The sequence below is a fragment of the Capricornis sumatraensis genome, chromosome 16 (genome assembly GCF_032405125.1).
Source record: "Capricornis sumatraensis isolate serow.1 chromosome 16, serow.2, whole genome shotgun sequence".
Classification (NCBI taxonomy): Eukaryota; Metazoa; Chordata; class Mammalia; order Artiodactyla; family Bovidae; genus Capricornis; species Capricornis sumatraensis.
The window spans coordinates 6,672,784-6,816,962 of record NC_091084.1 but is presented as its reverse complement, the minus strand read 5'-3'; the positions used below and the strand labels follow the sequence as shown (position 1 = coordinate 6,816,962).

At 40.1% G+C, this 144,179-nt stretch overlaps 1 non-coding gene and 1 pseudogene across 1 annotated transcript; both read left to right on the top strand.

Annotated features, from left to right (window-relative positions):
* The first annotated feature begins 45,600 nt into the window (after positions 1 to 45,600).
* Positions 45,601 to 128,058, top strand: LOC138092754 (RNA-binding protein EWS-like; annotated as a pseudogene).
* On the top strand, positions 85,701 to 85,773 carry TRNAC-ACA (transfer RNA cysteine (anticodon ACA)). Its single transcript has one exon. It is a non-coding gene; the product is annotated as a tRNA-Cys (tRNA).
* Positions 128,059 to 144,179: the final 16,121 nt, after the last annotated feature.

Here is a 144,179-nt window from a genome sequence, read left to right as displayed (position 1 = left end):
TCACTGTGTCTCCTATTCACTAATCAAATAGCTAAATGGTAAAAGGTATATATTACAATATATATAAAGGTATATATTACCATATATATACCATATATATATATATATCTACCATAAGTGTACCATATGGTCTCTTAATTCCCTTATAAGAATCATTAGAGATGATTTAACCTCAATTTGAATTAATATGTAATTCATAAGTATTTTATTTTTTCTTAAATTAACCATAAAAATACATAATAATGCTGTTCTTTACTATATGCATTTAATTGGTGAAAAGTGTAAGTTGTCAGAAGGCTCTACTGTTTAAATTAACATAGTCTTTCTTATAATTTTTGCCCATTGAACTTATATTTGCCTTCTTAAATAATGATTCTGCTTCTTCTAGGAACTAATTTTGTTCTGGGACATAAGGCAAAATAGCCACAACAGGCGACAAAGGTCTAGAAAAGGGGAACTGAGGCAGGTATTATATCTGAATAGGACAAAAATGGTAATAAAAGTTATGGAAAAACCTGATTAGCTGGCTTATAGTAACTGCCTGACTCTTTAAGGGCACCTTCCCTTTCACCAGGCCTGTTTCCAAGCACACAGAATGCTGAGTCCAGAGCAACAGAGGTCACTCCATATGTAGGTGGAGGGAAGTCTCCAAGACTTAGGTGGGCCTAAGTCAGCATAATGTAAGGGCCTCAAAGATAACTGACATCTGTATTTCCTATTTACTAGGAAATAACACTGTAAGTCTACTTAACATGTTACCATACATGGGTACAGAATGTTTTTCCTGTGATGAGATCTACTCTCAGCAATTTTTAAATTTTCAATGCAGTATTATAACCATGGGTCATCATGGTATATATTACAGCCTGATGACTTATTTCATAAGTGAAACTTTTTATCTTTTGACCTGTTTCATCTATTTTGGTCATGTTTGCTCTCTAAATCTATGCCTTTTTTTTTTTTTTTTAACTCCACAGATGACTGAGATCATATGGTATTTGTCTGATTTATTTAACTTAGTATAATGTCCTCCACATCCATCCATGTTGTCACAAATGGCAAGATTTCATTATTTTCTTATGACCAAATGGTATTTTATTGTGTATGTAGCTATGTATCTTCCAATTTCTTCATTGATTTATGCGTCAATGGACATTTAAGTTTTTTCTGTATCTTGGCTATTGTAAATAATGCTTCAATAAACACAAGGAGGAGGGCTTCCCAGGGGGTTCAGTGGTAAAAAATTCACCTGCCAATGCAGGAGACACAGGAGACATGGGTTTGATCCATGAGTCTGGAAGGTCCTCTGGAGGAGGAAACGGCAACCCACTCCAGTATTCCTGCCTGGGAAATCCTATGAACAGAGGAATCTGGTGGGCTACAGTCCATGAGGTCACAAAGAGTAGGGCACAACTGAGCAGCTGACCAGCTGCAAACATGAAGGGGTGAATATGTTTTTGAATTAGTATTTTCATTTTTCCAGATATATTCCAGTAAGTTAAATGACTAGATCATATGATAGTTCTATTTTAATTTGTTATTTAATTATGTTAAATTAAAAAAATTCCATAATATTTTCCATAGTAGCAGTATCAATTTACATTTTAACCAATAATACACAAGGATTTCTTTTTTTACACATCCTTGCCAACATTTATTACTTGTTGTCTTTTTGATAACAGCCATCCTACCAGATGTGAGGTAATATCGTACTGCAGTTTTGATTTGTATTTCATTAATGGTTAGTGAGGTTGAGCATCTGGTCATATACCTGTTGGCTACCTGTTTGCCTACTTTGGAAAAATGTCTATTCAGATTCTCTGCCCATTTTTAAATCAGTTTGGGCTTTGTTTTGTTTTGTTTTGTTTTTTAATTGAGGTATATGAGCTTTTATTTTATTTTTTTTAATTTTTATTTTTACTTTATATTGCTTTATAATACTGTATTGGTTTTGCCATACATTGACATGAGCTTTTAAAATATATTTTGGATATTAACCTCCTAGCAGATCTATAATTTACAAATATTTAATTCCATTTAAGTAGATTGCCTTTTCATTTGAGTTTGATAAAGTCCCACTTGTTTATTTTTGCCTTTGCTTTTAGAGTCATATTCAAAAGATCATCATCAAGACTGGTTTAAAGACCTTACTGTTTAGGTTTCCTTCTAGCAGTTTTATAATGTCAGATGTTACATTTAAGTCTTTAGACTGAAAGTGAAAGTCACTCAATCATGTCTGACTCTTTGAGACCCAATGGGTGTAACCTGCTAGGCTCCCCTATCCATGGAATTCTCCAGACCAGAATACTGGAGTGGGTAGCTGTTCTTCTCCAGGGGATCTTCCCAACCCAGGGATTAAACCCAAGTCTCTCATATTACAGGCAAATTCTTTACCTTCTGAGGCACCAGGAAAGCCCAAGAATAGCCTATCTCTGCTCCAGCAGATTTTCCTGACCCAGGAATTGAACTGGGATCTCCTGCCTTGCAGGTAGATTCTTAAGCAGCTGAGCTACCAAGGAAGCCATAGTCTTCAGTGCATTTTCAGTTACTTTTTCTGTTTAGCCAGATGGTAACCTAGTTTGTCTTTTGAATGTGGCTTCCACCTTTCCACCATCCTTCCACCATTGCCTATTTCTGTCTTCTTCATTACAAATTAATTGGTCATACATGGGTTGGGGCTTCCCAGGCAGTGCTATCAGTAAAGAACCCACCTATCAGTGCAGGAGACATAGGAGATGCAAGTTCAGCCCTTGGGTTGGGAAGAAATCTTGGAGGAGGAAATGGCAACCCATTCTAGTATTCTTGCCTGGAGAATCCCATGGACAGAGGAGTCTGGTGGGCTACAGTCTGTAGGGTCACAAAGAGTCAGACACAACTGAAGCAACTTAGCATGCTAGAATATGGGTTCATTTCTGAACTCTTCATTCTGTGCTAGGGATCTGTGTGTCTGTTTTTGAGCCAATACCATGTTGTTTTGGTTACTTTAGCTTTGAAGCATAGTTTAAAATCACGGTGTGTCACCTCCAGCTTTGTTCTTTCTTAAAATTGCTTTTGTTCATTATTTCCCAATATGTGCAGAATGTGGTAATTTGACAACCACACAATCCTGAGGAGGAACTTGTAGCTATTAGCCATTGATCTATCTATTAACAAATGCACATCTCTACCACAGAGGTCCTTCACCGGAATTGTTCCTTTGAAAGTGGGATCATCGTGGGACCTGTTTATTTGGCAGTGAGTAATAGCAACCCACTCCATGGTTCTTGCCTGGACAATCCCAGGGACGGGGGAGCCTGGTGGGCTGCCGTCTATGGGGTCACACAGAGTCGGACACGACTGAAGTGACTTAGCAGCAGCAGCAGCAACTAGTGTCAGATTCTCAACATTTTGTAATGCTCTCAAGAAGCTTATTCCTTGCCCCTTCTCCAGCTGTTTTATTCTTCCACATCTATCTTGGAAAATTAAGCTCTATTTCTTTTCTTTTCAGTTAGATATCAAATATATTATTATATTATAATATTATGTATGCCATATAATATTATGTATGCCATGTAATATTATGTATGTCACTGATTAGATATTAAAGTGATCATAATTTACCTTTGTGTTTTAAAAAGTATCTTATTATTGACTATTTTTTTTCCTCACATGCACAGACCCCAATGTCTATAAACATGGACAGTGGCTCAGTATCTATCACTGTGAGTTCCCCTGTAGAAGGAAATAAATGTGTATGAGAATAATAAATCAGTTTCTTCCATTAAGATTTTAAAAATTAGAAATTAAACTGCACAGCATTCACACCAGGGAGTATAAGTATGAAGATGGACTAGAAATAAGTTTTGTCCGTTCATTCATTCATTATCAGTACTAGCCGAGTTGCCATTATGAGCCAGGCCCTGCACTAGAGTCTGTGGCTACAGCACTGCGGTCCTTCTTTGCAAGGACCTTACGATGGGATGAGAAAGACAGACAATGGGCTGAAGAGACAGTGGAAAGGACGACATTATGATGGGAGTCACCGACATTTAAAAAAATTGGTAATGGTTGTAATCTTACTCTCTTAATATATAAAATAAAGATGTATCCAGACTCAATGAAATGAAAGGCTATGTACCCAGTGTAAATTCCTTCTGGTTTAATACCTTTTTTAACATCTCAGAGAATGTCTCCACCAGGTGAACTTTGGCCTCTTTCTCCATACTAACTCCAAATTGAATGCAAGTTTTACATCATTTTATCTAAGAAATCCAAAGCAATTCAAAGTAACCTGAATTAACAACGGCATAAAAGTGAAGGTTTGTCAGTTCAGTCGTGTCTGACTTTGTGACCCCATGGACTACAGCACGCCAGGCTTCCCTGTTTATCACCAACTCTGGGGTTTGCTCAAACTCTTGTCCATTGAGCTGGTGATGCCATCCAACCACCTCATCCTCTATCATCTCCTTTTCTTCATGCCTTCAATCTTTCTCAGCATCAGGGTCTTTTCCAATGAGTCAGCTCTTCACATCACTTAGCCAAAGATTTGGAGTTTCAGCATCAGTCCTCCCAGTGAATATTCAGGACTGATCGCCTTTAGGATTGACTGATTGGATCTCCTTTCAGTCCCAAGGGACACTCAACAGTCTTCTCCAACACCAAGTTCAGAAGCATCAATGCTTTGGCATTATAGTCCAACTCTCACATCCATACATGACTACTGGAAAAACCACAGATTCGACTAGATGGACCTTTGTCAGCAAAGCAGTGTCTCAGCCTTTTAGTATGTTGTCTAGGTTGGTCATAGCTTTTCTTCCAAGGAGCAAGCATCTTTTAATTTCATGGCTGTAGTCGCCATCTGCAGTCATTTTGGAGCCCCCCAAAACAAAGTCTGTCTCTATTTCCATTGTTTCCCCATCTATTTGCCATGAAGGAATCAGACCAGATGCTATGATCTTCATTTTTTGAATGTTTTAAGCCAGCTTTTTCACTCTCCTCTTTCACTTTCATCAAGAGGCTCTTCAGTTCCTCTTCTTCTGCCATAAGGGTGGCGTTATTTGCATTTCTGAGGTTACTGATATTTCTCCTGGCAATCTTATTCCAGCTTGTGCTTCATACAGCCTGGCATTTCACATGATGTACTCTGCATTAAGTTAAACTAGCAGGGTGACAATATACAGTATTAACTTACTGTTTTCCCAGTTTGGAACCAGTTTGAGGTTCCATGTCCAGTTCTAACTCTTGTTTCTTGATCTACATACAGGTTTCCCAGGAGGCAGGTCAGGTGGTCTGGTATTACCATGTCTTGAAGAATTTTCCACAGTTTGCTGTGATCCACATAGTAAAAGGCTTTGGAGTAGTCAATAAAGCAGTAGTAGATATTTTTCTGGAATTCTCTTGCTGTTTTGATGATCCAACAGATGCTGGAAATTTGATCTCTGGTTCCTCTGCTTTTTCTAAATCCAGCTTGAACATCTGGAAGTTCATAGTTCATGTACTGTTAAAGCCTGGTTTGGAGAATTTTGAGCTTTACTTTGCTAGCATGTGAGATGAGTGCAGTTGTGTGGTAGTTTGAACATTCTTTGTGATTGCCCTTCTTTGGGAATGAAAACTGACCTTTTTCAGTCCTGTGGCCACTGCCGAGTTTTCCAAATTTGCTGGCATATTGAGTGCAGTACTTTAACAGCATCATCTTTTATGATTTGAAGTGGCTTAACTGGAATTCCATCCCCACCAGTTCCTTTGTTGCTTGTGATGCTTCCTAAGACCCACTTGACTTTGCACTCCAGGATGTCAGGCTCTAGGTGAGTGATGACACCATCATGGTTATCTGAGTCATGAAGATCTTTTTTTGTAGAGTTCTTCTGTGTATTCTTGCCACTTCTTCTTAACATTTTCTGCTTCTGTTAGGTCCATACCATTTCTGTCCTTTTGTGCCCATCTTTGCATGAAATGCTCCCTTGTTATCTCTAATTTTCTTGAGGATATCTCTAGTCTTCCCAATCCTATTGTTTTTCTCTATTTCTTTGCATTAATCACTGAGGAAGGCTTTCTTATTTCTTCTTGCTCTCCTTTGGAACTCCACATTCAGATGGGTTTATCTTTCATTTTCTCCTTTACTGTTTGATTCTCTTCTTTTCTCAGCTATTTGTAAGACCCCTTCAGACACTTTGTCTTTTTTACATTTCTTTTTGTTGGGGATGGTTTTGATTACCACCTCCTGAACCATGCTACAAACCTCCATCCATAGTTCTTCAGGCACTTTTTCTATCAGATCTAATCCTTTGAATCTATTTGTCACTTCCACTGTACAATCGTAAGGGATGTGATTTAGGGAATACCTGAATGATTTCAAGATTTTCCCTACTTTCTTCAATTTAAGTCTGAATTTGGCAATAAGGAGTTCATAATCTGAGCCACAGTCAGCTCCCAATCTTGTTTTTGCTGACTGTATAGAGCTTCTCCATCTTTGGCTGCAAAGAATATAATCAATCTGATTTCAGTATTGACCATTTGGTGATGTCCATGTGTAGAGTCGTCTCTTGTGTTATTGGAAGTGAGTGATTGCTATGACCAGTGCATTCTCTTGGCAAAATTCTGTTAGCCTTTACCCTTCTTCATTTTGAACTCCAAGGCCAAATTTGTCTGTTACTCCAAGTATCTCTTGATTTCCTACTTTTGCATTCCAGTCCCCTATAATGAAAAGGACATCTTTTGGGGGTGTTCTTTCGAGAAGGTCTGTATCTTCATAGAACCATTCAATTTCAGCTTCTTCAGAATTACTTGTTGGGGCATAAGCTTGGATTACTGTGATATTGAATGATTTGCCTTGGAAATGAACAGAGATCATTCTGTCATTTTTGAGATTGCACTCAAGTGCTGCATTTTGGAAGCTTTCACTGACTATGAGGCTTACTCCATTTCTTCTAAGGGATTCTTGCCCAAAGTACTAGATATAATATTCATCTGACTTAATTTCACCCATTCCAGCCCATTTTAGTTCACAAGTTCTTAAAATGTTGATGTTCATTCTTGCCATCTCCTGTTTGACCACTTCCAATTTGCCTTGATTCATGAACCTAACATTCCAAGTTCCTGTGCCTTATTGCTCTTATAGCATCAAACTTTACTTCCATCACCAGACACATTCAAAACTCACTGATGTTTTTGCTTTCTGTCTCTTCATTCTTTCTGGAGTTATTTCTTCACTGATCTCCAGTAGCATATTGGGCACCTACCGACCTGGGGAGTTCCTCTTTCAGTGAGATCGTCTTTCAGATATTTCAAAAAAATACATTTTTTCCCTTTTCATACTGTTCATGGAATTCTCAAGGCAAGAATTCTGTGTACATTAGAAAGTGTTCTCTCTGTACAAGCAATCAGGGCCTAGGGACTTCACTTGCAGCTATGGCTGTGGGAGTTTAAGCAAGTTCTTTAGCCATTCTAGTCCTTGGAATGCAACATTATGCAGATGGATTATAACATTTCTAATTTCCTTGCCATTCTAAAAATCAATGATTCTGTGACTTTTAGGGTCTTGAAGATATAACAAGAAATGCAATTTCATAGCAGAGCAAAAGCAACATTGTCAATATTTCCTCTTGGGAATCTTGAGGTAGTGCTATGATGTACATAAGAAAAAAAATCTCCTCACTCAGGGTCTTTCTACCATTTCTTCTTGCCTTTACTTTCTGATTTCAGAACCCAATGCAAGACCTATCTCTTGATGACAGTTTATTACCCTTCTGTGCCCCAGATGGCTAAAAAAAAATGTGATTTCTAAATAAATTTCCTCTCTCAAAAGAAGGCATTCTCCCTGACATGTGTCAGAGTAAGAACAGTTAGTATACTAGGTAGATGGGTTAGAAAGCACATATCACTTTTAGACCTCCATGGTAAGACTTATTCTGTCTTTGTACTTATTTAGAGAGATCATACTTTAAATATATTTCTTTCCAGCCTTTCATCTGTGTAATGTGAACAATCTGGTTTCATCAATATTAACAATATCTGTTTGAATGTTGATTTTTTAATCCAGTGTATTAATGTCACTTAATCTTTGTTTCTTGTGTAAGTTTGGTCTTCTGTTTTATATCTGGCAAAATTCCATCATATTTAAGGCTATTGGAGGATAATGTAAGGGCAAACTGGGCATGTATTTCTAGCTTAAAATAAGTGAAAACTTTTGACTTGTGAGAGAAACCTTATTTTAACATTTGAAGCTCTATTCCCAATAGAATAGCTACTTCTACATAGAGGGTGAGGCTGGATAAACTCATTGAGTCTTTAAGTATATTTCTAAGCAGTTACTATGTGTTCAGCACTGTTCTAGATCTGAAGATAGAGCAAACAAGGTCTCTACCTTCCTGATATCTAATATCCTATGTCAAGGGTCAGAAAGGTACATCTCACAGGCCAAACCTGTCTTGCTGCCTGTTTCTGTACTACCCATGGATAAAAAAAAAATTTTTTTTCTATTTTAAGATACTTGAAAAAATCAAGAGAAGAATAATTTCTTGTGGAGTGAAATCTATATAAAATTCAAACTGGTGTCCATAAATAAATTTTATTGGAAAATAACCATGCCTATTTGTTTACCTATTGTTTCAGTTCAGTTCAGTTCAGTCACTTAGTGGTGTCCAACTCTTTGCAACCCCATGAATGACAGCACGCCAGGCCTCCCTCTCCATCACCATCTCCCGAAGTTCACTCAAACTCATGTCTATCGAGTCAGTGATGCCATCCAGCCATCTCATCCTCTGTCGTCCCCTTCTCCTCCTGCCCCCAATCCCTCCCAGCATCAGAGTCTTTTCCAGTGAGTCAACTCTTTGCATGAGGTGGCTGAAGTACTGGAGTTTCACCTTTAGCATCATTCTTTCCAAAGAACACCCAGGACTGATCTCCTTCAGAATGGACTGGTTGGATCTCCTTGCAGTCCAAGGGACTCTCAGGAGTCTTCTCCAACACCACAGTTCAGAAACATCAATTCTTCGGTGCTCAGCTTTCTTCACAGTCCAACTCTCGCATCCATACATGACCACTGGAAAAACCATAGCCTTGACTAAACAGACCTTTGTTGGCAAAGTAATGTCTGCTTTTCAATATGCTTTCTTGGTTGATCATAACTTTTCTTCCAAGCAGTAAGCATCTTTTAATTTCATGGCTGCAGTGATTTACACCATCTGCAGTGATTTTGGAGCCCAAAAAGATAAAGTCTGAAACTGTTTCCACTGTTTCCCCATCTATTTGCCATGAAGTGATGGGACCAGATGCCATGATCTTTGTTTTCTGAATGTTGAGCTTTAAGCCAACTTTTTTCACTCTCCTCTTTCACTTTCATCAAGAGGCTTTTTAGTTCCTCCTCACTTTCTGCCATAAGGATGGTGTCATCTGCCTATCTAAGGTTATTGATATTTCTCCCAGCAATCTTGATTCCAACTTGTGCTTCTTCCAGCCCAGTGTTTCTCATGATGGCAGAGTTGAGTAATTCTAACAAACTATGTTTAGCCTGCAGTGCCAAAATATTTTCCATTTTTTTTTTTTTTGGTTTGTTTGCCATCTGCTATTCTAGGTGTAGGACAGATAATAAACAGGTAATCAGTTAAACATGATAATTATGGATATTCGTTACTGTTAAACCATTTTTCTGTTTTCCCTTTTTCTCAAACACAATTTTGAATGCCACTTTTTTAAACTTTACATTTTTAAGGGCTGCATAGCTTTCCATTTTATAATTTATTTTATTCTCCCTGTAATGCTTGATGTCATTAATTTTCTGTGGTCTGGTATATAAAAGAAAAAGGAAAGATGTAGGTGATGCTTCCAAGGACCTTGACTGAGTGGGAAGCACAAACTTATCTCACAGAGTTGCAAAGAGTGTTGAAGAGAATGTACTGTCTTTATGTTCACAGCTGGTGTTCTATAGTAGGTGGCCAGATTATAGGAGGTAGCATGCAGAGTGACAAGAACATGGTCCTTGAAAGCAGCCCAATCTGGGTTCGAACACACAGTACTCTGCCATATGGCCTTGGCCAATTTAGTTAACATCTCTACTTGTTTGTGACAATTACAGAGGACATGTGTAGAGCAGAAACCTAATAAATGTCAGTTATTATTATTACCATTAGTCTAGAAAATTATGATTATATTGATAGTTATTTTACACACAAACATCAAACATGGTTTCTGTCCTTGGATGTGAGGCATGTTTGTGCAGGTAGGTAGGTTGGTGATTAAGCTTTACATATTTGTAAATTGTGTAGAAATAGATAGTAGAGGGAGGGAGAAAACAATTACTTCTACTTAGCCATTTTTATCTGCAATGATTTTACCCTCATAAATGACTGGGGTAAGCTGTGTAGGGGAAAGAGCCCAGGAGAGGGATGGACGAGGCCATCCCAGGGTCACAGGCACCATGGGTTAAAAGGCGGGAGACACATATGCTGCTTTCTGCTTCTGTTTACAGCAAAGTCTATGGCACACTTCTTCATGAATCATTTGCTGTATTAATTTCCAGGCTTCATTTGGTGGAGGCAGCAATGAACGATACCAGTACGTGCTATATTTACAGACTTCATCAATCCTCAGGTGCCTTTAATCTTTGCTGGGTAATGCAACTTTCACTCTTAGTTCTCACAGAAGGCTGAAAAAATGCAAAATAAAGTATGCCAACTCCTGTGTAGGAAAGAAGAAGACATTTTACAAGCAGCAATCATTTTGCCACTTCATAGTGTGGTAATAATCCTTTTTAGGAGCAGATATTTATATTTGTCTAATTGAGGATATAGTATTGAACTTCATTGACTGATGTGTTAAAATTATCTATACTTTTCACTTTTCTGCATGGAAACCTAAATCCTGGATTAAGCCAGAATCAAGGGCAGCCTTGACAAATGTGTTGTTTTACAATGAGCAAAAACAAACCAACCAAGAAACAGGCTTTAGCATTAGAGAGACGAGTCCTCAATTCTACTTATACCATTGGCTAGCTTTGCAGCCTTGAGAAATCTGAGGCTCAGTTTCTCATCTATAGAAATGAAACATATTTAAAAGTCCCCCATAAGATTGTTGTAAAAATTATATATAAGGTAACTTAGCACAGTGCCTGGTCCACTGAAATTTCTCAATAAATGTTGTCCTTCTGTTTCACCCTCCCTCCCTCCCTTCCTTGCAACAATTTCTACACATAAGGCCATTTGTCTACCAGCAGAATTGAAGAGCAGCATTCTCCGTGGCAGCAGGCACTGTTTTGTCACATGTTATCATAGTGGACGTGGGTCCATCAATTACCTCTTTTAATTTTCCTTTCTATAAAAAGTGGGAACAATACCATAGTGTCTGGCAACCTAATTATTGAGGCCTCAGTGTTTCAAAAGAAGAAATAAATGAAAAGGTACATTTTAAACGGTAAAGTCATGATTACTGTGACTTTTTAAGTAATCATCCAGGGACTACAAAACAGTAGCAGATCTTTTCTCTCATAATCTGTTATGGATTGAATGTTTGTGTACCTCTGAAATTGTTGTGTTGAAGCTATAACCTCCAATGCCATGGTTTTGGAGGTGGGCCTTTTGGGACATAATTAGGGTTAGATTAGGTTTTGAGGGTGGGAGCCTCAGATAGAGTGAAAGTGAAAGTCACTCAGTCGTGTCTAACTCTCTGTGACCCCATGGACTATGCAGTCCATGGAATTCTCCAGGCAAGAATACTGGACTGGGTAGTCTTTCCCTTCTCTGGGGGATATTCCCAACCCAGGGATTGAATCCAGGTCTCCAATATTGCAGGCATATTCTTTACCAGCTGAGCCACAGGGAAGCCTAAGAATACTGAAGTGGGTAGCCAAACCCTTCTCCAGTGGATCTTCCCAACCCAGGAATCAAACCAGGGTCTACTGCATTGCAGGTGGATTCTTTACCAACTGAGATATTAGGGAAGCCCCATGATAGTATTAGTGCCCTTAAATAAAGAGGAAAAAAGAGATATATAGCCTCCACACACACATATATACTGAGGAAAGGCCAAGCGAAGGCATACCCCAAAATCTGCAAGTCGGGAAAAGGGCCTCAGCAGGAGCCAAATTGGTGGCACCTTGACCTTATACCTCCCTCTCTCTAGACCTGTGAGAAATAAATTTCTGTTGTTTAAGTCACCCCAGTCTGTGGTGTTTTGTTTAGCAGCCCAAACTGACTAATACATAATTCATTAAATTGCTATTCATTTCCAGTGAAAATTGTTTCAAGGGAAGCCCCTGATGTTTAAGTCTGTAGGGCAGCAATTCTTAACTTTAGCTGTGCACTGGAATCACTGGAGAGCTTTAAAACAAAACAAAACAGAAAAACCAAAAACATTACCTGTGTCCCAGTTCTAGTGATTCTGATCTGTGTGGTCTTGGTGCACCCTGGGCATGGAGCCATGTAAGGGTTCCTCCGGTGACTACCACGCAGGCACGGCTGAGGAGCTTGTACTCAGTCTGAACTGTCACTTAAACAAGTGCATTTCAAACTTTTAATGTGCTTACAAACCACCTGAGCATCTTGTCAAAATTCTGATTCTGTTCTAGAGTGTTTGTAGCAATGCCTAAGATTCAGTACTTCTAATAGGACCTCAGGCATTATCCATGTTGCTGGTTTGTGGACCACACCTTGAAAGGCAAGAATTGCGCAGAGGTTGGCAAACTAGGGCCCATGGGCCAAACCCAACCTGCTGCCTGCTTTGTGTGGCTCATGAGCTGAGAATTCTTTTTACATGTAAATGATGTTTTGAAATTTATTTATTTTTAATTGGAGGATAATTGTTTTACAATACTGTGTTTTTTTCTGCCATACATCAACACGAATATACATATGTCCCTTCACTCAATTACAAGAATAAGACTATTTCTTGGCACATGAAAATTATATGCCATTCACATTTCAGCATCCTTAAAAAAAGTTTTATAAGAACCTATGTACTTCACTCATTTTTGTGGGTGTACACCTGCTTCTGTGCTGTAAAAGAGTTGAATTGCTGCAACAGAGACCAAATGATCTGCAAAGACTGTAATGTTTAGTATCTATCTGGCCCTTTGCAGAAAATGTTCACTAATCCCTGGATTAGGGGGTAACTTGGACTCAGAGAGGATAAATATTATCCTCCCCCCCTTTTTTTTTTCCATTCTCCATCAGGTTCTCACATCATCAACCTTCTGCTTGCTGACAGTGGGCCTTGAAGATACTGATCTTTTTCTTCAGGGCTCCGTGGTGGGTATGGAGCACATCAGTTGAACAGGTCTGGAAGGATATGTCAGGGTATCTGCAAAGTCTCCTCTCCTGGGAATGAATGATCAGATTGAGTCACTCTATCTTGCTCGTGGTCAGCCTCATTCCATGGTGTGGTCTGAATGTCTGTGTCTCTCCAAAATTCGTATGTTGAAACCCTAACTTTAAATGTGATGTTATTAGATAGGGGCTCCTTGGGAGGTAATTAGGCCATAGGGGTGAAGGCTGCATGAATGGGATTAGTGCCTTTATTAAGAGAACCCTAGAGACCAGCTCATCCCTTCCACTGCGCCCTTCCAGGACACAGTCAGCATCTACAGCTGGGAAGAAAGCCTTCCCCAGAACCCTGTGTGCTGGCACCTGGAGCCAGATCTTGGACTCCCAGCCTCCGAAACTGTGAGAAATAAACTCATATTTTCATAAGCCACTGAGTCTGTGGCATTTTGTTTGAGCAGCCTGAACAGATTAAGATGTACATCATATCAGCAAGACATTCTCTTACAATGAGACTTGTCTAGTATACAAAGGAAAACTTTGACAACAAAAACAAATACTTCTATCTACTAATCTACAATCTCTTAAAAACAGACACTAAAATTTATGTCTTTCTGCCTAAAAACAGATTAGCCTAATCTGCTTTGAACTGTGGGGATTTTTCATCATATGGGAGCTTGCTGTCCTCAAACAGGACCCTCAAATTCAGTTCTTTCTTCAGCCTAGATTCTTGGTTTTTCACCACCATGGTAGGCAATGATTTAAGGCTTCTCACTAATATCTTAGTAAATAATATATTTAGAGAAATTTGTAAGTCAGAATTGCAGAAGAAAAGAATACACTTAATAAATAAGTAAAAAATAATCTGTGAAGTAGTTCAGTTCACTCGCTCAGTCGTGTTCGACTCTTTGCTACCCCATGAATCGCAGCACGCCAGGCCTCCCTGTCCATCACCATCTCCTGGAGCTCACTCAGACTCACGTCCATCGAGTCCATGATGCCATCCAGCCATCTCATCCTTGGTCGTCCCCTTCTCCTGCCCCCAATCCCTTCCAGCATCAGAGTCTTTTCCAACGAGTCAACTCTTCGCATGATGTGTCCAGAGTACTGGAGCTTCAGCTTTAGCATCATTCCTTCCAAAGAAATCCCAGGGTTGATCTCCTTCAGAATGGACTGGTTGGATCTCCTTGCATTCCAAGGGACTCTCAAGAGTCTTCTCCAACACCACAGTTCAAACCCATCAATTCTTTGAAGCTCAGCCTTCTTCACAGTCTAACTCTCACATCCATACATGACCAATGGAAAAACCATAGCCTTGACTAGATGGACCTTAGTCGGCAAAGTAATGTCTCTGCTTTTGAATATACTATCTACGTTGGTCATAACTTTTCTTCCAAGGAGAAAGTGTCTTTTAATTTCATGGCTGCAATCACCACCTGCAGTGATTTTGGAGCCCCCAAAAATAAAGTCTGACACTGTTTACACTGTTTCCCCATCCATTTCCCAGGAAGTGATGGGACCAGATGCCATGATCTTCATTTTCTGATTGTTGAGCTTTAGGCCAACTTTTTCGCTCTCCTCTTTCACTTTCATCAAGAGGCTTTTTAGTTCCTCTTCACTTTCTGCCATAAGGGTGGTGTCATCTGCATATCTGAGGTTATTAATATTTCTCCTGGCAATCTTGATTCCAGCTTGTGTTTCTTCCAGTCCAGGGTTTCTCATGATGTACTCTGCATAGAAGTTAAATAAGCAGGGTGACAATATACAGCCTTGACGTACTCCTTTTCCTATTTGGAAACAGTCTGTTCTTCCATGTCCACTTCTAACTGTTGCTTCCTGACCTGCATACAGATTTCTCAAGAGGCAGGTCAGGTGGTCTGGTATTCCCATCTCTTTCAGAATTTTCCACAGTTTATTGTGATCCACACAGTCGAAGGCTTTGGCATAGTCAAGAAAGCCGAAATAGATATTTTTCTGGAACTCTCTTGCTTTTTCCATGATCCAGCGGATGTTGGCAATTTGATCTCTGGTTCCTCTGCATTTTCTAAAACCAGCTTGAACATCAGGGAGTTCATGGTTCATGTATTGCTGAAGTCTGGCTTGGAGAATTTTAAGTATTACTTTACTAGCATGTGAGATGCGTGCAATTGTGTGGTAGTTTGAGCATTCTTTGGCATTGCCTTTCTTTGGAATTGGAATGAAAACTGACCTTCTCCAGTCCTGTGGCCACTGCTGAATTTTCCAAATGTGCTGGCATATTGAGTGCAGCACTTTCACAGCATCATCTTTCAGGATTTGAAACAGCTCAACTGGAATTCCATCACCTCCACTAGCTTTGTTCGTACTGATGCTTTCTAAGGCCCACTTGACTTCACATTCCAAGATATCTGGCTCTAGATTAGTGATCACATCATCATGATTATCTGGATCGTGAAGATCTCTTTTGTACAGTTCTTCCATGTATTCTTGCCACCTTTTCTTAATATCTTTTGCTTCTGTTAGGTCCATACCATTTCTGTCCTTTATCAAGCCCATCTTTGCATGAAATGTTCCCTTGGTATCTCTAATTTTCTTGAAGAGATCTCTAGTCTTTCCCAATCTGTTGTTTTCCTCTATTTCTTTGCACTGATCACTGAGGAAGGCTTTCTTATCTCTTGCTATTCTTTCGAACTCTGCATTCAGATACTTATATCTTTCCTTTTCTCCTTTGCTTTTTGCCTCTCTTCTTTTCACAGCTATTTGTAAGGCCTCCCCAGACAGCCATTTTGCTTTTTTGCATTTCTTTTCCATGGGCATGGTCTTGATCCCTGTCTCCTGCACAATGTCATGAACCTCCATCCATAGTTCATCAGGCACTCTATCTATCAGATCTAGTTCCTTAAATCTATTTCTCACTTCCACTGTATAATCATAAGGGATTTGATTTAGGTCATACCTGAATGGTCTAGTGGTTTTCCCTACTTTCTTCAATTTAAGCTGAATGTGGCAATAAGGAGGTCATGATCCGAGCCATAGTCAGCTCCCGGTCTTGTTTTTGTTGACTGTATACAGCTTCTGCATCTTTGGCTGCAAAGAATATAATCAATCTGATTTCGGTGTTGACCCTCTGGTGATGTCCATGTGTAGAGTCTTCTCTTGTGTTGTTGGAAATGAGGAAAAATACTGTGTTACTTTAGTCACAGAGTTGGCTACAGTCACACAAACAGTTTCTCTCTTCTGTATTGAAAAGGATGAAAATTCTATTTTTTACAGTGTGGTTGCCTTGAAAGTACTTTAAAAAACTTGACTTATGAAAAATCTTGAATCACACCAAAGCAAATAAAACGTGTTTTAAACATTCTCCCTAATGGCTCCAAGTCAAGACTAATCAACATGATCATCTCTGGTTTCAGGGATTGTCAAGAAACCACGACTTCAGCTGTCAAGGGTGAGTTCTCTATTATTTTTGGCTCTCAACAGCCATAACTAGTCCCAGAATGTTGACTTAAGCTAGCCGTAATAGAGCAGCTTCCTTCCAGCTGAATCACTGTAAGATTTAATGTGTCAAGAAAGATTTAGTACCCTGTGTTTTCCTCTAAATCCTTGGTTTCCTAGGCACACACTGTTCTTTCTTTGTTTCAGGTACTTGCAGAGTTAATAAAAATAGTCATTAAAAAATAAATCATGTATTAGGTAATTTAGGCATGCATTTATAATGATGATCCTCTGTAATAAATGTAATTATTCACATAATACTTTAGTGACTTGCCCAAGCCATACAGTTATTTCATGGTAGGGGTAAAATTCAAACCCCACGATCAAATGACTCTCTAAACAGAACCTTTAATTTGAGTCTGTGTTTACCCCTTCTCACAGAATAATGCTCAAATCCTATTGGAGCCTATCGTCATCCTTGGGAAATACTATGGTTTGTCCCCCTCTTGAAGATTATAGCCTAGTAATGGGTCCAAGGTTTTAATGGCTTCTCTATATAAATATATTTACTTAACTCTGCATTTCTTAAATTTTCCTATGGGGCCCACTCCTCTCTCTTACCTTTTTTCACATAATGGCTATTAACAATCTGCACAGCACACTTGGGGAAATGTTGCCCTGTATCATTTGGGTCCTGAGGTTGATGCTGTCAGCATTTGAAATCAATTGAGAAAACTATGCCAATCAATTATGCCAATATGAAAAATTAAAAGAGAGGAGACAGAGAGAAGGAAAGACAAGAGTCATTGTGACCATGACTCTTGTCTTTTCTTCTCTCTGTCTCCTCTCTTTTAAGCAATTTGCAGCAAAGGCAATGGCACCCCACTCCAGTACTCTTGCCTGGAAAATCACATGGACAGAGGAGCCTGGCAGGCTGCGGTTCATGAGGTCGTGAAGAGTCGAACACGACTGAGCAACTTAACTTACTTACTTACTTTGTCAAGGATTAATTGACTGTATTAGTTTTGAGTTTATTTCTGGACTCCCTGCTAAGTTCTATTGATCTATTTGACTGTTTCTGTGCCCAAACCATGCTATTTTGATTATTATAGCCTTGTAGCTTAGATTCAAGTTTGGGAGCATGGTACCTCCAGCTTTTTTTTTTCTTTTTCAAAATTCCTTCTGCTATTCAAGATCTTTTGTGGTTCCATATAAATTTTAGGATTATTTGTTTCAGTTCTGTGAAAAAATCCATTAATATTTTGATAGAGGTTACATTGAGTCTGTAAATTGCATCAGGTAGTGTGAACACTTTAACAATGTTGATTCTTCTAATCCACAAGCACAGTGTAGCTTTCCACTTATTTGTATTGGTTTCTTTCTTCAATGTCTTATAGTTTTCAGAGTTTGGGTCTTTTCATCTCCTACTTTTCTATTCTTATTGATTAAAGGGGATAGTTTTCTTCATTTCTTTTTCTGATAGTTTATCAGTGTATAGAAATTTAACAAAATTCTGCAATATTCCCTTCAACTTTACTGAATTCATTTGTTAGAGGAACAAAATTGACAAACCATTAGCCTGACTCATCAAAAAAAAAAAAAAACTCATATAAATAAACTCAGAGATGAAAGAGAAGTTATAAGTGACACTACAGAAATGTATAGATTCATAAGAGAATATGATAAATAATTATATGCCAACAAATTAGACAATCTAGAAGAGATGTATAAATTCTTAGAAATATACAGTCTTCCAAGACTGAATCATGAAGAAAGAAAATCTGAATAGATCAATCACTAGTAAGGAAACTGAATCAGTAGTCAAAATGCTCCCCAAAAGTAAAAAACCAGGTGAATTCTATCAAACATTTAAAGGAGAGTTAATACTTATGCTCCTCAAATTATTCCAAAATATTAGAAATAAAGACACCTTCAAACCCATTTTATATTACCTTGATACCAAAGCATGCAAAGATACCGTAAGAAAATTATAAGCCAGTGTCCCTGACAAACACTGATATAAAATTCTCAACAAAATATTAGCAATCCAAATTCAGTCACACATTAAACATATTGCATACCATGATCAAGTGGGATTCATTGAAGGTGATGCAAGGACAAGGATGGTTTTAATCTATAAATCAATGTCATTGGCTTTAATTTGTAAATCAATCAATCAGTGGCCGATAAAAATCCTATTATCATCACAACAGATGCAGAAAAAGCATTTGACAAAAGTAAATATCCATTTATGATAAAACTCTCAACAAAGTGTGCTGTGCTCTGCTCAGTTATGTTCAGCTCTTCAGGATCGCATGGGCTGCAGCCTGCCAGGCTCCTCTATCCTTGGGAGTCTTCAGGCAAGAGTACTGGAATGGGTTGCCATTTCCTTCTCCAAGGGATCTACCAGACCCAGGGACTGAACCGCGTCTCTTGCGTCTCCTGCATTGGCAGATGGATTCTTTACCACTGCGCCACCTAGGAATCTCCAGAGGGAATATATGTCAACATAATCAAGGTCATATATGACAAGCCCACAGCTAACATCCTACTCAATGGTGAGATGCAGAAAGTTTTCCTCTTAGTTCAGGAACAAGACAAATGTGCCCACACTCGGCACTTCTCTTCAACATTATATTGAAAGTTCTAGCCAGAGCATTTTGTCAGAAAAAGAAATAAGCAGCATTAGAATCACAAAGAAAGAAGTAAATTATTTGCTATTTGCAGATGACATAATGCTATATATTAAAAAACCCAAAGACTCCTGCAAAAAACTATTAAACTGAATTTTTAATATGCCAACATTTTGTTATAACAAAAGATTTTGCTAAGTGGCCAAAATACCTTTCATCATGTTTTGAGTTCCCAATGGAGGGAAATAAAAATTCAGAAGATGCTGTCTCTCCCCTTCAGTGTATCATAAAATGTTAGAGTATAAAAGACAAGGATATGGATGATATCAATAGCATGGCATATATCATAAGTACCCCTGGAAATGTATAAAAGAGCAAGCCACAGTAGTTTAGAAGAGATTTGTTTGGACTTGTGGCTATGGAGGCCCACAGTAGAATTCTGGCTCTTAGAAATTGCAGCTTAGAGCTCTACTTTCAGGGCTCATTCCATGGTTTGTCACTTCTTAGCTATGTGTCCTTAGGAAACTTACTTAACCCCATTTGTGCCTCAATTTCCTTATCTGTAAAATGGTGATAACAAGAGAACCAATCTGATAGAGGTGATGTAAAGGCTAAAGTTCTTAGAACATTCCTGGCACATAGTATGTTTTATAAATATCAGTTATTACGTTTTAAATTATCATTTTAGAGTAAACTGGTTTAAAAAACTGAAATTTGAGAAAGAAAGAAAAGCCCTGGGAATGCCATAAAGAAAAAAAAGAAAAAACTAAGATGCACAAAATTGTAAGTCACATTTTGTCCTGACCTGGGAGGAATTCAGTGTTTGAATGGCTGGAGAGAGGCATGTAATTCTAGAACTGCAATATGGCAACTCGTAGAAGATAACCAAATGACCAAGTTTCCCCAGTACTGTAGCTAGAGCTGTGAGTAAGTTGACCAGGAACTTACTTGTCAGTTAACTCCTGGCCAGGTAACCAGGAACTTAATGGGTAACAAGCCATTAAGAAATATCATTTTTATGAGTCCAAGCTACTGAAATTACCTACTTTTGACTATAAGTCCAGCAGCACTGTGCTGATTTCAGCTAATTGAATTTGTGTAAGAAGTAGAGGAGAAATGTACAGCTTCCCCCACACCCCCCGACCCACTACCCCTTCCCTCCGCCAAAATACAAATGCTGTCAGAGGGCAAAGATTTGGAAGAACATTCATCCTCTCAGAAATGGAAGTTGTCTTGATTTTGTTTCAGAAAATAAGAAATATGTTCAGTCAAGTTGACATTCTGTTTGTATCTTTTGTTGGCAGGGGGTGACTTATCATTGTTTGTCCCACAGATGTGTCTGGAAATTGGCAACCAATTAAAATGCACAAAATGAGCAAAACTGGTTACTCATTTTCCCAAAAATGTATACTGAATGTGCTAAATGAGCTTGTTTTCAAAAGTTCAGTGAAGTATACCGATTCCAGTTACTGGTAGTGACTTAAAATAAAGCAATAAAAATGCCACAGCTGAGTGTGGTTTTTACCCTTTACTTAAGGTTCCTGATGTGGCTCACTCGAAACTATAATTGAAATGACTGGTTAAGTTATGAATTCCAAAATCTGTCTTTGTTAACATGGAAGTAAGAGAAGTTATGGTGTTAGGGATCAGGAAAAAGGTAGGAGCTGGGGAAGGGAGCAGACTGCTCTGGATGAGAGAGAAGATTTCCCTATTTCTGGATTCCTTATCGTAATTAGTGGTTGGTAAACTCCTGGGGTTTCTTGACAAGCTGTTTCAGAAAGACTGAGATTCAACCCAGTTCAGTTCCATTCAGTCGCTCAGTCATGTCCGACTCTTTGCAACCCCATGAATCACAGCACACTAGGCCTCCCTGTCCATCACCATCTCCTTAAGTTCACTCAAACTCATGTTCATTGAGTCGGTGATGCCGTCCAGCCATCTCATCCTCTGTCGTCCCAGCATCAGAGTCTTTTCCAATGAGTCAACTCTTGGCATAAGGTGGCCAAAGTACTGGAGTTCCAGCTTTAGCATCAGTCCTTCCAAAGAACACCCAGGACTGATCTGCTTTAGAATGGACTGATTGGATCTCCTTGCAGTCCAAGGGACTCTCAAGAGTCTTCTCCAACACCACAGTTCAAAACCATCAATTCTTCAGTGCTCAGCCTTCTTCACAGTCCAACTCTCACATCCATACATGACCAATGGAGAAACCATAGCCTTGACTAAATGGACATTTGTTGGCAAAGTAATGTCTCTGCTTTTGAATATGCTATCTAGGTTGGTCATAACTTTCCTTCTAAGCAGTAAGCGTGTTTTAATTTCATGGCTGCAATCACCATCAACAGTGATTTTGGAGTCCAAAAAAATAATGTTTGACACTGTTTTCACTGTTTCCCCATCTATTTGCCATGAAGTGATGGGACCAGATGCCATGATATTAGTTTTCTGAATGTTGAGCTTTAAGCCAACTTTTTCACTCTCCTCTTTCATGAAGAGGCTTTTTAGCTCCTCTTCACTTTCTGTCATAAGGATGGTGTCATCTGCATATCTGAGGTTATTCATATTTCTCCCAGCAATCTTGATTCCAGCTTGTGCTTCTTCCAGCCCAGTGTTTCTCATGATGTACTCTGCATAGAAGTTAAATAAGCAGGGTGACAATATACAGCCTTGATGTAATCCTTTTCCTATTTGGAACCAGTCCATTGTTCCATGTCTAGTTCTAACTGTTGCTTCCTGACCTGCATACAGGTTTCTCAAGAGGCAGGTCAGGTGGTCTGATATTCCCATCTCTTTCAGAAGTTTCCATGTCTCTCTAATATCAGGTAGTTCACTCTGCAATTGCATTCCATTTAAAAATATCTTCTCCTGAGCAATGTTACCAAGACTTGCAACATAAAATTTACAATCATTGTAAGAGAAATTTGACTGTTTCTCTATCCACATAGGTCCATGTATCCATAGAACAAAGTAAGGAGAAATTCGTCCTAGGGGATTTTTAAAATAAATTACTGAGAAAACTGGAACAGAATGCTGAAAAGTAAGAGAATAGAAAACTCCAAAAATTATACTTGAAGAATGCTAGTCCAAAAAATTGTAACCAGAGCAAGCAATGCCTCCAGTGTTCATCTCTTTAAATGAATGGTTATCAACTGGTAGTCCCACTGGAGGTGGGGAGTGTTACTTTAATCTAGCAGGCAGAGGGTTGAGATCAGAGATGCTACTATCCACAGGACAGCCTCCCACAACAAAAAATAATCTAATTATCCAGTCCAAAATGTCAACCGTGCCAAGGTGGAGAATTTCTGTTTTATATTATAAAAGATTTTTCCAAATCCAATGTTCTTCTAGGTGGAGAAAAATTATTGCAGCTTATTCAGGTTATTCATAGAATTGTTTCCTTCTCTCTATTTCTTATTTTTAAACAGAATTGGGCAGCATAATATTATATAGAAGTTGCTTATTATAAAGAAATTACATAAACTGGCATTAATGAATTACTGTGTAGTGGACACTTACATAACCACCACTCAGGTCAAGAAAAAGAATTTTGCCAACAACCTAGAACCCTACCCTCTACTCCTAGTGTTCCTTGCTGGGCAGGATCTCTTCTCTTCCCTCATTTTTCTGACTCAGCTCCTCAGTTTTATTTGTAAATTCTGACCTAATTAGTCACCCCTAACCATTTTAATTTTGCCTATTTTTGAACTTTGAACTATATAATGAAATTATATAGTATGTATTCCTTTGTGTCAATCTTCATTATTTTGGTAAGTTCCATTTACACTACTGAACATAACAGTAACACATTCACTTTCATTGCTATGTGATATTCTTTTGTGTGATGATAATTCACTATTCTTTTGTTAATTGCACATTTGGGTTATTTTCAGTTTGGGACTATTACAAATAATGTTGCTGAGACATTCTTGTCTACACATTCTGAGACAAACATGCACACTGTTTGTTTAGACTTAAGAGTAGAACTTCAGGGTCATAGATTATAAGATATTTAACATTAGTAGATAATGTCAAGCTCTTTTTGTCAGTGACTGTAAAAATGTGTGCTTACACTTGTACTTGAGAGGACCAACTGTTGCACATTTTCTCCAGCACTCGGCATTGCCAGTCTTTTTTTTGTTTTTAATCATAGCCATTCTGATCATATGCAGTGGTATCCTATTATGACTTTAATTTGCATTTCTCTGATTACTAAGAGAGTTTAGCAACTTTTAATATGTTTGTTGATCATTTAAATGTCCCTTTTTTGTGAAATGCCTTTTCATGTCTTTTGCTCACGTTTCATAGCAATGTCTTTTTCTTTGTAGTACTATATATATTCTTGATATGAATGAGCTCTTTGTTTCTTATTAAGCTGCATATATTTTCTACTCATCTGTGGCTTGCCTTTGCACTCTCATAATGTGTCTCTAATGAATAGAATTTCTTAACTGCAATGTGGTCAGTCAAATGTATACCTAATTTTATATCCATTTAACCAATTATTCCTACCTTGCAATTGTGAGAATAGTCATTCATATTATTTCACATAACTGTTATTATTTTTGTCCTTCATATTAGGACTGTAATCCACTTTGAACTGGTTCATGTATGGTATGGGATAGGTTTGCTTGTTATTTATTTTATTGCACAGCCTCAGCAAAATTCATTGAGATAATTGTCCTTTCCCCACTGCTCTGCTCTGCAGTGACGAGGCTGTCATAAATCAAATGTCCATAAATATGCAGATATGTTCTTTTGGCTTCAATTCTATTTCAGTGGTGCATACATTTTAGAGCTAATCCTATATTGTCTTAATGACTACATCTTTATAGTAATTTTAATATCTGCAGTGCAAGCCATGACAGCTTCTTTTCAAGAACGTCTAAAGCTCTTCTCAGCTTTTTTATTTTCCTGTGAATTTTAAAATCAGCTTTTCAGTGTTTGCACATACATACAAACTTAGAAATGTTGATTCTACTACATTTAACCAATAAATTTTGAATATTGAGCTTTCCAATCCATAACACAATAAATCTCCATTAAGAATGTTTTCTTGAATTTATTTCAGTGTTTTATAGTTTGCTGTACAGAGGCTTAATATAAGGATAGAATTGTCAACTCAGACTCGCATGAATTGTATATCTTAATAGTAAATGTTACTAATAATTCAAAGGATACAGGATAAAGAATATAAGACTCAGGCAAAGTGTTCTTCCTTTGGAGGAATCCAAAAACCATAAACACAGCTCTCCAAGGATTTTTCCTCTTCTGTGGTAGGGTGTGTTCTGGCTCAGATTTAAAATATAATGTTTAAAATTGATGTGGAATAGTGCATATGCAGAAGGGACCATTTTGGCCAGAGACCATCCTCATTTTATATTCAACAGATTATCCAGTTTACGTAACATTTTCCAGTCTGACATGCCCTTAAAAAGTTGTTTCAGATTTTCTTTACAATTGGTAAATAATGATAAAAAACATTTTATTAGAAAAGTATTCTCAATTATCTTTCTACTAAATACCAGTAGTATATTTACCAGGAGGTAAGAGTATTACTATGTTTACAAGGGCATTTACATGGTCATACCTTTTTTACCGGGCTTCCCTGGAAAACAAATTTGTTAACAGGTCTGAATGTGAAAGTGAAAGTTGCTTAGTCATGTCTGACTCTTTGCAACCCCATGGATGATAAAGTCCATGGAATTATCCAGGCCAGAATACTAGAGTGGGCAGCCTTTCCCTTCTCCAACAGACCTTCCCAACCCAGGGATCCAACCCAGGTCTCCCCCACTGCAGGTAGATTCTTTACCAGCAGAGCCACAGAGGAAGCCCAAGAATACTGGACTGGGTAGCCTATCTCTTCTCCAGTGGATCTTCCCAACCCAGAACTGAATCGGGGTCTCCTGCATGGCAAGCAGATTCCTTATCAACTGAGCTATCAGGACTACTATTACTGTTTTCTTCCTAAATATCATTCTCAGACATACATCTAACTATTTGATGGTTATGGTGCTATTTTAAATTTTATATTTCTTTTAAATGGCATTTCTAATTCACTGTTAGCATATAGAAATACAATTTATTTTTCTATTGATTTTTTCAGTAATTTAAAAATTTATTAATTCAAATAATTTATTTGTAGATTGTTAGATTTTCTACTATGTGGTCATATTGTTTGTTTCCACTTTTTTTTCAATTCCTACTTTTTCAAATTTATTTTTCTCATTTTATTTTACTGACCCTAGGACAATGCTGAATAGAAGTTGTGACAGCAGACATCATTGCTTTCTTCCTGATTACAAAGGCAAATATGTCGATGTTTCACCACTCACTGGGTATTATATTTGCTGTAGTGTTTTTGCAGATAGTATTTATCAGAGTAAGGAAGATCCCTAATATTCCTAATTTGCTAAGAGGTTCATAGAGGGCAGAGTAGAAAGACATGCACTCATCTTCTCCTGCAAGAACTCCAAAATTACAATCCACTGCTGAACAATCATCAACAGAATGTTGGATCCCACCAAAAAAGATATCCCATATCCAAGGGCAAAAGGAGAAACCCCAACAAGATGGTAGGAGGGGTGAAATCACATTTAGAATCAAATACCATACCTACCAGAGACACTCAGAGGGCTCAAACACAGTCTTGTGTGCACCAGGGGATCCCACAGAGACTGAGCCAGACCTGCCTTTGAGTGTTTGAGTGTCTCCTGTGGAGGAATGGGCCGCAGTGGCCTGCCACAGGGGCAGGGACTCTGAGTGCAGCATTCCTGAGTATGGCCTAAGCCCTCTTGGAGGAGGTTGCCATTAACTCCACCATAGAGCTACCAGAAATTACACAGGACTGGGGAAACAGACTCATGGAGGGCACAAACAAAGCCTTATGTGCACCAGGACCCAGGAGAAAGGAGCAGTGGCCCCACAAGAGACTGACCCAGACTTGCCCCTGAGTGTCCAGGAGTCTCCCATGGAAGCTTGGGTTGGAGGTGGCCTGCTGCAGGGTTGGGGGCACTGAGTGCTACAGTGCCTGCATAGGACCTTTTGAAGGAGGCCCCCATTATCTTCATTACCTCCACCTTAGATTGGCTCCAGGTAAATAACAGGGAGGGAACACAGTCCCACCCTTCAATGAAAAACTGAATTAAAGATTTACTGAGCATGGTCCCACCCATCAGAATAAGACCCAGTTTCCACCTCAGTCAGTCTCTCTCATTAGGAAAGTTCCATAAGCCTCTTATCCTTATCCATCAGAGGGCAGACAGAATGAAAACCACTATCATAGAAAACTAATCAAACTGATCACATGGACCACAGCTCATGGTCCACTAGAGAAGGGAATGGCAAATCACTTCAGTATCCTTGCCTTGAGAACCCCATGAACAGCATGAAAAGGTAAAAAGATAGGACACTGAAAGATGAACTCCCCAAGTCGGTAAGTGCCCAATATGCTTCTGGAGATCAGTGGAGAAATAACTATTTGCTTTGGCATAGTACCAAAGCAAAAACAACACCCAGTTGTGGATGTGGCTGGTGATGGAAGTAAAGTCCAATGCTGTAAAAAGCAATATTGCATAGGAAACTGAAATGTGAGGTCTATGAATCAAAGTAAATTAGAAGTGGTCAAACAGGAGATAGCAAGAGTGAACATTGACATGTTAGGAATCAGAGAGCTAAAATGGACTAGAATGTGTGAATTTAACTCAGATCACCATTATATTTATTACTGTCAGCAAGAATCTCTTAGAAGAAATGGAGTAGACTTCATAGTCAACAAAAGAGTCTGAAATGCAGTACTTGGATGCAATCTCAAAAATGACAGAATAATCTCTGTTCATTTCCAAGGCAAACCATTCAATAGCACAGCAATCCAAGTCTATGCCCCAAACAGTAATGCTGAAAAATCTGAAGCTGAATGGTTCTATGAAGAACTACAAGATGGTCTAGAACTAACACCTAAAATAGATGTCCTTTTCATTGTAGGGGACTGGAGCGCAAAAGTAGGAAGTCAAGAGATACGTGGAGTAACAGGCAAATTTAGCCTTGGAGTACAAAATGAAGCAGGGCAAAGTCTAAGAGAGTTTTGTCAAGAGAGAACATTGGTCATAGGAAACATCCTCTTCCAAACATAGGAGGAAACTGTACACATGGACTCATCATATGGTCAACACTGAAATCAGATTGACTATATTCTTTGCAGCAAAAGATCGTGAAGTGCTATAGAGTCAGCCAAAAAAAAAAAAAAAAAACCATCGGGAGTGGACTGTGGCACAGATCATGAACTATTTACTGCAAAATTCAGGCTTTAATTGAAGAAAGTAGGGAAAACCACCAGACCATTCAGGTATGACCTAAATCAAATCCCTTATAATTATATAGTGGAAGTGACAGATTCAGGCGATTAGATCTGATGATAGAGTACCTGAAGAACAATGGACGGAGGTTCGTGACATTGTACAGGAGGCAGTGATCAAGACCACCCACAAGAAAAAGAAATGCAAAAAGGTAAAATGGTTGCCTGAGGAGGCCTTACAAGTAGCTGAGAACAGAAAAGAAGAGAAAGACAAAGGAGAAAAAGAAAGATATATCCATTTGAATGAAGAGTTCCAAAGATTAGCAAGGAGAGATAAGAAAGCCTTCCTCAGTGATCAATGCAAAGAAATAGATGAAAACAATAGAATGGGAAAGACTAGAGATATCTTCAAGAAAGTTAAAGATACCAAGGGAACATTTCATGCAAAGAAGGGCAAGTAAAGGACAGAAATGATATGGGCCTAACAGAAGCAGAAGATAGTAAGACGAGGTGACCACAGTACACAGAGGAACTATACAAAAGAGATCATCATGACTCAGATAACCATGATGGTGTGATCACTCACCTAGAGCCTGACATCCTGGAATGCAAAGTCAAGTGGGTCTTCGGAAGCATCCCTACAAGTAAAGCTAGTGGATGTGATGGAATTCCAGTTGAGCTATTTCAAATCGTAAAAGATGATGCTGTGAAAGTCCTGCACTCAATATGCCAGCAAATTTGGAAAACTCAGCAGTGGCGACAGAACTGGAAAAGATCAGTTTTCATTCCAATCCCAACGAAAGGCAATGCGAAAGAATGCTCAGACTATTGCACAATTTCACTCATCTCACACGCTAGTAATGTAATGTTCAAAGTTTTCCAAGCCAGGCTTCAACAGCATGTGAAACTCGGAATTCCAGATGTTCAAGCTGGATTTAGAAAAGGCAGAAGAACCAGAGATCAAATTGCCAACATCTGTTGGATCATTGAAAAAGCAAGAGAATTTCAGAAAAACATCTACTTTTACTTCATTGAGTGTGCCAAAGCCTTTGACTGTGTAGATCACAACAACTGTGGAAAATTCCTAGAGGTGGAGTACCAGACCAACTTACCTGTCTCCTGAGAAATCTGCATGCAGGTCAAGAAACAACAGTTAGAATTGGGCATGGAACAACTGGTTCCAAATCTGGAAAGGAGTATATCAAGGCTGTATATTGTCACCCTGCTGATTTAACTTATATTCAGAGTATATCATATACAATGTCAGGCTGTATGAAGCCCAAGCTGGAGTCAAGATTGCCAGGAGAAATAACAATAACCTCAGAAACTCAGATGACACCACCCTTATGGCAGAAAGTGAAGAACTAAAGAACCTCTTGATAAAATGAAAGACGAGAGTGAAAAAGTTGTCTTAAAACTCAACATTCAGAAAACTCAGATAATTGCATCTGGTCCCATCACTTCATAGCAAATATATGGGCAAACAATGGACACAGTGACTTTATTTTCTTGGGTTTGAAAATCACTGCAGATTGTGACTGAAGGCATGAAATTAAAAGACACTTGCTCCTTGGAAGAAAAGCTATGGTCAACCTAAACAGCATATTAGAAAACAGAGACATTTTGCCAACAAAGGTACGTCTAGTCAAAGCTATGTTTTTGCCATTAGTCACGTACGGATGTGAGAGTTGGACTATAAAGAAAGCTGAACACTGAGAATTGGTGCTTTTGAACTGTGGTGTTGGAGAAGACTCTTGAGAGTCCCCTAGCCTGCAAGGAGATCCAACCAGTCCATCTTAAAGGAAATCAGTCCAGAATGTTCATTGGAAGGATTGATGCTGCAGTTGAAACTCAAATACTTTGGCCACCTGATGTGAAAAACTGGTTTCTTGGAAAAGATCTTGATGCTGGTAAAGATTGAAGGTGGGAGGAGAAGGGGATGACAGAGGATGAGATGGTTGGATGACACCACTGACTCAATGAACATGAATTTAAGCAAGCTTCGGGAGTTGATGACGGATAGGGAAGCCTGGAGTGCTGCAGTTCATGGGGTGGCAATGAGTGGGACATGACTGAGTGACTGAACTGAACTGAAGACATTTATAATGAAGAAATATTGGAGTTTTTCAACTGTTTTCTTTTTGTATTTGCTGAGATGGTCATATAATTTTTCTTTAGTTATGTAACATATCACATTGATAGATTTTTGAATATTAAAGACAACAGCACATGTTTGAAGTAGTTTAACTTGACTGTGATATTATATTCTTACATAATGCTGACTCTAAGTTGTTAATATTTTAATTAGTATTTTTGCATCTGCTTTCATAGCCTATAATTTTTCTTTCTTGTATTATTCCTTTTGGTGTTATGGCAACCTCATACAATGAATGGATAATATCTTTTCTTTTTCAAAAAAAATATGGTGGAAATTGTTTACATTGCTATTATTTCTTCCTTAAATGTTTACAAAACTAGCTGGAGAAACCATTTGGGTTTCAGACTATTTAGTCCAAGCTTCCTAGTGTCAAGGGACTTCAAGGTTAAACCAGTGATGCAAATATACAAAGCAATAGGAACAGACTAAGAACATTTTAAAAGATTGTTTACTTTTTTGTAATATGTTTATTTATTTTAATTGGAGGTTAATTACTTTATAATATTATATTTGTTTTGCAAAAAGAAAAATAATAAAAGACTGTTTATTATGATTAATTGGAAAACAACACAATGTATTCAAGAACAAATAAACTTACACATATGCCCATATGCACACAGACTGATGGACAAACAATCACATCTGCTGGTAGCCAACATTTTCTAAATTCCCACGTCAAGGCTTTACCATACAGTGAATGCTATAGAATATTGGGCCTTCAACAAACTCTAACTCTCTACAGCCTTAGTCTTCAACTGTTTCACTTCGTTCTACATAATACATTTTATTCTGCTCCTAAACCTATGTACTTCCAAGAAATTCCATTCTTAGTGACCTCTGTGAGATGGAGGCTGCTGTGAATGAGATCTTCTATGACTTTATTACTTTTTATGTGAGAGAATGGAACTAAAGCTGAGCAGGTAAAGAACTTTGGAGTATTTTGAGCCTTTTTTAAATTAGTATTATTAGTATTATTTTTTACTTTACAATACTGACTTTAAAAAAGAAAAAGAATGCCTTCTCAATGGGCTTCAATAAGTAAGCCATATTTGGTAACTGGAGCCCTGAAAGACTAATGTTAATTTTGTTCAGGGATGCCAAAAACATTACTTTACATGATGAATTTTACTCAACAGCTAATGAACACAGGGAAGAATAACTGAGATAAGGAGTAAATTTAATTATTTGCTATATAACTATAAACTGTATAATTAGTCTAATTAAAAGCTATATAATTGTTTGCTGATTCTTTTTTTTTTTTTAGCTCTTTCTCTAAACCTTTCCCTTATGGTGGGCCTTTAATTCCAAATATTCTCACTGAATGTAAATTCTCACATTTGTGAATTTAAATTATACCTACCCTACCCTACAGATTCAGCTCAAATTCTGTTTTCTTCTTAAAGCCTTTCTTGGTTACCAGTGCCATGATCTCTTCTGAGCATGCTATGTATATGAACCACAATATTGCCCATGCTACTGACATACTCTTCATACCTCTGAGACTGCCTACACCAAACAGTAAGTAAGTGATGAGTGTGACTAAAACTCAAGTCATTTGACTCAACCCAACAGTCTTTCCAATAGGATCGTACTGCTTCATCGACTTTCTTAACATGATACCTTTAGAGGCCATCAACTGGCCTAATAGAAAGTTAGTCCTGACAGGATGTTCAGAGGCATTCTTGTGTTTTGTGTGTAAAGATGATGCTTTATGTTTTCCATGGTACAAAGAACGAATTCAAGAGTAAAGAGACTTTTCTTCTTTCAAACCTGATGAATGCACTTTCCCACTTGCCCCAGGGTTTACCTCCTTACTGGCAACAAAGTTATTGACCCCAAATGAGGCCAATGCCCTCTCAGAATTGAAGACAATCATCTTCATGGTGATAAGCACCTGGGTTTAGGGGCAAAATTCGGCCTTTTGCCCTCCTACTTAACAATTTTTAAAATAAAATCAGGTTGTACTAACGTACAGGACTGTTTGGCTCTCCATGTTAAGCTCGCTTCTGCAGCTTTCTCTTTAAATAGTCATGTCAGTGAGTGAACAAAGAAGGAAGGTGCAAAGGCCGCTCACTGTTGCGCTGACGCATCTCTCATAAATAATCAAGATTTAATCACAAAACACATACAGTGAGGGTTTTAAAGAGCCTATTCATGAATTTGAATCTTTGTTCACCGGATTCTTTTGCCAAATGGTGCAGCAGGCAGTGAGGAGACTATATTTATGGCTCATTAATAAAGATTGCTTTCTGAAAAGCATATCTTTCACATAATCATGAAGATGAGGGAATTTTTAAAGGAATTATACCATTGAAAAGTGATTGATGTGCGATCAGCAGTGATTCCTTTCTTAACTCAACTGAGATTTTATATTTGAATAATTCCTCTAAGTATATCTTTTGTGCAAATACATTTTTGATTGGTAATGAATGTTACTAGTTATTTCATTTTCAGCCTACAGACTGATTTGATATGATCCTGTATCTTTTATATGTGGCCTTGATTGACAATCCAAAAATTCATGTTGGGAGACTGCAAAGGAAATTGTCTGGCATACCACCTGAGGGGATAATGTGAAGAAACAGCAGACAATAGATGAAACAGTCACTCTGGTAATTATGGAATGTGAGAAAAGTTTGCTTCTTCCCTGTGTCTAAGAGCAGGGAGAGAAATTTATTCTGCTTTCTACATGATTTATCAAAAACTGATCCAAAAACCTCTTTAAAAACTCCTGTTTATCATTTTATAAAGTAATGCTGTTAAAAAACCATTATGAATATTTCCAAAGGTGTATGAGTTTCTGAAGAGTATTCCCAAGCTCAAAAAATACGTACATGATTATCGACCTTAACAATTGACTGTAAGGCTGCCAGGCTATTAATGAGCATCTTTAAAATTTTCATAGTCTCCTGTCGTTACTACTACTGTTGCTACCATGTACAGGACCATTATCAGCTGCCATTATTGGAGGCTCACCATGGACCAATGTGATTCATAAACACTGGCTCATTTAATCCGCATCACACATGAGATATATATGCTACGAACCTTTCATATGTGAGAAATCAGATTTAGCTAAGTTAACTAACCTGAGTAAGGTATTCAAGTTGGCAGTGTCAGAAGTTAAAATAAAGCATTCTGATTTCAAAACCCAAGGTTTTTACCCACTAAAATGGAAGTAATGTGGTATAGAGTTGAAAACTAGCTCCATCAGAATGAGCTCATTAGAATCGTGTCTAATGAGTATAAAATACATAATTGCTGCACTAGATTTAATAAATTCTCCTGAAAGCAATATCTCTGAGCTTTAGAGTAGTGGATTCCTGACAGTGTTGAGGGAAGCAGAAGAGTTAGGTCTGTGAAACTGTTACTGGAAAACTGGGTTCTCCTGTTGGTGGCCAAAGGACACTGCCAAGCCAAAAATAAGAGAAGGAAGGATTTATAACTTGAAGCAAATAAGAAGAATGCTGAAGATCTTTTCCAAAGCAGTGTCTCCTTGGACAACAAAATTGCGAAAATTTTAAGCCAAGTGGAAGTCGCTCAGTCGTGTCCAACACTTTGTGACTCCATGGACTGTATAATCCATGGAATTCTCCAGGCCAGAATACTGGAGTGGGTAGCCTTCTCCAGGGGATCTTCCCAACCCAGGGATTGACCCCAGGTCTCCCGCATTGCAGGCAGATTCTTTACCATCTGAGCCACCAGGGAAGCCCATTTTAATCCAAGGTTACATACATATTCATAAGGGGAGCAAAGGAGAATTCAGCAAAGAATTGGGGCAAAGGTTGACAGAGTCCAAGCTTTAGTTGGTTAAGGTCAGGAGGGTCAGAAAAGGTCATCATCATTGTTCCCTAGGTTCAGGTTGATCTGGTGATTGAGCACTCACGGGGGGTTGGATGCTGCCAAACAGCTCAATAATGTGCTTCAGTCTATTTTCCATTGTATCAGAACTGGGAATCTTTACAACTGACTTATTGTCTTTGTTATTATTACTTCTCTTGCCTGATAATGGTCACTTGTTCTTGCTTTCTCTTTTTCCTTTAAGATTATTAATTAGTGAGATGTATTTAAGGACAACCATTGTGGCTGGCATTAGATCACAAAATGGTTTAGGCCAAAAATATTTTCTAGTGTCAAAAAAGCCATGCTGGGTAATTTATCTGAGGCCTTCCTGCCCTCTCTGCTTAAAAATCTACATACAAAAGAATACAAATATTATTAGGTTGGTGCAAAAGTAATTGCAATTTTGCATTGTTGAACTTTGCTAGATATTAGAATATATTCTTAAATTAATGTGGTTACATTATGTATCATTTTAATCTACATTTCTCATTTTACTAATGATATTACTTGCTGTAACCAGCAATGCATTTGACCCAGGAACTGCTAACAAATGTACAGTACCGTGGTGGTTCAAGAAGTTTTTCAAAGGAAATGAGAGCCTTGAAGATGAGGAGAGCAATGGCAAGCCATTGGAAGTTGTCAATGACCAGTTGAGAGGATCACTGAAGCTAATCCTCTTAGAGCCACAGGAGAAGTTGCTGAGGAACTCAAGATTGAACATCCTATAGTTATTAGGTTTTTAAAACAAATTGGAAAGCTGAAAAAGTTTGATAAGTGGATGCCTCACGAGCTGACCGATTATTAAAAAAAAAAATTTGTCATTTTGAAGTGTCATTTCCTCTTATTCTCTGCAACAGCAATGGACCATTTCTTGATTGGATTATGATGCATGACAAAAAGTGGATTTTATATGACAATCACCTACTTGATGGACATAAGTTTGAGTAAGCTCTGGGATTTGATGATGGACAGGGAAATCTGGCATGCTAAAGTCCATGGGGTCACAAAGAGTTGGACATGACTGAGGAACTGTACTGAACTGATATGACAACTGGTGACAACCAGCTCAATTGGAAGCTTCAAAGCACTTCCTAGGGCCAAAATTGCACCAAAAAGGAGTCATGCTCACTGTTTGGTGGTCTGCTGTTGGTCTGATCGATCCACTACAGTTTTCTGAATCGGCAAAACCATTACATCTGAGAAGTATGCTCAGTAAATTGTTGAGATGCACAGAAAACTGCAATGCCTGCAGCCAGCATTGGTCAACAGAAAGGGCCCAATGCTTCTCCATAATGACATCAACCCCAAGTCGCACAAAGCTTCAAAATTTGACGAATAGGGTTATGAAGTTTGGCTTCATCTGCTGTATTCACCTGACGTCTCGCGAATGGGCTACAAGCATCTCAACAATTTTTTGGCAGGGAAAATGCTTCCACAACCAGCAAGAGTCAGAAAATGCTTTCCAAGGGTTTGTAAAATCCAGAAGCACAGATTTCTATGCTACAGGAATAAGTAAACTTATTCTTGTTGGCAAAAGTGTGATGATTGTAATGGTTCCTATTTGATTAATAAAGATATATTTGAGACTAATTATAGTGAGTTAAACTTCATGGTCCCAAACTGCAATTACATTTGCACCAACTAATACATATCTGTATTTAAGAATATTGATAACAGTTAATTTAAATGTATTCATTAATTCATAGTCTGTTTTATTTATTAGCAGAAGGAAGCATAGTATAGCAGAGTGGTTAAACACACAGACTCTGGGGCCAGATTTCCTGGGTTCAATTCCAGCTCTTACTTTCCAGGTGGGTGGCCTTGGTTAAGTTGCCTTATTTCTCTGTCTCAGTGTCCTCTTATGTAAAATGAGTTTATAATAGTAAGCATCAACCTCATAGGACATTTGTGAGGATAAAATCAATTAAATTTCTAGAACACTTCCAAGTTCCTTAGTAAGGATTTCTTTGGGTGCCAAATGTTTAATATGTAACAGACTATTCTAGGAGACCTGCAACTATTGTTTGAATTAAGCTGAAAGCCGTGAGAACCACTGTTCTGGAACAGATAATTTGAGACATCTTGCTTGGTTGCTTAAGATACCCTATTTACATCCTTTCCAAGTGATTATTTCTGTCCTATAGTTCAGAATGCTGGAAAAATATCCTGTTGTGAGACTCTAGTCTACAGTGTGTTAAGAACTTACATACACATGATTTGTACTTAGGACCTGAATCAAAGTCAGTAAAAAAATGACACCATCTGTGAAGGTTAGCATTTAATGTTGTAAAGACAACATTCCAGACATGATCTAAACACAATGGACAAAGAAAAAATTTAAGGAAATACATCTTTTTTCTGTTTTTAGTGTTTTATCTTTATATTTGTCATAGTAGATCATTATCTTCATTTTTAAATTTCACAAATTCAGTTTATATAATGTACTTCTGCCCATACATTCATGGAAGTAAATCTCTCATCACGTGAATTTTGAACTTACACTCTACACAAATTATTATTTCTACTCTTAAGTGGAAACTGATCTATGTTCTGAATGCTATTCAATAAGCTCCTGTATTTATTTGTATTCAAAGATTCTGTTGCAGTTTACTAAATTCTTTTCGTGGCAGCCTTGGGTAATTACAGTTAAAAAGACTGTGAGAGTAATTTTTCCCTTACAGGAAAATGAGAAAGAATACTACTAACATACACGCATAAAGCTAGGTAGAAGGATTCCAACCTAGGCAAATAAGGAAATTATTAAAGACAGGAAAAACAGTTTGGCTGTATCACGTCTTATGCAAACTAGTGGGCCCTAGGATTGTCTAAGATAATTAACCTTCATTCTGTCACCACACACACACATTCCAGCCCAAATCTCAAGCAGAGAAAACTCAGACATTAGCACTCTGAAGCCTGAGAAATGAAGCATCAGGTTGTACAATCCTCTCTGGGCAAACTGAGAGCGTCCTAATGGATTTGCTTACAAGCCTGAACAATGAGCAGGATCTCTGCTCAGTTCAGTTCAGTTAAGTTGTTCAGTCGTGTCCGACTGTTTGCGACCCTATGGACTGCAGCACACCAGGCCTGCCTGTCCATCACCAACACCCGGAGCTTACTCAAATTCTTGTCAATTGCATCGGTGATGCCATTCAACCATCTCATCATCTGTTGTCCCCTTCTCCTCCTGCCTTCAATCTTTCCCAGTGTCAGGGTCTTTTCCAGTGAGTCAGATCTTCACATCAGGTGGCCAAAGTATTGGAGTTTCAGCTTCAATATCAGTCCTTTCAATGAACACTCAGGATCAATCCCCTTTAGGATTGACTGGTTGGATCGCTTTGTAGTCCAAAGGATTCTCAAGAGTCTTTTCCAACACCACAGTTCAAAAGCATCAATTCTTTGGTGCTCAGCTTTCTTTATAGTCCAACTCTCACATCCATACATGACCACTGGAAAAACCATAGCCTTGACTAGACAGACCTTTGTTGACAAAGTAATGTCTCTGCTTTTCAATGTGCTGTTGAGGATCTCTGTGAGGTAATGCAAACATGATGCTGAACATTTCCTACTAACATTTCCTCTCATATAAAGGACAATGCACTCATCTATGGTGCAGGAACAGAAAACAAAACTGTGTGTCTGACGTACATTCTAAAAGAATGTCCTGTCCATGGCATGTGGAACCCAAAGGGATGGTGCCAACACCTCCTTGTCCCCCTAATTGTTCTTCACAGTGCACATCGTGGTTACACTGATGCTATCTTTAGGCTCCCAAGGATATTACTTATCCACCTCCCACATACAAAGAGAACAAAAAGGAGGATGAACTACTTCCAAACAATGTCTCTAATACAGCATCAAAATGCTTTCTTTGTTTTTTAGAATAATGGTTCTGAAAATTGAATGTGCATTCATCACCTAGTGTGTGCGAGCTCAGTCCTTTTAGTCATGTCTGACTCTCTGCAGCCTCATGGACCATAGCCCGCCAGGTTACTCTGTCCATGGGAGTCTCCATGCAAGAATACTGTAGTGGGTTGCCATTTACTCCTCCAGAAGATCTTCCTGACCCAGGGATCGAGCCTGCATCTCTTATGTCTCCTGCATTAGCAGGCAAGTTCTTTACCACTGGCGCCATCTGAGAAGCTCAGGTCTAAGGCAGAATCTGAGAATTTGTATTTTTAACAGATTCCCTAGAATTGCCAAGAATGCTGGCTATGGGACTGCACATTGAGAAATACTGCTGTAGAGATTCAAGCAATGGGCCCAGTGGGTTCCAAATTTTTCTGCATTTTGGGATCATCTAGAAACCTTGAAAACTACTGAAACTTGGCACAACACCCATTAATACTCATTTCATTAGTATGGAATGTGACCTGAACACTGGGATTTTACAAAGCTCCCCATGTGATTCTAACAGGTAGCAAAATTTGGGACCTGGTATATTAGGCAAAAATAAGACCAGGAGCTAACTGAAGCTCAGACCATGAACTCCTTACTACAAACTTCAGGCTTAAATTGAAGAAAGTAGGGAAAACCACTAGACCATTCAGGTATGACCTAAAACAAGTCCCTTACCATTATAGAGTGAAAGTGGCAAATAGATTCAAGGCATTAGATCTGATAGAGAGAGTGCCTGAAGAACTATGGGCAGAGGTTCATGACATTGTACAGGAGGCAGTGACCAAGACCACACCAAGAAAAAGAAATGCAAAAAGGCAAAAAGGTTGTCTAAGGAGGCCTTACAAATAGCTGAGAAAACAAGAGAAGCTAAATGCAAAGGAGAAAAGGAAAGAGATACCCATCTGAATGCAGAGTTCTGAAAAATAGTAAAGAGAGATAAGAAAGCCTTTTGCAGTGAACAATGCAAAGAAATAGAGGAAAACAATAGAATGGGAAAGACTAAAGATCTCTTCAAAAAAATTAAAGATACCAAGATAATATTTCATACAACGATGGGCACAATAAAGGACAGAAACAGTATGGACCTAACACAAGTGGAAGATATTAAGTACAGGTGACAATAATACACAGAAGAACTATACAAAAAAGAGCTTCATGATCCAAATAACCATGGTGGTGTGATCACTCACCTAGAGCCAGACATCTTGGAATGCAAAGTCAAGTGGGCCTTAGGAAGCATCACTATGAACAAAGCTACTGGAGGTGGTGGAATTCCAGTTGAGCTATTTCAAATCATAAAAGATGATGCTGTGAAAGTGCTGCATTCAATATGCCAGCAAATTTGGAAAACTCATCAGTGGCCACAGGACTGGAATAGGTCAGTTTTCATTCCAATACCAAAGAAGGGCAATGCCAAAGAATGCTCAAGCTACCACATAATTGCACTCATCTCACATGCTAGCAAAGTAATGCTCAAAATTCTCCAAACCAGGCTTTAACAGTACATGAACTGTGAACTTCCAGATGTTCAAGCTCAATTTAGAAAAGCCAGAAGAACAAGAGATCAAATTAACAACATCTGTTGGATTATCAAAGAAGCAAGAGAGTTCCAGAAAACAACTACTTTTGCTTTATTGACTATGCCAAAGCCTTTGACTGTGTGGATCACAACAACTGTGGAAAATTCTTAAAGAGATGGGAATACCAGACCACCTTACCTGCCTCCTGAGAAATCTGTATACCGTTTAAGAAGCACCAATTAGAACTGGATGGGAACAACAGATTGGTTCCAAATGAGGAAAGGAGTACATCAAGTCAGTATATCGTCAGCTTGCGGATGTCACTTATATGTAGATTACATCAAGTGAAATGCTGTGCTGGATGAAACACAAGCTGGAATCCAGATTGCCAGGAGAAATATCAATAACCTCAGATATGCAAATAACACCACCCTTATGGCAGAAAGCAAAGAAGAACTAAAGAGCCTCTTGATGAAAGTGAAAGAAGGGAGTGAAAAAGCTGGCTTAAAATTTAACATTCAGAAAACTAAGATCATGGCATCGAGCTCCATCACTTCATGGTAAATAGATGGGCAAACAATGGTCACAGTGACAGACTTTATTATCTTGGGCTCCAAAATCACTCTAGATGGTGACTGCAGCCATGAATTTAAAGGTGCTTGCTCTTTGAAAGAAAATTTATGACCAACCTAGGCAGCATATTAAAAAGCAGAGACATTACTTTGCCAACAAATATCCATCTAGTCAAAGTTATAGTTTTTCCAGTAGTCATGTATGGATGGATGTGAGAGTTGGACTATAAAGAAAGCTGAGTGCCAAAGAACTGATGCTTTGGAACTGTGGTGTTAAAGAAGACTCTTGAGAGTCCCTTGGACTGCAAGGAGATACAACCAGTCCATCCTAAAGGAGATCAGTCCTGGGTGTTCATTGGAAGGACAGATGTTGAAGCTGAAACTCCAATACTTTAGGCACTTCATTCGAAGAGTTGACTCACTGGAAAAGACCTTGATGCTGGGAGGGATTGGGAGCAGGAGGAGAAGGGGATGGCAGAGGATGCGATGGCTGGATGGCATCACTGACTCAAAGAACATGGGTTTGGGTGGACTCTGGGAGTTGATGATGGACAGGGAGGCCTGGTGTGCTGCAGTTCATGGGGTCGCAAAGAGTCGGACATGACTGAGCAACTGAACTGAACTGAACCGAGGAATGAAATAAGGGATTTTATTGCCGATTGTGCATATATCAAAAGGATAGTAAGGAAATACTATGAACAGCTCTACATGTACACATTTGACAGTTTAGAGGCAGTGAACTAATTTCTCAAAAACACAAACTAGTACAATTCTCCTAATATGAAATAGATAATTTGAATAGACCAACAACCATAATGGTAGTTGAATTTATAACTTTAAAACTACCATAAAAGAAATTTTGAGACACAGATAGACACTGCAGAATTCTCCCAACCCTTTAAAAAATAACTAACACCAGTTTTACACAATCTTTTCCAGAAAGCAGAGAGGAGGAAATACTTGCCAATTCATTTAATGACACTATTATTACTCTGAAATCAAAAGTAGATAAAGACATTTATCTCTTCCCCCACAAAATGCGAGAAAAATGCAAGAAAAATGCAAGAAAACCATAGACCAGTATCTAGGATGTAAATTAATATTGAAATCCTTAACAAAATATTAGCAACAGAATTTAGTGATATATTAAAAAGCATATATAGACTATTGCTAAATGTGGTTTATTTCACAGATGCAAGGCTGGTTCAGTATTTGAAAATCAACCAATGGAATCCAGCACATTAACAGGCTGAAGAATATGACCATATCAGTCAATGCACAAAAAACACTGAATGATATTTAATACTCATTCACAATGAAAATTATCAGAAAAGTAGAAAAAGAGAAAATTTCCTCAACTTGATCAAGAACAAATACAAAAATCCTACATTCTTATAATCCAACAGTATTCTTAATGTTTCAAAACGGAATGTTTTCCCTCTTAATATAAAAAAATAAAATAAGGATATAACTCTCATCACTCTTATTTCACATGATACTGAATGTTCTAGCCAGGGATTAAAGCAAGAAAATTAAATAAAAGACATACTAACCAGAAAGGAAGAAATGGTGGATGATGCTATTACCTCAATAAAAAAACTCAGGAAATCTAGCAAAAACTCCAAGAAATAAGTGGGTTCAGTAAAGTCACAGTATGGAAGATAAACACACAAAAATCTAATATATTTCTATATACTATCAATAAATACATTGAAACAAATATAAAAAATACATAACATTTTCAATTGCTCAAAAATTAAATACTTCGCTGGGTATGTAATAAAGTATGCACAGGACTTTTATACTGAAAACTAGAAAGCACTTATGAAAAAAAATAAAAGATCTGAATAAATGTAAAGAAATACAGTGTCAAAGGTTTGGAAGACTTAATATAGTAAAGGTGTTAACTGTCTCCAAATGGCATACAAATTGAGCACATCTCTGATCAAAATCTTAGCAATGAACTAATTAAACTAGAATGGTAACCCAAAGGAACTAGAATAGTTAAAACAATTTCGATAAGAGAAAAATAGAAGGATTTACCCAATTTTAAGAATTATTATACAGGTACAGTAATCAGAACTGCATGATGCTGGCAGAAAGACACATAGATCAAAAGAATAGAACAGGGAACCCAGAAATAGACCCACTCCAAGTGATTTCTGACAAAGATGCAAAAGCAATTAACTGGAAGAAAGACACTTTTTTTCAACAAACTGGTATTTGACCAATTGGACTTCCATAAGAAAAAAATATTTAAAAAAATTCGACCTAAGTATATATAAAAAAATTAACTCAGAATGGATCACAGACTTAAATACAAAATATAAAGCTACAAAACTTTTGGATGAAAACAAGAGATCTTTGAAACCTAGGACTAATCAAATAGTTTTAAAACTTTACTTAAAAAACATAATCCATAAAAGAAAAACTAAAAATTGACTTTATAAAATTAAAGAACCTGTGAAAGACCTTGTTGATAGTATGAGAAGACAGGTACAGTAAAATATTGTAAGGTGCTTATTTGATAAAGGACTCTTATCTAGAATATAAAAAGAAAATTCTAAATAGCAAGAAACCAAACAATCCAATTTGAAATGGACAGAAGTAATAAAGACATGTCATTACAGAGCATATACAGACAGCAAATAAGCACATGAAAAAATGTCCAATGTCATTGGTCATCAGAGAAATGCAATTCAAAATCACAATAAAATATAAATTTACACTGTTTCTGTTGTTTAGTTGCAAGGGACATTTTTGTGACTCCACAAACTGCAGTCTGCCAGGCTCCTCTGTCCATAGGATTTTGAATACTGGGGTGGCTTGCCATTTCCTTCTCCAGGGGCTCTTCCCAACCCAGGGGTCCAACCCATATCTTCTGCTTGGCAGGCAGATTCTTTACCACTGAGCCACCTGGGAAGCCTTAGTATTAATATACACTGCTGCTGCTGCTGCTAAGTCGCTTCAGTCGTGTCGAACTCTGTGCAACCCCATAGATGGCAGCCCACCAGGCTTCACCATCCCTGGGATTCTCCAGGCAAGAACACTGGAGTGGGTTGCCATTTCCTTCTCCAATGCATAAACGTGAAGTCGCTCAGTCGTGTCCGACTCTTAGCGACCCCATGGACTGCAGCCCACCAGGCTCCTCCGTCTTCTCCGATTAGTATACACTAGGATGGCTTAAATAAAAGCCCAGAGTCAACACTAAATGCTGGGGAAGATGCAGAGACCCTGGATCACTCATACTTTGATGGTGTAAATGTAACTGGCACAGACACTCTGGAAAACAGTTTGGAATTTCTTTAAAAACTAAACGTGCAGCTTCTATATGACCCAGTATTTTAACTTCCAGGCATTTACCATAGAGAAATAGAGATGTGTTCACAGAAAAGAACCAGTGAAATAATTTTTATAGCAGCTTTACTAATAGTAGTTCCCAACTGGACCAATAGAATTTTGCCAAGAAAATGCACTGGTCATAGCAAACACCCGCTTCCAACAACACAAGAGAAGACTCTACACATGGACATCACCAGATGGTCAACACCGAAATCAGATTGATTATATCCTATGCAGCCAAAGATGGAGAAGCTCTATACAGTCACCAAAAACAAGACCAGGAGCTGACTGTGGCTCAGATCATGAACTCCTTATTACCAAATTCAGAATTAAATTGAAGAAAGTAGGGAAAACCACTAGACCATTTAGGTATGACCTAAATCAAATCCCTTATGATTATACAGGGGAAGGAGAAATAGATTTAAGGGCCTAGATCTGATAGATAGAGTGCCTGATGAACTATGAAATGAAGTTCGTGACATTGTGCAGGAGACAGGGATCAAGACCATGTCCATGGAAAAGAAATGCAAAAAAGCAAAATGGCTGTCTGGGGAGGCCTTACAAATAGCTGTGAAGAGAAGAGAGGCAAAAAGCAAGGAGAAAAGGAAAGATATAGGCATCTAAATGCAGAGTTCCAAAGAATAGCAAGAAGAGATAAGAAAGCCTTCCTCAGTGATCAGTGCAAAGAAATAGAGGAAAACAACAGATTGGGAAAGACTAGAGATCTCTTCAAGAAAATTAGAAAGACCAAGGGAACATTTCATGCAAAGATGGGCTTGATAAAGGACAGAAATGGTATGGACCTAACAGAAACAGAGATATTAAGAAGAGGTGGCAAGAATACATGGAAGAACTGTATAAAAAAGATATTCACGACCCAGATAGTCATGATGATGGGATCACTAATCTAGAACCAGACATCTTGGAATGTGAAGTCAAGTGGGCCTTAGAAAGCATCACTACGAACAAAGGTAGTGGAGGTGATGGAATTCCAGTTGAGCTGTTTCAAATCCTGAAAGATGATGCTGTAAAAGTGCTGCACTCAATATGCCAGCAAATTTGGAAAACTCAGCAGTGGCCACAGGACTGGAAAAGGTCCGTTTTCATCCCAATTCCAAAGAAAGGCAATGCCAAAGAATGTTCAAACTACTGCACAATTGCACACATCTCACATGCTTAAAATAATGCTCAAAATTCTCCAAGCCATGCTTCAGCAATACGTGAACCGTCAACTCCCTGACATTCAAACTGGTTTTAGAAAAGGCAGAGGAACCAGAGATCAAATTGCCAACATCCACTGGGTCATTGAAAATGCAAGAGAGTTCCAGAAAAACATCTATTTCTGCTTTATTGACTATGCCAAAGCCTTTGACTGTGTGGATCACAATAAACTGTGGAAAATTCTAAAAGAGATGGGAATACCAGACCACCTGACCTGCCTCTTGAGAAATCTGTATGCAGGTCAGGAAGCAACAGTTAGAACTGGACATGGAAGAACAGACTGTTTCCAAATAGGAAAAGGAGTACGTCAAGGCTGTATTATATTGTCACCCTGCTTATTTAACTTCTATGCAGAGTACATCATGAGAAAACCTGGACTGGAAGAAACACAAGGTGGAATCAAGATTGCCGGGAGAAATATCAATAACCTCAATATGCAGATGGCACCACCCTTATGGCAGAAAGTGAAGAGGAACTAAAAAGCCCCTTGATGAAAGTGAAAGAGGAGAGTGAAAAAGTTGGCTTAAAGCTCAACATTCAGAAAACGAAGATTATGGCATCCAGTCCCATCACTTCATGGGCAATAGATGGGGAAACAGGGGAAACAGTGTCAGACTTTATTTTGGGGGGCTTCAGAACCACTGCAGATGGTGACTGCAGCCATGAAATTAAAAGATCCTTACCCCTTGGAAGAAAAGTTATGACCAACCTAGATAGTATATTTGAAAGCAGAGACATTACTTTGCCGACTAAGATCCGTCTAGTCAAGCTATGGTTTTTCCTGTGGTCATACATGGATGTGAGAGTTGGACTGTGAAGAAGGCTGAGCGCCGAAGAATTGATGCTTTTGAACTGTGGTGTTGGAGAAGACCCTTGAGAGTCCCTTGGACTGCAAGGAGATCCAACCAGTCCATTCTGAAGGGGATCAACCCTGGGATTTCTTTGGAAGGAAAGATGCTAAAGCTGAAACTCCAGTACTTTGGCCACGTCATGCAAAGAGTTGACTCATTGGAAAAGACTCTGATGCTGGGAGGGATTGGGGGCAGGAGGAGAAGGGGACGACAGACGATGAGATGGCTGGATGGCATCACTGACTCGATGGACGCGAGTCTGAGTGAACTCTGGGAGATGGTGATGAACAGGGAGGCCTGGCGTGCTGCGATTCATGGGGTCATAAAGAGTTGGACACGACTGAGCGACTGAACTGAACTGAACTGGAAACAACTCATTTGTCCTTAAGTGGGGAATTCGTTGGATAAGTGGTGGAATGCTATTCACCAACAGCACACACAACAACCTGGACGGATCTCCAGAGAACATCAGAGAACGCTGTGGTTCACCCGTTCTTCCTCCACCCCTGCAGGCTGGCACAGTAGTAGTCCTCAGGATTGCGGGTTTCACGCCTGTGCCTGCAGCACCAGGAGGAAATGAGAGAGGAAGAGGGACGCTGAGAAAAGAAGGAAGGGGAGACAGAGTCCATGCATTGCAGTAGCCACAATCCAGCCACAGCCCAGCAGGACTACAGAGCTTCCACCAGCCACCTCACTCAAGGATGTGCCCAGACCGCCTGGGCATATGGGCAATGAAGCTATGTGCCCTTTGAACAGCTCCCTGATGTCACCCATATTCAGGATCAGACCACTGCACCCTACCTGCAGACCACCTATGCGACTTCTTATGGACAGACTCTCCTTGGGTGCGCAGGTGCGTTGTCAGCCCGTCCCCATAGGTGCAGTGTCAGCCTGTCCCCACAGGCATGTTGTCCGCCCATCCAGGGGCCCAGAACTGGGACTTGTGATGCCACCACGGCTACAGTTCCTACCCCCCCCTCCCCCGGCCCCCCAGGCCTCTTACCCAGCTCAGTCTGCATATGGCACTCAGTCTGCTCACCCAGCCTACGGGCAACAGCTGGCAGCCATGGGGCCTGCAGGACTGTAGGATGGTAACAAACCCCCTGAGACAAATCAACCTCAATCCAGCACGAAGGGTTACAAAGAGCCCAGCCTTCCCCAGGTACCTGGGAGCTATCTCATGATGCCAGTCCCATCCCCACCATCCTATCCTCCCACCAGCTAGTCCTCTGCACAGCTGACTAGTTAGGATCAGAGCAGTTCCAGCAGAACACCCGGGGGCAAAGGAGAAGCGATGGACAGTGCCGTAGCTACTATAGTTGACAAAGCAGCTCCGGGGCAGCCCCAAATGGGACCCTGTAGTCAGACTCCAAGTCAGTATAGCCAACTGAGCGGTGCTAGGGATGGCAGAGTTCATACCCACGGGACCTCCCCAGGAGCAAGGGTGTTTGCGGTCAAGAGTCTGGAGGATTTTCTGAATTAGAAGAGAACCAGAGCATGAGCGACCTCAATAACCCAGGCAGGAGAATAGGGGGATTTAGTTGTGGAGGCATGGGCAGAGGTGAGCAGAGAGCAGCACCCCAGGGAACAGGGATAAGTGCAAACCTTTCTCCTTTTATCTAATTTAGTTTCATCCATAGGATTTTCAATGGAAAGGACAGAAAAACGTAAGACATTTATTTCTTCATTTCCGTGAATAATCTGATAAGCCCAAGCTGTCCTCCAAAACGTGGAGATGTCAACTCTGTGGCATGTCTATAGCAGCAGGTTGCTTTCTTCCCTGCCAATATACTTGATTGGGTTGAAGAGAGTAAAGAAAGCTTTTGACACTAGAGCTTTCTGTTCCCTTCATAGCTTCCAGAGGTTGAAATCCTCTGTGGGTAATAGACTTGGGGAAGAACACACAGAACCCTTCTAACAATCCCAGGTTTTTAACTGATTGCTTCTGAACGGCTGTCTTGAAATTCCTGGAGGATATAGTGCAGATAAGGAGTGCAGCTGTTTTCCACAACATCTGTCCTCAACTTCTGTCTGTACTTGGGACTGTGGCACGTAATGATGAAGATCTTGGTCCCATTACCCTTCAACTATGGCCTGAGGTGCACCTGGCACACAGAAAAGCCCGAAAGGTTTTTTATTTGTTTTTATTCTAAAATTTTATTTACTTATTTTAATTGGAGGCTAATTACTTGACAATTTGGTAGTGGTTTTTGCCATACACTGACATGAATCAGCCGTGGGTGTACACGTGTTCCCCATCCTGAACCCCCCTCCCACCTGCCTACCCATCCTATCCCTCTGGGTCATCCCAGTACACCAGCCCTGAGCACCCTGTCTCATGCATTGAACCTGGACTGGAGATCTATTTCACATAAGCCCAAAAGATTTTTACAGGGTATATATATATATATATATATATATATATATATATATATATATAATGATAGGATAACTGTCCCCATTGGGGATTTTGAGAAATCTAAATTGGTTTGACCATTCTGATTGATGGCATAATCTGGTTTAGGAAATTTTGTTTAGATCAGTAGCATAACTGCTGCCTGTGCCTGCCCTTCCGCTCCGTCCTCCCATACCTTCTTCCCCTTCTGGTGTCTATACTCTGATGAAGGTGAAGTATAATGTTGTTTAACATAATCCAGAAGGCTTCATTCTATGTGTGTTTTATCCCTGTATAAACTAGTAAAAAATTATGCAGAATGTTAATACAAGTATAAATTGTATTTGATGCCATGATTGGTTTAAGGAAAAACTGAAGAGAAATTCTTTAAAAATGTACATCAAGATTAAATACATTAAAATGTTGATCTTTCCTAAAAAGCCAGTGTCAACAGCTTACATGAGGAATCCGTGCGGTGGTGTAAATGTATCATATCTTGACAGTATCAATGTCAGCATCCTGGTTGTGTTACTGTTCTATAGCTGTGAAGATGTCACCACTGTGGAAACCAGGTAAAGGATTCCTGTGATCTCTTTGTATTATTTCTTACAACTACATGTGAGTCTCCAATGATTTCAAAATAAAAAGTTTAAATTTTTTAAAAGTGTTGATCTTCATGTTAACGTATGGATATATTGGCATGCCTTCTGTTTAGCAGAGTGATTAGGTAAAGAGTTCCCTGCTCCACAATCTTCTGCTATATCTGACCTACCATTTATTTTATTATTTTTTACAATGAAATATAGTTGATTTACAATATTATGTCAGTTTCAGGTGTATAGCATAGTGTTTCTGCAGATTATACTCCATTATAACTTATTATGAGATAATGGGTATAATGCTCTGTGCCATATGGTATATCCTTGTTTCTTATCTATTTTATATAATATATAGTAGTTCATATCTGTTAATACCACACTGATAGTTTTGTCTCTCCTCCCTTCCATCTCCTCTTTGGTGACCATAATTTGTTTTCTATGTAACCAAGACATGGTTGCTAACCAATTGTCTATTAACAAATGAATGGATATGGAAGATACACACACACACACACACACACACACACACACACACACACACACACACAACCTCCCTGGTAGCTTAGATGGTAAAGAATCCACCTACAATGCAGGAAACTCAAGCTCGAGCCTTGGTTCAGGAAGATACCCTGGACGAGGGCATGGCAACCCACTCTTGTTTCCTTGCCTGGAAAATTCCATGGACAGAGGAGTGTGGCCAGCTACAGTTCAAAGGGTCACACAGAGTTGGACATAACTAAAGCAACTTATTAGGCACGCACATGCATAGATATAGATGTGTAGATTACAGAGACACACATGCATAGGCACACTATGCAGCTTTGAAAAAGGAAGGAAATCCTGCCTTTTATGACAGCAGTGATGGAACGAGGGCACTATGCTAGGTGAAATAAGATAGACAGTGTAAAAACATATACGAAATTGTATCACTTATGGGCTTCCCAGGTGGCAGTAATGGCAAAGAACCCATCTGCCAATGCAGGAACTCAAGAGAAGAGAAAATGACAACCCACCCCAGTATTCTTGCTTAGAGAATCCCATGGACAGAGGAGCCAAGGGGTCACAAGAATTGAACATGACCTAGCAACAAATCTACCACCATACACACATACACAATTCTGTCATTTGCAGCAACATGCATGGACCTAGGAATTACTATATTTAGTGAAATAAATCAGACAAAGACAGATACTGCATTTTGTCACTTATATGTGGAAATTAAAAAAAAATACAAATGAATCTATACGCAAAACAGATTCAGTTTACTTTGAGATGCTTCTCTACTGCAGTTCCTCCACAACTGTTTATTGCTTTAAACTTCAAAGGCCACATCAGCCATTGTGAGATACAATTTTGCACTACAACATTATGATAACTTTGCTAAAAATTGAGGGAAAATGTGAAACAATTGCTCATTTTATTTAGAAATTCTTGACCTCATTTTTATTGATGTTTCGTTTTTGGTATCATACTCTGAGAAAATTGTCAGATATTTTGAAAGAATGCTAAATAATAATGATATGATACTTAGACCTAAAAAAACAAAATATTTGTAAAACCAAAGTATAGTCTGTGTTTTTTAAAGAAAATGAGTGCAGGGGTGTTTATTTTTGGAAAGCCTGAGGTTGTCCAGATGATGGTGCTAGAACAGTGTTTTTAAATCATGTGAGAACTGGAAACTCATTCTGGGTCATTCAATGTCACTGATGGATCCTTATTAAACACATTGAAAAATGATTTTTCCAGGCCAATCATCATTGCCATCGTTTTCATCATCAAATACGTATGGGAAAGTTCACAGTCTTTGTGGCTTTCACAGCAATACCAGAAATCCTTAAAAGGCCAGCAACCCTGTTCACACCAGGAATTCTTAATTTCATTTATTCATGAAGTACTTGTTTAACTTATTAAAGGGACATACTCACAAATAGAAGAGCTTATTAAGAAGGCCAGCTGGGCATCCCCACTACAATGTAAGTATCTTTTAATGAGCTTGTCAGACATGTCATAGCCAAGAGATTTTTCATATGTTGTATGTAGAAAAGAAGTATTTTTTAGTTATAACCATTAACAGGGGGATTAAATTAAATGAAGAGGAAGTTGATTTTTACATTTGAGAAAAGTAACATCTTACCTGTAGTAAAAGAAAATAAATGATATGCATGTTTAATATAACTGTTGTGAAAAACAACGTCAGACATCGGACTAACACTCAATGTAGCCATGATTCCACTTTGGTTTATGAAAGAAAGTTGACCTTCAGATTTTCAGAATTGGAAAAAATAAAACCACACAGAACAGAGAACAAATAATAGGAAGAAAAGTCTTTTTTCTTGAGTGTCTGTACGCTTGTAAAATGTACTTTATCGTTTCTCACCTGGGTATTAAGCCTTATGTCAAGCTGAAGAACTATCAGAAGAAAGCAAAGAAACAGCTTCTCAAAAAGTGCAATTTAATTGCATACATCTGAACACTGTCTTGTAGGTGTCAGATTACAAAGACTATAGCATATAAAAGTAACCTTCTCAAAACATGAACTTTTTCCAACCCTCAGAATAAAGGAAGATTGATGCATTTTCACACTGAGTACTGAAAAATAAATTCACATTCCCTCATTCTCTCTCTGTCTCTCTGTTAAACACACACACGCACACCACTGTGAATAATTTAATCTCTTTTAAATTACCATTCTAATCTCCTATTTCCTACTTGCCTATGATCTAGAACAGAGCTATAATTATCAATTTACACTGTACATTTACAGAGAATTTCATATATTTTAAAGGCTTCATAAATGTATTTTACTGTTTGCTTTTAGCACATGTCTTAGAGCTGAGAATGCTGATGATCTAGTTCCTGGATGTCAGTAAAAGAGAAATGAAGTAAATCGTGCCTCCTGCAAAGTGTAGGGACCTCCAAAGAGGAAAATCCAGAATTGCAAGCATTGTTTCCATGAAGATGACTCTCAGGTTTCTACCCTAAGCTGCCTAGGAGAGGCATGTTCCATTTGCATTTGACCCATGTACCTAAACTCAGTTAATATCTCTTCTCCTGTGGTTTCAATATTGTGTTAATTTGTGGTATCTTTCTCCCTGGGACCCAGATGGGATGCTCAGATCCTTCTTGCACTCTCTCTGGGAGTTCTTTCTCACATTTCATCCAGTAATGGGCTAATTCTGCAGATTTTATTCTTTCTCTACAAAATATCTTGGTTGCTTTTGTCTTTGTCATTCCAGTGTTACCTGCTATCATCCAGGTCAAATAGATTGTGGTCATCAGTCTCCTCTACTTTCTTCCTCCGATTTCAGGACATCCACATGCTGTTGATCACTCCCCTAATCCATACCTTCAGCATCTCTCCATCAGCTACTGAGTTAAGCCCCAAATCCCCATCTTCATCATCAGTATGCTGGTTTATCTTTCCTTCAGACTGAGTTATGTGTATCCCAGCCTTGCTGCCTTGACTTTTCTGAAGACACCCTAATTATCCTGCTGGCTCCTGCTCTTTTTGTGGTTTAACCTACCAAACCCAACTCCTGTTGAAATCCACTTCATTCTTAGACACCTGTTTCAAATGCCACATTCTCAAAACACCCTCTCCTGCCCACCATATGGTCCCTGTCACGCCATGTGAGTTTTTCTCTAACCGTACCTTCCTTCATATTACTGGCATTTGTGCAGGTGTCTTTCCTGTCCTGGATTGTAAGCTTTCTGAGGACAGAATCTTTAATTTATCATCAAATTTTCCAAATAACCAGGCCTAAGAATTCAGTGAAGTGGAGAGTATATATTTATTTAACTGAAGTAGTAATAAATGAATTTAAATGAAAGTAAAATTGAATATTTTTGTTGTTAATTTTATTTTATGAAATTACTTTTCCCTTACCCAGCTTTCAAACATTGCTTCAAAAAGTGCTGCTTAACAAAAACATATTTTAGTTTCCATGAAAGATTTTTATGCTTGAAAGTGAAGGTGAAGTCATTCAATCGTGTCTGACTCTTTGCGACCCCATAGACTGTAGCTTATGAGGCTCCTCCATCTATGGAATTTTCCAGGCTAGAATACTGGAGTGGGTTGCCATTTCTTCTCCAGGGGATCTTCCTGACCCAGGGATTGAACCCGGGTCTCCTGCATTGCAAGCAAATGCTTTTACTGTCTGAGCCACCACAGAATCTCATTTATGTATATGTGTGTGTATATATATATATATATATATAAAAGTTGGCTAAAGCTCAGATATCAGTAATATCAGCAAAGGACAGGAAAACATTGCAAATGCAAGTATTAACTTGTATCATCAGCAAATACTTATTTGTTAACAGCACTAACCCAAGTAGGGTATCAAATGTAAATCAATGCCTGACTTGGTAATAAAATGAACACATGTACACCTGTGGCAGATTCATGATGATGTATGGCAAAACCAATATAATATTGTAAAGTAATTAGCCTCCAATTAAAATAAATAAATTTATATTAAAAAAGAAATAAAATGAAAGCAATCTTCAAATTTTTTATCTACTACAGTTTTAGTTTTCACCAATGGTAATAATTTCTATCCTTAATGTTAGAGAACAGCTTCACAGTTGTTTAACTATCATTCACTTATTCTTTCTTTTTGCTATTTAATAAACATTTATTGCTCAATAGGGCATACATAGGGAATCAAAATTATCTTTATTTTTGCTCTTACATCTACTTGTATAGGTTGATGGAAATGTGTACTGAAGCTCACCATAACACATGTTAAATTCTCCCTGGGCCTCTAAGTGCTGAAAGGACTGTAATTTGGGGGAGGAAAATGTAGGTTTCGGTAGGAAGGACAGAAGACCTTTCGAAATGCTGAAACATTTGAGTAGAGAATTGAAATTTTTCTAGTTGTCCACCCAGACAAGGAAGGTAACAGCATCCTGGAGAGAAGTAGGTTCATGTAAACAGAAGCAGGGTGGGGAGGAGCCAGGTCAGGCTTGAAGACTGTGGCTCTGCACAGCTAGGGCAGGAGTGAGTGAAGGCCAGCCTGGCACAACCTGCCAAGACTTGGGGGTTTTACAAGGCCTGCAGATATGGGGAGGGGCCAAGCAAGGGGGTGCTTCAGGTTTTATCATAGGAAGAGTTTGGGAAACAGAACAGAAGGATGTGAATGGACAAGCCCACATGTTGGTGAGTCAATGGAAAGTTCATGCATCAGTGAGATCGACAGATAAACCCTTTACTTAAGATGTAAGAAGGACTTCTATCCAGACGAAAGCTTTAAGGCAGAAGAGAAAAAGTTACATCAAAGTGACATCCAATAATATTTACAGTCTGAAAATATTCACAGATTTATCCCCTCTGAGCTATGTAGAATTCATCCCAGATGGGTAAATGCCTCCTGTCTGTTCCCAGACGAGGTTAGGGGAGGAAATGCCACAACCATTCAGGCTTGCAATGTTGCACAGACCTTAGTGTGGAAGTCCCTTTGGTCTAGCCTAAATTTATTTTCCTGTAGTTTAAGCTCATTTCCTCTTTTCCATCCTTAGGGGAGGTAAAGAACAGATGGTCATAAACCACCAGATAATGACCCTTTATAGACTGGAGACACATATTAAATCATCTCTCAGCCCTCGCTTTCCTGAGTTAAAACAATAGGATCTCTCTATCAGTCTTACTCTTAGGTTTGCTATTCTAAATCTGTATCTTTATTTTCCTATAGCGACCAGCTTTTTCTCATCTCACTTAGATGTTCAACTACAAATAAGATGAGAGTCGTTAACAAATGCATAATTATTTCCAATTACATATTTATATATTCCAACTATACATTCCATATGGAAGCATTTATTCTGGGACCTCTGATTCTGTAATAATTGAATATCATGTTACATTAAAAGAGCAAAACAAAACAGCCTCAGCTTGTTACTTACTGACATCCCAACCACTAGGATTCCACATACTTTTGGTAAACTTGTACTGAGTCAATCTTCTCATTTATGTTTGTAAATTCTAGCTTTTTTTTTAAATTGCAGTAGTAATTTGTTTCATTTCTTTGAATCCCTCTGCTCCTTGGCATTGAATTTGATTTTTTTTTTCCATTTCTGTCATTTTCCCCTTCTTTGGCATTGCTTGACAATTATTATTTATTTTCCTCAAGTAACAGTCAGATTTAACAGTAACAGTAAATAGTTCAGATTTCTGCATTTCCTAACTTTTAAAGATTTTACAACTCGTTGCTCCTTTGAAAGTATTACAAACTTCCCTTTTGCCAGGCTTCTCCAAGAGAGTGGGGGCCTTTGCTGTGTGCTGTTCCTCCGCCTGCCCTACACACTCACTGAAAGAAGTGCTGAAGGTCGAGTACTGACGCTGACTGAGCGCTCCCTTTGGGCCAGACTCTGAGGTGGGCCCAGGGACAACTGTGAGTCATCCTGCCCTGCTCTCTGGGGGTTCTGGGCCCTGGGGGGAGGGACTTCTCTGGCACATGCTTCACAGGGACTGGATGCAACAGAATATCTCAGACGTTTGAACTCTAGGTGATTATGTGAAATATGGTATTATTCTTGAAGTTATTTGCAGATCAAGAAAATGTTAGGTCTCCACTGATTGTTCCTTCCGAGAGGTTCAAATGCATGCCTCCTTTCTAGTCTGTTGTTTGCTATTGTTGTTCAGTGACTAAATTGTGTCTGACTCTTTGTGACCTCGTGGACTGCAACACGCCATGCTTCCCTTCCCTTCACTATGTCTCAGAGGTTGCTCAAATTCATGTCCCTTGAGCCAATGATGCTATCTAACCATCCCATCCTCTGCCACCACCCTTCTCCTTTTGCCTTCAGTCTTTCCCAGCATCAGGTTCTTCTCCAATGAGCCAGCTCTTCACATAGGTGGCCAAAGTATTGGAGCTTCAGCATCAGTCCTTCCAATGAATACCAGTCTATTAGCTATGATTTAATAATAAGCTAAACTAATTGTCTCATAATATCAGTGTTTAATAAATAGGAGGTTAATGCTGGGGTGGATAGTTGAAATATGCTAGGAATAAATCCTAGAGCCTCTACATGACTATTAACTGGTACTAAAAAAGAAAATCAAAATGTGACCTTTCCTTTTATTCCCCCGATCCTCACAATCTCTGTGGATCCTAGTAAGTTCAGACATCTGAGAAGAGACTTTGAACAGTTCTCAGAGAAGGGCATTTTTCCTGGTCTCCCATTCACATGAGCCACGCTTCCGGGTGGACGGCGAGATCCACAGGTTTCTCTCCCGCAGAGCCTGACATAGGGAGGCACTGTGACTCTGCGTCTACCACCAAGGCTAATGCTCAGTGGAAGTCCAATTACATGAAGGACTGAGGATTCTCTTAGGAACTCATTCTAAGGGAAGATGAAGTCCGACACAAGCGTTTTGATCTGGTAACCAAGAATCAAAACTGAAGAAAGTGTTAGTCACTCAGTCATATCTGACTCTTCGCAAGCCCATGGAGCCTGCCAGGCTCCTCTGTCCATAGAATTTTCCAGGCAAGAATACTGGAGTGGGTTGCCATTCCTTCTCCATCAGAATTGAAGGGGGCAGTAATTAAAACACCAAAGGGTTGTCTCTGATCTGAAGCTATTTCTAGTCTTGTCTGACAGAATCATATCTATATTCTAGGAAAAGAGAGATCAGTAAATACAACTCTAAATGGTTAAGTCTGTACAAAAATCTCTAAGAATTTAAATGTAAGCAGCCCTAAATGTAAGCAGAAGCTGAAAAAAGAGGCAATATAACAATTATTATAATCTCATTTGGACCAGAGCCCCAGAGAAACTGAAGTATATAATCATGTCATTAAGCTATACCACAGAATCTGAAGCAAGAACAATGAATTATTCCATTTTACAGATGAAGGTTGACAAGTGATTATTGTATCGCTCCAGGGGCACCTTTCACTGTATTCTATTGAGAAGGATGCCTTGCCCTCAAGAGCATAGCTGGGAGGTCTAGATTTGTATTCCAAGTTTACCCTGTTAAGTGGCTGAGATCTGTCTGGATCTAAGCCACCAGGTTGGTCTGGCGCTAACAGACCCAGAAAGCTAATCAGGACTTCAGAATCAATGGTTTTATAAGGTATTTGTCAAGCCACTGCTAGTAAGGAAGGTCTCTGTTTCCTCTGGTCTCCTATTTTCCCCTAGAAATGGCTTCGGTGCAGGGCTTTTGTTTTGGGCAATCTCAGCCTTGAGCTTTGTTTGCTTGTTTATTTCCTCTGCTGCATTCTTGTTTAGGTTCCCAGCCGTATTTTCCCCCCTCTGCTTATTTGTTTGAGAGCAACTCCGTGTGTCATTTCCTTCATCCTTGGCTTGTACTTTGCCTTTTTACGACCTGCGGTGCTGTAAGGGCCTGTGATGAGGGGATGTGCAGGCCAGCGATCAGAGGGCTGGGGACGCCAGAGAGCAGGCGTGCTGCCAGCAGTGGGGCCCCAGCTGAGCTCAGGAAGGCAGCAGGGGCTCAGTTCCTGAGTAAAAATAGGCCCGAGTTCCTGCTGCAGCCGCCGAGGCACTGCCCGGCTCAGGGAACGGAAGCAGACGCCACACAGGCCTGCACGCTGTGTTTATGTGTTTGGTGCCCTCACTACTCAAGTGCACGTTCCCACTGGGCCACTTTACACCCACATTGTTATCGCTGTTTGTTTTTTAAGGTCACGTTTTATTAAGACAAGAATAACTAGGTTTTTCTAAACTCTTAGTTCACCCATTCTTCCTCTGTTTTGGGTGTTCAGCTTAATGTCTTTTAAACATCAATTTTAAAATGATCCTTTTCTTAATATAAAAATGTTCATTATAGAAATTTTGAAGAAGTAGGAGTATAAAGAAAAAAAAATTCCCTTTTATTCCAGCACCTGAATATAGTAACTATCATATCTCTATACTTGTATATTTCTAATTTGTTTTTAAGGCACAGGCAGGCACCTTAGTAAAGAATGAGAAAGTTTTCATGGTTTTGTTTTGGAATTTTACTTGTTTTAAAAGTTAACATTTTAGCTACTTAGAAAAAACATTTTATGGAAAAAACTATGCAAAGTTTCACTCTGTAGTTTTGAATAAAGTAGTATTTTCGTACAATAAAATGTACCAGTTCCCAGCGTTCAAACGCATTCACTTGTGTAACCATCGCAGCCAAGATGAAAGCATCCCAGTCACTTCAACAAGGTGCTTTGAGCCCCCGCACTGCAGTCCACCTCCATCCCTGCTCCCTGCTGCAGGCAGACACTGCTTTATGTCACTATCAACTAGCCGTGCTGTTTCCAGACTTTCGTATAAATGGAATCACAGTATGCACTCCTTTGTGTCTAGCTTCCCTCAGCATATTTCTCACACATGGTAATAATCACATATGATTATACTCACATGTACTTTAAAATTTGCTTGTCTTCATTTCATATCATAAGCATTTTCCACATCACTAATTATTCCCTTAAAATTTAATTTCCCATGACTATACATTAATTTGTTTTAGGGATATACCATAATTTATCTCATAATTAAGATCTTGTTGTTAATTGCTTCTTTGTTTCAACAGTTTGATTTTATAATCAAGAATGATTATTTTTGAATATATATGTTTGTATGCATGACCTAATTTCTGAGGGATAAATTTATATAAAGGGACTTGTTAAGTTAGAAGGCAGGCAAATTCATAAGGCTTTTAAGATATATTGTGCTAGTTTAATCTCTCACAAGCAATATATACAAATATGTGAAGACAAATAACATTTTGAAGTTGAATGGGAACCTGCAAAAAATATCAGGTTTGGTGGTCCTTAATCAATGGGTGGACACACCTATGGAGTTCTTTTAATATGCACATACATTTTATCTAACTTGGTATGTATTTACAAGGCTCAGATAGTTGTTGTTTTCATTTTAAGTTCCTCAGATGATTCTATTGCATACTCCGTGTTAAGAAGTACCTTGTTTTTACAGATAAAGAAAATGAATCCAAGACAGGCTCACTAAAGCCTCTTGATTGCCCTGTGTTGTTTTTATTTCACTGAGTGAACTTGCCTTTACACTGAATACCCACTACCTGGAAGACAATCAGAATTAAGCAGCTAGGTCTCTCCATGGTAGACCTGTACCTTAAAAGAACTCTTTAAGGTGATGAAGTTGATGAGAGTGCCAGGACCACCTCAGTGCTGAATTGCTCAGTCACGTCCAACTCTTTTCAAACTCCATGGGCTGTAGCCCTCCTGGCTCTTCTGAGCATGGAATTTTCCTTGGCAAGAATACTGGAGTGGGTCACCATTTCCTCCTCCAGGGGATCTTCTCGACTCAAGGATTGAATCCATGACTCCTGATTCTCCTGCATTGCAGGTAGATTCTTTACCGCTGAGCCACCAGGAAAGCCCAGGATCACCTCAGATGACTCCCCAGTTGAAAGGGATCTCAAACAGGGTGTAACTCAAAAATTTACTTGTGTGCACTGCCCAGATCTGAAGTAAACTTTCCTTGACTTTGTCCCCACTCCCCAATCCCCAACTCCGCCTTTTCACATTCCTCTTAGAGGAGACAGAGAAGCAAAGGACTGGCTCACTTGAGCTCAAGAAGGAGTCATTTAATTCACCACATCTGCTGCCCTAGGCTTGTTGCTGGTTTTCCTCTGCACTCCAGCTCCCAGAGTGATGACTACTGTTTCTGCCATCTTCTATCGCAACCAAAGGGGAACAATGGAAGCAAGATACCTTCTACAGCTTCTCTTCTCCAAGCACAGACTGCCTCAGCTTGCTGCCCAGGCTACCATGTCTATTCCATAATTTCTCTGGGTTCCAACAGTCTACCTTCAGGAAGAGCAAGTGCGTTTCACCCAATTGTCATTACATAAGCCACAACGTGGGCTTCCCTGGTAGCTTAGCTGTTTAAGAATCTGCCTGCAGTGTGTGGGGCCTAAGTTCAATCCCTGGGTTGGGAAGATCCCCTGGAGAAGGGATCAGCTATCTGCTCCAGTCTTCTGGCCTGGAGAATTCCATGGACAGAGGAGCCTGGAAGGCTATAGTCCATGGGGTCACAAAGAGTCAGACACCTCTGAGCGACTTTAACTTTCAAGCCACAAAGTATTTCTTCATTGAATTGTTGATGTCTAACAAAGATTTTAGTGAGCTGATTCTTTGAGATTTTATCCACTATTGTCATAGTCCCTCACCGTGTGACTAGATGAGTCTGGAGAGCCACCTTGTGAATCTGGACCATTCTTTTTTTTTTTTTAAGCTGAGCCACGTGGCTTGCAGAATCTTAGCTCGATGACCAGGGACCAAACCTGGGCCAAAGCTCTGAAAGCGCCAATGTACTGTTTTCCCTTAGAGTGAGTACTTTCTCTGGACCCCCTGAGGTAGCTCCGTATTCAACAGACAGTTGGTCCATCCTCCTCGAGAGTTCTCTGGGCATGCCTGCTTCCTGGAGGAAACACTGAGATGTCAAGGTGGGAGTCCTATTTTCACCTGCCTAGTCCTTCCTAGACACGATTTTTAGCATAGTGTCATTTACCATAGCCGCAGCACTCCATCTGCAAGACATCAGGATTTCAGTTATAAATTATTAAAAAGCAAAGAAAAAGAACACTTCCTGAAGAGGGACTTTAAGTTTTCGCAAATAAAATTTACAAAGAGAAAAATGTCAAGTCAAATTATACGAGGATCCTAAAGCACTTTTCAGCACTTAGAATGAAGATAGAGTAATTTTTCTCACATACAAGTCCCTAGAAATTAGTTTGTTAAAAGTACACATCTTCATAAATCATGAACGAAGAGCCATTTGCAACACCACCGCCTCAGGAGACAGTTCCCCTTTAGAGGGTACATTTGCCTCTTCTTCCTGCAACTCTTTCATTACTGGGGACCCCAGATCTCCAAGTATTGATATATAATCCTCTTTTACAGGTTCACATAGGGGAGACTCTGATAATCAATCACTGGGCCTTTCTGATTGATTGACAAATTAATCAAATATTAATAGAAATTCCTGTTATCCAGTGAACTCAGGGCTTCCCCTGTGGCTCAGCTGCTAAAGAATCTGCCTGCCATGTGGGAGACCTGGGTTTGATCTCTGGATTGGGGAGATCTCCTGGAGAAGGGAAAGGCTACTCATGCCAGTATTCTGGCCTAGAGTGAACTCAAGACCCTGTTAGTAGAATGAAACACATATTATACTAAAAAAAAAAAAAAAAATTGAGGGCATCAGAAAAGAGATGGAAAAAAAATGGGGGCTCTGGATGTCCATGAAATCACATATAGTCCCCAACTGACCTTTGAAAGTAGATTTAGCTCATATAACTTCCTCAAGTTACAAATTCTGGTGTGCAAAAAAAAAAAAAAAAAAGGCAAAACATGCTTTTCTCTGTTTTCCTAAATTTCTACCTTGAGCCCTATTTCTGTAGGTTTCTCTAGGATGACTCAAGTCGCTCAGTGATTTCTTTACCATTTAAAGTGCAGGTTCAGGCAAATTTACGAATTCTATCTTGTCCCAGCAGCAGATCCAAACCGAAACACTGCAGCATTGGTGAGGAGAGGAAATAACCAGTTTACCAAGCAATTTGCTCTAAAATATTTATATCTCTCACTAAACCAAAGCATTTAAGCTTCAAATTGAGACTATAAATTTTGGGGCTTGGGGATTTTGGTTCCCCTTCCCTCTACCATTGGATAGCATCAGCCTCACATCTCCCAGCTAAGGAAAAGGGGGCGGGAGGTGGAGAATGCTGCACCATTAAGGAATTCCATATTTTTGTTGTGTCTGCGTTTACCTCATCATTTAAGCCTGGTCAAGGCTTATGAAGCTGACATGGGGATGAGTAAGCAAGGCTATTATATTATTATGTTAGAGGTGTCTGTGGCCTTTCCTGCAGCTTCCCTTAAGTCTCCCCACTTCTCTGCTGATTCCTTGGGGAAGAGACTGGGACTCTCCCAGAGGTGTCTATGGACAGGAGAGTCTGTGTTCTCTTGTCCCCAGATTTCTCGGGGATGTGAAACGTGCTTTGTCTTAAAAGCACCGGAAGGTAGTTTCCCTCCCAGACTTCCTCCCCTATAGCTCCTCGCCGCCTGTGTCTTCCCTTGCCAGCTCTCTGGTCATCTCCTCTGCTCTGTCCGATTCTTTGCTGCACCTCCTTTTGCATCAAGATTATCACGTATAAATTCGGTATTCTCTGGGTTATTATTGTACGATAGATTTTTATTCTATAACCCTTCTTATCTAACTTTGTGTATATTACCGTATTTTCCACATTATTTATTCTGGTTATGATGCCTCCAACAAAGAATATGGCGTTGGGATGAATACTGAAATTAGCTGTGGATGCATCTTTCTCCTCCACTCGATGGTGAGTGCCTCAAAGACAGGAGCCAGTACCTGATGCAGCGCCTAACGTGTAGCAGGTATTCAACACATGTTTAGTGAATATGTAATGAATGTATCATTTTGCTAATAAAGGATGTCAGATTTTCTTTTTAAAGACTCATCTACTTACGGTACATATACTCAAGGAGAAAGCCAAAGGCAAATCTGCAGTCATTTAAATAATTTATCATTAATTACTGATTTACTGTAAAATGAGGCATTGTTTAATCTTCTTCCAAGCAAAGTTTCAAAGCCTGCAGATCAAGAGATCTTAGACTTCTACAATAAGATAAGACCCAGCTTCCTGCTCGAGTCTGTCAGAAGCTACCGATTTATTAACATCACAACAGCCACAACAATGATACTGTTTCCCAAGTTATACTCCAGTTTGTTCCCCATCATCTGGAATACGTAACAGGTATAAACTACTTTCACTGCTTGCTATGCATTCTGCACAGATATCAAAATGAGAAATCAAATGGATAAAATATCAGAATGTCACAATCTTCTACCTAATATTTGCATTGTGATTTGATTAAAGGATGTGAAGAAAGCTGAGCGCTGAAGAATTGATGGTTTTGAACTGTGGTGCTGAAGAAGATTCTTGTGAGTTCCTTGGACTGCAAGGAGATCCAACCAGTCCATCCTAAAGGAGATTAGTCCTGGCTGTTCATTGGAAGGACTGATGCTAAAGCTAAAACTCCAATATTTTGGCCACCTCATGCGAAGAGTTGACTCATTCTAAAAGACCCTGATGCTGGGAGGGATTAGGGGCAGGAGGAGAAAGGGACGACAGCAGATGAGATGGCTGGATGGCATCACCAACTTGACGGACATGAGTTTGACTGAACTCTAGGAGTTGGTGATGGACAGGGAGGCCTGGCGTGCTGAGATTCATGGGGTCGCAGAGTTGGACACGACTGAGTGACTGAACTGAACTGAAGCACTTTGTGTGTTTATAGATCCCTTTTGAATTCCTGGAGTTATATTTTACCTTACACTTAGAGTTGAATAAAATAACACCTGTTTTATGAGAAATTTGTCCAGTGTTACATATGGTAGGTAGTTGAGAAAGAAATAGCATCTAAATTCTAAAAACCTAAAATCTGCAACCTAGAACCCTCTTTGTCTGATTTATGTTGTAACAATGATAAAAGCTTTAGAAGTACTTACCAGAAGGGATTAAAAATGGCTAAGCCAAGTTTCCAAATGCAGTTCATTTCAGAAGCCAGAACAACTAACTCTCACCAGCTCCGAAGTTACAACAACTGTAAAATCTATTGCAAATGCTTAGAAGTTGTGTTTTTCATTGTGTTTTTATTTTCACATTTAAGTAGTCACTGAACACCACTGAGTCACTCATTTTGACTTCCTGAAAATAACCAAAAGATGTGACTCAATGCCAAACCAAAACTATAGTCAACTTAGCTGATGAAATCTTACTAATAATGTTGGTGAAATATTATCCACATTCAAAATATTAATAAATACCAACTGGCCTTTACCAGGTTGAAGTTAGAGAAAATAAGTTTAAATATTAATGATTTTCTTCCACTAATGAATTGAATCTAATGCTCACCAAATAACATAACATTACTAAGGACTGAAATTTTAGTTTCAGTGTTTAACAATTTCTCAGACTATGTCAACAAAACAGTCAATGCAATTGGTATTTTTGTGTCAACAATTTGGACATTTTCCCAGCATTCAAACCCCTAAAATGCAGTGCCACTATTCACTCTACTGAACTTTATTCTTAGGACTTGTCTAATCTGATCATGCTAGCTTATGGGAATATTTAGCCTCCTTTCCCAAAACATTGCAAGATGCATGGATGAAGCTGAGCTCAGTGGTTTGGAGCTTGAGCTTTAATCCTAGCTCATCATTTTATTGGCTTTGTGGTCATGAGCAAGCTGCTTAATCTCTTTGAACTCTAGTTTCCTAACCTGTAGAAAGACTCTTTGTTCCTCTCTGAGAATTAAATAAAATAATATAAATGAACTGCTCAGCATGGGGATAATTTATCATTCAATAAATGATATTTAGAAAGCAATTTTTAATCTCATGATATACCACATCACTGGAGAAAAACATGACAGAGTTTGGTGTTAGCATGAGAAGCCAAGAGTGGTGTAAATGATTTGAGAATAGTAATGATTTGAGAACAGTCATGTTAGGTAGACAAGGTCAGTATCAGAAGGCAAATAACAGGCATGGAGAGGGGTAAGGGGGAAGCACTTTGTAAATATCCAAGAAGATTTTAATCTAAAAATCTTTATGGAGGACAGTCTCATAGAACCAGAAGAACAAGTATTTATTGGGACCGTCTACATGCAAGGCCAGATGCTGTAAGAGACAGATGGAAATTCACTAATCATTTACTTTGTTTACTACCTGCCAGCTGGAGTAAGAAGAGTAAATAACAGAGTCAGATTCTCTGCTTCCATGGAGTTTATATTCTAGTGTAAGAAATATACAAATACCAGTCCTTTCTTCAAGGCACTTATTATTTATGAATAAGGCACTTATGAATTTTTACATTAAAAAAGTATAAAAGTAATAACAACAACTATAACAAAGGAAACAAAAATGTTACTAGGAGACTGTGTGGCGCAGCAAAGGAACTTACGGTGTCCAAGAAACCTAAATCTAATCCAGGTTCTGATAACACTTTGGGACCTAGGAACAATAAGCATTTACTTAAAGTCTCATATTCTCATCTATAAATAAACATAAAATAATGACTTAATATGGTTCTAGCTACTAACTAAAATTACATGTGTAAATCCTAATTTACTACATGAATATGTATATGCCTTCATTGAGGAGGAGGCTTGCCTCAAAAGAACAAGTAGTATTTGGCCAGACAGAGAAGAAGAGCAAATGCATTCTAGGCCAAGGAAAGGGCTTGATGAAAGACATGAATTTGGAAAAGTGCAAGGCTTATTTAGAAGAACGTGAGCTGAACAGTTTGGCTACAGCAGAGTTCATGCAGATAAGCAGGTAGGGAAACAACTCATATGATAGATGGGCCTTGGATGACTCGCAAAGGAATTTCTGAGGGTTAGAATAGCTCTCATACATACGTAGACATCAAAACACAGAATGATTAAGTGAATTACACAAGGTTATGTCATTAGAAGTGGAAGTAGAATCCCAAACATCCATCTGGCACTCTGTCTCCTTGATGGCCTGGCCAGTGGTTAAGACAATACCTTATCATCTTCCTCGTCAATTCATATCTGAAAGCTTATAGTCTGTTAGACATTTTTAATACTACACTCCGGATATCTTAGCCAGCCCTCCAGTTTAAGTGTTGTATTTATGGCAAGAAAAAGCAATTCTGAAGCAACCAAGGGGAATGAAAAACAAGGATGTTTCTCAAAAATGAGATGGTGCTTTGCAAAAATGAATTGACTTTATGATGCCATCTGGAAAATGCTTTTGTATTCCCGATACAGTGCACTAAGCATAACTTAAAGTTGACTAACCAGCTTTGAAACGCTTTCTTCTGCTTCTTCACATATGGATGTAGCCGACAGGAGCAAATGTTATTAATCCTTGGACAGGACATCTGGTGTGACTTCCTAGCAGCAAGGTGTGCAATTCTTGGGTGAATTTCAACAGAACACATAAGCTTCACTTTGGAAAGTTTTCAGAATTGAGCGGGTCCCTGGTGATTGACTTTGTTCAGAAACAAGTGCTTCCAAACCAAATTGGAAGGAGGGAATACTTTTCCAGACCAAAGGAGGAGATATTTTTCCCCTCCTTTCTGCTTCCCTCCTTCCCTATTTCCTTCCTGGCTTCCCTCCTTTTCTCCTTCCCTTTCTTTCTTTCCTTTTCTTTCCTTCTTATTTCTGACATTTAAATGTTGTCTGTGATGGGTAATGCCCTGTAGTATAATTTGGACAAAATTATAGTCAGACCTGTCACCTGTTAGTGTTGGCAGATGTTCCCCACAGTTTCTTCCAAAGTAACAACAATCTTTTCACATAATTTATGGAGCTGGATAATGGAATTATGTACAGAGAAATTCTCTGCCTTTCCCAACTTTAGTAATAGAACCTAATTAGCACCAGTAGAAAAGATTTAGAATATCATAAATAAAAGAAACCTTCATTAATCTGGATAGGAATTAAGCAGAAGTTAACTTTGTTTCATAAAAGAGTTGCAAATAAAATAGCCTAACACTCGCATAGGGGAACATTTAATTTGTTGAAGAGGACAAGTTGCTTTAAAACAAACAAAAGCACCAATTTATGGATGAACAACAAGTATGCTAAATACAAATCATTCTTCTCTGTTTGGAAGTAGCTTTCCAACTCCTTTTCTTGACCATACTTAACTAGCCTCACTTGAATTGCTTTATTTACTTGAAATTAATAGATAATATCTCCTTTTAAAATGATCATTTTATTGAGACTGGTTCCCATATTTGGTATTTGTTGTTCAATTGCTAAGTTGTGTCCAACTCTGCAACCCTGTGGACTGCAGCACTCTTGGCTTCCCTGTCCTTCACTATCTCCTGGAATTTGCTCAAACTCATGTCCATTGAGTCAGTGATGCTATGTGGTATACAGAATTTGGTATACATAGCTAAAATTAATAAACATGCTTTTTAAACAATTATTTTATTTTTTAAATTAATAATAATGGTCAATACATTACATTCTTACATGTGTTTCTGTTCACTAGCTTTAGTTGTGTCTGACTCTTTGCAACCCTATGGACTGTAGCATGTCAGGCTCCTCTGTCTGAGGGATTCTCTAGGCAAGAACACTGGAGTGGTTTGGCATGCCCTCCTCCAGGGGATCTTCCTGACCCAGGGGTCAAACCCGCATCTCTTGTGTCTCTTGGACTGCAGGCTGGTGCTTTACCCACTGAGCCACCTGGGAAGCTCATATTTACATGATGGCTGATTATTTGGTTAGCTAGATTTTTTTACTGTTTTGCCTCATCCCAACTCTGACTTTTTTTTTTTTTTTTTTGAGGGGGAAAGTAGTATACTCAATCACTCCATAGACAAGACAGAAAGTAAACTGAGTTTGCTTGATATTCAGCATCCCATAAAAAAATTCGGTTGGAGGGAATGAAGGTTGAAATGCTATCTGAAATGATCCTGCTGCTGCTGCTAAGTCGCTTCAGTCATGTCCAACTCTGTGCGACCCCATAGAGGTAGCCTACTAGGCTCCCCTGTCCCTGGGAACCTCCAGGCAAGAACACTGGAGTGGGTTGCCATTTCCTTCTCCAATGCATGAAAGTGAAAAGTGAGCATGAAGTTGCTCAGTCATGCCCAACTCAGCAACCCCATGGACTGCAGCCTACCAGGCTCCTCCACCCATGGGATTTTCCAGGCGAGAGTACTGGAGTGGGTTGCCAGTGCCTTCTCCGTATCTGAAATGAAATATTAATATTTCAGTTTCCCCACTGTGGCACCATGGTTGATTAGAAACAATAACTAGGTCATAAGTCAGTTTATTTTAAAGATCCTAAATTAAAGGAATGTAGACTTATTATACCCTTTGTTTGGTATCAAACAGTTATTTCAGCCTTTATTCCACCATTTCTAACTCAATATTTCACAATTCAGACTTGTCTGACTCTCACTTAAATGTGAAAGGCAGATAATAGTTGCTGTTTACCAATTACTACATCATGTTTATTGGGTGCTTAATACATAACAGGCACTGTTCTAGAGGTTTTATACATATTCATCCATTTAATCCAACTAGCAGCCTGTGAGGTAAATATTTTTATAAATCGATTTTACAGCTGAGGTAACTGAGTTATGGAGAGGCTAGCTAACTTGCCTAGGTCACACAGCTGGCCAGTGGAGGGGCTTGGACAGATTTCACTTTCTAACTAGCTCTGAAAGTTTAAGGTTAAAGTGATTAGCCTACATAACAATTTCACCTTGTGGAATACTTTTTAAAACGACCAAACCAAGCCAAACAAAAACAGACACAGATACAGAGAACAGAGTAGTGGGTACCAGAAGGGAAGGGGACTGGGGAGGAGAGAGACATGCATACGGGGGGTCAACTGTATGGTGACTGACAGAAGCTAAGCTTTTGGTGTTAAACATGCTGTAGCGTATACAGAAACTGAAATATAATGTCATACATGTGAAACTTATGTAATGTTACCTCAATACATTATTTTTTTTTTTAATTATCAAATGAGCTTGCATATGATAAGGGCTAATTAAATGCAGTTGCTTCACATTTCTGCTCACTTCTCGTTTCTTTTCCTCTTCCTGGCTTCAACATGTTAGGGTGTCTCAAAGCTCTCTCCCGGTTCCTTCTCATCTCTTCTCGCCCACACCGTCTCCTTGGAGCCTCCTCCACTCCAAGCATGCAAATACCAGCTCTGTGTAGATGACTCCTGTGAAAAACCAGCCAACCAACCAAACAGAAGCAACAAACAAAGCATACTCCTTCTCTGTTTTTTTCTCTACTCGTAGTACTTGATTCCAGATGAGTGGGTTCTCCACTCATCAAGCAGATCTGTGACAGCAGCTGGATGTCCTGCAGCTTAACTCAATTCTAGCACTGTCTGCTGCTGGAGAAGCACCATTACCCACAGGTCAGGGGCTCAGTCTCGGAAGGCGGCCTCTCCCCTCCTCCCCCTTCAGATGCCAGTAGCGAGTTCCAGTTTGTCACTGGTGCTTCTGACCCAAAGGATGTAAACTGGCATTCCCACAGCCTCATCTCTGCGCTTGACAATTTGCTAGAGCAGCTCACAGAATGCAGAGAAACACCTACTTATACTTGCCAGTCTGTTTTATAATGAAGACTATACTACACAATACAGATAAACATCCAGATAAAGAGATACATAGGGTGAGACCTGGAAAGGTCCTGGGCACGGGTGCTTCTTACCCCGTGAAGCTAGGATAACCACCCTCCTGGCATGCAGCTATACTCATCAGCCCACAAACTCTCAGGATTCCACAATTTCGGGATTTTCATGTAAGCCTCATCACCTCCATGACTGATCATTAACTCAGTTTCTAGTCCCTCTCGCCTTTCAGAAGGATGGGTGATGGGGCTGAAAATTCCGAACATCTGATCATGGTTTCGGCTTCCACGGTGGCTGGGTGGTAAAAAACAAACAAAAACCTGCTTGTCAATGCAGGAAGGAAGATCCTCTGGAAGAAGAAATGGCAACCCACGCCAGTATTCTTGTCTGAAAAATCCCATGGGCAGAGGAGCCTGGTGGGCTATAGGGTTGCCAAAGAGTCAGACATGACTTGGTCACTAAACAACAACAAATCATGGTTTGGTCTTTCTGATGTTCAGCTCCCATCCAGAAACTATCCAGGACTCTGCCAAGGGTCACCGTATTAAAACAAAGGACACCTCCATCATGCAGGAAATTCCAGGGGATTTACGAGCTCTAGGTCAGGAACCAGGGTCAAAGCCTAACATATATTTTCTTAGTTCATGGCTTCCAGTGCTTCGTCTCCAATCCTTATATCTCCCAGCCCTTCGGATTCACCTACCCGACTGCCTACTCTCTGTAGTTACATCATGTTTAAAAGGCAACTCAAGTGTACAAGCCAGAAAATCACACTTGGCTTTTCTCCTGTCCTCAGGAGATGGCACTGTCATGGATCCTTTTGCTCCTTATAAAAATCTAAGATTTATGATCCCACATCACATCCTTCTGTAGGTCCTGCAGATTCTCCACTTTCCTCCACTTTCCACACCTCCAGTTTTCTACATGTGTTTACATAGCCTCATGCAGAGCACCCTCCCTCTTGCATGACTACCCGGTAGACTCCTAAGGAGTCTCAGCTGCTTCTCAGGACCTTCATACACATCCATGATCCTTCCAGATGCACTCTGTTCATTTACAAATATAACTCAATCAAGGTACTCTTTTCCTAAAAATCCTCAAATGCCTTTGTATTGTGTTTAAACTCAAACTCTGTCACGATTCATAAAGCCACTCAAGATGCAACTTCTGACAAAGTTGCCAGCCTTGTTCTAATCACTGCTTTCCTGTCCACTACCTCCAACCACTCTGATCTGACTCACAGACCCTCAGGCACATTCCTGTTTTGAACCTTTGCCCAGTTTTTCCTCTCTTAGAAATGTGTCCTCTTTGATCAGCCAATGGCTGGCTCCTTTATGTCACTTCAAATGTCACCTCCACAGAGAGACTTCCTACCTCCCAGTTTGAACTAGCTCTTTAAACTCTCTACATTGTGTTACACTGTGCTATTTATAACATGATACTGGTTTTTATTGTCCTTCTTTTCAACAACAACATACACATGAATGTGTGCATGCTTGCCTGAAAATATAAGCTCCGTGAGAATGGGAAGTCTGTCTTTTTTATTGTTGTTGCTCTGATTCCAACATTTAATGTGTAGTAGCCAAGAAAAGATAATAATTGAATAAATGAATTTATTAAATTATGGTTGCTTTATTTATTATTTATATTATTTATTATTTATAATTATTAATTATTTATTAAATTAAGGTTAATCTTCCTTCTTAAGGTCAAGGACAGCTTGCATCTCCTACCCACCTTACATTCCACGACAGAACTAGCCTTGGCTGAGTTAACTGCACTAGGTAGATTGAAAGATGAAAAGGGAAAAACAACTTATTTGTGGAAGCTGAGAAACCACCTACAACACCACACAGAATTCAACATTTGGTGAGAACAGCTCGGAATCACAAGTGGTGCTCAGTAAACAATTAGCATCTGTATTCTGACTTGAAGCAAACCAGTGGCAATTTCAGTACAGTTCAGTTCACTTCAGTCGCTCAGTCGTGTCCAACTCTTTGCAGCCCCATGGACTGCAGCATGCCAGGCTTCCCTGTCTATCACCAACTCCCAGATCTTACTCAAACTCACGTCCATCAAGTCAGCAATACCATCCAACCATCTCATCCTCTGTTGTCCCCTTCTCCCACCTTCAATCTTTCCCAGCATCAGGGTCCTTTCCAATGAGTCAGTTCTTCACATCAGGTGGCCAAAGTATTGGAGTTTCAGCTTCAGCATCAGTCCTTCCAAGGAACACCTAGGACTGATCTCCTTTAGGATGGACTGGTTGGATCTCCTTGCAGTCCAAGGGACTCTCAAGAGTCTTCTCCAACACCACAGTTCAAAAGCATCAAAAGTTTAGCGGCAGAGTTTAGTGATGGAGAATTAGCATTAGTGATGCTGGGACGTGCAGGCGGGCAGGCAGGACAGCCTTTAAGCAGGTGCCCGGCCACCCGGGGTTCAGAGGCCAGCTTTCCAGCCCTGGCAGGAAACAGAAATGCCAGACACCAACAGCAAAGCTACACTTCTAGAAGATATGGGCATTTAATCTGCTAAGACATTTGAGAAACCCAATTCGAAGAGCAAAGTGGGGTTCCGTGCATTGGCATAGAGCACACAAGAGGTCTGTTGCTCTGCAGGCAGAAGCCCACCTTCAGGGCAGGAGACGCCGCAGATGACTTATGCCAAGTTCCAGACTAAACATGAACCAGAGGCTGGGGAGGCCATCACGTGAGGCTGTGTTCAAAGCAAAGGGCAGTCCAGTCAGACAGCAGGACTCCATCGATTGCCTTCTACCGCATCATAGCACTGTCAGATGTGACAGAAAGCCCATCTTTCTGCTGGCTGCTCTCGATCAATGTGATAGATCTGCCCCTCAGAGACCTGTCTGAATCCTATTATTCTGCCTACACACATGTGAGGCTAAATTAATGATGATGACTCATGGGCTTCCAAGCATCTGTAAACTGTTATTATCCTCATCCACACCAGCAGTTTATTGATTTCTTGTATTAGGCACTGACTCCTCGATGACCATTCTTTTTAGGGAAGCCAAAAGTTTAACCATTTTTTCCTTTCTACCAATAGTCAGAGTAAACGTAGATCCAGTCTTTGCCCAAGGCTAGACTTGTGACAATGATTATTAAAACTGTGTGGATTTAAACCTAAACCTGCTTCATAGTCTTTCCTCAAATGCTCCAGGCAAAAAGGAGTTTGCTGGAGATAACTTCATCACACTGACACATGAACTGAATTGGTTGTCATTTTGTGGCTAAGTTGGGCCCAACTCTTTTACCAAATAGCTAAATAAAACATTACAACTTTTTTTTTTTTAACACCAAAAACATTTTGTATTGGGGTATAGCCAAATAATTATGTTGTGATAGTTTCAGGTATAAAAGTGAGATTAAAAAATGAATGGAGATGTGCTGTAAGAGTAAAATACACATCAAATTTCAAACACTCACTGTGGGAAGTAAGGAATATATAATATCTTAAAATAAAAATTAAATAAAGAAGCCTCAGAGAGCTTCCTTGGCTTCCCAGGTGGCTCAGTGACAATCTGACAATGCAGGAGACATTATGGGGATGGTGAACACATTCTTATTGTGAGGGGGCTAAGGGCAGTGGAACAGTGAGATACTTGCTTTTAATTCTGGCTCATTACTTCTGGGGATTCAGATATTTTCCTTTTTTTTTTTTTTAAATTGAGATGTAATTGACATATAACATTGTGAAAGAAAAGAAAACCATATTAAAACTAATTATGAATATATAAGAACAAATTTAATTTTGACCATTGACACTTCTGTTTCATAGTCTGTAATCAAGGATGATCAGAAAACTATTTCACTACTGCTCTTCTGATCTGCTGTAACCTTTATTTGGTGTTTTTCTGTGTGGTTGACTGGGCTGACTGACTTCCTCTAATAACTCAGGGCTTAGGTATTATGATTTCAGTCAGGTGCCACCTCTGCAGCCTTGCCTGTCCCCACACTCATCAGTATCTGGCATGAAGGGAACACTCAAGAAATAATACTGAAAGAGTAAATGAATGTTCTTTTCTTGTTATACTTAATCCTCTAGTAACATCACCAACTCGATGGACTTGAGTTTGAGTGAACTCCGGGAGTTGGTGATGGACAGGGAGGCCTGGCGTGCTGTGATTCATGGGGTTGCAAAGAGTTGGACACGACTGAGCAACTGAAGTGAACTGAACTGAACTGAACTGAACTGAACTGAACCATACATAGGCCTTCCGTAATCACAGGCCTAGCCTAAAGGTTTTCTGAGCATTGTAGAAATGGAGAAGGCCTGGTGGCTGCGGTATCAGGAAAGTTTGACAAACAGATCTGTAACAACCGTTGAATACAACACAAGCTCATTAACACTGTGAGCGGGCTTTAGTGAACGTATGCATGCCTGTCCAGTCCATCTTAGTTCACTGATGCCTAGAATGTCGACGTTCACTCTTGCCATCTCCTGTTTGACCACTTCCAATTTGTCTTGATTCATGGACCTAACATTCCAGGTTCCTATACAGCATTGCTCTTTACAGCATCGCACCTTTCTTCCATCACCAGTCACATCCACAACTGGGTGTTGTTTTTGCTTTGGCTCCGTCTGTTCATTCTTTCTGGAGTTATTTCTCCACTTATCTCCAGTACCATATTGGGCACCTACTGACCTGGGGAGTTCATCTTCCAGTGTCCTATCTTTTGGCCTTTTCGTATTGTTCATGGGGTTCTCAAGGCAAGAATACTGAAGTCCAGTGTATGTACTACATCTAAGTGGAGAACTAGGACAGTGTGACATTCATCCTTGTTATGCCCTCTCCTCCACGCAGCAAAGAGTCATAGATTGTAATCCAGTTCACATGCAATGCTCTCAGTTCAGTTCAGTTCAGTTCAGTCACTCAGTCGTGTCCGACTCTCTGCGACCCCATGAATCTCAGCACACCAGGCCTCCCTGTCCACCACTAACTCCCGGAGTTCACTCAGACTCACGTCCATCGAGTCCGTGATGCCATCCAGCCATCTCATCCTCAGTCGTCCCCATCTCCTCCTCCCCCAATCCCTCCCAGCATCAGAGTCTTTTCCAATGAGTCAACTCTTCTCATGAGGTGGCCAAAGTACTGGAGTTTCAGCTTTAGCTTCATTCCTTCCAAAGAAATCCCAGGGCTGATCTCCTTCAGAATGGACTGGTTGGATCTCCTTGCAGACCAAGGGACTCTCAAGAGTCTTCTCCAACACCACAGTTCAAAAGCATCAATTCTTCGGCACTCAGCTTTCTTTACAGTCCAACTCTCACATCCATGTATGACCACAGGAAAAACCATAGCCTTGACTAGATGGACCTTTGTTGGCAAAGTAATGCCTCTGCTTTTCAATATGCTATCTAGGTTGGTCATAACTTTTCTTCCAAGGAGTAAGCGTCTTTTAATTTCATGGCTGCAGTCACCATCTGCAGTGATTTTGGAGCCCCAAAAAATAAAGTCTGACACTGTTTTCACTGTTTCCAGTGCTCTAGGGAAGACAAAATAATTTTAAGCTTGTTTTTCTTTTCACGTATATCTTTACTCCTTCCCCTTTTCAAACACAGGAACTGTAATCTATATTCTCAAAATTCAAACATTTGTGCAACTTTGTTTTGGAGGAGAACCAACTAGTACATATGCTAATATATTGACATACTAAAGTGTACCTGACTGTGAGAAACATATAGGGTGTTCCCATGAGTCAACAGGATGTGAAATGCATGAGATGCCTTTTTTTTTTTTTTTTTTTTTGGTGGATGAGGCAGAGTGAATGCAATGACATCAGCAAATAGAAGGATCCACATAGCAGGGGATGTAAAAGTGGTTTTCAGCCTAAGCTAGATGTAGTTATCTAGCCAATGTCCTACTTTATTAAGATATCACCACTTATTTAACAGGTCATTTAGACATTTTCCACTTTTTAAGGAACTTTCAGTGTATGTGATAGATACAGAGATTATAACATTACAAAAATGTATTTTTCTCGAGATTTTTTTACGTTATTAAATTTGCATTGTGAATGGTAAGTAGGGAGCTTTAGATGCTACATTCTTAAGCATCTGTTCAGCCAATATGTGATTAAATATTATAATCTGCTTCAATCACATATGTTTTACCATTAATCAAAACCCCAAAATTCTGCCTTGCACAATAGTTTTCAGTGTATTCATACTTTGAAAAAGCATACTTAATAATTGCTGGGTGATAAGTCCTTATGAAAGCTTCTGTTGTGAAATGTCTAAAACATGGATTAAAAGGTATTAATCATTGCCAAAAATAACCTGAAAAGTGGAAGAAACAAAAAGCTGATAGCTATTATATAATTACTCTTTCCCTCTTGTTTAAATATTAAAAATGAAATTCTAAATTATGTGATAAGAACTACTGGATAAAAATAAGCAGAATACATTCACTCTTCATCTCTTTCTAATTTTTCTTATATCAAAAGTATTTTCTTTAAGTCTATATACTTTGAAAGTTTTCATTTTATGCTGTTTTGGAGAAAATAAATTGTCACTATCTTAATTTTGAATTTCCATCCTTGCTTACTAGTCAATATTGATAGTGATGGGGTCTCATGGTTAACCCAAATGACAGTATTCTATTAAAACATCAATAGCCATCAGCCCTTTATCAATCATCAATTTCCAGATTTAGCAGATCGGGTGTCTGTTTTGTTTTGTTTTTTTTCCTATTACTTGGGCTTGCTTCTTTGGTAAATTTCTGCAGGAATAATAACAGCTTCTTTTGTCACTTTCTGCATAGATTTTCCTAGTTTCCTGGAGAACTCAGGGGATTCATTTTATGCTGAAATTCTCTGAGAACTTACAGGAGTGTGACGGCAAAAGGGAAGAGACAGGAGCCTGCTCCAGGGTGGGACACCTGCATGCAGATGGCTGACTCTGCTGTGGAGAGGGAGTCAATGCCCTTTAGTAGAGGAGCCCAAGAGGAGCTGACAACTGAAAAGCAAACCTAAACTTAAACCTTTTACCAAGCTTGCATTGAAAGGAAAATGTTTGTATATCTATCTGAAGCACACTTTTTAGAATCGGAGAGACTGTGGAATTTATGTCTCTTGAAGATGACTGAGGATTTGGGGCAAAGCATCTTCAGACTGAATCCTTTCTGCTCTTTCCTACCTGTGAAAAAAGATAATGCTTGCCTATCAGTAAGTGTCTTAATGCTTTTTGAACTCTATAAAGTTTCCTCAACTAAAGGTCAAATTACCCAGCATTTAGTTTTAACCAAGGATCACTTTATTTTCTCTTTAAAGAATTGTTCTCTCAAAAGTAGAGAACAAATTGCATATAGCATTAATAAATACTGCTTCCCTCCCAAACGCCTCCTCCTTGACTAAGGGACTGTATAGTTTCTCAAGCATGGTGTGGATGACCGATTAATCCCCACTACCAGCAAGGGGAATAAACAAAGAAAATTTATGTACACACACAGATTATACACACACACACACACACACACACACACCCTTGGACACAAATAGCAGTGTGCCTGTATAACCCATTTATTGGATAATCAAAACTTGCTCAGATGAAAACAGAGAGCTTCACCATATTTTCAAACCTTTTGCTTTAAGCCCACTTGGCAGGCTCTTCCTATCTTTGTCTGGGTAAAATCTTAGACAGTTCCCACCGCACTTGCAGTCCTAATTAGATATCTACTAATCATGTAAAAAACCCAATCATTCTAACATCTACCACCAGAGTTTCATGGATTTAAAGTTCCCTGAGCTCAGAAGGCCCCTCCTGCTGAGGAAGACAGAGTGGCAGTCTCTCTCCCCAGATCCTGCTCTCCCAGCTCCCCGTCCATCCCCACTGTCTCTGGAGGACGAGGGGAAGGGCTGGAGAGGACTGTATCTCCCTGGGACAGCTGTGCAACTGACTCTGGAGCCCTCGGTACACAACCGATTAGTATTTGCACCAAATTCGTTTTTGGACCCTTCCTCTTAGATGGGTGGATTTTTAGGACCATGACCATGAAAGGTCTTATCCATAAAGTTCTGTCAGTTCCTGTCTGACTCTTTGCGACCCCATGGGCTGCATCACACCAGGCTCCCCTGTTTCACTCTCTCCCGGAGTTTACTCAGATTCATGTCCATTGAGTGGGTGATGCTGTCTAACCACCTCATCCTCTATCACCCACTTCACCCTTTTGCTTCAGTCCCCCAGCATCTGGGTCTTTTTCAATGAGTCAGTTTTTCGAATCAGGTGGCCAAAGTATCGGAGCTCCAGCTTCCGCATCAGTCTAAATGTCTATCTGAATCTACAATGGAGATGTTTCATGACTGAAACAACAGCTTTCTATGTAAGTAATATCTCTGCATACACAACTCAGAGCCCTCCTAAAATAAGCTGAACTGAAGTGTGTCTTGATGCTGGGAGAAAGGGCCTGGGGGCCTGCAGTGGTGGTCCTGCACTCTCTCTGCTTTGACTCTGCTGTGTGGTTACTCATATCCTTGAAATTATCACTAAAGCTTGAATCTGCATGAGGTCTCAAATTCACGAGAGTCTGACCTGACAAATAATCACCTATGTTATCTCTGACAGTCTAACCCCTTGCATTAAAAGGTAGGGTTGCTTTAAATCTATTTTCTCAAGTTTTGTGCCTAACATCTTTTTTTCACTGCTAGATATGTTTACTTTGTAAGTAATAATAGGGTATAGAAAATTTAAATTTCTTTGATTTTCTTTGGGGGTTCAAATCTGACAGGCACTTCCTGTATGTAAGGTTTTTCTATCTTAAAGGTGATTCTTTATTGCTACTATGTGACAAATTCCTTAAGGGTAAAGACCATGAATAACTCACCTGCAGATCAGTGTGAATGTACACCTAGTACAATGTAGGTGCTCAAATAAGCAAGTGGTGCTGATATAAGTTTTTGGCCTTGTCGTTTGCTGGAGTTTGGTAAAGAATCTGCTTGCGATGCAGGAGACTCCAGTTTAATTCCTGGGTCATGAAGATCTCCTGGAGTAAGGATAGGCTACCCACTCCAGTATTGTTGGCCTTCCCTGGTGGCTCAGATGGTAAAGAATCGCCTTCAATGCAGGAGACCTGGGTTTGATCGCTAGGTTGGGAAGATCCCCTAGAGAAGGGAATAGCTACCCACTCCAGTATTCTTGCCTGGAGAATTCTAAGCACAGAGAAGCCTGGTATGCTATAGTCCATGGGGTCACAAAAAGTCAGACAGGACTGAGCGACTTTCACTTTCATGAGTAAGAGATGGGCCTGAGTTAACATTTACTTTTGTCTCAGGGGCTTTATTTTGGGAGAAGTTGCAGCACAAGCTCAGAAGAAGAGAAGACAAAAGGCATCAGAGAAGAGCTGGTATATATTCCCTTGTCAAACACCATGCATAAATTTCAGCCTTTTACAGAGAAGGGGCTGTCTTAAGCAGGCTATGGTGAGACATGGGGCTTAAGTCATTTTGCTTTGGTCATACATCATGTCACAGGTTAAAGGAGAAAGGCCTTCTCTCCTTTATTCTTGGAGCAGTTATTTTTCCAACAGTGTGACCATTAAAGGGATTATAGCACTTTGAGCACTGGGTTCTTTGCAAACCCACAGAAACCCCAGCCTTGGCAGGGATCAGTGTTCACGTGTAGGCAGCAGCGGTCATGGGAAAGGTGCTGTCCTCAAGTAGTGTGGAAGACAGGAGTCTATAAAAACAGCATATTGAGAGAATACAAGAGGATTGTTCATGACGAGGTAGAAAATAAAGCCTGAGAATTCAAAACAGAAATGAATATATTAGAGGAAGTTTTAATGGGTGGTGCAAGGGTGGGTGGGCGGGGTACAAGGTCCTGCATTAAATAGTCTGAAGTAATGAAAGAGTAAACAGTGCATGTTCAAGTTCAAGGGTCCTTACCTGTTGGTGTAAGGTGGCGAAAGAGGCCGTAGAGTTACACTGCAGACAGTAGTTTGCACAAAAATAGGCGTGTTGTAATGCACTGGGTGACTTCCAAAATCACTGGAGGCTGTAGCAGCAGGCTCTGGATTGAGCTTCCAGGAACTCCTACCAGTGATGGGAAAGCTTCCGCTTGAACTGTAACAAGCCATCAAATTAGGAAGCTGCCAGCCACAGTTTTACTCTGCCTCTCACAGTTTACATCAGCAAAACGGAGGCCTCTTAACTCTCCACTTGACAGAGTTTCAAATTCAAATCCATAATGATTTCACCAGGTTGGTGGAACCTAAGTGATATCTATAATATCAGTTGCAAGGAAATCTGGGAAAAAAAGTTGTCAGCCTTTCAGGCAATAGATTTGATGAAGACACAGAAGAAAGAGATTAGAATGGATGCCAAACAAACCAGTGCACAGAAGCCGCCATAACTGCATTTAGAAAAGCTACTACTTCAACCTCTACTTTACATAGTCTACTTATTCAATGTATTTGTTGAACGACTGCTATATTTTAGACACCATTCCTTGGTTCCCCAAATGAACAAGATAAAAAGGTAGAGAAAGCAATTTGGATTCTTTTTCTCTTATTTCTTTTCTTCTTCTTTTTTTTTTTTTCTTCTTTATTCTACTTTGGAAGCAGGATTTGGGGTAATACGATTTGGAGCTGAGTGTGCCTTCTGCACGAAGTGCCTTTGTCTCTAAGAAGGACAGGCTGAGACAGTCCAGCAGAACCAGAGGCTCAGAACTGGGTGTGTTCTCAGCCCCAATGGGGAGAATGGCAGGGATCACAAGGCTGCTGTGTTTTATAGCTCTGTTCACCAGGGTAAAGAGGAGAAAGGGATTTGGACACAAGCCCTCCTCGTGATAAAACTTACTTGACTATAATGTCCTTTCATTTTATTTCAGAAGATAAGTCTGGCCATAGCAGCTAAACGGAAGAAACAGGAACACTCAATTGAGCAGAAATGCAAACAAAAACTGGAAGTGACTGGGCAACTGTATCGAGGGAAACTGACTCCAGACTGGGTAGTTTAGAATGGCTGTGAGAGGCAGAGAGGAAACTCGTGGGGTGCAGGTAGCTCATTGATACATTCAAATATTCACAGCTTTCAAAAGGTACAAGGAAGCCAACTATTGCCCAGGAAGATTCTTCCCCCAAATGTTTCCTTTTTTATATTTTCTGATTTGAACTGGAAATATTATGAAAAAATGTGGATATTGTAAACAAAAAATATGAGAAAAATAGCAAAGAAATAGTCACAGTTTGGAAATATTTTGAAGTTTGGATGAAATGAATTATTATTTAAAGAAAACCAGCTAATTTATTTATAACTAGCTTGATTTTCTTTTGAGGGGTGGGGCCTGGGGACAGAATTCTGAAAGAATTCTATTTAATGGAATTGTCCAAAAGGTCAACAAAGTGCTCAAGCTCATTTATACCTCCACAGACTTTTTTTAGATAGAGGAGTTTTTTGTTCTTTAGTTTCCATTTTATAAATTAGAAAACTGTAGAGAGATACAGATTCAGTGCTGAGTCTAATGTCTCATAATGATAATTGCTGCCTTTTACTGAGGGTGTTTCGTAGGGTAGGTGTTGAAAGACATTTACTTTCATTACAGTTAATCCTCATAACACTGCCACAGGAGTGGCTTTTCCCCCTTTTGCAAATTGGAAGCCAAGACCAAGAGATGCTAAAGAAACTACTAGCGGTTGCAAAGCCAGTGAATACTCGAGCCACCATGTGAGACTAAGCTCACGCGCATTCAGAGCCCACGTGTCTTCAGCACCCTGCGCAGCTGTCACCAGTCTACCACCCTGCTAGGTCTAGACGTGCTAACAGTCAAAGCCTTGATATTCAGCTCAGCACTTCACTGAATGATAATAATACGTGAATACATAAGCATCCCCTTTGGCCCTCCTATGCCACACTTGTAGCTTGCATTCTTCTCTCCCGGAAGTTTCTTCCCTTTTCACAGTCTTTTTCCTGTTGTCTTCAATTATGAAATCAGCTGCAAGACTGTTTGTTCCTTTACTTAGAAAAATACACTCAGCTATTTGGATGGTGGATATGATTCTCTCAGAATACTAAACTGTCTCATTGACAATTCATGTCTATACAGTATCTGGATGCATATGGGCTCATCTGATCAAGAGTTAGCATGGGCTCTGACTTGCAACACCCTAGAAAGACGTGGGGTAGGTTGAATGACCTACTAAGCAAGAACAAGAGTCATTGCCACAGGCTACTTCCCTAGCCACGGAAGTCTGGACCATGAGACTCTGTTTAAACTGTAAAGCAGGAATTCAGAAACCATTACTTAGTCTCATCGTCATATTCAAGTACTGCCAATAGCAAAAGCAGGAATGGAAAAGAACAACTCTTGGCAGTGCAGAGGAATCCTCCAGGAATCTCCCTACCCTATGGTGGGGTCCAGCATTCCTTTGGTGGGTCTTCCTTTCAAGAGAGTTGTGCTATGAAAGCAACAACCTAATCCATGCATTGAATTTTTAATTGGCTGATTCTGCAAATAGCAGCTTCGTAGACAAAAAAAAAAAGGCCTTTTATTTATTTAAATTATTTTATTTTATTTTTCTCTTCTATTACTTATTATTATTTTTTTTTTTTTACTTTTGTGGCGAAACCAATACAATATTTATTTAAATTTAAGATATCAAAATTATACCATTAAAGACAGTGTTTAGTTACCTCAACAGCTCTAAACCTAATCTATATATTGACTTTCAAAGAGTTCACCAGTCCCCTGAATTGAAAGGAAGACAGTGTCATGCACTATAGACATGTAGACATGCACTTTTGGGTGGGCGATGAGGAGAAAAAATAAAAAGGTCTGAAATAAAAGAGGAATATAGAGCTTAAAAATACAATCCTGTGATAAATCAAAACAAGTACAAACTGTGCAAAAACAATTTTGATTTACACAGAAAAACAAAAACACCACTGAATTATTTGATAGCAATAGTATTAAATATGGGAAGAAGATAATAGGAGTTAAAGCAATCTAAAGTTCTTTTGGTTTTCTGAAAGAGGACTAATTTTAGATCATGTAAAGTTAAATGAGCACCAGAATGTTTTAGGATAGACAATAAAAGAAGAGAAATAGAGAGTTTAATATTCAAATTGTAAAGAATTAAGGATAAAAAGCAAACAATCCAAAAAAAGTAGTTTAATAGACACAAATAAAATTACATCAATGAATGCAAATAATTAGAGCAAATAAAAGAGAATAACTGTTTTGGTGAAAGGCGAAACTTGTCAGTCTAGACAAAAAGATAAAAAAATCTCACTATGTGTTCTTTCTGAGAGGTACATCTGAATCAGAACAAAGAAAAGCTGAAAGAATGAAAAAGGATACACAACAAAATTATTAAAGTAAAGAAGGCTGGTATGACTGATCATAGACTTTAAAGCAAAAATAATTGCTAGAAAACCAGAGTGAGGCTGTATTGGGAAAAAGTGGAATTTTCCAGGAAAATGTAACTATTTCAATATTGAAGCTTATGGATACCTAAAATTTTTCTTTAAGATACATGTATAAAGTAAAAATTGACTGACTCCAATAAAAATGTGGTAAATTCACTGTTATGGTACAAAGGTTCAAGCTGTCTCAGTTATCAATACATGAGGCTGATCAAAACTCAGCAATACTACAGAAAATATTAAAAAATGCAAGCAACACAAATTACCTAATGGGCACATAAAAATACCTATTTGTTGTACAATTCTTTCTGGTACACAAACAACTTTTGCTCAAATTTATCATGTATTAAAAAAGCAATGTGGACAGCAACTGCAGCCATGAAATTAAAAGATGCTTGCTCCTTGAAAGAAAAGCTATAACCAACCTAGACAGTATATTAAAAAGTGGAGACATCACTTTGCCAAAGAAGGTCTGTATAGCCAAATCTATGGTTTTTCCAGTAGTCATGTATTGATGGGAGAGTTGAACTATAAAGGAGGTTGATCACCCAAGAACTGATGCTTTCAAACTGTGGTGCTAGAGAAGACTCTTAAGAGTCCCTTGGACTGCAAGGAGATCCAACCAGTCCATCCTAAAGGAAATCAGTCCTGAATATTCACTGGAAGGTCTGATGCTGAAGCTCCAATACTTTGGCCACCTGATGCAAAGAGCCAACTCATTGGAAAAGATCCTGATGCTGAGAAAGACTGAAGGCAAGAGGAGAAGGGGAAGACAGAGGATGAGATGGTTGGAGGCATCAGTAACTCAATGGACTTGAGTCTGAGCAAACTCAGGGAGGTAGTGAATGTGCTGAAGCCTGATGTACTGCAGTTCATGGAGTCACAAAGAGCTGGGCATAACTTAGTGACTAAACAATAGCAGCAAGCCAAAAACAATTTTTAAACATTCTAATCAGTATCAAATAGTACATTCTTGACTATGAAATTAATTTAGCTATCATAATAAAAATAAAACTAAGAAAATTCCATATACTTGGAAGTTTAAAAGAAAACTAAAAATCTCCAAATCAAAGAATAAATTATAGTGGAAAATGGTTAGAACAAAATGATAATGGAAATAAAATATGATATGTGGGCTATTGTTGCAGTAAGAGAAAATGCCAGTGATTATTACACTTTATGACTATAAAGACACAGAAACATAGTTTAAAAGTCTCCCGTAAATAGAACACCAGATACAATTATACAGAAAAGTCTATCAACTATTCATCAAGTAGCTAATAAAAATTGTACAGAATTTCTTTTCTGTAAATAAGAAAAAGTAAGAAATTTTCAATTCTTCTGAAAAAGCTATTTTTAATCTTAATAGCTATAGCAGAAAGGAGCATATCGAAAATAAGTAGACCAATAACATTCACAAGCATACATGCAAAAATTTTAAAATATATTTGGAGACTGATTTTAGGCTTTCATTTTTAAAAAAAGACTTTATGATAAGTATGTATTAATTCCAATAGCAGAATGCATTCTTTATGATTTTATGTCTTCTGGATTCCTTCATTTTTTGTGAATAAGTCAACTCAGTCTTTCCTTGCTACTTTGAAAGGATGTCTCACCACCCCCCCAGATGGTTTTAAAATTTTGTACTTATTTTTGGAGGTTTGTGGTTTACTGTGACAAGTCACAAGTGGAAATACTTTGTATTTATGTTGTTTAGGGTCTTTAGAGCAGTTTGATTGGGTAAGTAACTGTTGCAAATTTGCTTTGGAAAGTTTTTGGTTACTTTATCTTCAAATGTTAATTCTTCCCCATTTTCTCCCTCTATTCCTTCTTGGGTCACCAACCACGTAGATGTTACACGTTTTTACTAAGTCTTAAGTGTCTTTAATGCTTTTTTGTGTGCTTTTTTTTCTTTCCTTTGTCCTTCAGTGTAAATATTTTCTACTGGGAGGGAAAATCTGGATGCTTGGGCCTGGTTTCTCCCGGACCTTCCCATGTGCCCCTTCTCTTTGCTGGCTTTGATCTGTGTTCTTTTGCTATAATATATTATAACTGTGAGTACAATAACTTCTAAGAATTTGAAGCCCTTCAAACATGAGGGCGGTCTTGAAGACCATTAACACACCAACAAATCTAATAAATCAAGGAAGAAATCTAAGATGTTCAATACCTCTACACATAAAATTATAAAACTTTAAAGAAAAACATTGAACAATATTTAATTAAGTTTAAAGATGTTTCACCTCATGAATAAGAAAATTCAGTCATAAAGATGTCATAAAATTTTGAAGAATTATCAATAGTCATGGTGGAATTCTGATCTAAATTTCAAAAGATTTTTAAACAAAATTGATGATTTGGAGTTTTATGTGCAAAAGCAAAGGGTTGAGAATGTCCAGAAGGATAAACACATTGGGGGAAATTGACACACCAAAATAGAGTTATAAATTTATATCAATTAGGACTGGGAGGTTGTGATTCAAGGATAATCTAATTGACCAAAGGAGCAAGAATAGAAAACTCACATGTGAAGCTGTTAATTCTCATCTGATTAATAATTCAAAGTATATGACAAAACTTCTAATTTTTTAGAAGAAAACATTGGAGAATTTTTTTTAGGCTTTGTATGAAAGGGTTCCTAAATTAAAATAATAAACACAATTCACAAAAGAGAGTATTGATAGGTCTACTTCATGACAATGAAAAGCTTGTGTCCATCAAAACAAATTATAGAGGAAGTGAAAATGTGAGCCATATTGCCAAACATATGATCAAGAAAAGACTAGTGTCAAGAATGTACACACAACTACTAGAACTATTAGAAATCAATGAGAGGACTGTATCAAGATGGTGACATGGGAGACTTTCCCGCTTCCCACAGATATATCTGATATACAACTAAACATGGATCAATTCCATCTGAGAGAAATCCAGCAACTACTTGAGTTACTTCTACATATCAGGCAAGTGAGAAAATACCACATTGACTTGGGTATGTATTTCCCATAAATCCTATTGCCATAATCCCATACCCAGCACAGAGCCTTACAACTGGGAAGGAATTCCCAATATCTAGCTTCTTCTTGAGGAGTAAAGGGTTTGGAACATACATCTAGTGACCCATCATTTAAGGATGCCATTCTAGGAATGGCCCCTCAAATCACATTAGCCCTCACTACAGGGCTCTAGCAAGCAAGAATCAATTGCTAAACAGATGCACAAAAATTCTATGAGGCTAACCTCCCCAGGCTCAGTGCAAAGGGAAGAGATGAAAATACCTACTTTTCCCTGGAAGCAGTTTGGCTACATATTGACTCAACTACAGCCTGAGTATCTGGCTTCTAATCAGCCTGCAGCTAGGCTGAGTAAAGCCAAACAATACCTCGGTGGACACTTCACCCACGATCTTTTGCCCTCAGTCTTGTTCCAACAATAAAACCTTCTTAGAAGGAGCTTGTTCACACATCTAACTTTTATGACTGCTACCCAAGTGACAGCATCCTAAATTATCTAGCTCTGATGGTAAATGGAGTTCAGCATTTACAAACACCACATAAGCTTATTAAACAAAAAACAAATGAAAATAATCTTCAGATCAGCACACAAGCACATGCTGAAGCTCTCCTCCTGAACTCAGCACAAAAGGATCAGGCAGAATGTCCATCACTGTCTCCTAATTCATCCCTGGAAGGAATAGGACTCTGTACTTTCCCAACTACTGCTTGCGTTTCTGGCTTCTAATCAACTTGCTGACTGGGATTCTCTCAAGGGCCTAAAAACACTATCTCCCCTGGTTCACTCCAGCAATAAAAGCACACCTTCAGCTTCTCCGTGGAAGGAGCTTGTCCATACATCTAGTACATTACAGTTAAAGCTGCTACCTTACAGACTGGCTCCCAAATCACACAGCTCTGGGAGATGATGAGGCCAAGCATTGATGAGTTCCTCAAGACCACGCAAAACAGTAGTGGTTCTATTTGGGCACACAAGCACTTCTAGCATCTATTCCTTCTGGCTTAAAACAGAGTAAAAACAACCATCACCAAATTTTTTCCTGATAGGAGTTACACTGCCTATCTAATCCCCTGACATTCCTATTTCATGAAGATGTTGATCTTCAAATTAGCTTTCACTCAGGAGAGGAAGGGTCAGGCAATCAATAGTCCTTCAGGAGCCGAACAGGTATATGGGTATTTGCCCATGCTGTTAGGACATCGAAGGACTTCCCTGGTGGCTCAGATGGTAAAGCGTCTGCCTACAATGCAGAAGACCCAGGTTCAATTCCTGGGTCAGGAAGATCCTCTGGAGAAGGAAATGGCAATCCACTCCAGTACTCTTGCCTGGAAAATCCAATGGACAGAAGAGTGTGATAGGCTATAGTCCGTGGAGTTGCACAGAGTTGGACAAGACTGAGCAACTTCACTTTTCTTTCACTTTAGGACACTGAAGTGTCTTGGAACACCATCATCTACTGGGAGCCAGTAAGAACAAGGATGGTGGCTTGAACAATCACAAAGGCTTGAGGGAAATCCATGAGCATAGGTTGCATTGATCGAAGAGATTCATCTCTTATATGAGGAGAGTCTGTCAAGTGTAAGAAAGATGGATGTTTTATCTAATGCATAAACATCAAAACAGTCAAAAGAAAGAAAGAAAAATTGCAGTAAATTACTTAAATCTATATCTCAAGGAACTAGAAAATGAAGGAAATACTAGGTTCAAAGTTAGTTGAAGGAAGTAAACCAAAATCAGAGCATAAATAAATGAAATAAAGACTAGAAAGACAGCAGAAAATATCACTAAAGCTAAGAGCTGATGTTTTAAAAAACTGACCAAAATTAGCTTGCCAAGTTCACTGCAAACATCAGACTCAATGGTGAAAAACTGAAATCTTCTCCTCCATAAGTGGAACAAAACAAGGTTATACATTCTTGCCATTTCTTTTTGCTCATAGTACTGGAAATTCTAGTCAGAAAAACTGGTCAAGAAAAAGAAATAAAGACAACCAAATCAGAAAGGAAGAAGCAAAATTGGTTCTGTTTGTAGATAACATAATCTTAAATGTAAAAATACCTAAAGAATCCACCAAGAATCTATCAGGACTTCAATAACTTCAATAATTTTGTAGGATGCACTATCAATATACAAAAATCAGTTGCATTTCTATATGCTAATAATGAATTAAGAAATTAAGAAACCCTATTTACAATTGCATCAAAAATAATAATATATTTAGAAATAAGTTTGACCAAGGAGGTGAAGTATCTGTCACTGAAAACTATAAAATACAGACAAAAAAAATTGAAAAAGACAAAAATAGATAATAATCTTCAAGGACTGAAATAATAATTATCAAAAATGTGTGTACTACTCAAAACAATCTGCATATTCAATGTAATCTCTACCAAAATCTCAATGATATGTTTTGTTGTTGTTCAGTCACTCAGTCATATCCTGCTTTTTGCGACCCCATGGACTGTCACATTCCAGGGTTCCCTGTACTTTACCATCTCCCAGGACTTGCTCAAACTCATGTCCATTGAGTTTGGATGCCACCTAACCATCTCATCCTCTGTCATCCCCTTCTCCTCCACCTTCAATCTTTCCCAGCATCAGGGTCTTTTCCAGTGAGTCAGTTCTTCTCATCATGTGGCCAAAGTATTGAAGCTTCAACTTCAGCATTAGCCCTTCCAATGAATATTCAGGACTGATTTCCTTTAAGATTGACTGAATTGATCTCCATGAAGTCTAAGAGACTCTCCAGAGTCTTCTCCAACACAACAGTTCAAAAGCATAAATTCTTTGGTGTTCAGCCTTCTTTATGGTCCAACTCTCACATCCATGCACGACCACTGGATAAACCATAGCTTTGACATTATGGATGTTTCTTGGCAGAGTAATGTCTCTGCTTTTTACTATGCTGTCCATGGTGGTCATAGTTTTTGGCCAAGGAGAAAGTGTCTTTTTTTTTTTTTTTAATGAAATAAATACTTTATTGCTAAAAATGCAAACCATCATCTGACAGTACAATTTTTTTTTTTTTTAAAGCAGTGTCTGGGAAGTGGGGTGAAGACAAGTACAGTGAAGGGAGGTGTGGAGCCAAACAACATGTGATCTCAAAAGGTTTCTTTCTCAGCTTGAAATCACTGAGATTCATCAGAGCTGCTGCACTTGTTCACAGTTTGATCTTTCGATTTGGACCAGTCTGTTCCAATATTCACCCCCTAAAGGACAGTGGGTCGTTTATAGCCTTTGGTCATACAAATGAAGATGCTACAGTGTGCAGGTAAGTTTTCACTTCTTTAGGGGAAATGCCCAGGTAATGATTTTGGGCATACGGTAGGCATAGATTCAATTTTTAAAGAAATTATGGGAGGATGTCTGGAGTGGCTATGCGGGTTCTCGCAACACTACAGGGGACCCAACACCCAGGTCAGCAGCTGCAGACTTTGTGTGCAGTATTCTAGAAGATTCCTAGCATAGCTTAACATTTAATTTGCAAACCCTTATTGACTATTGATGAGCGTCTTTTCCTGTGCTCACTTGTCATCCATACATCTTCTTTGGTGATCATTTTTCATTGGGCTGTTTGTTTTCTTATTGTTGAGTGTGAAGAGTTCTTTGTATATTCCAGATACAAGTCTTTTGTCAGATATGTGATTTGCAAATCTTTTTCAGATATTGTATTTTCGAATTTTAGAATTTCCATTAGGTTCTTTTTATACTTTTTCTTTCTCTGCTAAGAGCTTCTGTCTTTCCATTCATTTCATTCCATTCATCTCAAGTGTTTGATTTTGATGGAAGAAAGAAGTAATCAGTGATGCTCCAAGAGTCTCTCAAGTGGAGCCAGCGAACACCAAGGGCTTGCACTTGTCCAGCTGGGATGGATGCACTCTGCCCCATGACCTGATGGAGTCCCGATCCCCATGCTGTGTGGTGAATCCAGTGTCAGCTCAGCTTCCAAAGCTTCTGCTTTCTGTTTGAGTCTCCACAGCAAGGCTGCACCTCTGTGGTTGGTGTCAGGCTAGGGTAGTGGTTCATGCAGAATTCATCCTTTTTGGTGGTTCGTGTGGAATTCTGTAACTTTGACTCCAGGACAAGTATCTTGTGGAATATTTCATATCCCAGATTTTATCAACCAAAATAATCAAGTGGCAGCACAAAAGATAGGAGTTTACTTGGGGTCTTAAAAACTGCAATCTAGAAGACCCAGATTCAGGTAACCTGGGAAGGGTGTTCAGGGAAGAGAGTCAAGGACCGCTGAAGACAAAAAGACATGAGGCCTTTTTGTTCAAAGTTGCCTGGCCTGACGCTGATAGGAGCTGGAATACACTTGTCCTAAAGGGACCACGACACCACCTTTATGGCTGAAAGTGAAGAGGAACTAAAAAGCCTCTTGATGAAAGTGAAAGAGGAGAGAGAAAAAGTTGGCTTAAAGCTCAACATTCAGAAAACCAAGAACATGGCATCCAGTCCCACCACTCCACGGGAAACAGATGGGGAAACAGTGGAAACAGTGTCAGACCCTATCTTCTTGGGCCCCCAAATCACTGCAGATGGCAACCGCAGCCACGAAATCAAAAGACGCCTACTCCTTGGAAGGAAAGCCATGACCAACCCACACAGCACACCCAAAAGAAGAGACACCACTCTGCCAGCAGAGGTCCGTCCAGTCAAGGCCATGGCCCCTCCAGCAGTCACGCATGGACGTGAGAGTCGAACCACAAAGAAAGCTGATAGCCGAATTATCAATGCCCCTAAACCGTGGTGTTGGAGAAGACTCCCGAGAGTCCCCCGGACTGCAAGGAGACCCAACCAGTCCACTCCAAAGGAGATCAGCCCTGGACGCCCACCAGAAGGAAGGATGCCAAAGCTGAAACTCCTGCACCCCAGCCACCCCATGCGAAGAGCTGACTCACTGGAAAAGACCCTGATGCTAGGAGGGACCGGGGGCAGGAGGAGAAGGGGATGACAGAGGACGAGATGGCCGGACGGCACCACCAACTCAACGGACCCAAGTCCGAGCGAAATCCGGGAGTTGGCAATGGACAGGGAGGCCTGGCATGCTGCAGCCCATGGGGCCGAAAAGAGCCAGACACGACTGAGTGACTGACCCCAACCAAAAGGGACCACGAGTCGTTTTAAGGCCAGGGCCCGGTGAGTAGACAGACTGTCACCAGGTTCTGGAGATGTTCTGGGTAACTTTACTGAGTAATGGGCTCAGAGTCCATTCAGGCTGGGACTACATAATTCCTATCCTGGGAGGCCTCTGTCTCCATCTGAGAGACTCTTGGAGCATCACTGACTCCACTTTGCTTTTCCTGAGAAAGTGTCTTTGTATTTCATGGTGTAGTCACCATCTGCAGTGATTTTGGAATGCAGGAAAATAAAGTCTGCCACTATTTCCACTGTTTCCTCATCTATTTGCCATGAAGAGATGGACTGGTAGCCATGATCTTAGTTTTTTGAATGGTGAGTTTTAAGCCAGCCTTTTCACTTTCATCAAGAGGCTAGTTAGTTCCTCTTCACTTTCTGCCATAAGGGTGGTGTCATCTACATATCTGAGGCCATTGATCTTTCTCCCTGCAATCTTGATTCCAGCTTGTGTTTCATCCAGCCCAGCGTTTCTCATAATGTACTCTGCATATAAGTTAAATAAGCAGGGTGACAATATACAGCCTTGATGTACTCCGTTTCCAATTTGGAACCAGTCTGTTGTTCCATGTCCCATTCTAATTGTTGCATCTTGACCTGCATCCAGATATCTCAGGAGGCAGATAGGGTGGTCCAGTATTCCCAGTTTGTGAAAGACTTTGGCATAGTCAGTAAAGCAGAAGTAGATGTTTTTCTGGAATTCTCTTGCTTTTTCTATGATGCAATGGATGTTGGCAATTTCATCTCTGGTTCCTTTGCCTTTTCTAAATCCAGCTTGTACATCTTGAAGTTCATGGTTCATGTACTGTGAAGAATAGAAGAGCAAATAATAATAGAATAAAAGAATAGAATGGAATAAGGATAACAAGATAAATTGGAAGTGGTCAAATAGGAGATGGCAAAAGTGAACATTGACATTTTAGGAATCGGTGAAATAAAATGGACTGCAATGGATGACTTTATATCTACTACAGTGGGCAAGAGTCCCTTAGAAGAAATATAGTAGCTCTCATAGTCAACAAAAGATTTCAAAATGCATTACTCACATGCCATCTCAAAAATGACAGAATGATCTCTGTTCATTTCCAAGGCAAACCGTTCAGTATCACAGTAACCCAGGTCAATGCTCCAACCACTAATGCCAAAGAAGCTGAAGTTGGACAGTTCTATGAAGACCTACAAGACCTTCTAGAACTAACCCAAGAAAAAAGATGTCAATGCATGATACAGGATGCTGGGGGTTGGTGGACTGGGATGACCCAGAGGGATGGTACGGGGAGGGAGGTGGGAGGGGGGTTCAGGATGGGGAACACTTGTATACCCGGGGCAGATTCATGTTGATGTATGGCAAAACCAACACAATATTGTAAAGTAATTAACCTCCAATTAAAATAAATAAATCAAAAAAAGAAAAAAAGATGTCCTTTTCTGTTTTGATTGAAATGCAAAGTAAGAAGTCAAGAGATACCTGGAGTAACAAGCAAGTATGGCCTTGGAGTACAAAATGAAGCAGGGCAAAGGCTAACAGAGTTTCACCAAGACAACACACTGATCACAGCAAACACCCTCTTCCAAAAATACAAGAGATGACTCTACACATGGACATCACCAGATGGTCAATATCGAAATCAGATTGACTATATTCTTTGCAGCCAACGATGGAGAAGCTCTATACAGTCAGCAAAAACAAGACTGGGAGCTGACTGTGGCTCAGATCATGAACTCCTTATTGCAAAATTCAGACTTAAATTGAAGAAAGTAGGGTAAAACACTAGACCATTCAGATATGACCTAAATCCAATCCCTTATAGTGAAAATGGCAAATAGATTCAAGGGATATGAAGAGTAGCCCCTGCTCACTGCAATTAGAGAAAACCCATGTGCAGCAATGAATGAGCACAACCAAAAATTAAAAATAAATAATTAAAAAAATAAAATATGACATATATATGTATGAATATTATTCAGCCTTTAAAAAAAGAAGGAAATCATGACATTTGTGACAACATGATTGAATCCAGAGAGCATTATGCTACGTGAAATAAGCCAGCCAGAGAAACACAGTTACTGCATGGTATCATATGTGAAATAAGTCAAATTCATAGGAGCAATAGAACAGCCACGGCCAGGGGCTGGGGTAGGGGTGGGGTTGAAATGGGGAGAGGTTGGTTAAAGAGTAAAAACTTCCAACTATAACATGAGTAGGTTCTGAGAATCCAGTGTAGTTGATGGTGATGATAGTTTTTAGCCCCGTAACATATAATTGAGATTTGCTAAGAGTGTAGATCTTAAGCAATATTACAAAATAAATAAATATGAGAGGGTTATGAATGTGTTAATTGATCTGGCTGAGGAAATCTTTTCACAATGTATACATATATCGAGTAATCACATTTTACACTTTAAATATATTATAATTTTATTTTTCAGTTTTACCTCAAGATAGTCAAAATATCAATAAAAAGAAGATAACATCCCACTACATAACAACAACAGAAATTTCACAATGAACCTATGAATATATGACCAATCTCACTATTAACCAGAGAAACCCATGAGATAATGAGATGTCATTTCATTCCAAAGAGATTGGCAAAAAATTAAGTTGTCTAAAATATTAGGTTCCTTAGAAGATACAGATCAATTGGACTGCATTTTTGGTGGAGAGGCAAGGACAGCCACTTTGGAGAACAGTCTCATAATAAAATGTGAAATTGAACTTTTATGTACTCTAAGACTCTATCATTCCATTATTAGTTATATACACTAGAGAAAATTTTGAATATGGGTTTAGGAATCATTTACAAGAGCTTTTGTTGGTTTACTGTTCATAATATCAATAGCAAAACCTAGAATTAAACCAAATATCCATTTATTAGAAAGTAGATATATAAATGGATTTCTTGTTTGCAATATTGCACAATAGAATGTTATACAGCTAAACCCAACTCACATGGCTGATTCATATAAAGTTAATTTTAGTGAAAAAAAATCAATTTCCTGAAGACTACAAGCAAATATGAAGCTCAAAACAAGCAAAAATAAATGGCATACTGTTTAGACTTTAAAACACATGCAGTTAAACATTTTTTAAAGGAAAGAATTGATGTATGCACAAGATAATGGATGCCAGGGCAAGGAGTAGAATTATCTGGCAGAAGACAGCAAGGTAACAGCTTGTGTTCTTTTCTTTTTGGTGGTTGGTGAGTACATATGTTTGTTTTACAGTTGTTTTCCAGTCTGTACATGTGTTTATATATACTTATTTTAGTAGGATATATTTCAAAACAAATGAAGGAAAGTATTCTCATAACAGCCATTAAAAAGATTGAAAGTGAAGTCGCTCAGTCGTGTCTGACTCTTCGAGACCCCATACACTATTACCTGCCAGGCTCCTCTGTCCATGGGATTCTCCAGGCAAGAGTACTGGAGTGGGTTGCCATTTCCTTCTCCAGGGGATCTTCCCAACGTAGGGATTGAACCCGGGTCTCCTGCACTGCAGGCAGACGCTTTACCATCTTAGCCACCAAAGAAGCCAGCAGAGACTTCCCTGATGGCTCAGATGGTAAAGCATCTGTCTATAATATGGGAGACCCGGGTTTGATCCCTGCGAGGGGAAGATCTCCTGAAAGAAATGGCAACCCACTCCAGTATTCTTTCCTGGAAAATCCCACGGATGGAAGAGCCTGATAGGCTACAGTCTACGGGGTTGTGAAGAGTCGGACACAACTGAGCAATGTCACTTTAACTTTTTGGACTTCCCTGGTGGCTCAGACGGTAAAAGTGTCTGTCTACAATGCAAGAGACCTGGGTTCAATTCCTGGGTTGGAAAGATTCCCTGGAAATTAAATATGGCTAATTTTCTCAATAACGAACACATCTCCAGAACAAGGAAATACATCATGAATTAGGGAAATTTCTGTCTATGTTTCTATTGTCTCATTTATTTTGTACCATCAAGACTTTCTGACATATTTTTTGAGATTTTGTTTTATTTTTCTTTCTCATATGCAACAAGCAATCTTTTCATATTCTGACACTTTAAATTTTTGCCTAAGATACAGTTAGTTTTAAAATTGCTATTTTTCCAAATATAAATACATGTGCACAATGTCCTACAAATTACTCAGAGGATATTTTCAATCATCTTTTCACTATTTTTTAAGCTAGAGTTATTTAAGTGACTTAAATAAAAAGCATTTTTTGGCAAATATTTCATAACTAAAGATAGCTTCATCAACAGGAAGAATCACAATGTTTCCAAAGCTCAAAGATAAAACTAATAAGATTTTGGCTATCATTACCTGTCCTCCCAAGTGACAAGGCATTTAACAATGAGACAGTGGGTGTTCCTTGAGCACTATTTTCAAACTTTCTCCTCCGCGACAGGATTTACTTCTTTGTCAAGGGAGACTGTGCTGAAATGTTAAAATCACATGGATGCATTTATTTTTTACTTTAAGATTACTGAATAAGACATATACACATGTTGAGTTGCCTCAGTGGTTTTCCCTCATTGCTGCATAAGGCAGGAAAAATTGCTCTTAAAGTAATATTCATACAAGGTTTCTCGAAGGATCAGGGGAAGGAAGCTGTCACAAAAGGTCTGTTCTGAAGACTAGGCACTTCGGCCCTCTGTGCCTCACTTGCCTCAGTGACATTTATTCAACTTACTCGCTGGCTCTCCAATTGGGAAACAGGCTAAGACTGCAGGAGTCCAGCAGAAGATACATTCACTACCATTCTTAAGTTTTCTGAAACAGAAACTTGTCCTTCTTTGAATGACTATCCCATTTTCTGTGGTAGTTAAATAATTAACAAAGTCATCAGGGGATCATAACATCCTCACTTTTGGCTTTTGAGGGACTTACATGGCAGTGTACAGGGATAAAAAGCCACAGAATAAACACAGCACATTATATATTGTTTAACTTCACCCAAAAACTTAGAGGTGAAACTTTTGGTAATTTAATCTGGTGTGAAATTCAAATCATTTTTACAATGAAACAGATAAAGACTTGTTACAGGAGGGTAGTCACAATTTGCATTCTGTTTTAAAGATAAAGCTTCTGGCTTCAAAAATTTTTCCGTTTTATCAAATCTCTTTAGAGATTATGTTTTCAGATGCCCTTAAGCAATCTCCTGTGGTCATGCATGTCCTTGCCTCTGCTTTGATGGGGTAAGTTTGAGATATGCTACCCTAAGTTATTCCAGGATTAGACAAAACTAGATATTTTTTAAAGGAAGAATCTGTGTTAGTGTGCAACGAGACAAGCCAAGGTACTCCAAAGTGTTGATCTTACTTGGAAATTGACTTCAGTCAGTTAAGTTCAGTTCAGTCACTCAGTCATGTCCGACTCTGCAATCCCATGAATTACAGCACGCCAGGCCTCCCTGTCCATCACCAACTCCCGGAGTTCACCCAAACCCACGCCCATTGAGTTGGTGATGCCAACCAGCCATCTCATCCTCTGTCATCCCCTTCTCCTCCTGCCCCAATTCCTCCCAGCATCAGAGTCTTTTCCACTGAGTCAATTCTTCACATGAGGTGGCAGAAATATTGGAGTTTCAGCTTTAGCATCATTCCTTCCAAAGAACATCCAGCATTGATCTCCTTTAGAATGGACTGGTTGGATCTCCTTGCAGTCCAAGGGACTCTCAAGAGTCTTCTCCAACACCACAGTTCAAAAGCATCAATTCTTCGGTGCTCAGCTTTTTTCACAGTCCAACTCTCACATCCATGCATGACCACAGGAAAAACCATAGCCTTGACTAGACGGACTTTTGTTGTCAAAGTAATGTCTCTGCTTTTGAATATGCTATGTAGGTTGGTCATAACTTTCCTTCCAAGGAGTAAGTGTCTTTTAATTTCATGGCTGCAGTCACCATCTGCAGTGATTTTGGAGCCCAGAAAAATAAAGTCTGACACTGTTTCCACTGTTTCCCCATCTATTTGCCATGAAGTGATGGACCAGATGCCATGATCTTTGTTTTCTGAATGTTGAGCTTTAAGCCAACTTTTTCACTCTCCTCTTTCACTTTCATCAAGAGGCTTTTTAATTCCTCTTCACTTGACTTACTACTAGGAAATACCTCCCCCACCCCTTGCACTAAGAATCATTGTGCTTCCAAAATTCTGTATACCTGGACTGATGAATAATTAGCAGGAGGTTAGAGACAATTTTTACCTCAACAGAAGGCATAGAGAGAATGAAGACTTCTTTTTTTTTAATTAATTGAAGTTGTCACAACAACTCTTCTTAGGAAGTGAATTGAAAGACAGAGGGTAGAGAGACAGTACACCTTTCAGGCAAGGCAAGGCGACCCATGACACATTTTATGTGGAGAGGGGGGTGATTGGCATTAGTCCCCCGGAGGAAAAAACTATGTATTTGGAAGAAAATGGGGTTGTCGTATGGCAGGGAATAGCAAGATGCCACCTGTCATTGGTCAGGGTCAGGAAAGAGATGTCACGCATGAGCAAAGAGGATGAACTGACAGACAAAACTGACTTAGAGAAGAAGCAGTGCCTGAAAAAGAAGGACAACTGCCTGTTTGTTCAAACAAATTATTCAAGACGGATGACAAGGTTTGGGGCACAATAAGAAGTAGTGCTCTCCATGTTTTAAGTTCCTCATTTATGAGATAGAATAATATCACACTTCAGGGCCATGTGATTTAAAGAGATAATTTAAATCATCTGGGATAGTGTCTGGTATTAAGCACTGCATAAATGGAAACTACTGTCGTTGTTATTGATATTTACTTGTATGAAACCTACATTGACTTCTCTGTGGTGAAATAAACCCAAGATTGTAATGATGTATGTAGAAATGTGTGAAAACCTCCAGTAAGGTACCAGCTGAGCCACCAGGAGGGCTCTGTAAGATGCAACAGGGACTGTTCACTTACACGTCTGGTGTAGCCCAGTGTGTTCTTTGCGACCCCAAGAACCACAGCACACCAGGCCTCCCTGTCCATCACCAATTCCCGGAGTCTACTCAAACTCATGTCCATCAGGTTGGTGATGCCATCCAGACATCTCATCCTCTGTCGTCCCCTTCTCCTCCTGCCCCCAATCCCTCCCAGCATCAGGGTCTTTTCCAATGAGTCAACTCTTCGCATGAGGTGACCAAAGTATTGGAGTTTTGGCTTCAGCATCAGTCCTTCCAATGTACCTCCAGGATTAATCTCCTTTAGGATGGACTGGTTGGATCTCCTTGCAGTCCAAGGACTCTCAAGAGTCTTCTCCAACACCACAGTTCAAAAGCATCAATTCTTCAGCACTCAGCTTTCTTTATAGTCCAGTGTGTTAAAAGTGAAAGTGAAGTCACTCAGTCGTGTCCCACTCTTTGCAACTCCATGGACTGTGGCCTATCAAGCTCCTCTGTCCTTGGGATTTTCTAGGCAAGAGTGCTGGAGTGGATTGCCATTTCCTTCTCTAGGGGATCTTCCCAACCCAGGAATCGAACCCAGGTCTCCCATATTGCAGGCAGACGCTTTACCGTCTGAGCCGCCAAGGAAGCAGTCTAGTGTGTAGCCACAAGTAAACCAGAAGATATTCCCTTCTCTTTTTTTCCTTAGATGCTCAGCCCTCAAGTGGCTTCCAGCAATCACCTCCTCTGAACCTCAGTGATAGAGATGTTCCAAAATCTAAGAATAGTTTTAACTACAGATAAAGTTTCCATTTTACTAAAGTTACCTGCCTATGAAGTTATATATCCTTCTTGCTGAGAAGGGGTATGAAACTTTTGATGACTCACCTGCACTTTGCATTTGCTTCCAGTTGCAGGTCATTATGCCACTCCCTTGATATTTTACCCTGGTCACAAAGATGGTGTTGAAAGCCAAGGCTTGTGGGCACAACATTCTTAGGCAAGTCCTTGTCAAACTTCCCAGTGTACATAAGGATTCCATGAGCTCCAGCTGAAATGCAGATGTGACTCAGGAGATCTGGGGACCCGAGAGTCTCTGATTCTAACAGGCACCCAAGTGCTGCTGAAGCTGTGGGTCTACAGAGCACTCAATGAAGAGTAAGGCTCTAGACTTGGAGAAGGCAGGCTGAGCCAGGCTGGCTTGTTGACTGCTTCCTGCTTCTTGATTTTATGTCATTTGTGAGCAGCTCAGCAAAGCCCCATCACCACCTTCCCCAGAGTTCTTCCTAGCCGCGCTGCCATGCTGCTTAGCCAATATTTAAAGGCCAGGCTAACTCATGCTGCAGGGACTTCCTGATGCACACCGGATTAAAGTAGTGAGTATGTGGATTTTATTCATTGGGAAGGTCTGCCCTTATGACTGTTTACAGAGAAAATGACATGCATATTGTACGAAAGCACATTTTGTTTCTGTGATTACAAAAGATCAAGAAGAAAGCTATTTCCAAAGAAAATTCTGTTTGTCAGCTACCAAGAATTTAGCTGACTCACTTCATTCCTTTTCTCCTTTTGGCAAAACTTGCCCAGCCAACCACAAAATGGCTCTGGGAGGTACAGGTCCCAGCAAGACAAGAGAGAAGTATTCTCTTCACAAGAAAGCCCCTTCCTTCAAAGGTATTTACTTGAAATTTCTCTTTGCTATTTTCACATCAATCCTGAAGTTATTTTCCAGCAGAGTGTATATACATTTTAATCAGCATTATCTCAAGAGGAAATGCTATACTGTAGTTAATGGCTCAAGAATTATGATAAATACAATTGCCTGACAGTCATAGTTTTGTGTTAACTGTACGATTGCTGTTCATGCTTTGTTTATTCAAAAGTCATGTTATTATCATCTGCAGATAATTAACATTTACTTCCTCAGAGCATAAGCAAGGCAGTGCCATGCTGGCCAGTGATTCTGTTTAACCTCCACTGCAAGGAGGTTGTGCCTACTCAGTATTACTCTGTGTGATGGAGATTAAGATGATGAAAGGTTCCTTTTTGTGATGCCTTAGAAAAATGTAACAAAGGGAAATCAAGAGTTGCTCAATATATTCTACAAAACACAGCACTTTCTCTGTCCTTGTTCTTATTCTTCCTATATTTTAGCTTCACACAAGAGAAATCACGTCTGGCTTATACATTAAAAAAAAAAAAATTGAACCATGAAACATCAGAAGGCAGTATTGTTTACCAGTGTCATGTTGAGCCACAGAGAAGCCCAAGGCAGAAGAACTCAACAGTACTGATATTGTTTCTGCTTAAAAGGTTGCTACTTTATTCCCTTTTGGAAGGGTTTGGCATTAATTTAATTTTTAAGGATATCATATTAAAATCTTTGTCTTGATTGCTAGTTTCTTAACATCCACTTAAATATTGTGCCAAGACTAGGACCTTACCCCAGGCTTGGCCCTGTCATTAGAGAGGTGATAATCTATTTAACAGCTAAGAAAAGAAGACCACTTATAAAGAAAAGACTGAGTTGATGCCACTGTGTTTTGAGAAAAAGGGGGAAAAAATGACAGGTTGGATTTTCATGAATTGGAAATCAAAGCTAATAGGATGTGGATGTGGAGCTGACTCTTGAAGCTGCAGGGAGCAGGAGGAATGCTGTGAGCTTTCTCAAAAGTTTCTTCTCTTTCTTAAAATCATCTTGTAAAAGAAAAGCCTTTGCTACAATTCAACATTATTAGTTTAACTGGATTTTGTTTTAATATGTCTTCTATATAGTAATTCACAGCTTGTATCAAAGGTGACTTTTAATGCCCATAATTTAGAAGCTGAGAACCAAGTGAGGTGGTAGCTATTTCTCCTAAATGCCAGGCTATAGGATTACTGTGAGCTTACTTTCAAACTAAGACTTCATTCTGGGAGTGGTGGCTTCCTTTCTCATTTTCATCTTGAGGCAATCCTTAGCACAAGCTTAGTTAGGAAGCTGGCTTCGGGGGAGAAACCACAGACTTCTGACTCACAGTTCATATGATACTGGGCAAAGTAACCTCTAAGTTTACTGTGTCTGTTTTCTTTCATGTTAAGAGACAGGAATAATATGTTCCTGACACACATGCCTCATCAGGTTGTTTCCAAAGCAGTTCACATGAAGTTGCTTTATAAATTACACATGGCTTTATTCACTGTCGTGGGATGACCTTGAAATCACTAAGTCATACATAGGAAACGCTCACGTAGATTTATCTATATGAAGTAAGCTGTAGTTAAGGAACACCTGTAGTTGCAATGAATGTATTGTAGTTTTAAATACCATCACTCACCACCTCCTCTCTCTATTTAGTCAGTAGAGATACAAATGGGCCCAATCAAGTATAGTCGATCTATACTCAGTCAGTTCACTGACCAAGCCACCGACCCTGCGTGTGTTATTGCAATGGCCTCCTACCCAGTCCACCTGGCTACACTCTTGACACACACGCCTCTTCTCCCCACACCCCAGTCTCTGCCTCTGCGTACAATTTCCTTTCAGTCTTGCAGCCAAAAGAATGATTTTTAAATGTGAGTCAAAATGCATCATTTTTCTACTCAAAACCTGCCAATGGTTGATCAATTCACTCAGCATAAAAGTCACATTTCTCACAAGTCCTATAAGATTCTTCAGAATCTTATCCCTCACCACTTGTCTGCATTGATCTTCCATTATCTCCCACTTGCTTCCTACATCCCTGACACATTGACCTCCTCTCTGCTTTTTGTCTCCATGTTTCCCCTGGATCAATTACTTAAGTTCTCAGTTCCTCAGTTTCCTCATCTTTAAAATGGGCTTAATAATAGTACGAACTTCAGGGGATCATTGTTAGGTTAGTTAAGTTAGTTAAAATACCTAAAACAATGGTTGCACATAGTATTTAAAATATTCAGTATTATAATTTTTGTTACCGTCATCTGATTTTTTTTCAGAGTATCTAATTATTTAACTCCTGAACTGACAATAATCTCTGAAAGGATCATATTACCTTGCTGCTTATTCATATGTAGCATCTTTTAGCCTCCATTACAGGTAAATACAACTCAGAAACTTCAAATACAATAAGGTTTTCCTGGCCTAACTCTTTCTGCTGTGTCTTATGTGCTCATAGTTTTCCCTGAATTCCCTTTTCTTTGTTCATTGGAAAAAGGTTTTTTTCTATTTTCTCTTGTATTTTTTTCTTTCTAGTTCTGTTCAATGCCATTTTCCATTTTGCCTTCATATTTATAACCCAGTTTCCCCCACATTTTGCACCTTGCCTTCCACTCTCTGTCTTCAATTTTTTCCCACAGTTTTCACTATAACTTCTTACTATCTCACATGGGAGCAAGGGCCCATTCATTTAGACTCTCTGGAAATCTTGTATTTTGATAGAAAAAGACTGATTTTCTGGCCATGTTAAAAATAGAGTAATTCCTTGAAGGAATGAATGATGGGGCCAGATTATAATCTGATAAATGAAACTTGAATGCAAGGTAAAGATGTGGTCACAAGGAAAACAAAGACTCACCCCCTGGTTCAGGATTCTGGGTTAGAATAACTCCAGCAGCCAGACTGACTACATTATAAGCTTCAACCCATGGGTCCATCTGTTATGTTTTCTCAGCTGGGGATGGAGACTGGAATTAGGTAGGAACAAAGACTCCAGGTGGCCCTGAAGCATCCCAAAGTGGGATAGGCAGGACTGGGAAAGGCAGTGAGTGCTGGCAGGGGCAAGGCAGTGAAACTGGGCAGGACCTTGTGAGGCCTTCTCAGGGACAGATCCCCGATATTCTCCACCTCTTGCTTATGAAAAGAGCTTCAGTCTCCCAGGACTTCCAAATGGTAAATTTAATCAGAGAAGTGAAAAAAATAAAAGAAGAAACAATAAAAATAAAATATAACATGGAAAAGTAAAATAAAATAAGAGAAAAACACAAAAGAAAAAATCAAGCAAGGCAATAATAGTTTAGCCACGAAACAAAGTCAAGGACTTAAGTTCATCCTCAAAGGCTATTGACAATATCCTGAGCCATATCCTTAAGTTACTTTACAGATGCTTAAACCTCCACCAGATGGAAAATTCTAACTGCATTATGATCGTGAGCACATAGCCCTCAGACCGTCTCAATCCTGAAGACTGAATAAGCTGACCTCCGTGACATCACCCAGTGACCTCACGCTCAATCAACTAAAGACTTGCTCATGAACTGACCAAGCACCTTGCAAACCACACTCCTCACCTTGCTTCAAAACCCCTTCCCTGAAAGCACTGGGGAGTTCAGCTACTTGAGCATAAGCGTCCCATTCTCCCGGCTTAATGCCTTGTACTAAATGCTGTACTTTACTTCGCCACAGCCCGGTGTCAGTAGATTGGCTTTACTGCGTGTTGGGCAGATGGATCCCCATCTGGTTCAATAACAGTGGCACCAGTGTGTCCACTCATTATCCTTTTCTTGCTTTAATAGGAGATCTATCTCATTCCATTTATATTTTGTGAAAGAGTTTAAGCTTAATAATTTTTAATCTCAAGCCTTCATTTGCCTTTCAAAAGCACAATTAAATGGAAATTAACCTTTTCTGTAGCTGGTATCTACAAGAAGCCAAGTGGTTTGGATAAAAATACTTTTACCATTGCACCAGCAACAGCCCGTATCAGTAAAATGATAAGGAGAGAAGGAGAAATTCAGAGGAAAGGGCATAGCTTGGGGATCAGTTCAGTTCAGTTAAGTCACTCAGTCGTGTCCGACTCTTTGTGACCCCATGAATCGCAGCTCACCAGGCCTCCCTGTCCATCACCAACTCCCGGAGTTCACTCAAACTCATGTCCATCAAGTCGGTGATGCCATCCAGCCATCTCATCCTCTGTCGTCCCCTTCTCCTCCTGCCCCCAATCCCTCCCGGCATCAGGGTCTTTTCCAGTGAGTCAACTCTTCGCATGAGGTGGCCAAAGTACTGGAGTTTCAGCTTTAGCATCAGTCCTTGCAGATAGGTCTTAGAAATACAGAACAAGTGAGAGCAAAAACTGCAATATTTAAGGAACCAGTCTTCTGTTCACTGAGCCAAGCTTCAGTTTCCTTGTTCTAATGATGGACATAGTAATTATTAATACATCAGGAGCTGCTATAGGAATTAGATGAGATAGTATAGGAATGCCTTCACTATGATGTCTAGTACATGGTTGAGTGCCTGTATCAGTTTTCTGTAACAAATTGCCATTAACCTAGTGCTTTAAAATCACAGGCATTTATTATCTCACTATTCTGTTAATCAGAAGTCCAGACACCATGTGGCTGATTTCTCTGTTCAGGGTCCCATGAAGCTAAAATCAAGGTGTTGACTAGCTGCATTGGCCTCTAGAGACTTGTCTAGAAAATAACTCAGGTCCTTGCTAGTTTCACCTGGGAATTGTTCTCAGAACTAGAGGCCACACTCAAGGATAAGGATGACTTAGTCCCTTTCAAATTCAAAGCCCAAATCAGAGAATATTTCTCATATAGAATCTCTCTCATACGTTCAAGCTCTGTGTCTTCAGAGAAGGCTCACCCGATTAGGTGAACCACTAGAATAATCTCCATTCTGGGTATCTCAGAGCCAGCTAAGTAGTAACCTAATCACAAATGTGCCATTTAATCATGTTCACAGGTTCACCCATACTCAAGGAAAAGAGATTATATAGGCAAGTATGAGGGAGGAGGTGGCAGTGGGCAGTCATTTTAGAAGTCTGCCTACAGCATTGCCCATTAAAGGATTGTTACTGTTTGTTGCCAAGGTATTTATTAAGTAAACTCCCTAGGTGGCAACAGTGTTTCCAATTGATAAAAATTCCATATTGGATGAGGAGGTATTCCATAGAAGTAAAACATATGTATAACAGATTCTCATAAGTAAGGATGCCTGGAAAATTTAAGGGGATTAGCACTTCTTAACTTAGAGGTCTGAGGAGTGACTTAATGCTGAACCCACAACCAACCGTAAATCATATTTGGCTTCAAATCCCCTGTGGGCAGGAAAGGAGAATACGTAAACTAGAGCACACAGGTATTATCTGAAGCACGCTGGAGGGGGAGATAGAGTCAGGTATAAAGACTATAAAACTAAATTCAGATGTCAAGGGGGCTGTTCAGTCTCTGAGTCTGGAAATCTTCTAAACTAGGGCAAATTGTCCAGTATTTGAGGTGGTTTGGGTAAGGTGTTACCTGAAGCTGAGACGGGGACTAAGTGCAGAATTCATTCCTCCAGGACTCTGCACCTAAGGGAGCAATGCACCTATTGAATCAGCACACTCCCCAGGATCCATCCTAAAATTGGATTATGTCTGTGAAAAAGAAGGAGGTTAAGTCAGGATTCCCTGACTAAAACTAGTTAATGCAAACATTGAAAAGCCCAAGCACTACCAACACAGCTTTTGGAAGCAATAACAGAAAGAAAAGCTTTAAAAGAATAAGAAGGAAAATCACTTCTGAGCCTGTGTTCCCCCTGCCCCTCAAATTCCATTTGGTGATATGAGGGTCAGAATTGCGCAGGACTGGGATGTTTTTCTCTCACATGTCACTGTTGTATTGAGCCCTTCCAGGCATGTGCAGAGCTTGTCTTCAGGAGATTAACTTTCCAAAGCCAAAATGCTTGACCAACTTGAAATCTATTTGTGGAATTTATTGTTATTTTCAACACTGAACCATGAGAAGTAAATTCAACAAATAAATTTCTAATACTCTCACCCATCATGAAATATCTCTAAACTTCTTAAAGTGTCCAAGAACTAGAGAGAACTGGGGAATGTATCATTACCTTAGCCTACTTATATATATTCTTTTCTTTCCTGTATCTTGGATTCTGACCTGAGAAAGAGTTGTTGTTCTGATTACTGTCAGTGACTCTGGATAATGTGGTTTTCTCACCAGAAGAAGCCTTGAATGTTTTTCTTTGAAACTTGTTAGCAAAGAAAACTATAGTTTCCTTTGACATGACTTGAACAAAATCCATAAAGTAGTAGAACAAGAAGACACTGGGTGAAAGGAAGAACTATGTTTTTTTTTTTGTTTGTTTGTTTTTCCCTCAGGTAGAAGACAAAACAATTAATTTGTTCCTCCTGAGAATTTTTAGTATTTGGAAAATGAATGGCAACTCTTAAATGGATATTGAGAATCATCTTTAAAGGGAAAATTTTATAGTTGTTTTATAAATAAGATGTTTGCAAAGATGAAAGTGTATATTATACATGTTGATGTGTGGCAAAACCAATACAATATTGTACAGTAAAAAGATAATAATATTAAACATGATGACATATTACATTTGTTTCAGATATACAACATAATGATTCAATACTTGCATGTATTGTAAAACAATCACCAAAATAAGTCTAATTAACATTCATCACCATACATAGTTACAAAACATTTTATCTCGTGAAAGAATTTTTTAAGATCAAATTTCTCAGCAATTTTCGAATATGCAGTACAGCATCATTAACTACAGACACCATGCTGTACATTACATCTCCATGCCACATTTATTTCATAACTGGAAGTTTGAAGCTTCTGCCCTCCTTCACCCATTTCTCTCATCCCCCACCCCGACTCTGGGCTCCACCAGTCTGTGGTCCGTGTCGAGCTTGTTTATTGTTTTTTATACGCCACTTGTAAGTGAGATCCTGTTTCTCTATGTTCTTGATTTTAATGAAGTACATGATTTTCTCCTACCATTGAAAGTTCAAATATCTCATCGTAAATTTCAGCAAGTGTTTATAACTTCTGGAACTACTTACAAAGGTAAAAGGATATTCTAGCACATATTATCTCTGCCTTTAATTAACCCACCAAAGAAAGAAAATGGAACATTCTAACATTCCATTAAAGAAAATGGAAAGTTAATGTGAATATAATAGTAAGAATTTGTGAACACTTAGGATAAGACTCTGGATAAATGAGGTTTTCTCTAAGTGTTCACAAATTCTTACTGACTATCATGTTCATTGGATAAATGATCCAATAACAAAAGAAGGATTATGAATGTACCTTAGACTAATGATTGACTGGGAATACACTGTTGTATTCTCGGAATACACTCTTGGGGACAATGGGTTCCAAAGGAAAAATAACTAACATTGGTTAAATATCTACAGCTTGAAAAATCTCTTTCACTTAGACCATCTCACTTAATTGAAAAATGGTAGAGAGAAAGAATGCTTATTAAAGGTCAGGGATGTACAGATACATTGCGAGCACCGTCCAGGTACCATATAAGGTGTCACCAATGTCTCACAATAATCCTGAAGTGTTTTTGGGTTTGATAATCTCTCAGAGCCTCAGAGTCTTTAAGTGATTTATTGGCTCTGAGTATTACTGCTGTATAAGAATTTGCCCCCAGATGTAGGAGTTTAAAACAACTCTCTATCTCTTCAGATTTGTTGGTCAGGAATTTGGAAGACAATGGCTAGCATTTCTCATGGTCTCTGAGGTGGTAGCAGCCAGATGGCAGTGGGGCTGAGGTCCTTTGGCTTCAGTCCTGGGCTGCCCTGGTGGCTCACCTGTAGGACTGGCAGAGGCTGCTGGCTCTAAGCTGAGAGCTTGGTTCAGTTCAGTTCAGTCGCTCAGTCATGTCTGACTCTTTGCGACCCATGAATCACAGCATGCCAGGCCTCCCTGTCCATCACCAACTCCCGGAGTTTACCCAAACCCATGTCCATTGAGTCGGTGATGCCATCCAGCCATCTCATCCTCTGTTGTCCCCTTCTCCTCCTGCCTCCAATCCCTCCCAGCATCAGGGTCTTTTCCAATGGGTCAACTTTTCATATAAGGTGGCCAAGGTATTGGAGTTTCAGCTTCAGCATCAGTCCTTCCAATGAACACCCAGGACAGATCTCCTTTAGGATGGACTGGTTGGATCTCCTTGCAGTCCAAGGGACTCTCAAGAGTCTTCTCCAACACCACAGTTCAAAAGCATCGGTTCTTCAGCATTCAGCTTTCTTCACAGTCCAAAGAAGTCCTTTACATTATGGGGGACTGGAATGCAAAAGTAGGAAGTCAAGAAACACCTGGAGTAACAGGCAAATTTGGCCTTGGAATGCAGAATGAAGCAGGGCAAAGACTTATAGAGTTTTGCCAAGAGAATGCGCTGGTCATAGCAAACACCTTCTTCCAACAACACAAGAGAAGACTCTACACATGGACATCACCAGATGGTCAACACCAAAATCAGATTGATTATATTCTTTGGAGCCAAAGGTGGAGAAGCTATATGCAGTCAGCGAAAACAAGACTGGGAGCTGTCTGTGGCTCAAATCATGAACTCCTTATTGCCAAATTCAGACTTAAATTGAAAAAAGTAGGGAAAACCACTAGACCATTCAGGTATGACCTAAATCAAATCCCTTATGATTCAATACTTGCATATATTGTAAAACAATCACCAAAATAAGTCTAATTAACACTTATCACCATACATAGTTACATAGTTACAGTAGAAGTGAGTAATAGATTTAAGGGACTAGATATGATAGACAGAGCGCCTGAAGAACTATGGACGGAGGTTCATGACATTGTACAGGAGACAGGGATCAAGACTATCCCCATGGAAAAGCTGAGAGCTCAGAGGGGACCAATGACCAAAATACCTGCATATAAACTCTATAATCATGGTGGTTTCAGTATAACTGGCCTTCTGCCATGATGACTGGCTTCCCATGGAACAAGTGCTCCACAGGGCTAGGTAGAAGCTACAATACATGGCTCTTTCTGACAAGCCTTGAGAAACACTAGCATCACTTCTGCCTTATCCTGTTGGTTGAAGCAATCAGAAGCCCACCAAGACTCCAGAGAAGGGGACATAAAGCCTACATCTTGTGGAAAGAAATGTCTAAATATGTGAGGGCCATGGTTTAAAATTGCCATACTCATTCAAAAACAGAAAGAATCCACTAAAAGTTGTTATAAAAAATAAAACTTCTGATTGCAACTCAGGGTGAGTGTACAATGAGATTCTTTAAATTTTCAAATAATAGAAATTTATTGCTACTAAGGGTGAGACTAAAATAACATAAAGGTCGGTGAATCAGATCACAGGAAAAGCAAGATGACTCTGACTTTAGTTAAGAGTGCTACTCAGTACCACTGTGGGAGTTTTTATCCTGAAACTACATTGGCTTCTCTGTGCATGTTGGCTGTTTGTCAAGCTCTGCAGACCATTATCTTCATAATACTCCTAGTACCAGCCAGAAGGAAGGGGCTCCTGCTCCTTGGTTCAAATTTGAAATATTTTAGAGAATGATTCAGGAATTTAGTTTTTGTCACATGTACACACTAGTTCAATGACAGGTCCTAGTTGAGTCATGTGGGTGGAACAATCATTAATAGAAAATTGAGAGGTGGATAGAATAGGAAGAAAAATAGTGAAAAATTGTGCACTCTACAGAAATCAAGAGAGTTTACAGTTATTAGTGAGCTACCAAATTATTTTGCAGAGAAATGCTTTGGGAAACTTCCGTAAACCTTGCACATTAAAAAAAAAAAAAAAAATTCAGCCTTCAACTCTCAGTAAACCTTTTGTTGTTTAGAGAATCCCTCGAAAGCTGAGAGGCAGATTTAGCTGGTAGAGTAACAGCCAGAAGGTAGAGCTGATGCTCAGCCTTCGTCACCTTCATCTACAAAATGCCTATCAGGTATATGCACTTGATGATCTCATTTATCCACACATCAGCTAAGGACAGATTTATCTTCAGTTTCCAGATAAGAAACCTGAGACCTAGAGATTTTCAGTGACATCATCCCAGTCACAGAGGGAATGAATGGTAGAGGTAGGGTTTAAAACTCAGATTCACCCTGCTAGTCCAGTATACTTTTCACTTTGCCACAGACTCTCCTGATGGATGACTTCAGATTCCTTGATGGCATCATAGATGGAAAAAGTATCCTCTCTTGGAGGGTCTAATCACTCAACAATTTAACCTTAGAGTAGCTGCCAACTGGAGCAATTTTGACCTCTTAAGATCAAATCTGCCATTTTTTTAAAACTTACTTTATTTTTTAATTGAAGGATAATTGCTTTACAGAATTTTTTTTTTTTTTCTGTCAAGCCTCAACATGAATCAGCCACAGGTATATATATATCTCCTCCCTTTTGAACCTCCCTTCCATTTCCCTCCCCCATCCCATCCCTCTAGGTTGATACAGAGCCCCTGATTGAGTTTCCTGAGCCATACAGCAAATTCCCATTGGCTATCTATTTTACATATGGTAATGTAAGTTTCCATGTTACTCTTTCTATACATCTCAGCCTCTCCTCCTCTCTCTCCATGTCCATAATGGAGAAACAAACCTGCCATTTTTATAGATGCAAATTATAAAAGTGAATTTCTCTTGCCAAAATTATTCTTCACAGATATGTAGACACCTTCTACAGCCTCCCATCACACACATGCTAGAGTTCAACCCCCTCAGCAAAGTTTGCAAAGCCCTTTGTCATCTGATTATCAACATTGTCAAGTTTGTTCTTATCCTCAACTCACGGTCTTCAGTGGGCCAATCACACATTCTAACTCTCAAGGAAAACTCAAGGCTTCCTCTATATACCCTGTCAAACTCCTCAGCTCAACCACCTAGGAAAAAGGCCTCTTTATTTTATTTTTTTTTTAAATTTTTATTTTTACTTTATTTTACTTTACAATACTCTATTGGTTTTGCCATACATTGACATGAATCCACCACAGGTGTACATGCGTTCCCAAACATGAACCCCCCTCCGACCTCCCTCCCCATAACATCTCTCTGGGTCATCACCGTGCACCAGCCCCAAGCATGCTGTATCCTGCATCAGACATAGACTGGCGATTCGATTCTTACATGATAGTATATATGTTTCAATGCCATTCTCCCAAATCATCCCACCCTCTCCCTCTCCCTCTGAGTCCAAAGGAAGAGGCCTCTTTATATGTCAAGAATTGAATAGACTTCCAGGTAAAACACTGGATACCATGTTTTCAGAGAGGTCTTCTAGCAGGAAGAGTAAGAATTTTACTATTACAATTGAGGGCCATGCTTCTTGATTCTTGTGGATTGCCTTACCTGCTCACTTATTTTTTGTTCACATTTGACTAAGGTGGTAAGATATGCCTCAGATGCCTGCTGCCTAGAGTGGACACCTGGATGGCCTACTAGGATCAGAAGAGGATCTCGGAGAGAAGGCATGGAGAATATATCTTAAGCTAGCTTTTTCTAGGCCTCACAGAAAACATATATGAATAAGCTTTTCTTTCTCCATTCCTTTGACTTTTCTTCTCTCACAAAAAGAGAGGTAAGATCCAGAAGACCAAGCTCAGGGTGTAAGCCCCAAAGGGAGAGCCCCAGTTGAGGTCGTTCAGTCCTGTTCTAGTTATATACTCTGCTAAAGGGCCGAAAGGAGTCCCATAGATGTTTGCAAACAGAAGAGCTCATGAGGTTTGGAAACCAAAGAGGGCAGTAAGGGCAAATGTAGAGCTAGACATAGAACAAGTTTCCATTTTCCAATGTCCTGTGTGCGTAAGTGGAAAATACAGAAGCATTTGGATTTTTAAAAAACGTAGCAAAGAAATACTCAGTAGCTTTGGTTCATGGAGTGTTTATGATTCCAGACACCCAGTGCTTTGATGGGGGTCCCAGAATAAACTCCAAATCTGATATTTGTGTGACTCATAAATGTTGGGTATATGAATCAGCAAATAAAGAAAATGCACTAGCTTCAACTTCTTTTGCCTAGTTCCTACGAAAACCAGATTTGGTCAGCTGGGTTCCATGGCAAGTGGAGGAACTGGCCTTGGGCAGACCTCCCGAAGTGTCTGTAGCTCTTGAGGTGATTGGCTCAGGGCCACTTTGTAGGCTCTTAGATCCTCAGCTAAAAATGAAACCAAGAGGTCCTCAAAAACCTTCTCTGCCCAAATCAAGAAACAAGGTCTAAAAAGTACTTCATCTGCTTGTGAAAAACTCAATGAAAAGAATATATAGCCACTTTAGTTTCCATGGTTTGTATAAAAACATAGGCTATGTATTGTTTTCCTTTTGAGAGATTTCCTAAGAATTAAATGATTGAAAAGTGATTGATGGCAACTTTGATATAAACATAATTGTCACTGAGAGTTTCTTAAATTGAAATGATTTTATAAAAATTTTGACCCATGCATCTCTGAGAGTTTTGGTTTGGTTAACATAAGCCACACTACTCTTCTGCCAAACTATAAAGGATGAAGATTTTCTTTGGGGATCCAAACCTCCCTTTTTTACAACCCACTTGCCTTCTTATTTCCCTTGTCCATTACTGCAGGACCATCCTCCCTGGGAAGAAACTATTCCAATTAAACTCATGCACAGAAGTAATGATAATGATAACAACTACTATTTATTTAGTGCTTACCATTGGCATATTATCTCCTTAAAACTTACAAGAAAGGTCAGGCTTTATCTGCACAATTTCATTTACTCTTAACTACCCTATGAGATCAATATTTCATTTTTCCATTTTACAGATGATAAAACTGACACTGCCAGATGAAAACTATACATAAAATGTCCCACAGCTCATGAGTGGTGAGCTGCGATTCAGTCTCCTATTTATGCAACTCCTCAGTCCATTTCATTTCTTATTCCAATGAATGTAATAATAGGCTGCTAAACCAGTTACCTCTCCTTGCAAAGCTTTCATTTTAAAAGAGAAATTCCCTGGTGGCTCAGATGGTAAAGAATCTGCCTGCAATGCTGGAGACCTGGGTTCCATCCCTGGGTTGGGAAGATCCCCTGGAGGAGGGCATGACAATCCACTCCAGCCCTCTTGCTTGGAGAATCCCCATGGGCAGAGGAGCCTGGCGGGCTACAGTCCATGGGGTAGCAGAGTCGGACACGATTGAGTGACTAAGCACATCACAACAGCAGTAGAAAGTGGTGTTTAATAGAAAGTTAAGAATTAGAATTGGTGTGGCTTCTAGCATGAGTAATAGCTAGTGCGGAAAATATTTTCAAATTGCTGAGAAAGGGCTTTCCAGAATCTCCCAAATCACAAACCAGTCCATGCAGAGAAATTTTCTGCACTTTCTGTGACTGAAACGGGATTAAGTGACTCAAATGGTAGCACCAGTTATGCTATTATCTAGCTCCAGGCTTTGAGTGTCTCATCTGTAAAATGAAGACAGAGACTAGATCACCTACAGGGATTGTTCCATCCCTAACACTCTGTTTTTGAAGGCTTGATTGCATATTAAATGAATATAGGGAACCAATCTTAGAGTTATTTGGTAGTCCTAAAATCCTCATTTTTTTCCTTTCAGAACTCCAGTTTCTTAGGCCTTATATAAGTCTTTTCTGAGGTGAAAGATACCCTGTAAAACACAGTGAAGGCAATTCTTCAGTGAATGTCATTACAAATTACAGCCCTGAAATTAATTCATTTCTCAACTGACACCTAGGAATTGGTAGTAAAGACTTATTGCTTTTTCCAGCCTCTATCATCTTCAAAGCTCTTACTAAAACAACTAATTCATCTTCAAAATGTCACTAAGGTAGGCACATTCCAAGTGTTTCTCTTGCATTCCTGTCATACTTTCTTGTCAATCATATTCTTGGAGTGATGGGATCAGGGGGTACCCGAGAGATCATTTAGTTGAAAATCACATCTGATGCTTGATTCTTACAAATATTCATTCTTGCCAAGTGCTCGTGCAGTGTTTTGGATAATCTGGGGATGTCTTCTCAGCACAAGGACCAAGAATTTCCCCCTCTCTCTATAAATTGGCATCCAAACCAAGTAGAACCCAAGTAGCTCAGTAAGTACCCCATGACTCCTTATCTAGTTGATGTTGATTGGACTTTAGTTGAATACCTCCAGCAAACTGAGCCAGAGTACCCTCCTTCTTAACAAAAAATGGGCATGAAGCTACTACAGCCTCAGTCTGACTGTTTTCTTGAATGGGGTTGATAATCTTGGAAATGGTAGTACATTTACCTTCTTCTGTGAGCCAATCTGCAAAAGTAAAAAATGAAGCAGAAGTACAACGAGGTAGAGATGTAATAAGGAGAGAAAAGCACTCCCTGAATTTCCCATCAGTTTTTGTTTACTGGTTACATCCCTTGCCTGAACGTCTGCATTTGTGTCTAATTAGTATCTCCATTCATATCTCCAGTCTATGCTTGAAAATCTCTGGTGACAGATGTCACTAGGTTTTCTTCTACCATCTCTCACAGCTTTTTATTCTTTCCTCCTGAAACTCTTTGGCTGTAGAGTGTGACTTATCCCACTCCTCTTCCAATTGGCGTTGGGTAGAAGAGATGAGGGAAAGGAACTGAGTATTTTTCTTTTTCTTTTTCCAAGGGGCTTCTTTTAATACATTTCTTCCTGATGAACATTATTTCTTGTCTCCTTTCCAGGATGACTGCCACAGAATTATATCTATCCCTTGCAGTATTATAATAGGAGTAACAACATAAACCCACAGCTTAATTGATTTGCAGGTGGGCATATGAGTAGAAAGAGTGGAACTTTTAAAATAGCGATGAATGCTAATATTTTCTCACATTTCCAAATTTATGCTTTGACCTTTCTAGTTAACTGACTCAATCCTTTACATTTTTAGATTGTGTCCAACCATGTCTCATAAGAGTTGACTCATTGGAAAAGACTCTGATGCTGGGAGGGATTGGGGGCAGGAGGAGAAGGGGGCGACAGAGGATGAGATGGCTGGATGTCATCACTGGCTCGATGGACTCGAGTTCAGTCTGAGTGAACTCCGGGAGTTGGTGATGGACAGGGAGGCCTGGCGTGCTGCAATTCATGGGGTCGCAAAGAGTCGGACATGACTGAGCAACTGAACTGAACTGAGCTGAACCATGTCTTAAAATCATGGACTGCCAGACTGAATCAAAAGAACATTATTTAAAGTCTGCACAATTGTAAATAATTCCTTTTCTGAGTCCCCTGTCTGATGTGACTTGGAAATGTCTGTCAATAATGCCTGAAGAATGGGTCTGCAATTGGCAGCACTGACATGTTAATGGAGTCTGGAAATTTGCTACTTAACCCACGGCTAGGTGTTGAAATGTCCTCTTGCCTGGCTGGAAGTGAACTGTCTCCCTTATCTCTGTTTTGTCACCTCCATTCCCATCCTACCTCTGAGAGTGGCCTAGGGGACTAGATCTGGGTGGTTCTGTGCTGGAAGGGACTGGGTAGCATGTAGATAAAGGACGGCAGGAAAAGTAGGGGATGGGAGGAGAGGAGGAGAGCTAAAGAAAAGAGGCCTCTGGAGCCAAGTTGAGATCCAAGCTCTGTCACAGTCATGCCCTGCTTTGTTGCCCACATCCATCTGAGATGTGTCTCCTTGTACCAGGCAGGAGAAGCCTGAGCCTAGTTTTATGGATAGTGAAACACTCCTTAGAAAGACACAGGAGAGGACATTCACCTGTAAAACCCCACTCAGCATGTACCCACTAGCTGATTTGGCCTTATGACACCTCATTCACTCACTCATCAAAATATTTTTGTTTTTCTATGAGCACTTGCTACAGGCACCATTGGCTTATTGTTTGTACAAGTGTCTTATAGTCGTTCTTAACGTGTTTTACTATTTTAGAAGTAGTCCCATTGTCTGGAATATGTTAGAAATACAATTTATGGGGCCCATCTCAGAAATTCTGGGTTTGGGGTTGAGTAATCTGTGTTTCAACAAGCCCTTTGGGCAATCTTGATACCCACTGAAGTAGGGGAACCCGTGCATGCTCTGGAGACCATCAATTTCAAGCAGGAAGTTAAATGCTCCGCTTCCTCCTTAGTAATGCAATGATGAACTATAGTTTTAGATAGCTTCAGGCAAAAGTTAAAATCAATAAATTGACTCAGCCTTTATTTAAATTTTAGTTATTTTTTTCACCATAAATTTTTTACCTTAGTTTTGATTTTTAAAAATATTAGTTTTGATTACTGAATTTTCTCGGTGACCCTGTATATTCTGTCCCTGAAGTAAATGCCTAAGTTGTATATCCTGGCCCGGCACTGTGAGAAGACAGTTTCAGCTGGGAGAGAGAACAGACCTTCAAGGCAGTCAACTTGATGTGGCCCTGGATTGCAGAGGAGAGCAAGACAGTGGTTCTGGGAGTGGGTTTGGAGGCCTTGCACCTGACTACATAGCAGAGACCCTTGTGCACACAAACCTCAGAAGGCCCTGACTGCAGGCACTCAGGTTGGAACTTTGGTAGAATTGCAAGCTTCGGAGATATATTTTTCCAGATACTTAAACAGTACTTTCTATTTCTTTTTAATTTTTTTTTAAAAATTATTTATTTTAATAGGAGAATAATTACTTTACAGTATTGTGCTGGCTTTTGCCATACATAGACATGAATCAGCCATGAGTATACATGTGTCCCTCCATCCTGAACCCCCCCTCCCACCTCTCTCCCCACCCCATCCCTCTAGGTTGTCCCAGTGCACCAGCTTTGAGCACCCTGCTTCATGCACTGAACTTGCACTGGTCATCTATTTCACACATGGTAATGTACATGTTTCAGTGCTAATCTCTCAGATCATCCCACCCTCATCTTCTCTCACAGAGTCCAAAAGTCTGTTCTTTTCATTTAGACAGTACTTTCAAATGTGGTCATGACATCTCTCAGACCACCTTGCTTATGAGCACAGTTTTAGTCAGAGGTGGGTGAATGCTAATTCATTTGCTTCTGAGTGAACCAATGCTAACCAGGATGAACTGACTTGATTTACTGTGTCATGTGGGCCCATATGCTCATGCTCAGTTGCTCTGTCATGTCTGACTCTTTGCAACCATATGGGCTGTAGCCCACCAGGCTCCTCTGTCCATGCGATTTTTCCAGGCAAGAATAATGGAGTAGGTTGCCATTTCCTCTTCCAGGGGTGTGCCCATAGTTACTTCCCATTTTCTTCTGCAGTTACAGCTGATTTATTACTGAACTGTGACAAGAGGGAGGCAATTCATGTTGTGGGCCTGGAACTCACATCCATCTGTATTTTACCTGCAAAAGAACAGAGTTGCCAAAGATAGGGCTTGATAGTCCTACGCTCAATAAGCCAACCACCTTCCTTCTGTCTTCTTTTTTTCATTCTTTTTCCATTCCAAACAGCAGGAGCAAAAAGAATACAAAAGCCATGCATGTAAAAACTATGGTTTAATTAAATGAATTAAATGATCCTTTCTAAAGAGGCTTTTAGCTTGGAATAGATTCAAGCTGTCAGTATGCCCCCACCCCCCAGCCACACTGTTACCCAGTTAAGCTCATCTGCTTCCCCAAGGGCATGAAACCTACGGGCTTATTCTGGAACAATTTCTGATCCAGACTAGCAGCAAATTTAGTAGGATCTGACTCAGCAGCTATTGGAGCAGTAAATATGGTGGTGCTCCTCCCAGATCCCTTGTTTAGATCTGAGTCATGCAGTCCCTGAATTCTGGGACTATCAGCTGTTAATGCCTTCAGCTGTACTCCTCATTGGAACCCTCAGTATCCAAGTTCAGACTTGTCCCAAAGCTTCACCTCTTACCCAGGAAGCATGCTACAGCCAAAAATATGTTGAGGTAGGGAGCCAACCTTCTGGAAACTCAATCTGAGACACTCTGAAAGATATCTCATCTCCAGAAATCAACAGAATCAGCCAAGGCCTTGGTTGCAAATAAGAAACTCTCTTTCTGCCCATCTCGCCTTTCTCACTTTCTTAAAATCTGTCTCCTGAGAGCCCCCATCTTTCCTTCCCCCAGCATCCCTGACTGACTGTCCATCTCACTGTCTCAGTATCTGTTGCCAGAGAATCTAGAAGCGGATTCTAGGAAGCGGTTCTGGGAAGGGGAAGAACCTGGAAATCTGGGAAGATTGTAAAGGGGCTTTGGAGATGGATCTGGCAGACTGGCAATGAGGAGTCCATCACTAGTGGTAGGCGGAGAATGAACAGCTCCTGAAATGTTGTAACAGGGCAGTTGTTAAAAGTCTCACTAGTGGTAATTTGGGATAAGATTGTGGTCTAAGAGGATTCGTAAGGTAATATAATATTTCTGATGCTGAAGGAAGATGAAGGAAATGATAACCATGAGAAAGAACCATGGAGTTGGGCATTGATATTAAGCACCAATAGTTAATTGAAGAGACATGTCAGGCTCAGGGTGATAAATCACCAATTCAAGACAGACTGAAGGCAGGAGAGGACTCTGTGGCAGCACTTAAGTCATCTGCTGTGACCAGAAGAGTGGGTTGAAGATCAGGCTGAGGACTTAGTCATGGAGGTAGCGGAAATCAGAGAGAAGCAAACTCTACCACAGCAGGCTTCCCGGGCCATAATTAGGGCTCTAACAGGGAAGAAGTGGGACCCGAGCTTTGGGACAAGGACATTTGGATAGATTCATTTGAGAACTTTGAATTCCCAGATTTCTCTGAGTGTTCTGGGTGTGCAGAAGTGACTCATGTTTCCCTTAGAGGCAGTACAGAACCCTCAAGTGAGGAAGATGTCTTAGAAGACAAAGTTCACTTGCACCCTCCCAGAAACCAGATCTAGAACAAGAGTCTAAGACTAAGCCTGTGCGGGGTCTGCTGAGGGAAGGGAGGAATTATACTCTGAAGGAGCTGCAGAATTTGACCAATACATTCTGTCAGGAAGTGGAAAAATATATGGAACTGGATCTTGAGAATTCTAGGTCAAGGGAAATCAAATACAAGGCTGGTTAAACTAAAGTTTATTAGTATTATAACATCCTAGCAAGGACCCTAGGAAATGGTGCTAATACACTCCTAGAATGGCTCGTGAAAACTTAGAAAAAGTGACAGCACACACTAAATGAAGTAGAAATGCCAGAGCTGATATGGTTGACTATAGAGTAAGCGAATAAAAGGCTTAGAGAACATTTGAGAGTGGATTTACTGTGTAAAGTTGAAACACCCTCTGGCCAGATAAGTGCCTCAGAGTGGTTCAGAGGACATTCCATTTATCTAGGCAAAATTCAATTTATTGAGTCTGACTATATGGAGCTCACTTTCCAGCAGGATGGTGGGAAGCTGGAGATGTGTTATGTCTGTGGGGAGGGTTAAGGTGAGCTGGTCATGAGCAGTGAATGTGTAAGGAATACCTGCTCTGGGCAAGCAGGCACAGTGCAGTGCCACCGGATTTTTACCTTGGGGATTGTTGGAAGCCTTATGGTAGAAGCAAGAAGATACAACATCCCAGAACCAAGAAGACTCCTTCGTCTTTCAATATCCCTCCTTCACCCTCTACTAACAAAATTTAACATCGTGCTTGCTCCAAAGGAGAAATGCTTAAAGGGTTCAACTGCATTATCACAGAGCAGATACTGTATAATAGAATCTATTGTTCTTGTTTAGTCCTGTCTGACTCTTCTGCAGTCCTTTGGACTGTAGCCTGCCAAGCTCCTCTGTCCAAGGGATTTACCAGCAAGATTAATGGAGAGGGTTGCCATTTCCTTCTCCAGGGGATCTTCCCAACCCAGGGATCAAACTCTCATCTCCTGCATTGGCCTGTGGGTTTTTTTACCACTGAGCCACTAGGGGAGCCCCGAGAGAATAAATCTATTAAAAAGCAATAAGTTCACTGAAGTCACAACCCACCTTTCAATAACTCAGATTCCATATCTACCCTTCTCCACACACTTGAAATTCCATGCAACATGTAAACAACTCCATATTTCAACCCGAAAAATGCCACACCTATCCTTCTTAAAGGTGAAAAATTCTCATCTGCCGGAGTCCAACTCCAGCAACCAGGGATTCAACCTGAAGAGATGAACGGTATCAGCGATGAGGCAGCCTCTCCCAGTTTTCTTTTGGACTGCCTGTTTATTCTAAGTTTAAGATTCTCTTTTATACTTTTACAAGAACATTAGGCCAGAGGTTTGACATTTTCAGTTCCCCCTCTCCCAGATTTATTATCTCCATAAATCACTGTTGCTCTTCAAACAGAGTACCTGCTTTAGTGATTCTCTCCGAATCAGCCTTATCATCTATTATCTACCTCTTCTAATGTGTCCTATAGTTATTTGTGATTACATTGTAACTCATTCTACATTCCTCAGTTTACTACTTATCTTCCTAAATCCTGTTTGCCCCTAACATCCTGAGCTCACTATCTCTTAAAAAGGCTTCTAGCTATAGTGTCTCTAAAAATTCCTAACTTCTATTAGCTATAGTAAAATATGCTAACTTTACAACATTCCTTAAATGTTTAACTTCTAACTGTTTTAATTATTTCTAAGCCCTAAATTCAGTAAACTCCTTTGTCATAAACGTTTTCCTCACAAATAGGCTTCAGATAGTGAAAGTGAAGTCGCTCAGTCCTGTCCGACTCTTCGAGACCCCATGGACTATATCCTACCAGGATCCTCTGTCCATGGAATTTTCCAGGCAAGAGTACTGGAGTGGGTTGCCATTTCCTTCTCCAGGGGATCTTCCCAATGCAGGGATTGAACTCAGGTCTCCAGCACCGCAGGCAGACGCTTTACCCTCTAAGCCACCAGAGAAGTCCCTGCCACCAGAGAAGTCCCTTTGTGATCAATGCAAAGAAATAGAGGAAAAGAAAAGAGTGGGAAAGACTAGAGATCTCTTCAAGAAAATTAGAGATACCAAGGGAATATTTCATGCAAAGATGGGCTCAATAAAGGACAGAAATGGTCTGGACCTAACAGAAGCAGGAGATATTAAGAAGAGGTGGCAAGAATACACAGAAGAACTGTACAAAAAAGATCTTCATGACCCAGATAATCACGATGGTGTGATCACTCATCTAGAGCCAGACATCCTGGAATGTGAAGTCAAGTGGGCCTTAGAAAGCATCACTATGAACAAAGCTAGTGGAGGTGATGGAATTCCTATAGAGCTATTTCAAAGACTGAAAGATGATGCTGTGAACGTGCTGCACTCAATTTGCCAGCAAATTTAGAAAACTCGGCAGTGGCCACAGGACTGGAAAAGGTCAGTTTTCATTCCAATCCCAAAGAAAGGCAATGGCAAAGAATGCTCAAACTACCGCACAATTGCACTCATCTCACACGCTAGTAAAGTAATGCTCAAAATTCTCCAAGCCAGGCTTCAGCAATACGTGAACTGTGAACTTCCTGATGTTCAAGCTGGTTTTAGAAAAGGCAGAGGAACCAGAGATCAAATTGCCAACATCTGCTGGATCATGGAATAAGCAAGAGAGTTCCAGAAAATCATCTATTTCTGTTTTATTGACTATGCCAAAGCCTTTGACTGTGTGGATCACAATAAACTGTGGAAAATTCTGAAAGAGATGGGAATACCAAACCACCTGACCTGCCTCTTGAGAAATCTGTATGCAGGTCAGGAAGCAACACTTAGAACTGGACATGGAACTACAGACTGGTTTCAAATAGGAAAAAGAGTACGTTAAGGCTGTATATTGTCACCCTGCTTATTTAACGTATATGCAGAGCACATCATGAGAAATGCTGGACTGGAAGAAACACAAGCTGGAATCAAGATTGCCGGGAGAAATATCAGTAAACTCAGATGGGGAATGACATCACAAAGTGAAGAGGAACTAAAAAGCCTCTTGATGAAAGTGAAAGAGGAGAGCGAAAAAGTTGGCTTAAAGCTCAACATTCAGAAAACAAAGATCATGGTATCTGGTCCCATCACTTCATGGGACATAGATGGGGAAACAGTGGAAACAGTGTCAGACTTTATTTTTCTGGGCTCGAAAATCACTGCAGATAGTGATTGCAGCCATGAAATTAAAAGACACTTGCTCCTTGGAAGAAAAGTTATGACCAACCTAGATAGCATATTGAAAAGCAGAGACATTACTTTGCTGACTAATGTCCATCTAGTCAAGGGTATGGTTTTTTCTGTGGTCATGTATGGATGTGAGAGTTGGACTGTGAAGAAGGCTGAGCCCTGAAGAATTGATGCTTTTGAACTGTGGGGTTGGAGAAGACTCTTGAGAGTTCCTTGGACTGCAAGAAAATCCAACCAGCCCATTCTGAAGGAGATCAGCCCTGGTAGTTCTTTGGAAGGAATGATACTAAAGTTGAAACTCCAGTACTTTGGCCACCTCATGTGAAGAGTTGACTCATTGGAAAAGACTCTGATGCTGGGAGGGATTGGGGACAGGAGGATCAGGGGACGACAGAGGATGAGATGGCTGGATGGCATCACTGACTCGATGGATGTGAGTCTGAGTGAACTCCGGGAGTTGGTGATGGACAGGGAGTCCTGGCGTGCTGAGATTCATGGGGTCAAAAAAAGTTGGACATGACTGAGCGACTGAACTGAACTGAACTGAGGCTTCAGATATCAATCCCTCCCATGGCCTCAAGCTACAGCCTATGTGCTCATCCTGAAACACTCTTTTGTAAAAGTCCTTGAACAAACGTCAATGCTTAATTTTATGAATTATTTTCTGAGCAATGCTGCAGAAGGCTTTGTGCCTTCTCATGCTCCTCTCAAGAACAATAAGCACCTCAATATTCCTTTTCAGTCAACTAAGCTGAGGAGAGGAAAAGGCAAGTCAGAATTACAAGGCCTAACTCCTTCATCCTGGGATCCGTGCTTGCAGAATGAGAGGTGGCTGGGGACCATGCCTCCATTTTGTCAGTAATGCCTAACGCGGCTCCCGACACTCATCCTTTCCTAAATGGGAGGAGATGCACTGTTTCAATAGTCATTGTATTTCTATGTGGCTATATTAATAACCCCCAAATTCTATCACAGTACCACCTAATATTGTGTAATTTTAAAATTTATAGAGCAACATTTAAAATTAACCACAACTGGTATATAAAATAAAAATGGACAAGAGAGAGGAAAATAATTAATTTCTGCATAAACAAAATAAAATCAAATAGAAAATATGACAGGTACTACAGTTCTTATTCTTGTAATTGGTTATAGGGCTTCACTTGATATTTAGTTATTCCTTTTCTCCCTGTGAATTCTGTATTTCCTCCTACTTCAGAATGTCAGCCAGTTGGGCTTTACCAGGTAAACCTTAATTTCCAAAGGGTCTAAGTTATCAAGAGATCTGCCTTTTTTTGTTATTATAGTTTTCATTAACTCTTTCTATTGGATGTGGAAATAGTAAAAGGCTCTCCCCAAAGCCCACTGGATTGAAAATAAAATCCTCTTTGACTTCGTTGTGTAGTAACAACCCAATTTCCCCTTGACATTCAGGATTTGTAACTCGAACAAGTAGAATCACTTCTGCCTGTTTATTCAAGTGGCATAAGGAGCCCAAAGTAGTCAGGTCTCATCTTCCAATTCAATGGAAGCACCATTGCGTCCTCTGACAGAAATATTGTCCCTTTAGATATTAAAAATCTCCAAATTCACAGAGCTCAAAGTCTCTCAGTTGAGATATTGCTTCTAGCTGACAATCTTGATCAAGATAGGGGGTGTTCCAGGGGTTTTTACTTCATCATCCTGTGAAGATGATCCTCACCATATGGTCAGAGAATGAATTTAGAGATTAAGCTAAACCCACTATAAGTCAAATATGAAATAAAGCCCCATGTATTATTTGACCACTATAAGTCTCAACTTTGATTGTTGGACCATAAAGGTATTTTGAGTTCCCAGGAATTAGCATCAATATGGGACTATTGCATGATAACCCCTAAAAGATCAGGGGCCAATTCCCCAGAGCACTCTCACTCTAATGCACAGCCGTAGGATTCTTTATACAGTAGATACTTTCAGCAATGGCATAGGATTCCTCCTCAAGTGTATCAGCCTCTCTTTCAATCAAAGGACTCTGAGTCTGTGACTCACTGGATACAGTGAGAGGCCAAGATTATTCACTGTGGTTACTCAGTTCAGGGTTTTGACTCCAGAGCAATAATCTTTTCTATATCAGTCAAGAAGTATGCTAATAGTTCACCAGTGCATTTATCTCCTAGGCATACTCAGATCAGTTATCCAAATTATCTGAATATCCTGTGGATCAAAGCATTTTAATTACCAGTACATTCATGATAGACTTTAAGGTAAAGATTTCCACCTTGTCTTTGCAGCTAAATGCTTCACTTGGTCTAATACACTTAGAATTCACTCTTGTACATCTTCCCTTCAGTTTCTGCACATAGTTATAACAAAGGCTTGCAATTCTTTGGTATTTCCTCCTGGCTTGTAATATGTCCTGGGCCTTAAGAATATGGAGAGATTAGACCAAGGATCTGGTGGCAATAGAGTACGGTTGTGGTGTGTTTTAATGGGAATAAGAGTTCATTTTTCAAGGTTTCTGTCCCAGATGAGGTTATCACAGGGTTTTCAGGCAAAGGTAGGTTAGTCTTCTCAGATATGAAAGAGGAAATTAATTCCCTTGGGAAATGAGACTCAGGATGACATGAGGATTAATGATTGCCAACTTTATCTGGATCCAACCAGTAGTCCCTATTCTGAGTTTCATGATTCCATTCTTTCCTAATCAATGTCTTAAATTTCACATGAGAAACTTGACATGATTGAATTTAACTATTGTTGTAATTCAACAGCTCACATAATGAAGTGTTGCGTTTTATTTTCAGCTATAACATCCCTGTAGCTATGATACTGGATGCTTGGGGCTGGTGCACTGAGACGACCCAGAGGGATGGTATGGGGAGGGAGGAGGGAGGGGGGTTCAGGATGGGGAACACATGTATACCTGTGGTGGATTCATGTTGATGTATGGAAAAACCAATACAATATTGTAAAGTAATTAACCTCCAATTAAAATAAACAAATTTATAAAAAGAAAAGAAAAGGGAACCTTTTCAAGGCTGTTATAGATGTGCTCAGACAATAACTTACGCTAAAAATCAAAGGAACCGAGCATGCTATTTTCCTTTGACAAGTGCTAAAGTGCATTGAAAAAAAGTCAGTCCTAAACCACAGTCTTTGTAGTCATCATTACTGCCATAAAAGTCAAATGAAGCAACCATTTGGGATCCTAAGGCACTTGTTTCAGTTGGCACTTTATCAAACTCAAACACAGGTTATGACTTAAGTAATTACAGTGTCACCGTATGACACAGATTATTAGTATCCTATTCCCTATTCTCAAGGAGCTACACACTACACTTCAGCCTAAGGGCATGACCAAGTGAAGTCACTCAGTTGTGTCCAACTCCCTGTGACCCCATGGACTGTAGACCACCAGGCTCCTCCATCCATGGAATGTTTTAGGCAAGAGTACTAGAGTGAGTTGCCATTTCCTTCTCCAGGGGATCTTCCTGACCAGGGAATCGAACCCAGGTCTCCTGCATTGCAGGCAGATGCTTTGCCGTCTGAGCCACCAGGGAATCCCATCTCCAAATCCCATCTTTGTGAGACTACTACCTCTGCAAGTTCTTTATCAATCAGATTCTGGTTAGAAGGCAGAAAACACACAAGGAAAGTTTAATGCAAAGCATTACTCACTATAATAGAGGAGTGACTATAATTATGGTAAAGAGAAATTTAAACAATTCCCTAGGGCTGAGAAAGAATGCCTAAAGAAAAATGAACCTAGAAGGGAGGTCCCTTCTCCCAGGCTGAGATTTAGACCTTGTTGGAGGTTGAGGGGTGGTTTCCCTATTTGATAGAGAAGTTTTCTGAGTTGCTCCAGTACCTGGCAAGCAGCAGACAACTCTTTGGGGTACTGAGGGATGATGGTGGGGATAGGCAAACAAAAGTCTAGAAGAGGAGCCCATGTTGGGGTTCCTGTTGTCCACACTGAAAGGGGCACGGAGAGGTAGTCACCCGGCCAGAGTCAGCGTAGGTGCTGCCAACTTGACAGGGACCCAAGAGCTCCAGGAAAGTGCCTGGGAAAGAATGCCACTGAATTTTCCTCACACATATCACTAGCGGCTAAGTGATACAAACAAGAAAGAAACAAAACAGCAGCACTCCAGACCCAGAAGGAGAAGCCTTGCCTTCTGCCATACCGTCACACACCCGTGCTCTCTCAATAAAATCTAATTGTGCTGTCTGCAAAAGGGACATGCTTAATGAAGGTATAGTTTCATTAGTACAGAAGCAGGTAATAAATGATGGACTTAGAGCCGAGAAGCAATAAATTGATAAGTAGGGCAGATCTCCATCTTCGAGTCTCTTTTCCTGCTTTGAACTTGAACTTTCAAACCTTCCTTTGCTTCCCTCTTCCCCTAGTCCACTCCACTGTGACTCTAGTCCAGCCACACATACAAAGTTATCAATGATCTAGTTTTCTGAGTTCAATAAGCCCATCACCTGAAAGGAGACAGGAAGTTGGAGGAGGGAGGCTAAACATATTACTTTTTAAAAAATATTAATATATAATTTCACTCAGTGATACCGAAGCTAAAGCAAAAGTGAAAGTTGCTCAGTTGTATCCAACTCTTTGTGACCTCATGGACTATACAGGCTATAGAATTCTGTGGCCAGAATACTGGAGTGGGTAGCCTTTCCCTTCTCCAGGGGATCTTCCCAACCCAAGGATCAAATCCAGGTCTCCCTCATTGCAGGGGGATTCTTTACCAGATGAGCCACAAGGGAAGCCCACTGAAGCTAAATCCAGTAGTAAAAAAATTGATTGCAATCTTACCTCTTTTTACAACTTTCCTCTACCACAGATAATGAAAATCTAAAACCCTGATGATGTCTTTTCTATTCTTTCTGATTTGCAGCAGAAATGATTGGGTTTTAGCCCAAAATACTGTTACAATTGAGCTTTCCTGGTGACTCAGACAGTAAAGAATCTGCCTGCAATGCAGGAGACCCACGTTCAATCAGTCAGGAAGATGCCCTTGAGAAGAGAATGACAACCCATTCCAGTATTCTTACCTGGAAAATTCCATGGACAGAGGAGCTTGGAGAACTACAGCCCATGGGGTCGCAAAGAGTCAGACGCGACTGAGTGACCAACATACACACACACTGTTACAATTTCCTGGCTCAGGCTGTCCTGTGGAGGTGTTGTGAGTTTAACAAGAGGAATTCTCCTAATTCTGGTTGCCTGTTTAAGTAAGTCCCAGAGGACTGGGAGGAATGTTCACCCTGCAAAATCTACACTTGAATCTTCCCTAACACAAATTACTCATAAACCTCATAAGAATTATTTGTGGGAGGTCGTGATCGAGAAAAGTTTGCAGAAGATTTCTGTGACAGGTCTTTTCTGTTAAACGGTATTCAATTTGAACTACAAGTAAGCAATTTTCAATTCTGAGTCAATAAGCAAACTGGTTTTCTAGCAATAGAAGCCATTCTCTCAGATGCCTAGCTGAACTCTTGCTATTTCTATGTGAGAAAATTGGGCAGTGATTTTGAAGCCATGCTTGCTTCAGTAGATGCTATCTGATAGAGTTGCGCTAGAAGGTGGAAAAAAAAAAATTGGACTCTGGGTGCTGTGTTTTGCCTTTTATGGTTGTGGTACCAGTGAGGGTTAAATGCATAGCCATTTTCTTTCACTGGTCTTTTTATTTCAAGGGACTCACTCAACTTATGTGTGTCAGAGTTCTTGATTGCAATCTGCAGAAAATGTCTGGCAATCTTAAGCCAAAAATATGTTGGAATAGTAGCAGGGACTCACAGAACTGAGACTGGAAACCCAGAGTGGGAATGTGGGTGGACACCACAGTGCTCTGGGGCCTGCAGCTAAGATCATGCAGCAGACGCAAGCTGGTCTGCTGCTACTGGGAAGACGATACCCTCCCCCGCCCCAGCCTCCCAGTTAAAGATCCCAGGTCACTCACTTCAGACTTGCATTCCAGGAGAGTGAGGCTGGTGGGCTGAACTTAACCCACAGCCTGCCACTGATTCAAGGAGTGGAGAGAGCAAGGGGACCCACTGTCTTCCAAAGACAAAGGCACTTACTCACTCAGACTGTAGCCCATGTGGGGTTTCTGGGAGATTTCAGGTGCTAACAGGAATGAAGGATTGGATGTGAAATTGTCAAAGAATGACTAGGCTCCTCAGGCAGTTTCTGTTCACTATACTCCGTTTCAGGTGACAGGGTTATGTTCTTTGAAGCAGAGGTGTGGTATCCATGTGCAGGTCAGCTGAGGTGAAACGATTTCTTGTGGTTTGTCCATTCAGTCAGTCAGTTATCCATTGAACATGTGTGCAGTCAACATGGACACAAGGTCAGATCCTGTCCTGGGTTAACTGAGCCCCGAGGCACACATTTACACACGTGCCTGCCCTTCTCCCTTCATTTTTCTCATTCCTGCTCTTAGACTTTCACAAACTCATATAACGGTGCCAAACACTCCGTTACTCAGCCTCTCGTGGATATAATTAAACTCCCTCTGTTCCCCAGCAGCCTCCTCAGCCTCCCCGTGTTGTCCAGATTTGGTCATTTGGGAGTTGGTTTGAACCTCTGTTCCAGGAAGGACGGGAAGGGAGTGAAGCCAGACACATCCACAGGACTATTTTAAACAGTTTGAGCAGGGTATTTTTACACAGCACATTGCAAAAAATAGTTTTGAGGGGTTATTTTTGAATTTCAGTGATCTGTGTTCTCCCTGACCCCAATCATGAGCTAATTGAAAGCTAGTGTTGACACAGAGCCTGTTGGTTAAAGAGGCAGCTGCAGCACTCAGGAAGGCAGCCTTAATGTAATAAAGAATATGAGGCCTAATTCAATTCTTGCTGTGCCTCTTACTAACTACATGAGGTGTTTTATTGCCTTCAGAAAGACAATAAAGTATGATGTGCATAGACAAACTGTCATGCGCATGCTTATTTTGGTTGAAAAGCAGTAGAGGGTAGCAGCTAAGCTTGTGGGATCTGAATTTGGATGGATCCAAGGCTATGCAACTCCGGGCAAGTTACTTACCTTTATTTTCTGCAGATATAAAATGGGAATAATTGCAGCACCTTTTTCATGAAGACATTTCAAGAATTATAAGATGTAATGCATGTGAAGCTCTTAGTAATCGCTTAGCATATAATAAGCACTCAGCAAAAACAGTATATATTATTACATACATATTTATATATGTATCCTTGAACTACTAAGTTCTAACCTTAAACAATTCTCTTAACTTTTCTGAGCTGCCTTTACAATTTGACATTCATATCTACCTCTCAGTTTTGTTGTAAGAATTAAAGAAAAGGGTAGCTAATGTTTGTTGAACTACTGTACATGAAAGAGAGTCACACAATACAAAGTGCTAGAAGGTAGAAAATATTATTGTGCTTAGCAGCTGGTTATAGAAGTCTCAACAGAAGAATGAAATTCACATTCATTTTACAATCACCTCTGATTAAAATGGCACTTGGGGAGTACAGACCTTTTATGTGAAGTGATCCACATTCCAAACAAAAGGTTAAATAGCAAGTCATCACTCTGACTTCACAATCAAATGTAAGATCAATCTGTCAACCTGTATTTATGAAGAAAGAGAGGGAGCAGTGACAATACTCTGAAATGAAGTTCACCTTGTTCAAAAGACATTTTTTGTGGAACATTGCTGTGAAATCTGGCATGCTGAACTCTCCCTACAGGTGGCAGCGGACCCAACACCACTCAGGAGCAGTGCACAGGTCACAGTGGGCCTGGCAGAAAGATCCTGAAAGAAAATAAAGTCTTTAATCCAGTAACTCAACAGTCATGAAGCACTGTTATACGCCAGGTCATTGAGCTGGGCCTTGGGGCTGGGGGAGGTGGGAGAGGGGGTCAGATACAGGGGCTGTTCATGGAAACTATGGATTAGACGTGCTGTTAGGAGAACTATGCAGTGACTGTACATAGAATAAGCAGGCCACAGGTGCTGGGAGAAATCCAGAAACATTGCTGTGTTTGCAAAGAAAGCCATCTTCCCTTTTCACTTAAAGGCTTTAGGGAAAGGACATGCCTCTTGCTTGCCTACGTGGTCTTCCTCTCCATCCTGGGGAGAAGGCCAGGGGACTGAGGAGTTGCTTCCCACTCTTCACTCCAGGGATAAAGGAGATGCTGTACTCACTTATAGACCTTTCTCTCTTCCAAGTTGTTCCTCATCTTAACTCTAAGCTAAATAAAACTCAAGTGCATATGTCAGGGTTCTCCAAAAAACAGAACCAACAGTGTATCTATCTATCATGTACACACATACATATATATACACAAACACACATATGTGGACTTCCCTGGTGGCTCAGTTGGTAAAGAAACCACCTGCCAATGCAGGAGACATGGGTTCCATCCCTGGGTTGGGAAGATCCCCTGGAGAAGGAAATGGTAACCCACTCCAGCATTCTGCTTGGGAAATCCCAGGGACAGAGGAGCCTGGCAGGCCACAGTCCATCGGGTTGCAAGAGTCATACATGACTTTGTGAGCAAACCACCAACCATCATATGTCTATATAAATAAGGGTGTATATGTGTGTGGTGGAGGATTTATTTTAAGAAATATTATCACACAATTATGGGGGCTGGAAAATTTGACTCTGTAAGGCAGGGTGTGACCAATACCATCCCCAAGAAAAAGAAATGCAAAAAGGCAAAATGGTTGTCTGAGGAGGCCTTACAAATAGCTGACAAAAGAAGAGACGCTAAAGGCAAAGGAGAAAAGGAAAGATATACCCATCTGAATGCAGAGTTCCAAAGAATAGCAAGGAAAGATAAGAAAGACTTCCTCAGTGATCAATATCAGGAAACAGGGAAGCAATAGAATGGGAAAGACTAGAGATCTCTTCAAGAGAACTGGAGATACTAAGAAACATTTCATGCAAGGATGGACACAATAAAGGACAGAAATGGTATGGACCTAACAGACACAGAAGAGATTAAGAAGAGGTGGCGAGAATATACAGAACTGTATAAAAAAGATCTTAATAACCAAGATAACCATGACGGTGTGATCACTCACCTAGAGCCAGAAACCCTGGAGTGTGAAGTCAAGTGGGCCTTAGAAAGCATCACTATGAACAAAGCTAGTGGAGGGATGGAATTCCTGTTGAGCTATTTAAAATCCTAAAAGATGATGCTGTGAAAGTGCTGCACTCAATATGCCAGCAAATTTGGAAAACTCAGCAGTGGCCACAGGCCTAGAAAAGTTTAGTCTTCATTCCAATCCCAAAGAAAGGCAATGCCAAAGAATGCTCAAACTACTGCACAACTGCACTCATCTCACACCCTAGCAAAGTAACACTCAAAATCCTCAAGCCAGACTTCAACAGTACCTGAACTGTGAACTTCTAGATGTTCAAGCTGGATTTAGAAAAGGAAGAGGAACCAGAGATCAAATTGCCAATATCCACTGGATTATCAAAAAAGCAAGAGAGTTCCAGAAAAACATCTATTTCTGCTTTATTGGCTGAGCCAAAGCCTTGTGGATCACAATAAACTGTGGGAAATTCTTAAAGAGATGGAAATACCAGACCACGTTACCTGCCTCCTAAGAAACCTGTATGCAGGTCAAGAAGCAACAGTTAAACCAGACATAGAACAACGATGTGGTTCCAAATTGGGAAAGGAGAACATCAAGGCTGTATATTGTCACCTTGCTTATTTAAATTATATGCAGAGTACATCATGCAAAATGCCAGGCTGGATGAAGCTCAAGCTAGAATCAAGATTGCTGGGAGACCATGTTCATCACAGCACTGTTTACAATAGCCAGGACATGGAAGCAACCTAGATGTCCATCAGCAGATGAATAAATAAGAAAGCTTTGGTACATATACACAATGGAATATTACTCAGCTATTAAAAAGAATGCATTTGAATCAGTTCTAATGAGGTGAATGAAACTGGAGCCTATTATACAGAGAAAAACAGCAATACAGTATATTAATGCATATATATGGAATTTAGAAAGATGGTAATGATGACCCTATATGCGAGACAGCAAAAGAAATATAGATGTAAAAAACAGACTTTTGGACTCTGTGGGGGAAGGCAAGGGTGGGATGATTTGGGAGAATAGCATTGAAACCTGTATATTACCATATGTGAAACAGATCGCCAGTCCAGGCGATGCATGAGACAGGGCGCTCAAGGCTGGTGCACTGGGATGACCCAGAGGGATGGGATGGGGAGGAAGGTGGGAGGGGGGTTCAGGATGGGGAACACATGTACACCATGGCTGATTCATGTCAGTGTATGGCAAAAACCACTACAATATTGTAAAGTAATTAACCTCCAATTTAAATAAATTAATTTAAAAAAGATTGCTGGGAGAAATATCAATAACTTCAGATATGCAGATGACACTACCCTTATGGCAGAAAACAAAGAGAAACTTAAGAGTCTCTTGATGCAGGTGAAAGTGAAGAGTGAGAAAGCTGGTTCAAAACTCAACATTCAAAAACCTAACATCGTGGCATCTGGTTCCATCACTTCATGGCAAGTAGATGGGGAAGCAATGGAAACAGCAACAGACTTTCTTTCCTTGGGCTCCAAAATCACTGCAGATGGTGACTGCAGCCATGAAATTAAAGATGCTTGCTCCTTGGAAGAAAAGCTATGACCAACTTAGACAGCATTTTAAAAAGCAGAGGCATTACTTTGCCAACAAATGTCCATCTAGTCAGAGCTATAGTTTTTCTCATAGTCATGTATGGATGTGAGAGAGTTGGACCATAAAGAAAGCTGAGTGCTAAAGAATTGATGCTTTTGAGTTGTGGTGTTGGAGAAGACTCTTGAGAGTCCCTTGGGCAACAAGAAGATCCAACCAGTCCATCCTAAAGGAGATCAGTCCTGAATATCCACTGGAAGAACTGAGGCTGAAGTTGAATACTCCAATACTTTGGCCACCTGATGCAATGAGCTGTCTCATTGTAAAAGACCCTGATGCTGGGAAAGATTGAAGCAGGGAGGAGAAAGGGACATCAGAGGATGAGATGGCACCACTTACTCAATGGACATGAATTTGAGCAAGATTCGGGAGTTGGTTATGGACAGGGAAGCATGGTGTGCTGCAGTCCATGGGGTCACAAATAGTTGGACATGACTGAGCTACTGAGATGAACTGAAAGCAGGCTGGCAAGACTGAAAATTCAGGTAAGCATTGATATTTCAGTCTTGCATCTGAAATCTGCAGGAGGAACCTCCAGGCTGGAAACTCAGATAAGATTTCCATGCTGCAATTCTGAGGCAGAATTCCTTTTCTAGGAAACCTCAGTCTTTACTTTTAGGCCTTCAACTGATTGGGTGAGGCCTACTGACACTGTAAAGGCTAATCTGCTTAAGGTCAACTAATTGTAAAAGCTAATCACATCCAGAAATACCTTCATAGCAACATCTACACTATGATACATCAACAGGTAATCAAAGCTTTTTCTGTAAGAAAACAAGACAAAAAAGTTACACAGTCATGTCCAACACTTTGTGATCCCATGCAATGTAGCCCGCCAGGCTCCTCCATCCATGCAATTCTCCAGGCAAGTGTACTGGAGTGGGTTGCCATTTCCTTCTCCAGGGGATCTTCCCGACCCAGGGATCAAACCCCAGTCTCCTGCGTTGCAGGAAGATTCTTCATCAACTAAATCACCAAGAAAACAAAGAAAGCAAAAAAGTCTTGTCAGAAGGAGCCACAAATCCACAGACATGACCAAGAGATTGTGCTGAAGCCAAAGGCAGTTTCTCAATGTGTCTGAGCAGTACGCCTGTGAGGTGGGGCAAGAAGATGTCAGAGAGATTGTATAGCACCTGCAATTGTGAGTGCCGTGGAAGGCCATTTTTACCAGTAAGAATTTATTTCACACACAACCAAACATCATTTATAGTCTTTAAGTATGAGAGCACCACACGATGATCTAAGGTCTAGAATAATGACTCTCAGTGAAACACATACAAGAATCACTTAACAGTAGATCATAACGTCAGTTCTCAGGATGTTCACCCAGATGATACTAGTCTATAGGTCCTGTTTGTAGTCTGGCCATTGAAGAGATTATGAACAAGCATCTAATGATTCTTACGCAGCTGTTCTGAAGGTCACACGTTGAGTAGCGTTATTCCAAAAAGACAACTCTGGCAGTGGAGTGTGGAATGAACAGAAGGGCACTCAGAGCAGGCTGAGCTCAGTAGATGGGCTTGACACCTGTGAGGGATTCTGCTCATGTGTCTCCAGCCTTTCAGGGGTCAAAGGCAGAGCAGCTTTCTCAGGAGGCAGACCCATCAGGGGCTCACTGACCATCTCTTTCCTCACTTGGCTATCATTTTGTAACATATTAATGGTAAAATGTAGTGCTTCTTTTGCTTCAATATTTTACAGAATGTTCAGTAAAACCATCTTTTGACCTTTTACTTAAAATGTAAACTTCAGACATAAATTTTCAGAAGGACCAGGGAGGGAGGAAAATGCAAGTGACAGAAAATATTCTGAAAGCAGAATCCCTACCCACCTCTATCCAACCTGTCTCATGCTACGTGAATGAGCAGAACTGAATGCCTTGATTCTCTTTTTATAAAATGAGATTGTTCCCAGATTCCTTGGCTCCTGATACAAGTAACTTCCTGATGGGCCTTTGCCACCAGTTTATCCAAAATGACCAGATGTTTCTGAATCCCAGTGGGGAAAAGCAACTCCCAGCCCACTTAAATACCATAATTCTCTACAGTGTATGCTGAATGGGTTTGTCCTCCCGTATTTTCATATATATTTTCCTGTCTTTGCTTTAGAGCTGAGCTGTTCTAACTGTGAGTCTAGAGCTCAGACCCACCATCAGAGTCCGCCTTGCTACCCTCAGTACAGCTTGACGGACAGTCTGGAACTTCTCCCCCCTCCTCCCATGGACACCCAGTGCAGCTTGGCCTTGAGTTGCTGAGGAGCTCTCCAGTTTCTTCCTTGAGACAGCAGCTCTGCCCGGAGTGAGGACCACTTACCTGGGGCCCGACTCACAGCCTAGCTCTCTCCAGTTCCCTTCCTCACAGGCTGGACTTTGCTCAAAGCTGAGGAGAACACCCAAATCTCCATACTGTGATGCCCGCTCCATGCCTGGTTCCTGACTGGAGCCACGCTTGGATGATGATGTTGGTCTGGGTGAAGCTGTTTATTTAGCACCTCGGGACATTTTAACTCCTATTTCGCCCCACTCGATAATAGTCCCGTTAGTCTGCAGGACAAGCACTGCCTTTGCCAGCTCCATCCCTCACGAAACGATGGAGCTGATGGATTTCACGTCTAAGACTAAGTAGGATGTGGCATTGTGTGAGTGATGAAAGTGCTGCAGTAGTTCAAATATATTAAAGTTTAAGATTATATTTTAAGTAAACTTGTCATTCAAAGCCACATAAAATTTCATGAAATACATTGAAGAGAATTCAAACCCTCATATTATTTTCTGGAGTCAGAGCTATCTATTGCTGCTTCTCCCTTTGAAACTGGGCAGGCCCGTGAGGTCAGCACAGCACACGCTCTTCAAGCCTAACTGTCTGAAAGTCAAGGGAGGAGGAAAGGGCTGAGCAGTCAGACTTCCTGGTTTTGGTCACATGCTTCAGCACAGATATTGCTAATAAAATGGCACTTTCCTTTCTGTTTGGTGATTGTTCCTTGTTGTATCCAGTTCTTTGGGTTGGACCGTAGTGAGAGAGATGGGATCAGTGATAGGATTTAGGTACCAAAATCCATCTCTGAACTCTAAGATTACATATTTGAATGTATTTACGAATTCCAGAGTATTCTTCAAACTGTGATGTCATAATTATTTCAGACTCAACATAAAGGCACCAAGAATGGCCAGTCTGTCCCTGTGATATAACCTATTCATTGTCTCTGCAAAGTTTTGTCTGTGCCCCTTAAGTCAGTCTTTAGGAGACCGAAGATCATCATTTCCCGTTGAGTCCTAGAGAGGGTAGGGAGCAAGGTGACATTGTTAATAAATGCTATGAACTCTTTGGCCGGAAGCTGCCATCTGAACACAGAGCTTCATTATTACTTTGCAATGGGTAAAAACAGAGTGCCTTTACACTGTCACCTTAGAGGCAAAGAATGAGCAACCATTTCACTGGTACTTGGGATGCTCTGCCACAGACTCTCTAGAGAAGCTGTCGCATTTTGATAGACCATCAATCTCAGCTCTCAGGCGATTGGCTCCCACCTACGCTGATGTGGAAAATCAATCTTGATTCCCAGAAAGCAGAGCAACTGTTACCAAAGGTCACAAAACAATTGCAGTTGCTTTTCTGCAGCAGTGCATGTAAACGTACTTCTAGTGGCCTTGGATAAATTTATCTCTCTGTCCTACCCTATGCTCCTGGCCAAATTAAAAGGAGGAATGATGGAATCCAAACCTCTGATAATGGAGAAGTCAAGCAAAAGGGCTGTCATTAAAAAAGAAAAAAAAAAAAAAAAACTGTAACAGAGGTTAAACTGAACTTAGAAATACAGAAAGTAATGCTATTTCAAGTTGCCCTCATATATGTCATGGATTCAGCCTAAAGCCAAATTCAATACACTTCAGTTCCTTCAAACACCGTGATTTCTGACAATAGACAGTGTCGTTCCAGTAGGGCACCTAGAGTCACTTGGGGCTTCATCTTGATGTTTCCCTTAGTCCAACAGACTGCCAGTTCCTATCATTTGTTGTTTCCTCTTCAGAACATCCCTCCCATCTATCTCTATTTTTCTTTTCTTTCTGATGAAATAATTATCTACAATTACACTTGGATTATTGAAATAACTTGTTTAAAGAATCCCAGTTTAACACATTCCCTTTTCCAATCCATTCATTTAATTCACCATCGCAGGCCTGCTTTGTACCAGGCATTTTCTCCTGTACCTTGAGATTTGCGTGTTACATGCCCATTTAACTGAGAAAAAAAGTAAGACTCAGCAAGTTTAATTGTGTAGAACACCCACAGTCAAACACCCAACACTTGGCAGGTCCAAATTGGAACCAGGACCTGAGGGGGCCAAGTCTGGTGTTTTCTGCCCTCACAGCCCTGCCCGTTTCAGCCGACTCCCCTGCTGAGGCCCGCGTCTGCCTCAGCACTCGCAGGATCTCCAACAACCAGATTCTCCCTTGCCAAGACCCTGTCTGCCATTACTACAGCACAAACTCGCCCAGAAATCTTGTATTCTTTTCCTCTTTCTTAGGAACTTTTCACCTGAAAAGTTTATCTATAAATTGCCGCATTGGATAGCTTTTTTTTGCCAATTTCTGGACCACTGTTCATATAGTCCATCCTTAGTTTGAAAAACTTTCTCAGTTTCTTTCTACCTATTAAACTCACACTCATCCTGGAAGCTCAAGCTGCTTTCCCTATCTCCCCAGAAGACTCTACAATTTTTCTGATTCCTAATGACTTCTTTTTGCTCTGAACTGGAAACACTTATTATCTGTGCAGACAGCTGGATTCAGTTTCCACAGACTGGCTCTCACTATCGGTCCCTCTTGGGGAGCATCTAGCCCACAAGTCTTCAGTGCCCAGAAGGCGCCTCGGTCTGGACAGCTTGATGTTACCTGACATAATGTGACTAATGATTTCCTAAATCCTACTCCCTACATTTCGACAACGTGCACCTTTTCTTGTGGCATATCTTTCACTCATTTCCATGAAGCTCACTCAATTATAAAAGAAAGGCCCTGGATATCCCCCTCCCCTTCCATCACACAAGAATACAGCAAAGAAGATATCTACTGGTGAGGACAGTCTCTCCCGAGACACGGGAACCTGACAAGACCGTGACCTGGGACTTCCTGGCTTCTGGAACTGAGAGAGATGTTCATTTTGTTGTTACAAACCACCCAGTTTTGTTATTAGCAGTCCAAATTGATTAAGACACTCTCATGTTTCAAGCAGGATTGCAGTTGTGTGTTTGTTGCTTGTAATTCAAAGACAAAAATAATTGCAAACCATAGGGGAAGATGACAATGCAACATAACCACACAGAGCAAGAGGTGTCAGAGCTTTTATTTTATGTATGTTTTCGGATAGCTCAATTTTAAAATGTCAGAATTGACAGTTGGCTCAAGAACTGAATCCTCAAACCTAGCAGAGCAGAGTCACGTTTTACTCAAGGGTTGGGTTTTAGAGACAGCATGTAAGGTGGAAACTATGTAGAACATTCCTTAGAGAATGTTGGACTGACATGCAGTCCCTCATGGCTATTTTTTCCTTCTTTTTTTTTTTTTTTAAACTGGCAACTAGATGAAGTAGTTGGCTTGAGTTTAGGACACATGTAGAAAAAAAAATTGCAACTTTAAATAACTTGCAATATTCAGCTCAGCAAAATGCTACATTATGGAAATTACATGAGCAGTGATATTGGCCTTGGGAAGAACAGATTTACATTTGTTTTGGAGCATAAATTCATTTTCCTTCTCCCAAAGCCCCATGTAGGTCACACAGCAGGTACTCAGTAAATGCCTGTGATTAAATTCTTTAGTGGCACCCTTGCATTTGAGAAATTAGATCCCTTCTCAGTCTCTCCTCCTCCCCTCCTCCATTTCCCACTTTGCACCCTCATGCACCTGAGGGCAGTAGAGACCTTCATTGCCACGACCTTCATGGCAATGCAGAGGACTTGGGCCCAATGGCAGGCATAAGTATTTCCTCTGTGGTCTGAGGTGACAGGGACATTTGCACTCATTTTCTTCATTCAAAGGCAGAAAAAAGAAGGCTCACCCAATTAGACTCTGTCAGAAAGTGCTAACTAAGAAGAGAAGTCTAATAATATCACTAGTGTGTGGCTCTTAGAAAAAGCACATTACCCTCATGTGAGTAACAAAAGCCCAGTTCAGTTCAGTTGCTCAGTGCTGTCAGATTCTTTGTGACCCCAGGCCTCCCTGTCCATCACCAACTCCCGGAGTTCACTCAAACTCATGTCCGTTGAGTCAGTGATGCCATCCAGCCATCTCATCCTCTGTCGTCCCCTTCTCCTCCTGCCCCCAATCCCTCCCAGCATCAGGGTCTTTTCCAATGAGTCAACTCTTCACATGAGGTGGCCAAAGTATTGGAGCTTCAGCTTCAGCATCAGTCCTTCCAATGAGCACTCAGGACTGATTTCCTTTAGGATGGACTGGTTGGATCTCCTTGCAAGGGGCTCTCAAGTGTCTTCTCCAACACCACAATGCAAAAGCATCAATTCTTCGGCACTCAGCTTTCTTCACAGTCCAACCCTCACACCCATACATAACCACTGGAAAAACCATGGCCTTGACTAGACAGACATTTGTTGGCAATGTAGTGTCTCTGCTTTTGAATATGCTATCTAGGTTGCTGAAAACTTTCCTTCCAAGGAGTAAGCGTCTTTAAATTTCATGGCTGCAGTCACCATCTGCAGTGCTTTTGGAGCCCAGAAAAATAAAGTCTGCAGTGCTTTTGGAGCCCCCAAAAATAAAAGTCTGTTTCCTCATCTAATTTCCATGAAGTGATGGAACCAGATGTCATGATCTTCGTTTGCAGAATGTTGAGCTTTAAGGCAACTTTTACACTCTCCTCTTTAACTTTCATCAAGAGGCTTTTTAGTTCCTTTTCACTTTCTGCCATAACGGTGGTCTCATATGCATATCTGAGGTTATTGATATTTCTCCTGGCAATCATGATTCCAGCTTGTGCTTCTTCCAGCCCAGCGTTTCTCATGATGCACTCTGCATAGAAGTTAAATAAGCAGGGTGACAATATACAGCCTTGATGTACTACTTTTCATATTTGGAACCAGTCTGTTGTTCCATGTCCAGTTCTAACTGCTGCTTCCTGGCCTGCATACAGATTTCTCAAGAAGCAGGTCAGGTGGTCTGGTAATCCCATCTCTTTCAGAATTTTCCACAGTTTATTGTGATCCACACAGTCAAAAGCTTTGGCATAGTCAATAAAGCAGAAATAGATGTTTTTCTGGAACTCTCTTGCTTTTTCCATGATCCAGTGGATGTTGGCAGTTTGGTCTCTGGTTCCTCTGCCTTTTCTAAAACCAGCTTGAACATCTGGAAGTTCACAGTTCATGTATTGGTGAAGTCTGGCTTGGAGAATTTTGAGCATTACTTTACTAGCATGTGAGATAAGTGGAATTGTGTGGTAGTTGGAACATTCTTTGGCATTGCCTTTCTTTGGGATTGGAATGAAAACTGACCTTTTCCAGTCCTGTGGCCACTGCTGAGTTTTCCAAGTTTGCTGGCATATGGAGTGCAGCACTTGCACAGCATCATCTTTCAGGATTTGAAAGAGCTCAACTGGAATGCCATCACCTCCACTAGCTTTGTTTGTGGTGATGCTTTCTAAGGCCCACTTAACTTCATATTCTAGGATGTCTGGCTCTAGGTGAGTGATCACACCGTCATGGTTATCTGGGTTATTAAGATATTTTTAATACAGTTCTTCTGTGTATTCTTGCCACCTCTTCTTAATATCTTCTGCTTCTGTTAGTATGAAAAGGCAAAATGACAGGACACTGAAAGAGGAACTCCCCAGTTCGGTAGGTGCCCAATATGCTACTGGAGATCAGGGGAGAAATAACTCCAGAAAGAATGAAGGGATGGAGCCAAAACAAAAACAATACCCAGTTGTGGATGTGACTGGTGATAGAAGCAAGGTCTGATGCTGTAAAGAGCAATATTTCATAGGAACCTGGAATGTTAGGTCCATGAATCAAGGCAAATTGGAAGTGGTCAAACAGAGGATGGCAAGAGTGAATGTCAACATTCTAGGAATCAGCGAACTAAAATGGACTGGAATGGGTGAATTTAACTCAGATGACCACTACATCTACTACTGTGGGCCAAAATCCCTTAAAAGAAATGGAGTAGTCATCATGGTCAACAAAAGAGTCCAAAATGCAGTACTTGGATGGCATCTCAAAAACGACAGAATGATCTCTATTCATTTCCCAGGCAAACCATTCAATATCACAGTTATCCAAGTGTATGACCCAACCAGTAATGCTAAAGAAGCTGAAGTTGAATGGTTCTATGAAGACCTACAAGACCTTTTAGAACTAACATCCAAAAAAGATGTCCTTTTCATTATAGGGGACTGGAATGCAAAAGTAGGAAGTCAAGAAACACCTGGGGTAACAGGCAAATTTGGCCTTGGAATACAGAATGAAGAAGGGGAAAGGCTAATAGAGTTTTGCCAAGAGAATGCACTGGTCATAGCAAACACCCTCTTCTAACAACAAAAGAAGAGACTCTATACATGGACATCAGCAGATGGTCAACACCGAAATTAGGTTGATTATATTCTTTGCAGCCAAAGATGGAGAAGCTTTATACAGTCAGCTAAAACAAGACCAGGAGCTGACTGTGGCTCAGATCATGAACTCCTTGTTGCCAAATTCAGACTTAAATTGAAGAAAGTAGGAAAAACCACTAGACCATTCAGGGATGACCTAAATCAAATCCCTTATGATTATACAGTGGAAGTGAGAAATAGATTTAAGGGTCTAGATCTGATAGATAGAGTGCCTGATGACCTATGGACGGAGGTTCATGACATTGTACAGGAGACAGGGATCAAGACCATCCCCATGGAAAAGAAATGCAAAAAAGCAAAATGGCTGTCTGGGGAGGCCTTACAAATAGCTGTGAAAAGAAGAGAAGTGAAAAGCAAAGGAGAAAAGGGAAGATATAAACATCTGAATGCAGAGTTCCAAAGAAGAGCAAGGAGAGATAAGAAAGCCTTCCTCAGTGATCAATGCAAAGAAATAGAGGAAAACAACAGAATGGGAAAGACTAGAGATCTCTTCAAGAAAATTAGAAATACCAAGGGGACATATAATATCTATATAGGCTCTCCCAAATTATGAATGGAGGTGTCTCCAGAATTTATTTGGAAGTCACTTTGGAATGTGGAACTATTTCCTTATAGCAACAGTGTAACTCGGTATTCAGGTCCCAGGCAAGTCCACAGTAGCCTCTTTAACCCATGATGTAGCATTCCAACAGATTTCACACCCTACACCTAGAGTAGTGCTAGGCCCAGCCTTAGAAGTGAAGATGAATGCTTGGAACCCAGCCTCTAAACTCCTGTTCCTGACCCTTGAGTTCTAAGGAGGATAAGATTGGAAACCAGCTGGGGGTGTCCCTCAGCTAGATCTCAAGGCAGGCAGAGTAAAAGCCCAAAACAAATTTGGCTGGAGAAGCTGCTCGGAGGATCTGGTAAAATGTCCGTGACTTCTCTTGCATATGACAGATACTTCAAGTTGCACAATGGAAAGGAATCTCCAATCCTTTCCCCCTATCTTTCCATGTTATTTTTGTTTTCCTGAAAGAACAGATTTTGAAATCTTCCCTTTCTAGTGGGGTGACCTTGGTTACCACTTTGGTGCTTGTGTTTCCTCATATGGCAAGTTATAAAAAATTTAGTTAGCTCATAGCAGTCTTTTAAAACATAGTGGCTAGCGTTATTAAAATTATGTCTATCTACAAAATTACCTAAGAATGTTTTAAACCTAAGCAGCTTTCACAGGCAGGCAGCTTCACTAGTGTAGTATTTCTTTAAGGTTGATGTATTGGTTACTAAAGTAATACACTGGCAGCCCTGGAGAGAAAAGGGCAAACTCACTTGGAATACAAATGGGCACATTGAAGTAGCCTTACTGAGGACAACCCTGCTATGTTGCTCATGATGAACAACCTCTCCAAATGAAAGAGACTGTCCTAGTTGGAATACAGGTTCTGAGTTGTTCCTCCATTAGGAGGTTGGGTTGACCAGAACTTTCCATCTCTGTGAGGTGGCCTATGTCTAAGGTCACTTGTGAGATGAAGGTGTGAATCCATGACCCTGTCTCATTTATCCTCGACGTGATCTCGCCTCCACTGTTGACCTCCTGGAGTGCTGCTCACATCTGCTGTCTACACGCTGTATTTATCCTCACTGAATTTTCGATTTGGCTTCTTTTTCTTACAGGCTTATCAAATCTCTCACAGAAATAAAACCTTTGGTTCTGATTGTCCTGTATCAGGCAGTCCTAGAAGTTACCACTGTGTAACTTCTTGTTTTCTGTGGTGCTGTGTCTGCTGCTCAGAATTCTAAATCTAGCTCTCTTAGCTCTCAATCGACCTGGTCATTTCCACTAACCACAGAGACAGGAACACTGCGAGAACAGCAAGAGCCCTAGGGATTGCTTAATCCTCATAGCTGAAGAGGATGAACCAGTCACTTTCACTGCTTTAACTTTTGCAGTTGATAACAGAACATCATGTGGCACAGAGATGACTGAGAGGGGACAGGTCTAAGCATGAGGTGGTTCCGAGGAACAGACAGCCCACAGCCCACGGGCAAGTGGGCTCCATCTCTACAGTCACTGAAGGTGTGGCCTTGAGCAAGTGCTTAATCTCACAGGACTTCGATTTCATTATCTGGATTAGAAATGGTAATAACTGCTCCAACTATCTCTGTATCATCTCCTGAATCAAATTTAAATAATAGGTAATAACATATTTTGGAAAGCATGTGGCATATTAAGCAAATACAAGGAATTACAAGGTTGATCATCACCATCATTTTAAGCCTATTCCATAGCCTTTTATTTTCTCTGAAGATGAATGTCATGTTGACCTCCACAAATACCAGCTACTTGTCCAAAGAATACACTGACCTTTTTGAAATAGTTTTCTATTTCTTGGTCCACAGCAGCCCCTGTTTGTTGGCCTATGTCCTGCCTTCTCAGTAGTAATCTGATTTCAGCTTTGTTTGTAAACTTCTAATTCCACTTACTTTTCTTTTACCATATATTAGCATCAATGTGTAAATGTTTATTGAGCATCTACCATATGTGTTGAATACTTTACTGGTTCTTGGGAGTCCAAAGATGACTAAGGCACAGCCTTTGAGCTTAAATTGATAGTTACTCTCAGGTTGGCCAGTAAGAGAAAGAAAAATAGGAGGCTTATTGGGATATCCTCAAGGACCATGTCTGAGACTTTCATTGCTTCCATTAATACCATATTGACTAGGAGTCAGCATTTGACCCCAATACAACAATAAAGGAAGTTGGGAAATATATTTTCCTGTGTGTCCAGGAAATGAAAACTGATAGGATGTGCTGACTACTTAGCATCACCTCTGCCATATGATCATCTAATAAAATATGATAATTGGCTATGGTGTCTGCATAGTGTCAAGGAATTAGAAATGGTGCAGTCACTTAAGTCTGCCGAGGAGTTGGGGAAATTGACATTAAGGTGGAGCCTTGAACAATGAGTGTGCTTTGCTAGCTGAGCAAAGTGGAGGGACACTGCCTGTCACAGAGGAATACTATGGGGCCATTGCTGAGGTGCGGAGATGCATGTGTTTTGGGAGAACAGAAGACTTGTTAAGTTGAATTGCATAGCTTCATAGAATACAGGAAAAAATAAAATGGGAAAGACAGGTTGAAAGTAGATTTCTAAGGTCCTTGACTGTCAGGTTAGAATTTATTTTACCCTACCAGGGGAAGCTATTAAAGATTTTTAATGAGAAACTTTGACATAAGTTGAAAGAAAATGTCCTCTGATGGCAGAGTTCAGGGGAAATTACAGTGTGGAAGACTGACGGTTTATAAACCAAGTGACACACTAGAATTTCTTGAGAGGTTTTAAAAATACAGATGTATGGTCTCTTCCATCGTTCAATCTTCCCTGGTGGCTCAGACAGTAAAGCGTGCCTACAATGCAGGAGACCTGGGTTCAATCCCTGTGTCAGGAAGATCTCCTGGAGATGGAAATGACAACCCACTCCAGTATTCTTGCCTGGAAAATCCCACGGATGGAGGAGCCTGGAAGGCTACAGTCCATGGGGTTGCAAAGAGTTGGACACGACTGAGCTACTTCACTTTCACTTTCACGGTCTCCTCACTGGACCAATTTAATCAGCATTTCTGGGGGAAGTGTAGTATTTTTCAAAGCTGCCTAGTTCAGTTCAGTTCAGTTCAGTTGCTCAGTCATGTCTGACTCTTTGCGACCCCATGAATTGTAGCACGCCAGGCCTCCCTGTCCATCACCAACTCCCAGAGTCCACCCAAACTCATGTCCATCGAGTCAGTGATGCCACCCAGCCATCTCATCCTCTGTCGTCCCCTTCTCCTCCTGTCCCCAATCCCTCCCAGCATCAGGGTCTTTTCCAATGAGTCAACTGTTCGCATGAGCTGGCCAAATTATTGGAGTTTCAGCTTCAGCATCAGTCCTTCCAATGAGCACTCAGGACTGATCTCCTTTAGGATGGACTGGTTTTCATCTCCTTGCCATCCAAGACTCTCAAGAGTCTTCTCCAACACCACAGTTCAAAAGCATCAATTCTTCAGCACTGGCTTTCTTCATAGTCCAACTGTCACATCCATACATGTCCACAGGAAAAACCATAACCTTGACTAGATGGACTTTTGTTGGCAAAGTAATGTCTCTGCTTTTGAATATGCTATCTAGGTTGGTCATAGCTTTCCTTCCAAAGAGTAGGTGAAGTGAAGTGAAGTGAATCACTCAGTCGTGTCTGAATCTTTGTGACCCCATGGACTGTAGCCTACTGGGCTCCTCCGTCCATGGGATTTTCCAGGCAAGCATACTGGATTGGGTTGCCATTTCCTTCTCCAGGGGAACTTCTCAACCCAGGGATCGAACCCAGTTCTCCCACATTGTAGGCAGATGCTTTACCATCTGAGCCACAAGGGAAGCCCTCCAAAGAGTAAGCATTTTGTAATTTAATGGCTGCAGTCACCATCTTGAGTGATTTTGGAGCCCCCCAAAATAAAGTCCGACACTGTTTCCCCTGTTTCCCCCTCTATTTCCTATGAAGTGATGGGACCAGATACCATGATCTTTGTTTTCTGAATGTTGAGCTTTAAGCCAACTTTTTCACTCTCCTCTTTCACTTTCATCAAGAGGCTCTTTAGTTTAG